Genomic DNA, 144179 nt, shown 5'->3' with positions numbered 1-144179 from the left:
TAGCTGCCCTCGGCCAGGACCAGGCCCTAGGCCACCCAGGTGCCACTGGTTCCTGCCTACTCACAAAGTGGGGGGGTAGTAACTCCTGGCACATAATAGCCATTCTCCACTCTTCCTGCCTGCAAGACAGGGCTAGACTGCCACTGGTTTCCAGCCTAGGGGCTACAACCTTAGGCGGACCAGGAGTCTCAGGGAAGGCTCTCCTCCCCCTACCTCTTCTCCTAGGGTTCCTCTGCCTCCTGCGAGTGGTACCCTCAAAACACCTTTCTCCCAACCTTGGGTTTAACCCCCCAGGTGGTACAGGGGTCAGAGGTGGGCTCTCCCACCCTCTGCACCCCCTTCCAGAGTCTTGCTCCCTCCCAACCGGAGCGGTACCTCTGGAGGAAGAACTGGTCAGGACACTGATTACAGTAGTCCCACCCTTCAGGTCAGGCAAATCCTGAACCTGGCCTCCCAACCTCTGGTCTAAAACCTTCGGTGGAATCACTGCCTGGTACTCCAGGACTTCTGGGGACTCACATACTATTTCCCAATCACTCCTTTCGCTGGACTCCTGTACCCTCCCTACTGGAGCAGTACTGCCAGACTCTATAACCATAGAAGCTCCGCTTACAGATGCTCCAGGTCCTCTGCACACTAGGAGATCTCCCTCAAGTGAACTAACAGGTAAGCTTAGGTCCCCATCCTGGTGTTCCCTAAAGAAACCATCCAGGCTCTGAGGCAGGGCTTCAGGCATCTGGGGACTCTCGGTCTCACACTCACTCCCGCTCCACTGAGACAGGCAGTAAGCCCCTACACCCTCCTCACCATACTGGGACCTAGCTGGGCTACTCTCACCCTCCTCCACCACGCTGGGCTGGAGGACACCTGACCCACTATTGTTGGAATCACTCACCAGTGACTCCAGAGAACCTCTCGCACTGTCCCAGCGATCTGCTTCCTCCGCAAGCTCACATGGTGTAGACAATCCACACCCTAACAGGTGTTGGCGCAATCCTAGCGAACAACCACTGAGCAGGTGCTCTTCGACAATCATTTTGAACAATAAGCCCCAATCACACTCTGTGGGACCCACTATCCAATCAGACAGTGCCCCACAACAGTCATCCACAAACTCCACCCAATCCTGGTGAGGCGGTTTCCTAAGTCTCCTGAACTTCATCCTGAACTCTTCTTCTGGGGAAACAGGTACCATACTCGGGGAACTGAGAGTGGGACTTCCTATACTTAAATCTAAATAGCTGCCACCACTGGACTCAACCCTCCCTGGGGAATCCAGACATTTACAACTGTGCACAGGGGATAGTCTATCCTCTAGGGCTACTCTCTCACGGATGATGGCCCTTCTCTCCACCTCTATCCTTTCCCACGCTAAGGCTCTCTCGATCTCTAGCTGTTGCTTCTTGACACCCAGCTGCGCCATGGTCTGGGCATGCTCTAACAGGAGCGGTTCCATCGCTAGCTGATGCTCCCTTTCTTTCTCCCTATCTTCCCACTCCTCTGGGGACAGGACAAGAGATGGGGCGCTGGTACTGACACTGGGCCCAGCAAGGGACTCCCTACCTATGAGGTCCTCACTATCTGCTGGTGCCCTTCCACTGTCATCATCTTCTTCATCAGAATCTTCAGGGCTCCCCACAGACTCACCACCCTCATGGCGTGCGGCCCGGGCTCTATCTCTCTCACTGTGCTCACAATCCCACTGATCCTTTTGCCTTAGGATCAAGCTGCTCCTAAGTTCGGACTGAGTATCTGACTCATCTACCCCTATGTCTCTCTCTTCACAGAATCTGACCAACTCCAACATACTGTATCTAAACAGATCACAGAAATCAAAAGTAGGCTCCATTTTGGCGGACGTTCTCGAGAAAAGTTTGACACAGGGCACCTGGGGGTCTGAGCTTAACAGGAGTACACAATTAAAAAAAATTCAGCAAGCTCCCTATCTTGGATAACTTGCACTCCTCTGTCCAGTGTAACACACCACTCATTCACACCCCCCCCCCTCGGTAAGGCAGTTTTTACCACCCCTGATTTCTCAACCTGACCATAGCCGACACAGGTACCAATCTGGGAGCAGGGCGGGGAACAAGGTACTGGACAAAATTACAAAATGACACCTTTCAGGAGAAGCAATACTGAAACTTCACCTAAAAAACAATAATCCCCAAAATGTGGTTATCTAAAAATGTAGAGTTTTGTAGTGCGGCCAGTTGCTACTGTGGTACAACGCAAACGCAAGTCCAATCCGCACCGCTTGCCACCAATGTTAGACCCGGGACCCCGGCTGGCCAAGGCTCGCGCCAAAGTCAGTCAGAGATCACCATGTCCAAGGTCAGGGCAAGAGAGTTACACACCAAGATAACCCCTGCTCACCCTCTAGGTAACGTGACGCGAGCATCAAGGCTAATCTCGGAGGCGATGTGTAAAGCGTTTGCACGCGCAACCAGCAACAACACCCAAGGCCCACCACAAAGGAAACTCCACACAAGGTTATATCAAAAATAGCCTTTGTATTATAGCAAAAACACATTAGATAACACACACACTTTACAATGTGCCAACAGGCACGGGCAGAATTTACAAGGGATTATGTACAGGACAGGGCCACATGGACCACTGTCAGGGGTAGGCACTTTTAGAAATAGCACTTGTAGGCATAACACTTAGCACATAAACATATAATGACTATAGCACCAAAATAGTAAATGTAGCACACAACCAGTAATTACTGGTAAAGGGTAAATACCTCCTACGCAACCCTGAACACTGTAGGAAAATCACGCAGGGAACTAGGACCTTATCATCAGGACCTATAGGACATAAACAATCACCTTAGCAGGTCACATTTAGCAAAGGTAATAAGACATCAACAATCCTCTAAGCAGGTCACTTTTAGCAAAGGGGAAGAAACATAAAATAATCACCTAAGCAAGTCACATTTCGCAAAGGTAATAAGACATCAACAATCCTCTAAGCAGGTCACTTTTAGCAAAGGGGATAAAACATAAACACATTGCACATGAGGCATTAAAACACATTCAGAGGTGCAGGTAGAACATTTGCGCAGGAATCACATAAGCAAGTAAATCACAATGCGCAGGGTGCATGTAGCACAACACTAGAGCTGTCCCCCAGGCCAACTGGCCTCGCAAGGGCTGAAATGCCCTGAGTCCAAATGTCAGGGAAGGCTGCGCAGGCAGCGCAGAACACAAGCCTAAACGTAGCAACTGTCCACTAAGTGCTGGACAGTTGTAAATCAAAGATGGCCAACGTTGGAGCTTCGTGGGCTCAAGAGCAAGGGTGAGGGCAACACAGCGTGGGAGTCTCGGGGCTCTAACCAACTAACTGCGCCCCCCAAGAGCCTCGCTAGGCTCTAAAGCGAATATGGCACTCAGATCCTCTCTGGGGCTCTAAACAATGATGGGCTGGGAGCCTCATGGGCTCGTGAACAGAAATGCCCCCAGAGCCTCTCAGAACTCAAGAACTAGAACTGCCCCCTCGAGCCTTCTGTGGGCTCGCAAAATCGCTGTGGGCGTGGAGCCTCTCGGGGCTCGAAATACACAGATTGCCCCCAGGAACCTCGGGGCTCCTAATCACCAATGCGGGGTTGTTGGAGTCCCTCACGGGGGACTCAGAGAAATGCCAATACTCCAAGAGCCTCAACCGGCTCTACACACTGGAGGGGAGGGGCGGGCACCGGCAATGTGCCCCGACACCCTCCTCCCCGATTCTACACACCGGGCCCCACTGCGCACTCACTGGCTGTCCTTGGCGCTGCTCTTCTCTTTTCCCGGGGCTCCCCCTTCGATCGGGAGCCTCGGCAGGACACCGCAGGCTGCTTCCTTCGTCTCACGGCTCGGTGGGGGCGGGACTTCCGGCCCGGCCGCGCTGGGATTGGCCGGCCGGCCCAACACTTCCGGGTCGCCGCGGGCAGCGCGGCGGCTCGTTTCAGGCAGGCAGGCGAGGTGTCAGTATCCGAGGGTTAGGCTCCCTCGTAATTTAAATATAAGGCGAGGTAGGCACTCGCTCGGCCAGAAAATCAGCAAAACGGGTCCAATGCCGGGTGGGCACCGGCTTCTGTAAATAAAGTGCTCCTAAGCGCCAGGGACCACAGGAAAAGCGCTCCCAGCGCTTGAAATACAAATAAAACGCTCCCAGCGCTTAGGGGAGAAACAAAGCGCTCTTAAGCACAAGGGCAAAAGCAAAAGCTCCAGCAAGGTCTGGAGACAGGCAGGGGGCAAGGCTGGGCCCAGAGCCAGCTCACTGGGTCTCCAGGCAGGGAGACAATCCAAGTGGCGGTCTTCCTGGCCTCAACAACAGCAGCAGCCCCCTCAGCTAGGATCCAAAAAGCAGAACAAATTGTATGGGGACACAGCCCCTTTTTATACAGTAAAATCCTTTGTCTGTAGGTGCAGGGTGGGGGGAAACCAGCCGCAGCTGGTTTTGGGGCACCCTTGATAGCCCAACCACCCCTTTCATTCACTAGCAGGGCTAGGGTCATCAGTCGCATCACAGGGGGCGGAGCCAGCATTGTGTGGGGAAAACCCATCCTCATTCAGGACACAGGTGCACTCCTCCCCAGCCATCAACATGCTAATCTCACACTCACCACCGGGCAGACCCATCCAGCCTTCCTGGAGCCAGGCTCACCAGCCAGCTCCAGCCAATCACATGCCAGACATATTTTACACTAATATGCCAACTCCTAGAAGTGGCACTTCCGCACAAGACACACTCATGCCACATACATCATTGCGAAGCATTCACTTTCACGAGTTCGCACATGCCAAAGTCGAGTCTGCACTCCCCACGCATCTGGAACTACCAGGGACACAGACATTCCCCATGCATCCCTATCAGAGAGCAGGCCAGCCTAACTACATGCACGCACTTTACTCTGGGACAGAGGGAAAAAGTGCGCAGAGACCAAAAATCATCAACACAGCTCATATATAAAAAGCAAAAAGATTAGGGGTGAACCTGCCATAAGGGCCAAGTCCAACACTGCCCCTGTGCTGTTTGCTGTCTGGGATTGGCCTGCAGGGGCTGCTTCCTGCCAAGGTAAAGAGAAAAACGACTTTCCTGTTTGCGTTGTCATCTGCTTGAAAAAAAAGATCTCCAAGGGCTTGAAACTGAGCTTGCCTACTGTTCTGAAGTCTGAGGGACACAAACACTTCACCACCTGCTCCCCTGAATTTCCTTGCTGGGAATTCCAACCTGCAAAGAGGGGCCTGCTGCTGGTCAGGACCTCTAGAGACTGTTTGTTGCTGGGAGCTGGAAGATCGACGCATCGAGGAAGAAGCGTGTCGCATACGCACCTGTTTCCAACACCTCGCCGAGTCACGAAGAAGAAGCGTTGCGCATCTGCACCTGGTTCCGACGCATCGCCGAACCACGGATAAGAAGCGCTCCATATCCACATCGGGTCCCAATGCATTTCCGAGAAAATCATCGCAGCACCTGCCGTGCGGCTGCAAAAATTCATGCATCATACCGGATCGTCGCATCGCTCCGCCATTTAGTCGCATCGCACCGGAACGTCGCCGTTCATCGAGGTGCCATCTTGTCGCATCGTAAATGGAGCACAGTAAGAAACAGACGCATCTCCTCCTCTCCGGTAAGGAACAGACGCATCTCTTCCCCTGCGCTGCAGTAAGGAACAGACGCATCGCCTCCCCCGAAGCAAGGAACTGACGCATCACCTTCCCTGCATGCCCGGAGTTCACAGCTGAGCAGAGTAACTCTCGAGTTTCGAGCCCACGCTCCACGGCCGTTGCCGCCACCTCGCTACCCGCAGCCTGCTATCTGCAGCCTAGCGTGCCTTCTGCCTGCGGCCATCGCACTCCCAGTTCCCGGATTGACGGAGCAACGGATTACAGGGCGGTGTGGGCTAGCAGATGCGAGGAGCGGAAAGCGGTAAGCGGGGGCCGTGGGTCTGCCGGATTGCTCCTTTCCAATTCTGCTGCTCGCCCGCTACAGCCCATCGGCGGTTTCAGGCCGACTTGTTCCTGCTTGCAGCGTTGAGCGTTGTGCTGCCTTGCCACCGGCTCTCCCTGGCCCCATTGCTGCTGTTGCTGCCTGCTTGTTGTGGCCCCTGTCATCACCGCTGAAATTACCCGGTTTGCCGCTTTGCTGATTGCCTCTTTCCTCATCAATTACCATCTACGGTGAAGGGGCAGTGTGGCGGGATGCGGCAGCAATGGCGGCTATCGTGGCCTGCGGGTCTGTGGTTCTGCTGCGGTACTGCTGGGGGTAACACCAGCGCTGATAGCTGTGGTGGCGGGCAGTTGGACATGGCCAGCCTGCGCGCCACACCACTTCTGGCAGAGAATGGGCAGTGAACCTCTAATAACAATCAACTAATCAACTAACAATTGTCAACCGCCCAGCCCTCACCCTCCGCCCTCACCCTTCGCCTCCCCTGACTCCTTCGGCTCCACCAGCTTTGCCACCAGCCCTTTCATCAGCCTTTTATCAGTCCCTTATCAGCCTCTTGCCCCCGGGGTGAAGTGTAGTGTGCTCACTGTGCGACATTAGGGGGGCTGCACAGTGCTGAGGCAAATGCAAGGCTGAGGTCCTCCCTGCCGGACTACTGGTCGGCTGCTTGGGGCAGCTTGGGGGTCACCCTGGGGTCGCCCAGGGGTCGCCCAGAGAGCAGTGAGAAAAGAGGAGAGGAGAGGAGAGTGATCAGCAGCCGGAACCCCACCCCTGTGGCAGGTACCTCCCAGGTGCAAGGAAAAATGTGAGGAGCGTGTCTGCTATATCAGTGTCTGGCAGCTTCAGTAATTGGGACATCGGCAAACACTCTCACTTCCATCGGCCCAGCATCCATCTGGTACTTCCACCAGATTTCCCATCTGTATAGCACACTCATTCTCATTATATATCACGTGTTAAACTAGACACGGTCCACGGAGCCAGTCATGAGATTGGGCCGAGTAAGGAAGACTCCCTTGAAGTCAAAGTCCAAGTCCAAACAAAAACAAGATAAAGCAACAGCGAGAATATAAGAGTCCTTTGGCCCTCAACTGGGGTCAGTATCTACTAAAAAAAGCACAGAAGGCACAAAGAGCACCCCAGCCATGGGGACCACTACTATCTGCTCTGACACAAATTCTCCTACAAACTCCCCCACTAATGGCAATGTCGTCAGCGCAAAGCCAAGAATGGGCGAATTGACCTCTAATCTACCATTTAACCTGATGCAGTCACTGGGAACACAAGGAAGACAAGGGGAATGTGCCCTCATTAACATCAGCAGGGCCTCTCAAACAAAAAAGCCTTGCACTTTCCAACCCAAAATTTACACAAAATGTGCGTTTTTGAAAGATCTGGGTACAGCAATCTATTTAAAAAGCACGAATGTAAAAGGGCTGCAACCGCCATTACAGCCTGAGAAGTTTGGACTAACTCATCAGCCAACTAAACAACCAACCGATCAGCCAGTCGATCAGGCTCTTCCTAAGTCACTTTACACGTCATCTGAGCCTCAATCTCAACCTCACTTCACCAATTCAATAACCAAGTTGAAAACCAAGTCAAAACCGACCAAAGGAACACATCTACGACAGATGACCAGACTTCACCAAAAAGCACCATTGATATTAGCCAACCAATCAGCCAGCCTAATCAGCCAACCACTTAGCCAGCCAGCCAGTCTTTTCCTATGCCACTCAACACGCTGCTTGAATCCCAACCTCAATCCTCACTTCATCAATTTAATAATCAAGTTGAAAATCAAGCCAAAACCGACCAAAGGAACACACATACCACAGAAGATCAGCCTCCACCAAAAAGCATTGTTGATGCTAGGCCAGCTGAAAATGCCTCTGAAGAGGAAATAGGGGCAAGGGTTGGAATTGATACACTAGGGGGCACGCCCCAGATCCAGCTTACAGATTGACTGGGAATGGATCTCTTGCAGTCCCCAAAAAACTGCTCCCCACTCCAGCAGAAAAATGTAAAGTCAGGCGTACTGGGTGCGTCAGATCACCCTGCGGACCCCCACCGTTGTTTGGCCGGCAAACTATCAGAACCCCACACAATGTCTCCTTATGAAGACTCTCATATATCAAGCCCGGACCTGTCTTTTCTGGACTCACAGAAGTGGGAGGAGCTTGTCGCTTCATATAATCTTAAACCTGCTCAAAACAATACATCTGCTGTACCACTTAATACACCATTGCAGGAAAGAAACAATCTCAGCAATATTACGCCCATTGATTCAATTTGGGCACAATCCTAAATTCAATGTAATATTCAACTACAGCTTTACAATACCAATCTCACAAAATGGACTTACAACTTACGGCCCTTCAGACACTGGCCGACTTTACATCAGGGATCGACAAAAAAACTATCAGAGCTTAATAACTTAATTAAGCGGGGACAAGAAGCGCTGCACGGAAGCCAAACCATCCATCTTGAATGCACCTATGCACCAATAATTGATAAGCTAACAACACTACCAACTATGTTAGGGAACCTCCTATCAGAAATAAAAGGCAGTGCTCCATCGTCCCTTACAACTTCAGATGGTCAGCACAAGGTAGGGAACCACCTCGTCTGAACCCCAAAAATCCAAACCAACAGCAACTAGCTCTTCCAATAATTCTGAAGTTAGCGAAGCAATGACAACAAAGGCCCCATTAAAAACGGCTCCTTCAAATAAAAACCTTACACCTCGGAAAGCTCGTAACAAACAAAAATGGAAGGGTCGCAACAAGAAGCCACTATCTCTTGTTCTAAACACATTGAGCAAACCACCTGTCTTTGTGGGGGAGCCAGTCCCCGATTTCGAAGAAATCGGGTCCAGCTACTGTTCCGCCTTGCCTGGCAGGTTGGATCATTCCATCGCAGAGCCCCTTACAGCTATGGCTGCCACCTTGGGGCCACCATCGAGTCCAGCAAGAAGGACGACCCCAGCAGTGAATGAGAGGCAGGAGCCAACATTAACAGCAAAAAAAAAAGCAAGAAGGAACATCTCAATATCGGATGAGAGGCAGGAGGCAACATTAACAACAAAAAAACCAGCAACCCCGAAAAACATCAAGGAAGATCAACCCAAGGGGGTATCATCCAATGAAGTTCACCTGTCGAAAAATGAGGATCAACAAAAACAGCTGACGGGGGGCCCAGCAAAGCATTGCTGCTCACCATGCAAAACCAAGTCTCCATCTGCCCTCCCATCAACCTCTCGTAAATCTGTCAACCAAGGAGTAGAACAGAACAACTCTCTGCAACTAAGGACTCATTTAGAGGTCAAAACCCCTACTTACAGAATCAAGGAAAGTATAACCGAAGAAGTGGTCAGCATCACTCTCATTCCGGAGTACAAATCACAGGGAAGAGACGACATATTAAACAGAGGGAACATTTTACGACTCTTAAACTCTATCCCGAGCCTTGGAAATATAAAGTCAACGGATTTACTTTCCATAGAATTCCTTCCAAATAAAAACTGCCTGGGCCGGAGGTGACGAGGACAAGATGGAGCTCAAGTGAAATTGCAAACAAAATCAAGGAAGAGGAAAGCTCGCTCAAACACTGGGGTATAAAAATGGCAGTTGAATTGAAATCTCCTTATCCAACCCCGGTCTTAAAAGCTCCAATCATCGCTCCAGACCAAATTACCACTTCAGTACTAAGAGGGGCAAGAAGCGGAACTCGTGGCAAAGTCACGGCTTATATAGAAGGATCTAATTTAAGCAGAAGCTCTGGGCCATTAATTCCAATTGAGAAACCGGGTCCAGAAGCTCGGTCTCAAATAACATGCACAATATTAACAGATCGTCCAAAGTGACAAGAGAGTGATACCCCACAAACAGCCCTACTTGTGCAAGGTCAAATTAAACTCTGCATTTGGAACATTAACGGCCTGGCAGCCAAATTGGTCAATCACGAAGTAGTCAATTATTTGAAAACATTCGACTTAATACTTCTCCAGGAAACCTGGGAAGATAACGCCAAGGAACTTCAAGGTTATTCCTCTAACTTCATCCCAGCAACAAAGGGCTTTAACTTTGGTCGCTGTTCGGGGGGATTAATGTTGCTGGCTTCAATTACCACAATGGGCTCAATAAAGCCCATAGAGGTGAAAATTACATCACCCAACGCAGTTCATGCAAAACAGATAAAGCTCAAATTCAACAACATGAAACAAGACGTAATAATAATTAACACCTACATGCACCCCAAACGAAAACAAAAAGCTGTAAAGGAGCTGTCAAATGAAATAAAACGGATCATGGATGAGCAAGACACTTACCACATAATGGTTGCTGGCGATTTCAACGTACACCTTTTTGGGGTCAAGCGAAGATGACGGCCCTATGCATGAACTTACATCACGTTGGGGGATACCGAATAGGGCAAAGCAAACAATAGCAAATCCTCAAGATGGGCTAAATATCTGCTACAAGAACTAGAACATCTAAATTTAAGAGCATTGAACAGCCGCTTTCCTGATTATAATCCACCAGTTGATACTTCTCACTCCTCAAAAACATTCTCCTATTTAGATTACACGTTTGTAACACTAGCCATGTTCGATAAAATAGTTCAGCTGCTACACTAGATACCTGGAACCCGAGTGCAACCGAAGAAGTCTCTAATCTAAAATGTTTAAGGTGCAATGTCAACAATATTTAAGCTCTATCAGCCTCTGCTAAAACCTTATTTGAGAGAGAAAAAGAAACTGGTACCACAATTGTAACATCATGGGAAAACCTCATTAAGACCTTCAGTGGTAAGTTTGCGACCAAGCCAAATCAAGACAACCAGAAAACGAATTAATAAAAGTAAATTCCAGCCCGGAAACTAAGAGCCTCAAACGCACCACAAACCGAACACTTCGTCAACTGCGAAAAACACCAGGGAACTTGGAGCTGCAGTCGACCCTTAGACAAATGAAGGCACAACTGAGACGGAGGACGTGGAGAAAAATAAGGTAAAAGAATGATGAAACGTGGGCCAAATTATTGCACGATGCTAAGCAACACAATAGTGCCAAGTTTTGGCAAACAATTCATAAGATAGAGCGACTGAACCACCCAGGAATTAGTTACATTATTAAAGAGGCGACTGGGTTGATTACCTCTCCGCTCACTTTAACAACAAGGGAGCAGGCATCGTGGCACCGCACATCGAATCCCCCAACAAGAGAAAAGCGACACACTTGGTCAGCAGCACTAATATCCATAAGCAACAGGGGATCCCGATGGCTGGGGATTTAGACCCCACAGACCCCAATGTAGAGGAAGGATACGCCCCCAGAGACAAACAGATAAAAAGCCTAATAACCAAGGGTAGAGCTATGGGATTGCCCGGCCCAAACGGGATGCCACGAAACTGTATAAACATGAGGCCGTCTTTTGGAGAAAGGCTCTATTACCAGTCTTAAAGAGCCTAAATAATACAGTCACCATTCCGGAATCTTGGAAAGGATCTATTATTAGCCCAATTTTTAAACAAGGCAAAAGAAACGATCCAAATAACTACCGACTGATCGCCCTCCTTGACGTAGACGCCAAATACTACGCCGGTACAATCCTGGACGAGCTAACATCCTGGGCTTCAGATAAATCCATTATCCCATTAATCAAACTGCATTCCGTAGTAGCCAAGGAACTACAACAAACATACTGGCTCTCACGTTGTTAATGGATGCTGCCAACATTTCAAAAATGCCTCTCTTCCTGTGTTTTATTGACTACACTGCCGCTTTCGACCATGTCGACTGTTCCAAACTTTGGGGAACACTGGATAATTGGGGTATACCAACCACTCTTTTGGATCAGCTAAAACAGCTGCACACAGACACATGGATCAGGGTCAAACTAGGTGCAGGATCACACATCTCAAAACAAATCATGACCTCGAAGGGCCTCAAGCAGGGGTGTGTCCTGGCCCGACCCTTTTTAATCATTTTTTGGCTGATCTCCCTGTGGAGTTGGATAGCTATGTATCCCATGCTCCAAAATTGGGAAATAAGATAATGTCAAACTTGCTATATGCTGACACTCCTACCTGTCATTCATGCAGAAGTGGGAAGGAAGACATCACTCACGTCATTTGCAAGTGCCCCAACTTAAAGGACATAAGATGCACCTTGTTACGTCCCTTTTTCAGGTATTACGGCATCCGGTCCTGTAGGCAGGCAGTGAAGCTTTGCTTCAATCCCATTGACTTTCAGCTTAACTGTCTGCTAACAACATTTTTTGAGACGGTAACTAAGAGACTTAAAACCCTGTTGGTATCCGAAATACATGCTTCATAAGCTGTGCCATCTGACCTGAGAAGTTGTTGTAGTCAATGGCAGATAGCACCATATGAGGCGTAAGAGTCTATGAGAATCTCTTTTAAAACAGCCTATTGTACAAATTATGAATATGTAATTGATGATCTTTTTTACATTATGCGGCTTTTAATTGTTTTTAATTGTATTTAATTGTGTACAATGGGAATCTTTTTTGTTATGTATTTGCAAAGATTTTAATTTATCAAGCAAAAAAATATTATTATTATTATTATTATTATTATTATTATTATTATTATTATTATTATTATTATTACCTTCCCTGCACCCCTTTCGTTTGTTTTGCGTGACGCATCTAAGGAACTTTGTGGGAAAAGTGTTGCCTTTACAACTTGCATTGAACTGAACTATTTCTACCATTTAAGAGCCTTATTTTTTATACTGCATTGTGGATTTTTGTCGTTTGGTCTTGTCCTGTTTTAGATGGAATGGAAAAGGCTTTTGTATAGTGCATGGCTACCCGGGGGCATCCCAGCGCTGCAACAGGACTGCGAAAGGGAGAGGGAGGGAGCTCAGGGGAAGAGCCAGGTCTTTAGCTGTTTCTAAACTGGCGTGGTGTCCATTTGTAGTATTTTCACTGTATTACTGTTTGTGTTCACAAATACTTTACACACTGCCTCTGAGATAAGCCTGTCTGCTCGTGCCAAGCTACCAAGGCGGTGAGCAGGGGTTATTTTAGTAAAGTATCCCCTTTATCCTGACTAGAAGCAAAGAGTCTCTATTTGGACAAAGGTACCTACCTCTGCCAAATAGAGACCTCCATTTCTAACACAGTGGGAACCGAGAACTCTTAAATATCTGGGGGTGCAGATCTACCACACACATAATGATATCTAAGAGGGCAAACTTGGGAGAGCACTCCGGGCTTTTCGAGGTATGGCAGTACCTTCCCTGCACCCCTTTCGTTTGTTTTGCGTGACGCATCTAAGGAACTTTGTGGGGAAAGTGTTGCCTTTACAACTTGCATTGAACTGAACTATTTCTACCATTTAAGAGCCTTATTTTTTATACTGCATTGTGGATTTTTGTCGTTTGGTCTTGTCCTGTTTTAGATGGAATGGAAAAGGCTTTTGTATAGTGCATGGCTACCCGGGGGCATCCCAGCGCTGCAACAGGACTGCGAAAGGGAGAGGGAGGGAGCTCAGGGGAAGAGCCAGGTCTTTAGCTGTTTCTAAACTGGCGTGGTGTCCATTTGTAGTATTTTCACTGTATTACTGTTTGTGTTCACAAATACTTTACACACTGCCTCTGAGATAAGCCTGTCTGCTCGTGCCAAGCTACCAAGGCGGTGAGCAGGGGTTATTTTAGTAATGTATCCCCTTTATCCTGACTAGAAGCAAAGAGTCTCTATTTGGACAAAGGTACCTACCTCTGCCAAATAGAGACCTCCATTTCGAACACAGTGGGAACCGAGAACTCTTAAATATCTGGGGGTGCAGATCTACCACACACATAATGATATCTAAGAGGGCAAACTTGGGAGAGCACTCCGGGCTTTTCGAGGTATGGCAGTATTCTGAAGGATGCTGATGCTTCACATCAGGGCTCGAGGAGCCCTGACGAAAACGGCTATGCTGCCTAGAGTCCATTATTACTTTTCAAATCTACCTGTGTGGGTACCAATGGCATAGCTCCAGGAATGATGTGGGATGGACATCGTAACTGGGTCTCCCTGTGTATGGTCCTTAGGCAGACTACCAGGAGTCCCGGACTTTGAACTTTATTACTTTGCAGTGCAGCTGCAATGGGTTGCTCGCTGGTTGACGGGGCTTACTATGGCATGGATGGGAGATTTTGGATCCGTTTGTAATGAAGTGGCACTGCTGAATATGCTACTGGGAATCAAACTGGTCCCAAGCACCGTGCTTCGGCTTCTGCGCTTAGTGCTTAGGTGCTGGCGGGGTGCTTGTTGACAAATGGGATTGGCTCCATATTCACACATTGGCGATACCGCTGCCATGGTTCCTGGAGGTCAATGGAGAATTCTTTACAGCCCGAAGATTGAAGGGGTGGACAGAAGCAGTCGTGGAGACTCTTGGGGACTGTTACTCTGATAGCTCCTTTAGAACTCTAGAGGTGCGAGAGACAGACAGCGGCCGCCTGGTTGCATACTTTTGGATTTATGCCACACTGGTTGCAGCGGTGTGGTGGTTCTATGGTGCACTGGACCCGAGCCCCCTGTCGATGAGCTAATGCAGTCCTTGATTACCATTGGCGGGGACACCACCTTACCTCCTGACTGTATAAAATGACAATAGCCTTGAGATGGATGAGTTACCAGCCCTGAGGAATAAGGGAATATGGGAGAACCTGCTTGGTAGGGCCTTCATGTGGAAAGAATGAGCCCAAACTTTAGGGCGCTCATAAGTTCACGATCCGTATCACTGCCGCCTCAGCTCGTCCGCCAGGGAGCATACGGGCGTCGAAAGAGGCAGCTGCTCTGCAGCCAATCAATGATATCAGGCACGTGTAGTCCTAAGCATGGCAGCCCCTCACTGGGCACGTTTCTACGGGAGGGCAGGATCATCAAATTAAAGGCCGGTAGCCTGCAAGGCTGAGGAAGGCCTATCAAGGGACAGTCACCACCGCAGGGAACGAGGGGTTTGGCATCAGCCTTGCACTCCAAAAGTTTTGCAGAAAGCCTCAGATTGTGAAGGCAGCCAGCCAGCCAGGTGGAAGGGGAGCAGCGTGGGACAACCCCCCCTGCAGGTTTGGGAGGCATCAACCTCTGACCCGGCAAGGTTTGCAGACAGCCTCGGTTGTGAGGCCAACAGCAAACCGGGCAGAAGAGCATCTGTGTGGGACAAACCACCCCTGTAGGTCCGGGAGGTACGGCGGTTTTCTGCCACAGGCCAGGCATGAGACAGACGAAGCAAATTGGCTACACGATTGTCAGCTACTCACATGGGCTTTGCAGGCAAGAAGGGATGGCGGGCTGGATTAGCGGATGCAATCGGTTTCCCCAAAGTAGGTGGACACTCCCTGAGAGGGTTTCTTCGTCTGACTCTCATTCAGTGTAGATCTTCTTTCCTGGACATGAGCAGGGTCCCAACGCTTTCTTCCGAAATAGTCCAGTCTTCGTTACGATAGTTTCCTTTATAGTACTGGATGCATGGCACGACCAAACAGGGATATTTAAGTGTAATCGATCCCTAGTCCAGGAGCTTAGATGTGCAATTTCCTATTTCGAGTTATACCTTTTAGTTCTACTTCCACTGGAAGTGGTCAGAAACCACAATTCCTCCAATTTCTAACTTTACATTCTGTCCCACCATTCGACTGAGACAAACACCACGGGCCCTATTACCGAAGTGCCCCAGGGGCATAAAGGGTGTTTGCGCCCACTTTGCATGCCTCTGGGGCCCCTTGGTATTACAGCAGGTGCTGCAGATGCTTGTGAGTCCCATTCTGTAGTACGATAAGCGCTGGCGCGCATAAAGCACCAATGCTATCATCAGAGGGTGTTCCCTTGCAAATGAGGGAGTCTCTTTGCCTCTGCTCCCACACTCTACTACATATTACAAAAAGCTGTGGTTTCTAAGCGCCAAAAAGGTCCAAGGAAAATGCAAGAGTAACGCTAAGGTTATACTTAACCAATATGCCTGTATTTAAGTGGGCATATAGGGAATTCATGTCCGGAGGAAAAGTGATTAAGTACTTCAACAGGGATGAGGAGGAGTTTCTATGACACACATTTATTTGTTGTAACAACAAATTAAGTATAGTTCAAGCGCTCACACAAAGTCACAGCAAGCATGGGGTGACAAGTGAAGGTGACTATTAAAATATATACATTGCATTGACAACAGGAAGTAGAAATCTAAGAACAAGTTTTTTACAATAAGAGGATTTTCTTGTTGTAGGAAGTCGATGGCGTTTTGATCTCATAATCTAGAGTTCATCATCAGGATAGTGAGAGTGGGAGCAAGAGGAATAAGAACACCTGGTGGGGACCAGTGTAGTATTCGGAAATAAGTAACTCAAGCAGCGTGGGACGCTAGTATTGGCATCTATCGATAGTGGCGTCAAAGCGAAACCGGGCTATAAGTGCCCTCTGGTGCCTGGAGTGAGTGCCCGCGTGTTTACTTGCTGGCAGCAGCGGTGTGTCTGGGTCAGAGTCAGCCGGGAGGGAGGGGCCCACGTTGAGCAAAGCAATTTAATTCAAGAGCATTCATCCCCAGGGATGTCTGGCCAATAGATTGAGAAGAGTTAGGAAAATCCAGCTGAGTTGGTAGTCGGGGCGGAAATTGCTGGAGAATTGCGAAGCACACTGACTTGGCGCCACCGGACTTGAAATAAAGACCACATCAGTCGGTCCAAGAGTAGAAAGACGGGCAGCCGCTCCGTCAAGTGGTTCTGCTCGCAAAGTCCGATTCCCAAACAGTCACTTCTGTTTGTCTGATTAAATCCTTTGCATCTCTTGTGTATGATGTTAGTTGCGTTACCCATGAGGACAGAAAATGATCCACATATATTGACATGTTCTCAGTCAAACTTCTAATAGACGAAACTATAGGACGCCTAGGCGGATGTGCTTTGTTCTTGTGGATCTTCGGTAGATGGTAGAACGTTGGTAACTTTGGATAAGGAATGGCTAGGAATTGATACTCTTCTGTTGTCAGCATCCGTCTCTGATGCCACTTTTGAATCAAGGCATGACAGTTCCTTATACTGTTTTGATAATCTTGATTATGGACTGTTATATAGTTGTTTTTATCACTTACCTGTCTAAAGGTTTCTTTGCAGTAATTGTCCTTCGTTTGCAAGACAATATTCCCTCCTTTACCTGAGGGTTTATAAATAATCCTACGATCATTTTATAAGTCAGTTAGAGCCTGTCTTTGTTCTTTTGTTACATTGGTCTTAATTTTATTCTTGTCCTTTCCCAGACATAGAGCCAAAAGATCCTTGTTCATACTGTTGGAGAAAACATCACTTGCATCTGTGGCTGTTTGAGGCATAAACTTTGATGTTGGTTTTAAAGCAGTACATCTTCCCATTTGTATTATTCCCAAACTCTCCACTCTGTCGATGTTTTCTCGAATGTCCTCAACTTGTGATGTAGATTCCATTTGTAATTCTTCTAATAGTGCCAATGTGTCCACATCATTCCCTGTTAGATTATCTTGTGTCTTCCCCGCTTGTTTTTATATTGTTCTTTGTCTATTTAATCCTTTCAATGTGAAATATTTATAAAGTTTCAATTTCCTTGAAAACTTAAAAAGGTCAATTCTTGTTTGTGTATTCTCAAAATTTGTTGCACGGCATATGGTAAGCCCCAATTTTGACACCTTTTCCTCTGATTTAGTGGGTTGTTTCGTTGTCAAATTGACGATAGATTTTCAGCTTTTACTTCTTCGTTCCTCTCTTGCTCCGAGTATTTTGATTGGGAATATTTCCAGTACCTCCTCCATCCTCCTCTTCTCATCTTTCATTTCCTTTGCGCTCCGGAAGTTTGCCTTTGCTCCAGTGCAGCCACGTTTGGGATATTAAACAAAATCTGCAGCATACCTTTTTGGTGAATTGGCTGTGTGCTCAGCCCATTCTTCCAATAGCTTTGGGTCAGGGATCTCATACGCGGGGACTGTATATATTCTCAATTGCCCTAAGTTATGCAAATCTTTTCGTAGGCTGGTGAGAGAAGCGGGTGGCATGGTCGGAGGCCCAAGAGAATTGTGTAGAAAGAATCATCAGTTGGAGAAGATATATCGATGATTTGTTCATCATATGGAAAGGCACAGAAAGTTCAGCAAAGCGATATATCTCCTCTTTGGACAACAATAGTGTCAACTTAAGCTTCACTAGGGAGATTAGTCAAGAGAGAGTTCACTTTTTGGATCTTGAAGTATTTATCAGTGCTAATAAGATTGGCATGTCATTATATAGAAAACCGACTGCAGGACACTCATATTACACGCAAAGAGTAGTAACCCTAAACTGATCAACAGTATTGCCTATGGTGAGCTTTTGCGCCTTAAGTGCAATTGCTCAAGAGACAGTGACTTTCTTAAAGCAGAAGAAGAGAGTATAAAAAGATTTGAGAGAAGGGGTTATGGTAAGACAGTACTTGCTGTGGCAATGAATAAGGTAGCTGAGAAAAAGAGAGAAGCCCTGTTGAAGGAAGAGAGTAAAAACCAAGACAATGTACCGCACACCAATTTTAGGATGAGCACAAATTTCTCAAATGCAGCCACATGTGTTAAGAAAATCATGCAGAGAAATTGGAAGTTCATAAAATCGGATGGCGTAATTGGACAACATTTACCTGACATCTCCTGGTGACATTTAGAAAATGTCGTTCCATAAAAGATATGATAGTGGAAAGTAATTTACTAACGGATCAAGTTAAAGGTATATCAGCACATCTAAAAGGGTTTTATCCATGCGGCAAGTGTAAAGCCTGTGTGTTCGTAATACCAGGCTTTAAAGAACCAAGAAAGATATAGAAATTCATTAACTGTCTCACAACACATACAATATATTTTCCTACCTGTCCACTTGGACTGAAATACATAGGGAATACGATCCACACAACCAAGCAGCGTATTTTGGAGCACATGAGGGCAATCAGTAATAGAGATGTGACTTATGCAGTGGCCAGGCATTTCGAGCTATACACAGTGCCTTGCAGTGGAGACTCGGCGCCCGGATACAACATTAATAAGACTTATCAAGGTCTTCAAGAATCTCTCACTCAACGAGATAGGACTTATCTCCACGCAGCGAGACGCACCCCCATAACAAGACTAATCTAAATCATCTCTGTTCGTTCAATGCTCCATGAGGGACGAAACAAGACCAATGTTACTTAGAGGGAATCTACTTTCTGAATAGCTCGCTGTGACCAAGACATCCAATAGGTTTCGCATAAAACGCTTCATACCCATATCTTTTTGAATTATAAACCAGTCCGATGCCAGAGCAGCATAAGACCAGAGCAGCATAAGACCAGAACAAGATAGCCTTGAAAAAGCCCTGGAGAGGGCGAAACACGTGTCGGCAGTGTAAAGCTGGGAATCTTTTAACCTATTTGAATAATAAAGAACTTTAAGTACAAGATTTGGTTTTGGATCCATATGTTACATTGACATTGAACCATTGAATAATGTTGGTGCAAGAACCTTGGAAATGACTACATTCATGTTCATAGATTAATGGACTGTTAAGAGGGTGCTTGTGCAATTTGGTTTTCTCTCTTGATTCGTGGTATTTGCATTCAGTTGCATTGCTCAAACACCCCTGGTGGTGGGTGTCTTATCAAGTTCTCAGTGCACCTCTATATCTTTTTTGATACCTCACGCATTACGTACCCGGGGAGAATAACTAACAACAGTAGGTGCGGACGTTTTCTCTGATGAGAAACACTACCGCCATTTTGTTTGTATACATTTCGAGCTATACTATCAGGCTAATAGAAATTTATCACAATTTTTTTGCCTAGACCACGTACCACAAGAGGTGAGAGGAGGTAATAGAGAGCTGAAGTTAAGAAGATTGGAATCATGGTATATAATTGACTTGCAGACAAAAACACAAATGGGTCTGAATAGCAGTGATGAACTGGGGGTTCACCTATAGGAATACAACATTGCCATGAATATAGTCCATTGGAAGTCCATCCAGGGCGAGATACACATAGGGAAGAAGAGTAAAAACACGTATCTGTTTCCATTAGAGAGAGTATGGAGTTTGATGACAGAATCAGGGAGATAGCCATCTAGGGCGTGACGGTTGTAATAAATAAAATAAAATTCCTTAAACTCTAATAAGGAAACAAATGAATTTTGAGATATTTGATTATATGAAATTGAAAAAACTAATCAAACAAATAAATTAAATGCAATATGAATGACAAAATACGCAAAATTTATATAAATATGCATGTTACAAGATGGTGCTGATTTTGAATTGAAATGATCACCTGTTTTCGCGGTTGCCAGCATAATGAAATGTAATGGTATAAGAATAGTGAAAACATGGTGGCTGCCACTGAAGGACTGGGTTATTTAGGACCCAGCGGTGCCAGGGGACAACACCTGAAACCTTCGTGGGTAACCTGCTCCGGCGTACGAATCACAGAGACACGGGACACTTCCTTCGGCGTCAAAGATTCAAGGTTTATTTGCTGCAGGGAAACACAGAAATCACGGAAGTACAACAAGTGTAGTTCGGGGAGACTGCTTCAAATTGGTTCTGCGGATCGCTCCTTTTATACACGATTTTCCCATAGGGTTGCATAGCACACAAACGTTTATGACCCGGTTCCCACAATTATCCCCCTGAGGGGTCGCTTTGGTCACTTTGATACATAAGTGCGGAAACATTTGGCGGTTCCCAACTGTAAAAACCCATCTTCCCACCATTAGTGCATTCCAATCAACAGTAAAACAGATCGAAATAGGAACAAGGATAGGTGCAGAGGAAGATGGAGACAGTGGGGAGATTGGAAAGGGTGTAAAAGGGGAGGTATCGGGAAACACGAGCTACAGGCATCAAAGGGACGCGCCTAATGAGATGCACGGCTGAGATAATAAACCGGCACGGCGAGATGGGCCTCGAGCGGGGCCATCTGCCTTACAGTATCATCCCCCTCGTCATAAAGACACTTACAAAGGACATGTGTCTTCCGCAAATATCTTGGGAGTCCCAGGGTCGCGAAGCGGACAACGTCCGTTCGCTGGCTACTTGAGGGCAAGAGACAAAATGGATGCCGTATCTAAGATGGAACCCGTGGGTACAGATGAAAAACCCACGTAACAAACGAACGGTTTAAGTTAGCACAGCGAAACAGCGCACACTTACTAAACTCGTCATTTGCGGTTCGTAGATACTAGACTCGACCATATTCGTGCGAGTCAAAAACACCACTTACAATTGTCACGGAACCTCAGACGCTCCTTTTGCCCTCATGTAGGCAAGCACTAGTCGGAATCATACTCGATATTCATCAGACCATCTAGATGTTGCTGTAGCATAGCTCTGTCCAACCGAGTTCCATTGGTAACAGGCGGCTGTCTCATACACGTTGTAGCGCAGAGGCCACATAAGGCAGGACCGCACTGCACACAAAGGCAACACGTGAACAGGAACACCACAACGACTCCGATGATCATCAGAATCTTCCAACCCCAAGTCGACATCAGGCCCCAAAACCACCCAAGTAGCGTCCAATCCCCTACATCCACGTGTATGGATTCGGAGATCTTATGCAACTTTGAGATGGCTTGATAGACGGTCGGAGCGTTATCAGGAATGAAAATACAGCAGCTCGAATGGATCACCTTACATACCCCACCTCGATCTGCTAAGATCACGTCTAAAACCATACGGTTTTGTAACGTCATAAGTCTATCCGCCTGAAGTTCTGTGGTGATATTACCAAGGGCACTGGCAGTAATATTAGCTGTCGATTCTACTACTCGAGTCAACTGTCTCAGGTTCCTACTGTTAACCATAGGTCCCCAAAACGGAAGGAAACCCTTGAAAAAGTCTCCTGCCTCTTGACCGGCAGTATCCTCTTCGCTAATTACGCCTCTCACAACTCTAGTCTTGTGATAATCTGCATCTACAGTGAACGTCGGAGGCAACAAATTTGCAATAAAACATGAGCCCATGAAGTCAGAGGGCAACCATGCATACGCACGATCATGACAGACAAAGTAGGTACCCTTGGCAGCCAGAAACACAGGGGACGAGATCATCGGCAGCATGTAATTTTCAGTGCAAGCACTCTCTCCAAGTCGGGCTTTCGATCTTCGGCCACGACCCATTAGACAAAAATTACCAATGTGGGGTACGACCCATATCGGAGGCGAGCTCTTAAGCTGTTTATCACTCGTGAGCGCACTATACTCAACCTTACTCAGGACCCTATAGGCTTGTACCTCTTCCACTGGAATGAGCGATGGCTCGTAGATATCTCTATCTAAGTCTTCTATCGCTATAGACAAAGGGTTGTAGTACGAGCCAGGGCCAAGGTAGGGAGAACGTGGCTCTTGATTCGGGGAGGAATCTAGTGCGCTTCGAAACATTGTTTGAAATGCTCGAGCGGACCCTTGGGAACTATACGGTAACACCAGATATGGAATTCCCTTATCCGTAGTATGTGGCATCAACCCACACACCCAACAATTAGTAGTATTAACCACTAACTGATGCTGGTGAAGGAGCTGAATAAAAGAATTGTTGCGGAATTCTGCACGTCTAGCCTGCTCGTGTTCGGGTAGGATGTGAAAGGAATGGGGAGATGCAACAGTGGTAAGTTTAGGATCAGGTGTAGGAGTAGGTACGACAGGAGATAAGAAACAAGACATCATGTAGTACACCCCACCCGCCAATAATGCAGAAACAGTCAAAAGCAATACAAATATTTGGAACAGAAAACATTTGGTACGACTGAGTTGTTGTAACTTAAATCTTTGCGCCTGAGCTTCTTCCAAGTCCATCAGCTTTGAAAACGCCATCCCCTACGACCGTCCGCAACGTTTCTTGACGCACTTCGTTTTGTGTAGTAGTAGTCAATCCCTAGGAGTTCCTAGGAACCGACGGTCTTTAACCTAGTGTCAAGACCTACTAACCAGAAGGAAGTACACGCGCGGCCCTACGGCCTTTATTTCACAAGTATGTATATGCGAAAATGTCTCTTCAGCTGTGGAAGCAAAAAGTATAAGGAACGAAACTCAATGTATATATACAAAAATAATCACAATAATACGAATATTCAAACTGATCACGGAAAACGGGATAATGCAGTTGCCAAGGGACAGAACAGGATTTTTTATTAGTCTTTAGTGCTGGATCGCAAAAAGTATCGAGTTCTCCCAGGACGTGTCTGTTCGTCGAACAAAGGATCCGTTGAAGAGACAGCGTCCTGCTGATCAGTTGAGTGTTCTGGTCTTGAGTCTTTTGATGATAAATGTTCAACAGTGTCTTTCTGCTGTACTGAGGATTCTCCGACAGGTTGTGCGTCGCTGAAAGGTACAAACGCCGGCAATCCTTCTGTTTCAGTTGATGCAATGCCTCTCCTCACCCACGAGTCTGCCGGCAACGGAATAGGGACTTTTTTGGTATGGGTGGCATGCACCCAGTTTTTCCGACCCTCTAGACGAACAGCAGTTCTCGTGGCAAGGAGAACCTGGTAGGGTCCAGTGAATCTTGGCTCCAGATTCTTCTTGCGCGAAAAGTTCCGCGTCACCACCCAGTCTCCGGGCTGGAGCTGGTGGCCTGGACCCTCCGTCTGCGTCGGCAATGCTTCGTAAACCTGTTGGTGAATTAACCTCAGTTTAGCAGTCAAGTCATGAAGATAATCGATCAACATTGGGTACTCAAGATCACAGAATACACCTGGCCTAGGGACCCCCCAAACATTTGCAGGACGACCGAACACTATTTCATAGGGACTAAGCCCTACTCGGGAGTGTACAGTTGCCCTTGTTGACAGTAATGCCAAGGGTAAAGCGTCAGGCCACGAGAGACCAGTCGTAGCCTGAATCTTTGCTAGCTTCAGTTTAAGGGTGCCGTTATACCCTTCAACCAAACCAGCTGACTGGGGATGATTGGCGCTATGGAATTTCTGATTAATTCCAAGGCCCTTACACACACTCTTCATCACACTCCCCACAAACTCACTTCCGTTATCTGACCACACGACTCTAGGCATTCCATACCGAGGGAAGTATTCCTTCAGTAGGATTTTCGCAGTGGACAAAGCAGTATTGTCCTTGAGAGGATAGGCCTCGATCCATCGGGAGAATGCGCAAACCACAACTAAAACGTATTTCAGGTTATTGCATCTCTCCATATGGATGAAGTCCAATTGGATCACCTCAAAGGGACATGAAGGGGTAGCAAAACTGCCAGGAGGAGTTGGGGTTCCTTTACCAGGATTGTATAACATACACACCATACAGTTCTTAACCAAGCGTTCAGCACATTTCGTGATACCATCATTCTTCCACACAGGAGATAGCAACTTACAGATACCTTTCACACTAATATGTGCTAACCCATGTGCCATTGTCACAACAGCCAGCACATACGCATCAGGCAACATCCATCTTTTCTGATCCGATAAATCAATCCAACAACCATTCGCATCCAACTTTCCCGTACTTTTTTTCCACTTCGTCTTTTCAGTCTCGGTGGCCTCATTCTGAATTTCTTTCACACTCTCGATAGTGTCCTCACACATACTCGACTCTGTAGGCCACCTTACCGAACTCGTCACATACATTCGAGTGCTAAGGTTCCGGGCAGTCTCCTTAGCAGTCTCGTCCGCAAACGCAGTACCACGACCAACATCATCCGTCACCTTACGATGTGCACTACATTTAACAATCGCTACCTGCTTAGGCAACGTAAGTGCATCCAAAAGATCATTCACAAGCTGGCCATGCTGAATCTTCGTACCATGCGATGTCAGAAAACCTCTCTCTCTCCACAATCGTCCAAAGCTATGGGCGACGCCAAAAGCATATTGGCTGTCGGTAAACACATTCACACGTTTCCCTTTCGCTAACACACACGCTCTAGTGAGAGCGATCAGCTCTGCAGCTTGGGCAGAATTCTGATTTAACCTTGCAGTCTCAACGACAGTATTCAACGTTACAACAGCATATGCAGTAGTCACATCGCCATTCGGCAACTTAAAACATGAACCATCCACATACAGCGTTCCATCTGGGTCTTCCAAAGGAGTGTTTTTAAGGTCCACTCGACCTTTTGTTTCCTCCTCTGTCCTCAAATAGCAGTCGTGTTCTGTTATTTCATCTGACTCTGAGCTAATTGGTAACAAAGTCGCCGGATTCAGAACATTGCAACGTTTTATCTGAATGTGGCTTGCCAGCAACGTCAGCTCGTAGCCAGACAATCTCGCACTCGTCAAGTGCTGAGTTTTCGTACGATTCAAAAGAGTATCGACTGCATGCGGTACCATCACCGTAAGCATATTATCCATGACCAATCCTACTGATTGTCGGATGGACACCGCAGCTGCCGCTGTTGCTCTCAAACAACTCGGCAATGCTCTAGCTACCGGGTCCAAGGTCGAGGAAAAATATGCACATGGACGTTGCTTATCACCAAAAGGTTGCGTTAAAACGCTCAACGCACAACCTTCCCTCTCGTGAACATATAATGTGAACGGCTTACTGTAATCAGGAGTACCTAACACAGGAGCCGAACACAATGAATCACGCAATTCAGAAAAACTTTTCTGACATTCTTCCGTCCATGGTAAAGGAGTCGAAACATCCTTGCACGTAAGTGCCACCAATGGTTTCGCTAGCAATGAAAAATTGGGAATCCATTGCCTGCAGTACGACGTGATACCTAGAAAGGCACGCACATCTCTTTGGGTTGTTGGCACAGCCATTCGCGCAATCGCTGCAATTCTCTCTGGGGTCAACCGCCTTCCCTCCTTTGACAATAAGTGACCTAGATAGGTTACTTCTTGACAACAATATTGGAGTTTAGAAGGTGACACCTTGTGATTTAACTCGCAGAGATGTTGCAGCAGGGACACCGTGGCAATTTTGCAAATGTCCCGAGTATCTGCAGCCACCAATAGGTCATCGACGTATTGGATTAAGGCCGCACCAGCCGGCAACCTAAACGTATCCAGTTGACCCTTCAAGGCTTGACTGTAAATGGATGGACTTTCACAGTAGCCCTGAGGAGCGCGTTTAAACCGGAAGCTGCGTCCACCAAGAGAGAAACCGAAAAGGTCCCTGCTCTCCTCTGCAATCGGGATGCTGAAGAACGCATTCTTCAAGTCAATAACCGAAAACCATGATGCAGAAGCTGGAATCAGAGTCAGTAGCGCCGTGATGTCAGGCACAACGGGGAACAGAGGAATCACAATTTTATTTACCTCCCGTAAATCGATAACAAAACGATAAACAGGTGGCTTCGAAGGATCAGTACGTTTAAGGATTGGCAGCACAGGGCTGTTGCACACGTTTCCCCGCGTCTCCTCAATAACATCTTTCTCGATCAGATCATAGATGATCGCCAACAGTGCTCGCTCACCATCAAGAGAGATACGATACTGGGGAATACGTGGCAATCGCACATTAGATTTCAACTGAACAACATAAGGGGAGATGTCAAACAGGCCCACATCATTGGGACCTGTTGCCCACAAAGACGCAGGAAGAGAACTCAATTCCGGTGGAAGCTTATCGAGAGACAAATACATAGGAGAGACAACCCTCTCTCCCAACGTAAGCTTTACACCCGCAGGAGAACAATACAGAGTTGCATACAAACGTTTAAGCAAATCCAGGCCCAAAAGATTTTCACCACAACCAGTAGTCAAAATCAACGGAGCTTGGAGCTCACGAGGCCCAATTGTAAGGGGCAAAGGGCGCGAAACTGGATTGCTAACGGGGGCGCCAGAGAATCCAACGGAAACATTTGTTAAGCCAGACAAAGGTGCGCCAGGGAGTTTCGAATGCATGATAGAACTTTTCGCTCCACCAGTGTCCAACAGAAAAGGCTCAACGACGCCCGATGTAGCAACTGTGACGTAAGGCCCTCTCTGATCAACCGGAACTGATACCACTCCCTCTCCTTGTCTCTGGCTGTCCTAGTAATTACTGTCGTCAGTTCCCTGATCGACGTAATAATCGTCTACATTGTACTGCGCAGATCGTCCTTGCGATGATCCACGTTGATCAAAACAATTATTAGAATTTGATGAGTTATCTGAACGATCATTCTGAGCACCACGACCCCTACCGCGTGATGTCTGCTGTGAACCACCACGACCTCCTCTAGATGAATTACCACTATTACGATCGTTTAGAACAGGACAATTGAATTTTATATGTCCCTCCTGTCTACAATAAGCACATTGATTGTACCCTAACGATGATCTTTGGGAAGAGGAGTCATTTCGGGATTGTGATCGGTTCGATTGCGACTGCGATCTATTCTGTTGGGGAGCATTCTGATTCGAACGTGGAGGATACGCTTGCTGAAGCAACACTTTAGTTTTAAGCTCTTTCGTTTTTTTATCAGCACGGTCGTTCTCTTCTTTCTCTCTATTTTCATAGTATTGTGCTGTGGCCAATATCTGAGCTGAGGTAGAAACGGCCCACGCACTTTCTGAATTCTTTAATTTATTGCTCAAATCGGGCAATAAGTTCGAAACAAATTTGTCCACGAATAACCGTTGACCACCCTCAGTGCTCATATCCTGACCACTATGGTCGATGAATGCCTCCTCGAACCTTGTAAAGAAGTCGGAGACACTCTCGTCCTTCTTCTGTCTACAAGCTGACAATTTGTCCCAATTCACCCTCATAGCTGGCATAAGAGTTTTCATTAGCGTTATTATTCTTTGAGGAAGAGCAGCAATCAACTGCTCGGGTTTAGCGCCACCAGTTTGTCGACCATCAGCCGCTACAATGGCAGCCCAATCACCACCTAATTCATTAGGATGATTTTCCTGACGAATCTTAGCCCATACCGGTTGCGGTACGACATTACCAAAAAGCATGTCAATATCGGCAAGATTCATTACCGTAGCGTCTACAAGCTGCGATAATTCTTTATAATACCCTGCAGGATTTTTGCGAGGGTCAGGCAAGGATTGTTTCACCTGTAACACTTCAGAGCGCTTCCATGGGAGGTGTATCCACACTCTCTGAAAGAACGGCAAGATCGGGGGGTTTGCCCCAGGATTACCTGGCATCCACACTGGTGGAACTTCTCGCATAGGAAACTGACCAGACTCATCTGGCTGTCTTTCAACATCTTCAACAAACAAGGCTTGAGGTATAGGAGTGGGACGAAAAGATAGCAACCGCTCAACAGCACGTCGAACGTTGGTATCCACTATCAGTCCAGTCGAGAACTGAAGCTGTAGGTCAGACAAAGCGGTCAGCACCTCGTCAGGTGCATCGGCCGATATCTGATCGCGAAGGACCTTACACATTTCTTCGAACACGAATCTTTGGGTTGGTATATTAAATTGACAAAACGTATCGAGTACGACACGTGGTGGATTTCTAAGAGGATGTGTCATCCAACCCATCGCCATATTATATAGCGAAGCGCGTTCTCTGTTACCAGGAAGCTGACTACGTCTCTGAGGACCATCGGAACCAGCGGACCCAAGAACAGGTCCGAGCGAATGAAAGAAGCTAGCCGCAAGAGGAGTTGTACGACTACGAGTAGAGGGAGAAGTATAGGACACAGGACTAACAAGGGAAGGAGTAGAAACAGAAGCAACAACAGGAGTTAACAGAGCAGGAGCAGTAGCGGGAGCAGGAGTGTGTGGAAGCGGAGGAGCAGTAGGGATAGCAACAGGCAAAGGAGCAGGAACAGTCAGAAGAACGGGTGCAGGTTGAGGAACAGGCAAAGGAAGAATAGGTGGAAGAATAGGTACAGGAGGAACCACAGGAGTTGCGGCACCCTGTACGTACGGAGGTGGCGACTTCATAAGATAGTACATTAAAGGATCCTCAACTGCTTCTTCCTTCTTTTCCGACTCCGTAGGCAGAGCAGGATAGCATTTATCTATAGTCATACGCTGTAGTCTATCGAACACTTCCTTTTCCTTAACCTCCTTATCACGCTGAAATTGCTCTGCTTTCTTTACAATGGTAGCAACACCATCTCTCTGATTTCGTTTAGTCTGTCTGATTTCTTTCTGTCGGGCTTCTTTACGCCACAACCGAAAGGCATCAAACATGGCCGGCCTTGACTTTCTCTCGAACAATTTAGCCTCTAGATTATCTAAGATCGGGGTCTCAAAGCTACCGTGAGGCGGCCAACTAAGGACACCATCCTTCTTAGTATAACGAATCCAATAATCGTTAAAAGTAATCGGGCCTAGCCCATGTTTGCTGTACAGTTCATAAGTCGGAGTTCCAACCGGAGGTATCGGACACGAGTCCTCCAGTCGGGAATCCGCACCACAAGGTCTGAAACAACTAAACAAAGTACTGCAACCAGGCATCTTGCACACTAGCCGAGTTTCACAAACTTCAAGGGTTACGGGATTTACCAAGTCCCAGCAAAGAGCAAAAACCCTCGGTTTTTGGCGGCTGCAGTCGTCAAACAACACAACAAAGTACCAAGAACCACAAATGCAATGGAACCATGCAACCACTAAGCAACCACAACCAAGAACTCTGGGAGCGACCCACAAATACTTAACTCAAAGATCGATGGCGTCACCCGGAAGGCCCGTCAATCGTCTCGCTCTACCAAGGTCTATGCCAGGCGCCAAAACAGGTCTACAGTCAGGGCAGCAGTCCGTCGCAGCCGTCAGGAGGCGGGAATCTTCGCGGGAAAAGTCTTCAGGCCCCTTGTTTCGACAACAGGATCGATGAAGCGGAGTGCACCTTCCCTCGGAGATTTCACACGAAGTTCCTCACGATCGTCGGGCTTGGACCGGTACCACTGATGCAGCCCCACGTTGGGCGCCAACTGAAGGACTGGGTTATTTAGGACCCAGCGGTGCCAGGGGACAACACCTGAAACCTACCTTCGTGGGTAACCTGCTCCGGCGTACGAATCACAGAGACACGGGACACTTCCTTCGGCGTCAAAGATTCAAGGTTTATTTGCTGCAGGGAAACACAGAAATCACGGAAGTACAACAAGTGTAGTTTGGGGAGACTGCTTCAAATTGGTTCTGCGGATCGCTCCTTTTATACACGATTTTCCCATAGGGTTGCATAGCACACAAACGTTTATGACCCGGTTCCCACAATTATCCCCCTGAGGGATCGCTTTGGTCACTTTGATACATAAGTGCGGAAACATTTGGCGGTTCCCAACTGTAAAAACCCATCTTCCCACCATTAGTGCATTCCAATCAACAGTAAAACAGATCGAAATAGGAACAAGGACAGGTGCAGAGGAAGATGGAGACAGTGGGGAGATTGGAAAGGGTGTAAAAGGGGAGGTATCGGGAAACACGAGCTACAGGCATCAAAGGGACGCGCCTAATGAGATGCACGGCTGAGACAATAAACCGGCATGGCGAGATGGGCCTTGAGCGGGGCCATCTGCCTTACAGTATCATCCCCCTCGTCATAAAGACACTTACAAAGGACATGTGTCTTCCGCAAATATCTTGGGAGTCCCAGGGTCGCAAAGCGGACAACGTCCGTTCGCTGGCTACTTGAGGGCAAGAGACAAAATGGATGCCGTATCTAAGATGGAACCCGTGGGTACAGATGAAAAACCCACGTAACAAACAAACGGTTTAAGTTAGCACAGCGAAACTGCGCACACTTACTAAACTCGTCATTTGCGGTTCGTAGATACTAGACTCGACCATATTCGTGCGAGTCAAAAACACCACTTACAATTGTCACGGAACCTCACCACCATCGAACAAAGGCGCATTGCCGAAATACGTCTGAGTGTCAGTGCACAAAGAATCCAATAAAGAAATTTCTACTTTCCTGAAATTGTGGGTATATATATATATATGACAGATGACAGCTTTTCACCCACACGATGAACAATAAAATTGAACAGATGGATATCTGACCTCGCCTGGGCGTGCTGATTTTTGGTCTGTGTGCCTTTCTGTGCAGCAAGCACTCGTGTAGACGGGCTGGATACATATATATATATATATATATATATATATATATATATATATATATATATATATATATATATATATATATATATATATATATATATATATATATATATATATATATATATATATATATATATATATATATATATATATATATATATATATATATAGTGCTTTGGAAATATGCCAAACATAATAATGAACGCCTAAAGTATAAGGCACTTTGTTGTCAACAATGTTATATGCAGACTAAGTAGTATTTTTTCATGTCTATGCATTTTAGAACCATATGACACTTAATGGGTGTGTATTTTAAGTCAGATCTCGTGTTCATGGGGTTATATGTGATCAAGGCCAGCTTGGCTGGCCGAGACGCGTAATGGCAAGTTGTGGGAGCACAGTAAGCGGATCTATGACAGAATATCGACTACAAAAATATCGACCTACAAGAATATCGAGTCAACAATATCGAGGGCAAAAATATCGGCATCCTATCTACAACATGGTAAGTACAAAAATATCGAAAAAATAATATCGTTGTAAAAAATATCGATGTTAAAAATATCGATTTTTTTTTAATATATATAAATGTAAAAGTAAGTATATAACACTAATAAATAAAATAAACATATTTAAAAGTATCTAATAATGTTTAAAATTAATAAATAAAAATATATACAGTAAAGATATAATATATATGTACTAAACAATAAGTATTAATAATTAATTTACTAAAAATACCCCTTTACCCAAAAACTGAAAACTGACCCTGAACCCTAAAAATACCCCTTTACCCAAGAACTGAAAACTGACCCTGAACCCTAAAAATACCCCTTTACCCAAGAACTGAAAACTGACCCTGAACCCTAAAAATACCCCTTTACCCATGAACTGAAAACTGACCCTGAACCCTAAAAATACCCCTTTACCCATGAACTGAAAACTGACCCTGAACCCTAAAAATACCCCTTTACCCATGAACTGAAAACTGACCCTGAACCCTAAAAATACCCCTTTACCCATGAACTGAAAACTGACCCTGAACCCTAAAAATACCCCTTTACCCATGAACTGAAAACTGACCCTGAACCCTAAAAATACCCCTTTACCCATGAACTGAAAACTGACCCTGAACCCTAAAAATACCCCTTTACCCATGAACTGAAAACTGACCCTGAACCCTAAAAATACCCCTTTACCCATGAACTGAAAACTGACCCTGAACCCTAAAAATACCCCTTTACCCAAAAACTGAAAACTGACCCTGAACCCTAAAAATACCCCTTTACCCTTGAACTGAAAACTGACCCTGAACCCTAAAAATACCCCTTTACCCAAAAACTGAAAACTGACCCTGAACCCTAAAAACACCCCTTTACCCAAAAACTGAAAACTGCCCCTAAACACTCAAAATACCCCTTTACCCAAAAACCCAAAAATGACCCTGAACCCTAAAAATACTCCTTAACCCAAAGTTAAATAATATTATTTAATTAGCAATTAATAATTAATTAACAATAACAATAAAGTAAATATATTAGCACATAAGCTGTAATTAATATAATTTAATAATTATTATCATTTTTCCCCAATTAATTAATTAACAGTAACTAAAAATTATATATAAATAAATTACTCTAATAATGTAATTAACTAACTAATATTATTTAATTACCAATTAATTACTAATTTAAAATATGTACCAAATTATATTAATTAATTAACTAATTAATATTAATTATTTGCCAATTCATTACTTATAAATATTTAAAAACATATATTAATTAATTAATTATTATTAAATTACTCCCCACCCTATTCCCCTATAAACCCACATCCCGCTACAGAAAATATATATCAATTAATCAATTAATTATTTCCCAATTAATCAATATTAATTAGCAAATAATTATAATTAATTAATTAATCCTACTAATTATTAATCAACTTACCATAATTAAATTACTTCCCACCCTATTCCCCTATAAACCCACAACCCGCTCCGGTACTAAAACATCAAATTTACTTATAAATTTCTATATTATTATAGAAAATGTATACACATATAATAGTAATTATTTTAAATACTTAAATTAAACATATAACACATACATAATAAAAAACTATAAAATAATACAAATATCGATATTAGTGTCATCGAAATTATTAACATCGATATATATGCTATCGATATTACTAACTTCGATATTACTTACATCGATATTAAGTATTTCGATATTACTTACCTTGGGTCGATATTCTGTCCTACGATATTCTTGCCTTCGATATTATGCTCCTTCGATATTACAGACTCGATATTATGGTAAGTCGATATTTACAACTCGATATTTTGACTGTCTACCCAGTAAGCAGTTGAAAATAAAAAAACAACTAATATCACTACAATTGGAGATTGTGCATTTCTCCATCGCTGACTGGAGGTTGGGGAAACTTTGGACTTTGCAATATATATATATATATATATACATATATATATATATATATATATATATTTTCCAAAAATATCCAAGTTAGACGCGCACTCAGAGGTAAAGTGTACACAGTGTCGCTTTATTGCTGTAACGCGTTTCGGAAGCCTTAACTCCCTTGCTCACACAGCAAGCCATTAGCTTTCCACCAGTTACATACACACTGCGTGATAGCCATAGAAACAGGACTGTACATTTTTCATTTTGGCTGACATCTTTGAGTGTACATGTTCCACAATGTTTATCTACACATGATGTCTCTTTTTACACAACCACTTGACCATTGAAGTAGTTAAGTACATTTCATTCTTTAAATCACATTTCATTCGCCACAGTGGCTGATTGTGCAGTTACTGTTTCTAAACCCCTCTTCTTTCGCCTAGTGGCTTAATTAGGGTTTAATGTCTCTGGTTAAAGCTTTATCTCTAAAAACAAAAAAAGTGCCAAAACGTGAACTAAAAGTGAAGAAAATTTCTACTTAGTGAAGAAGTCTTCTACTCTATTCTCCCGTGAATCTTCAGGGTGACAGGCTCAATTTCTCGTGAAGTGCACGTGATCCCTAACGATATCATCTTGGTTTTGCCTGTTAGAGTAAAACAAAAATTAAAATTACAATCTTATTCCAATTCTCATTAAAAACATATATATATACACATTTCCAGCTTCGATTTTCTAAACCAACATTACTTCCTTGTGACAGACATGCATAAGTTTTTACATTTTTTAGGTACAGGATTCATACTTTTCACCTATATTTTTATGAATCATATAGATGAACTACTAGTTCCTCATGGTCATTGTGCCCATTGGGTTGTCGTGTTTCTAGCTCTAGAATCCATTTTGATTCTTTTTTTCTCAATTGCATCTCTCTGTTACCCCCTCTCTGATTTTGCCTCACCTGTTCGATTGCAAAGTATATTAACAAGTTGCAATTCGATCTGTGATGTTGTGAAAAATGCCTTGCGACTGGGTATTGAGGGTCCTGGTTTGTAATTGCCCTTAGATGTTGCATCACCCTATTCTTGGCCATTACAGTTGTGCTACCCACATATCTTTTTTTACACGGGCATTCAAGTACGTATACCACATGTGTTGAGCTGCACGTAAGGAATTGCGTTATCTTTCTTTTGGTCTTACCATGAGGGAGATCGAAGTCTTTTCTCATAGGGCTATACTTGCAGGCTTTACAATGCCCGCATGGAAAGAAACCTGCAAGATTGTGTTGGTTCCTATCCTTATAGTCCGTGATGTCTCCCTTCGTGAGTATGTCCCTCAGACTGTGACTCTTCCTATAGGTAATGGCTGGTCTAGTGCTTAACTTAGGGCCAATGATAGGATCACTTTTAAGGATGTTCCAATTTTTTGCAATTATTTTCCTTACTTTGTGAGACCCTCTATTGCATGTTAGGATTACTCTGGTGGTTTCATTGCCTTGGTCTTCCCTCTCTTTAGTTGTTAAGGTGCTTTCCCTTGTTACATTTTCCATCTTTGACAGGGCTCTATCTAGAACCCACTTCGGGTAACCCCTTTCTTTGAATCTCTGTATCATATTTCCACTTTCTTGCTTGTACTCTTCAGTGCTGGAACAATTTCTCCTTGCTCTTAGAAGTTCCCCATAGGGGATACTCCATTTTAAGGTATCAGGGTGACTACTAAGAGCGTGGAGGACACTATTGCCTGCTGTTTCCTTCCTGAACAATTTCGTTCTTAAACGGTCACCCTCTGCTCTTACTTCTACGTCTAAGTATTCAACCTTGTGTCTGTCCTTTTGATGAGTTAGTTTTATATTGTACTCATTAGTGTTCAAAAGTTCTACAAATTCATCCGCTTCTGCATCATCCCCACTCCACACTACAAATAGGTCATCTATATACCTGAGCCATACTATGACTCTCTTAAATGCCTGTCTGTACTGGGGGTCATTTTGAATCTCCTCTTCCCACTTTCCCAGGAACAAATTCGCAAAGCTCGGCGCAAAGCTCGTACCCATACAAGTTCCAGTTGTTTGCTTGTACAATTCACCATTAAACATTTCATTCTTTAAATCACTTAAATCTAAAACAAAAGAAAGCCATTGAATCCCTAGCAAATGATTCCTCTATTATAATACGCCCAGCAGACAAAGGGGGAAATGTGGTGATACAAGATCGGGAGGCGTATATAACAGAGGCATTAAGACAACTAAACAATGAAAACTATTACTGCAAAAGTAATGGTGGTGTGTATAAAAACAACATCTTAACCATGTGGTCCAACCTAAATAAATGGCAGGAGGAGGGTCTGCTGTCTTGGGAGGAGTTTACTTTCTTGAAAAAAGATTATCCCAAATTGCCAATAATCTATTTTCTTCCCAAGATCCATAAAGACCCACTTACACTACCAGGGAGACCCATAGTGTCATCCATAGGGAGTGTGTATGAAAATGTGTCTAAATATGTTGAGTTCTTCCTCCAGGAACATGTAAAGGAACTGCCTTCTTATGTAAAGGATACCCAAGATTTTCTAAAAAAGATTGACACCATAAACTGGAAAGCTGAGTATATGCTAATAACAATAGATGTAAACTCATTGTACACAGTCATTGAACATGAACATGGCATAGATGCATGCATGCATTACCTAAAAAAACGTAATATAATGTACCTAGAGCATACAAGGATGCTAAGGGAAATGATAAGAATATGCCTGGAGAACAATGTTTTTATGTTTAATGGTGAATTGTACAAGCAAACAACTGGAACTTGTATGGGTACGAGCTTTGCGCCGAGCTTTGCGAATTTGTTCCTGGGAAAGTGGGAAGAGGAGATTCAAAATGACCCCCAGTACAGACAGGCATTTAAGAGAGTCATAGTATGGCTCAGGTATATAGATGACCTATTTGTAGTGTGGAGTGGGGATGATGCAGAAGCGGATGAATTTGTAGAACTTTTGAACACTAATGAGTACAATATAAAACTAACTCATCAAAAGGACAGACACAAGGTTGAATACTTAGACGTAGAAGTAAGAGCAGAGGGTGACCGTTTAAGAACGAAATTGTTCAGGAAGGAAACAGCAGGCAATAGTGTCCTCCACGCTCTTAGTAGTCACCCTGATACCTTAAAATGGAGTATCCCCTATGGGGAACTTCTAAGAGCAAGGAGAAATTGTTCCAGCACTGAAGAGTACAAGCAAGAAAGTGGAAATATGATACAGAGATTCAAAGAAAGGGGTTACCCCAAGTGGTTTCTAGATAGAGCCCTGTCAAAGATGGAAAATGTAACAAGGGAAAGCACCTTAACAACTAAAGAGAGGGAAGACCAAGGCAATGAAACCACCAGAGTAATCCTAACATACAATAGAGGGTCTCACAAAGTAAGGAAAATAATTGCAAAAAATTGGAACATCCTTAAAAGTGATCCTATCATTGGCCCTGAGTTAAGCACTAGACCAGCCATTACCTATAGGAAGAGTCACAGTCTGAGGGACATACTCACGAAGGGAGACATCACGGACTATAAGGATAGGAACCAACACAATCTTGCAGGTTTCTTTCCATGCGGGCATTGTAAAGCCTGCAAGTATAGCCCTATGAGAAAAGACTTCGATCTCCCTCATGGTAAGACCAAAAGAAAGATAACGCAATTCCTTACGTGCAGCTCAACACATATGGTATACGTACTTGAATGCCCGTGTAAAAAAAGATATGTGGGTAGCACAACTGTAATGGCCAAGAATAGGGTGATGCAACATCTAAGGGCAATTACAAACCAGGACCCTCAATACCCAGTCGCAAGGCATTTTTCACAACATCACAGATCGAATTGCAACTTGTTAATATACTTTGCAATCGAACAGGTGAGGCAAAATCAGAGAGGGGGTAACAGAGAGATGCAATTGAGAAAAAAAGAATCAAAATGGATTCTAGAGCTAGAAACACGACAACCCAATGGGCACAATGACCATGAGGAACTAGTAGTTCATCTATATGATTCATAAAAATATAGGTGAAAAGTATGAATCCTGTACCTAAAAAATGTAAAAACTTATGCATGTCTGTCACAAGGAAGTAATGTTGGTTTAGAAAATCGAAGCTGGAAATGTGTATATATATATGTTTTTAATGAGAATTGGAATAAGATTGTAATTTTAATTTTTGTTTTACTCTAACAGGCAAAACCAAGATGATATCGTTAGGGATCACGTGCACTTCACGAGAAATTGAGCCTGTCACCCTGAAGATTCACGGGAGAATAGAGTAGAAGACTTCTTCACTAAGTAGAAATTTTCTTCACTTTTAGTTCACGTTTTGGCACTTTTTTTGTTTTTAGAGATAAAGCTTTAACCAGAGACATTAAACCCTAATTAAGCCACTAGGCGAAAGAAGAGGGGTTTAGAAACAGTAACTGCACAATCAGCCACTGTGGCGAATGAAATGTGATTTAAAGAATGAAATGTACTTAACTACTTCAATGGTCAAGTGGTTGTGTAAAAAGAGACATCATGTGTAGATAAACATTGTGGAACATGTACACTCAAAGATGTCAGCCAAAATGAAAAATGTACAGTCCTGTTTCTATGGCTATCACGCAGTGTGTATGTAACTGGTGGAAAGCTAATGGCTTGCTGTGTGAGCAAGGGAGTTAAGGCTTCCGAAACGCGTTACAGCAATAAAGCGACACTGTGTACACTTTACCTCTGAGTGCGCGTCTAACTTGGATATTTTTGGAAAGTAATTGACTGGCGGGGCTCTGCCAGCCGTGAACGCGCCACCAGACTGTGGGAGGTTCCGCCGTGAAAGAGCCGTGGAAAGTAAGCATATATATATATATATATATATATATATATATACTCGCTCCTTGAAACACCAGCGCAGTGCACTCGCAGACGGGTGCTTACAAGTGCGGGGGTGCGCCCGCATACTCAATTACTCCAAATTTGCCTTCTCGTGCCCTGGTCCAGTGTAAAGAAGAAAAGCACTCCTGGGGGTCGTTTCTGTTATTTATTTCCACAGAAAACTTGCACAACCAACAGATGCGTTTCGGTATCAACCTTTCTCGATGTTTACCGAAGCGTCTGGCCGCCATGTTATTTAAATATCACATTGTCTACAACAACATAGAAGAACATAGAAGATGGACCATCATATACTTCTTACAAATAAGGCGCCATCTTTAAGTTCCAAATAGAACGTAAGATGTAAGCAGAGCACAACACTGGGAAGCATCCCATAAACAAAACTCATATTTTGTAACATTGATAATAATATTACTATACACCAGTTATAATGCCCCCCGATGGGCTGACTAATGCTCTGCATATTGAATTATGCCTTAATACGGCCACATGGCGATGACTTATGGTGCAGTGAGTTAGTGGCACCTCAAGCACTCAGCGTGTGTGCACCCTGCGATGATGCATGGACCAGGTGGGCTGCACTGGGAGCAAGTCTTTGGCTTAATGAATTCTGCCTTAATAAGTCCATGTGGCGTTGACTTATGGTGCAGTGAGTTAGTGGCACCTGAAACATTCAGCGTGTGCGCACCCTGCGATGATGCGGGGTCCGGGCGGGCAGCAGTGGGAGCAATGTCTTTTGTCTAATGAATTCTGCCTTAATAAGACAACATGGCGTTGACTTCTGGTGCACTGAGTTAGTGGTACGTTTGGTGCTCAGCGTGTGCGCACCCTGTGATGATGCGTGGTCCGGGGGGGGCCACACTGGGAGCAATATGTCTTGTATACTGGACTGCGTCATCTGCAATCGCCACTCCATCTGAATTGTGAGCCCTGCTGTCCGCAGTGTAGATCGAAGGCAGTAGTCTGTACAGATATAAGTCTGCAGTGCTATGCCGCTGGGTTCGCAGGTAGCCTGTGTCGAGGAGGCCCGCGGTCATGGGAGCAGCCACATGGCAGGGTGAGGGCCGCCGCTCTGGAGATGGTTTGCCCTTCCCACAAGTGAACCATGCCCAGAGCTCCGGTATATTTATTCATACTCCTACTTTGGAGTGGCGCACGTTGGACCAGCCCACTCCGCATCTGCTTCCAGGGGGGGACAACACAGCTACATGACCGAGATCTTCCCCACTGCCTGAGGTAACATAGTTGCGTCTATTGTCCACAACACTACAAGCACCAGCAGTATATGTACAAATGGAGAGGTCTGAGCTCTGCATAATGAGGTCTGTCTAGTACATCACCGCTACACTTGGTATTGTGTGCATTTTTATTGATGGGAGACTTGCGCCCTTCACACATACTTGTTTGCCACATCTGCCAACATTCAAGTATTGTGTGGCTGAGGGACCATGCCGTTTTTGGAAGGTCCACTGTCCTGTTCTGCGCTGCCTTGGTGGTAGTAGGGAGGGGGGTGGACCGGGGGGTCGTCCTGAGACTGGTGGCAGTGGGTATTGTGGCTTTCTTGGGTGTCGGAGCTGCATGATCAGTATGTTTATGACATGTGTTGGTCTTCAGATGTGATTCTGGGTTGGGCTCCCTTTCACACTGTAGGTATCCATCCTGGTTTACCCCAGTAAAAGGCAAATGATAGATTCCTACTGCTAACAAGGTTTATTGCCTGTTTTTGGATCGCACCCCAGATTTGGCTGCTCATTGAAAATATCGGGTAGTGGTGTTTTTGTGTTATTTTTGCACGGGAATACCTACTGTGCATATTATTACCGTTAATTGTTGCTCTCATTTGTGGCGATTTTTTTTGCGGAAGCTATTGCCGGAAACTGGGGATATTGGCTGTTTTCACTAGATTGAGAATGGAATGATAATTTAAAATCACTGAAAAAACATAGGTTAAATGAAGATTATAATTAGAAATTAGCATTTAAAAAACCTTTGAAATTCACTGAAAAAAACAGGTTTCAGGGATGTTATAGTTACAAATTAGCAAATAAAAAATCTTTGAACTTCACTGAAAAAACCTTAAGTTTCAGGGACGTTAAAGTTACATATTAGCATTTAAAAAACCTTTCAAATTCACTGAAAAAAACATAGGTTTCAGGGACGTTATAGTTAGTTGGACATTTTACTCTTACAAAACCATAGAAATTCCGCCGTTATAGTTAGTTGAGCAAACTATAACTCGTGCCCCCGCAATGCACTGCTGATGACATCACATATTACATCATTCATGACATGGTCAGTGACATCACTGATGACATCTCAAATGACATCACCAATGACATCACTGATTACATCATTCACATGAAAATCTGATGCGCCTCCTCATACCTTAATAAAACCTTTGATACAGCCACTCTAAAATAAAGACACCAATACCAGTTACTACGTACGCACTCACTGATTCCTAGGTCTACACACACATCCACTCATTCAGCCATACAGTCACTCATACATGCAGTGACTCATCAATACAACACTATTATAGGCACTCATACACCTATACAAACACTCACACACCACCACTCATCCAGATATACTCACACATCTAGTCACTCATGCAAAGAATCAAAAACACTTCTATTTACTAACCTATACAGTTATACACACACAATCTCACCTATTCATACAGATACTAACATATACTTACTCTCTTATACAATCACTGATACAAGTACACACTCATCCATACAGCCACTCTCACAATCACTGACTCTCACGTATCGTCATTTATATATTCCAACTCTCACATGCACTGTGTTTTACATATGTAGTTGGATATGTAGCCCTGAGATATCCATTCACTTACCCACACACCCAAACACACACTCACCCACCCAAACAGCTGTTTTCACATGCACTCTTGAACCCATACACCCAGTGAATGAAGCACTCAGACATCTATGCACAGAGTCACACACCTCCCACCCACCCACATACATACTCAGGCAACCAATCAATAACCCATATAGACACTCATGTAGGTACGCACCAAACAATGCAGCAGTTTACACAGCAATAGACAGACTGATACAGACATTCACACAGTTTAGTCACTAACCCAAGCATTCAGTGAGACACATTTATTCACTCAATTATAATGTCAGTCACACACCTCCTTAAACCTCCATCCAGACACATATACACCCAGTCATTCCTCAATACACCTTGTCCAATACATATATAAAACATATTTAAACTTTACAGAAACACACAGTCACTGGATGATGTCATCAGTGATGTGATTTGAGATGTCATCGGTGATGTCATGAGTGATGTCACTGACCATGTCATGAGTGATTTAATATGTGACCTCATCAGCAGTGCATTGCGGGCGCTCGAGTTATAGTTAGCTGAACTAACTATAAGGGGGGGAATTTCTATGGTTATGTACGAGTGAAATGTCCAACTAACTATAACGTCCCTGAAACCTATGGTTTTTTCAGTGAATTTCTAAGGTTTTTAATTGCTAATTTCTAACTATGACATGCCTGAAACCTATGTTTTTTTCAGTGAATTTCAAAGGTTTTTTAAATGCTAATTTCTAACTATAACGTGCCTGAAACCTATGGTTTTTTAAGTGAAGTTCAAAGATTTTTTAAATGCTAGTTTCTAACTATGTTTACAGAGGCTCTACAGATGAAGAAAGAAGAAAAACACACAGAAAGAAGCAAAGGAAATGCAGAAAGAGACAACAGAAGTCCACAAAGACGAAGGAAAGTGCAGGAAGAAGCAAGACATATGCAGAAAGAACCAACAGAGGAGCAGAAAGAGGCCTTGTTGCGAAATCATCCTGTGCCCACAACTTTTTCAGATGGGTACTGGTGGTAACTGACTCTGACTAACCAGGCCTAGAGCCAGTGCTATGCTAAAAGACACTTAGAATACAGTTAAAACACCTACATACACTAGGGAACACTATGCGTTGGGGGTTACCTCTGTGTTTAGCATGACCTCCTCTGTAAGTCCCTAGTACATAATAGGGCAGGGGGATTAAAACTACCTCTTAAAATGCTCCACAGGGTGCATTTGCACATAGGGGAAGAGAAGGGGGCCTGAGGTGACATGTGTGCAAACAGGCCCTCTGGCCGTTTTAAGTTGGGAGATTTAGTCCCCTGGAATCCTGAGGGTCCCTGGGGTCCAACTAGCCCACTAAGTACCTCCAGTAAGCGCCACAGAGCTGCGTTGCACAGAGGTGTAAAAAGGGGCACGGCCTGGACCACCTCTCTGCAATACAGGCTTGTGGCTCTTACTGGAGGTACCTGGTACCCTAGTTGGCCTCCAGGGGCCCTTTGGATTGAAGGGGACTTAATTCCCCAACTTTAAACGTCCCACACGGCGTGTTTAAACATGTCACCTCTGGCCCCGCCCCCTCCCTTTACCACTGTGCAAAGGTGCCCTGTGACACTTTTTAAGTTGGGGGATAAAGTCCCTTTGAATCCTGAGAGTCCCTGGGTCCAACTACCCCACCACGTACCTCCAGTAAGCACCACAGAGCTGTGTTGCAGAGTGGTGGTCCAAGGCCATGCCCCATTTTACACCTCTCTGCAATGCAACTCTGTGGCACGTACTGGACATACCTGGTGGGTTAGTTGGCCCCCAGGGACCCTCAGGATTCAAGGGGACTTAATTCCCCAACTTAAAACGCACCACATTGGAAATGAACACAACAATTGTGTAATAATTATGTCTACATTAAACATGACTAATACCAGCCACTCAGGTAATTCGTACGGCTTTGGGCGGCCTGGATTCGTCCAAATACTCACCCTTATAGAAGTGTCATGGTTAGTAGTTGTTATTTTCATTACAGTCCAGGGAAATGGCTGGTGCAAGCTGCAGTGGCTTCCTGACAAGGGCCCTGGCACTTCTTTTTTTTTTTTTTTTACAAATTAAGCATGGCCTGTGAGCAAGACCAACGTTAACACTTGTATGACCCCAGTAACCATGTGGATGAAAACCAATTGCCTCAAGCTTGACACAGGCAAAACAAAAGTGGTGATTTTCGGATCCTAGACCTCCCCACGGGACCCCTACCTTGTGGCCGGCACACTTTGGACCCGCCCCAACCCCTACCGCCCACACCAAAAACCTGGGAGTCATTCTGGATGAAAATTGCAACATACCAGCACAAGTCAACGCTCTTGCCTCCATCTGCTGAAGATGCTGAGAACAAATTACAAGTGTCTTACGAAAAACACCAGGAAAACAGTCCTTCAAGCTCTCACTGCAAGTAGAGAGGACTATGGCAATGCACTCTACACCGAAATCAACAAACAGCTCCTGAACAGACTTCAAACCATCCAGAAAACTACAGTAAGACTTGCCCGCAACCTCAGTTGATACATGCACACAACTGTACACCTTAAGGAGCTCCACTGGCTCCCCGTGCACAAACGCACTCACTTGAAACTCCTTACACGCACCGTCAAGGCTCTATACAACACAGTCTTTGCTTACCTCAACATATATATCCACTTCCACCAACCCTCCAGGCACCTTCGCTCAGCCAGTTTATCACTCATGCACATTCCCACCATACACAAGAAAAGAAAGGGAGGTTGCACCTTCTCACATATCTACCCTAAGGCTTGGAACAACTTCCCTAACCATGCAGGTCATATATGTCACTCCTTGAATTCTGTAAGAAGCTAAAGACCTGGCACTTTGATTAACTCCAGGTAAGCCCCCGCCTCCCCACAGGCAAGCGTCTGGATACCCTCACTGGTGATTAGTGCGCTATAATGTCATCTTTCGAGCTCTTTTTGCTGTATTTGGGTGTTAAAATGTTTCTAATAAGGTGAAATATTTTCCCAAACTAAGGAAATCAAAGGGGGGAGTGAAGAGGTGATGCCGGTGGGCACCGAGGTGGGCACGTCCTCCTCTTGTCAGGGTTTTAGGTTAATCAGAAAGGGCCACCTCACAATGGGTGGATGTGTATCCAGGTGTCATTGGAATACAACATCTTTGTTAAAATACCCCTCACACACCAAAAGGGCCCTTGGTGTCATGCTTCATCATCGGGGTCTTCCCGTCCCGCTGCGGGGCGGGGCAGTGCTGCGACAAGCAGATACGCTGGAGCACCTTTTAGATGGAGGTGCTATGTGTTGGGAGTGAGTGTCAGTGGGGTCAGGGGTGATATCTGGTGTGAGTTAAAAAATACCTGGCCTAGTGGAAAAAAGAATTTTATTAAACACTGGCTGGTATTATTAAAAAGAAAAAGTGAAACGGAGAGATAGAGCAGGTTAATGGGCTCTCTCTCCTAAGTGGGTCAACATGTTTCGAGGCACGGGGCCTCTTCGTCAGGACCTAGGGGAGATCCCCCTGTCACTCACTAATGTATTCTCCACATAGGTAGAAAAAAATGTGTATGTACAAAAAAGTGAAAAAGGAACTATGTGAGTAACTACCAATTAATAATTACAGCACATATATGCTACCACACTAATAATGTAGTATGCTTATCAATAGGGGGATCAATGCCTCATGAGCCAGCATAAGACTGAAGGGTATGGTGGGGTGTCAGTGTGCCCCTAGCACACTGACACCGCGGACGAAGGAGGAAGCACAATCGTGCTAGGGGCACACTGACACCCCACCATACCCTTCAGTCTTATGCTGGCTCATGAGGCATTGATCCCCCTATTGATAAGCATACTACATTATTAGTGTGGTAGCATATATGTGCTGTAATTATTAATTGGTAGTTACTCACATAGTTCCTTTTTCACTTTTTTGTACATACACATTTTTTTCTACCTATGTGGAGAATACATTAGTGAGTGCCAGGGGGATCTCCCCTAGGTCCTGACGAAGAGGCCCCGTGCCTCGAAACATGTTGACCCACTTAGGAGAGAGAGACCATTAACCTGCTCTATCTCTCCGTTTCACTTTTTCTTTATAATAATACCAGCCAGTGTTTAATAAAATTCTTTTTTCCACTAGGCCAGGTATTTTTTAACTCACACCAGATATCACCCCTGACCCCACTGACACTCACTCCCAACACATAGCACCTCCATCTAAAAGGTGCTCCAGCGTATCCGCTTGTCGCAGCACTGCCCCGCCCCGCAGCGGGACGGGAAGACCCCGATGATGAAGCATGACACCAAGGGCCCTTTTGGTGTGTGAGGGGTATTTTAACAAAGATGTTGTATTCCAATGACACCTGGATACACATCCACCCATTGTGAGGTGGCCCTTTCTGATTAACCTAAAAAGAAATATTTTCCCAGACAGTGTTACCATGGGTAAAAATAACAAAATAATTAAGTAATACTATTAGAAACTGTGTTGCATCATGCTGCTTATTTTACCTTTCCTTGCTGCACAATTTAGTCGACTTGCTGCATTATTTGGCTTCCTCTGCCGCATAATTCTATTGGCCCTGAATATGTTGCAGGGATTCTGTTTAGAAACAGAACTATGCCTGGGATCACAGAACGTCAGTGTGTAGGTACTGAGTCACAATACCACGTCAGTACCGGATGTATGTCGTTACAACGCATGCTTTTACCACGCATGCCGTTACAACGCAATTTTTACAACGCATACCATTACAACGCATAGCGCTTTGGGGTGCTGGATAGTGAATAGTTTAATTTACTTATCCAACTCCAATCCCCGTGGATAGTAGGGAAGGTGTTGGATAGTAAATGAAACCTATTTCCTATCCTAGAGCGCCCCCCAGCGCAATGCGTTGTAATGGTTTGCGTTGTAATGGTTGCGTCGTAATGGTAGTGCATTGTAAAAGTTTCGTTGTAAAGGCTGTTCACCGTCAGTACCTTATGGACCCGAATCCTGACTAGCTCATAGTAACTTACTTGCCCTTCTAACCTTCCCTGAGTAACAAGTAAGTTGGTCCATAATAAACAACTGAAAGACACGAGGAAAGTTTACTATATTGATTGAAACCAACGCACTCTATCATGAAGCAAATGTGCTTCAATACGGAAACATATACAACTTAGACTGTAACCAATGAAAAGACCTACCATGGCTGATATTATATATTTACCTAAGCCAAACCTCAATACCTGATCAGAAATGTTGTATATCACAGATTTCTGGTACTAGAGCCGGGCCCCATACCTGGCATTTGCTGTTTGTTGGTCTGCATCTCAGGTTGAGCAAGGCTTGCAAGCTCGTTCCAGGGTCCTTCCTCTGTGAGAAATTTGCCTCTCTATTTTCAAAACGGCCAGTCTCTGCTTATATGATAAGAACTCCCATTCTAGAAAACTGCATCTGGGTCTCTTTGCTATGTCTATGTGTTAGGTGTGTTATTGACCGACCGCATAGAAAAACAGAGCACAGTGTTGTTCAGCCTTAGATGAAATGTTCAGACGGAATCCCAGCCGAAGAACTCAAGAACAAAAAACATGTGCGGTCTCTTTCTAAGAAAATAATGTAGCACAAAAATAAACGTGTAACTTCGTAACATGTGCAAAGCAAAAGCGGCATACAACTGACAGTTAGGCTAGCATATGTGAGAACTACAGTGGGCCCCATTGAGAACTCACAACAAATATGGTACAGGGGAAGGGGATTTAAGTGAGTTGCGAACTTGCACTAAATGAATGCCTTAAAGGGTTTATTTTCACAAATAATTTGAGATTTGGCTATATGGGGTCTATTCATTGAGGGAGCTTTTAAGAAGTATATGGCTCTCAGACCTTATTTTGTGACTCCTGCAGTTCTTACTTTATTTGTATGTTTGTTTTTAATTCCAAATGTATTAAACTATGAAAAGGAAAAAGGAAAGACATTTTGAATGGGATAAGGAGTAGCACAGAGAGTACCACGGACTCAATCTGTTCACATCAGCCGGTAGGATTAACAAATTCAAGCCTAGATGCTTCATATGAACGAGTAATGAAGATTGTGGATAAACAAGGATATTTATTTTGATAAGCGGTTAATACAGCGTTGAAGACCCTTTTAATGTTACGTATATATGTGTGCTTTCCTGCATTTTTACTCTGTTAATGTCAAATGTAGTGCTCGTTATTTTGCATCATTGAGTTAAGTGCTACTGGTAATCTTAGATTTTTCAAGTACATAGCATATTTAACAACTGTTTGCTGAGAGTTCTTTAAGTGCTGACCTCATCAGTGAGATCCTGATGAAGGATGGATATCACGCCTCAAACATGTCATGTTGGTCGGGTGTTTTTTAATTATGCAGTTTTAAGTGTTGGGTTTTATTTTTTGATCGTGAAGAAATAAAACGATCTACTGAATTCTGTCGGGTCTCTGGATTTCTTGGTACAACATCCACTCAAATAACACCAGAGACTTGAATGGGAACTTCTAGGAGCTCGCGTTTGATGCTCGTTTTGTTGGTGATCTGTTGTCAGGAGCAGCAGGGCTGCCATCAGGTGGGGATCTGGAGGATGAGAGCTGTTTGTTACCACTGCTAATTTGGGCCTGGATGTGCAGGACCAAGACCCACAACACACAGAGGTTAAATACATTTCACTGGCACTGGTTCTTAGCTTAATGGTTGGGCTCTGTCTAGACAGGTACATCTACTAAGATGACAGCCTCTATTCGAGCACAGTTCAGGTGAAACATTTCAACAACAAAGAAACTTGAAGGTCGCTGCCTTTTAATGATATGTTTATCTTGGGGCACAGATGAGATCCACGTCAAAGATGACCCAGGGCTGAGAGATTTGAAGATGGTAACAACTGTAGTGTCCTGCGAGACATGTTCTAGTGTCCCGCAGGAAGTTGTCATCCCAGTCACTCCCTTGAGGGCTGGTCACACTGCACCCCACACCCATCCATCCCAGGTGCCATGAGTGATGTGGCCCCGTCAATAAAAGGGCCCGATGCACGTGCTCGAGGGCAATTACCACTGTAAATCTCCTGGTGTCTGTGTCCCTCATTTCCGGGATGTGCTAAGTGATAAGCCCAACACCACAACTACCATAAAGAAGTTCAGATGAGCAGGCCTTGGGAAGGGGCCCACCACCTGCTAGAACTTCAGTCTTTGGTCGGTTGAAGCTGAGGAGACTTTTTACATCCAGCAGTGAATGTGCGTGAGGCACTTATTTTACCCTAAGTTTTGAGGACTAATCAAGTCATTCAACAATCCGGTGAGATTGTGGGTGCCATCTGCGTACATTTGGAAATGGATTGAATAATGGATCCATTAATTGTCCGTGAGTTGCTGTGAGTTTACTGGGAGCAAGTAAACATCCCAACGGAGGTGGAGATGTCAGAATTGGGGTACACTGCAGGTGGAAAAGCAAGGAGAGAACACAGCCTAATGTGATCAATATGCAGGATGACTCAAGGAACTGCCACCGGGCTCCCTTAGCAAGTTACGCTTTTCATAACTGTTAGCAGGGTACCTGGGGCCTGGGAGCTGTTATCAGTCCTCGGTTTATTCTTTTATGAGACCTGCAGGTGACATGCCCAATACACCTGCCTGGTTCCCGCTCAAAGTACCTGGAGTCCTGCCCTGTGGCATCACCATCTCACTCTCCGAGTGAATTCCTGGCCAAGTGGGTGGAATTTGTGAGTGCTACTGATAAGAGTGGGGTCACGTGACCCAGGAAACGTTGTGACATATACCTGGGAGCCTCTGCCTTCTGAGGACACAGTGTGGACCTTACCTGGACAGGACGATGAAGCTGGCACTGATCCTGCTGGTGGTGCTCCCTTCAGCACTCAGCAATGTGATTCCAGAAGCAAAGGAGCCAGCCGCCAATGTGATCCCAGAGAAGAATCTGGTCGCCAATGTGATCCCAGAGAAGAATCTGGTCGCCAATGTCATCCCAGTGAAGAATCTGGTCGCCAATGTGATCCCAGAGAAGAATCTGGTCGCCAATGTGATCCCAAAGAAGAATGTAGCCCCCGATGTGAGCCCGGAAGAGGCAGGATTGATCATTAACCTGGTAAGAAGTACTTATTGAAGTGTCCATTTCTGTCCTGTTTGGGGTTCCATGTCTGCAGGTGGAACCACTCAGAATCAGACACCTCCTGGTAATATTGAACTTGATATTGATCATGTATATGGGATGCACCATGTCCTTCAGTCGCAAGAGCTAGCTCTACCGACACACGCCTGTCCTGCTGGGATCCAAACCTTTGGGATTCACAGGTAACTGTTGTTGGAGCTCAACCCACCCAGCTATGCATGGAAGGTAGGAGGAGGTCCTTGCGTCCAGAGTCCCTACCCAAGAGGGGTCTGGTGCACAGGGCTTTCCTCCAGAAGTCAGGAGTATAGAGCAGTGTCTTGGACTCCCTTCTGCAGGAGATGGCAAGAAGTCCTGAGTGAGGGTGTGGACAGGGTGCAAGTGTTGGAGGGCAGCTGTGGTATCCTGCTGAGGCTGTGATGCAGAGTCAAAGGCCTCCTGTACCATCGACACAGGTCATTAAGATGGCAAAATGAGAGCGCTGAGCCCAGATATCAAAGGCATGCCCATGTATAAATATAATGAGTGCTTACATTTAGAAAACGTAATATCTTGAACAGGTTTTATAGTTTGATAGATTAGACAATATCACTACATCCAGTGACATATCTTAAAAGGGCAGTATGTAAACAAGAAGTTAGAACCATTCAGGAGTGCCCGCCTGACAAAGGTGCCGTGAGTGAACCACCAGATGTGCGCGGCATAGTGTGGCCAACAATGCTATCAGATGTGGAGCGACCTCCGTGTATATGAACGAACCATATGTGAGTGGGGGCTCGGATCTAAGTGCCTTCAAGGCCACTCTGGTAAAGGGGAGTAGAGTGGCGTGTGGGGAGTACTCCACAGACTGTTTGAGGGACACAGTTTGAGGGTGCAAGTTCTGAGTAACAGGTGCCAGAATTCAGGAATCTGGCACACAGTGTGAAGGCAGCCCCCTGGACTGTAAGGAGTACGCCTTCGAGGGGCAAGGCCCGGAGTTATTGGGACCGCTCCTGGAGTCTGACAACAGGCCCAGCAATTTAGAAAACATGGCAGACGTTGAGGGACAGGAAGTGGAGTGTAAGGTGTGTGCTGCAGCAGTGGTCGAAGTGGGTGGGATCGGCAGGGCACAGTGTGCCCCTACTTTTTTTATTAGATGGAAACCTTTTCCCTACTTTTTTATTTATTAAAAAAAATTGTCACCGGAAGACAGAAATAATCAAGGCTCGGACGTTTGTGGCCGTTCGGGGACATGTGGGGCAGGCACTGAAGGAAAATGACTCTGCCTCTTCCTTCTTGCCTTGCGAAGACACTTCTCCTGCTTTGCCTTTGGCAGCTGTCCCTACTCTCTTTCTTCTTCTTATTCCCTCTCTTTCTGTCTCTGTCTCCCTCCTCCTTACTTCCTGAAAACCGTGGGGCATATTACCAAGCAATAGCGATAATTATCGCTATTGCTTGGTTAGAGACAAAAATTTACCGCAGAGCTGCGGCGATTTTTACCGCAAATAAACCTTGGTATTACCAAGGTTTATCGCAAATGCGATAAAAATCGCCGCAATGCATGAATATCGCTGAAAAGTCAGCGATATTCATGCATTACCGAGCTAATGCTCTTAGCCATGTTATCCACCTCCCATTGGATAACATGGCTAAGAACTGCTCAGGGCAGGTGTTAGCTTTTGGAGATATTCGCGCTTAGCGCGAATATCTCCAAAAGTTGGTATTAGGAGATAGCGAAGTTAGCTATTGTTTTCAGTCGCTAACATCTTGGCACGATCACTTTGCATGTCATTAGTGATAAATATCACTGACATGCAAAGTGGGGCCCAAGATGGTTGCTATCTCCTACTACCTGTCGCTAACTGGTGTTAGCAACAGCTAGGTAATAGGGAGATAATTTTATCTCCGCTTTCTTAGTTTTTAAAGCCAAAAAAGCAGAGATAAACCCCCATGATAATATGCCCCCGGGACTTCAAAAAACAGCTCTTGACCCCTTTCCTCTCCTTTCCTTCATTCGTTCCCGTTAAATGGATCCAAAAAATAAGAAAAACTTTTGTTGGAAATGTCATCATTTCTTTTTGCTGAAGATGTGGATTTATTAAAAAATATATATAGGTATGTAATACATCACTGACAAAGCTGAACCAGAACGGTGGCAGAATGAATACACATTCAAGTGCAAACATATTTCAATTTGGTAAATTTTCAAAATGTAATGCAAGTTCCAATGGGCATTTTCGTACACATTTCAAAATCAGTGTTGCTTAAACTACTTTCGTGAAAACTTTCATGTAGCTTATCAAGAAAAGAAACCATCTTCAGACAATTTTAAAATACCTTGTAACATGAAGGTTCAGTTGCGCAAAAATAATAATAACAATACTTCCACTTTTAAGGGTACTTGGAACATTTCTATGATTGGAAACGATTCTATGATTGGAAAGACATCTCACTTTGTGAATGTAATTAAATGCTAAAAGTTCAAGTTTTATTCACGTTTATTTGGACCATAGATCCTCAAACATTTTCATAAATACATTAAAAATACATCAAATGCCAAAAACCTTAAATAAACATGTGCATCCATTGGGTCAATTACATAACGTAATAACCAGTAACTGGTCAGTGAAATTAAAAATACTAAACATTGGGATGCTTTTTGCTCTTTCTGGCCACACCTCAGACTCCACCCACTGACTAATTCTCAGGTTATTCCTGCCCTCTGATTCTCCACCCACAGTTCCCCTACTTTTTTCCCCCACATCCATCACTGCCCTGCAGAGAGTACTGCGTAGCGTAAAGGGATGTATTAGCAAACAATACAAGCAGAACCAAAAAGTTTCAATGACAAGTTAAGCTAACTGTTTGCTTTCTTTTAAAACACCCACCTGGAAGATTACTTTCTAGTGGGAAAATGGGAGCAGGATGGCAGTGTAAGAGGGTAATATTGGCTTTGGGTGCACTAGGCTGGTTTCATGTGGGTTGTTGGTCTCTGTGGTTAGGGCTATCTGGGTGCATAGGGTGTTACGATCATTATCGAACATGGAGTATAAGTCAAAGGCTGACAAGGGCATGGTTAACTGTGGCCTGTTTGTAGGATAGGGCTATGCTTTACATGGGCCAGTGCTCACAGGTACTGAGTACCTGCGCCTCTTAAAATTGAAAAGGAGACTACCTGCACGTCTCAGCAGGGGTGCAGTACTTTTAATGGGCGAGTACCGACACTACTCAGTAGCACACAGGAACTCTTGGCCAGTGAGTGTCTACACTTCTATAATAGGGTGTCAAAGGCATGGACACTAAAGTGATAGTTGGAGCAGGAACTGATAAGGACATGGTCACAATAGTAGGCCTATTTGGGGCAGGCGGAGATTTGGGGGCCGTCAATAAAAGGCAAAGGGCCTCATTTATGACGTTTTGCCGTAGGGAAGCACAGCAGGCCTTCCTGCTGAGCTTCTCTACGACAAAAGAAAAGGGCAGAAATGCGCCGTATCTATAAGATACAAAGAATTATGACACCACCGGATAAAATATGCAATAAATGACTGTAATTTAATTAAATAAACAAGGGTTGTCAAAGGATCAACGATTCAGATGACAGAATGTAAATCAAAATCTACATTTTTGTCATAATTATAAGTAGTTTGTCCACATATGTGTTCTCTGACATTTTCTAAATCATTTCCACTGTGATCATTTTTTTGTGTACCACTATTTACCCGAGTTCAGTGGTCTATCGGGTTACCCCATTGATATATGTATCTATAAGATACGGCGCATGCCTGTCCTTTTCCCCTGCACCGGCGCACAGTGGGCTGCCGAGTGCCAACGCAGGCACCTTTGCACAATGGTGCAAGGGTTCCTGCCTTGTGGTGTTGATTATTTTTGTACACAAAGGGAAACCTCTCTGTATAAAAATAATCACAAGAGGCTTTTCCTCTTTCTACGTGTGCTGCAGAATGCAGCACACATAGAACAAGCATTTCCAATCCAATAGGTCTCGGATTTACGCAAGTTTAAGCTATTGGCATTGTAAACGGCAATGCCTTTTATTTATGTTTTAAAATCCAAAACAAAAATAAAAGGCATTGTTGTCAATAGCTCAAACTCGCGTATGAGAAGAATGTTTCTGTGCTAAGTTATCCAGGATGGTATAGGGAAATGGTTGAGAAGAAGTTTGTGAGTGCCAAGGAGACTAGATGCCAATCTAGTATTAGATATTACGTGGCCTGAAACACTATGATGCTATTAAAATAAAACAAGCACAGAGAAGCAGTACATCTTTTAATTGTCCTTAGTAATATGCAACTAACAGCCATTGACAAAGCCAATAGTCATGGCTTGTTGTAGGTGTAATGTTACTTGTTGTATCATATATGTGGATGCTACGACAGAAGCAGCAAAATAGCAGTAGTGTAGCACACTATGCTAAGCACAGATGTTTAGCTTACGTGTTTTAAGCCACGCCCTTTATTAGATTGGCTTTGGCCCTTTGAGAGACCCCCCACCCAGTTTCATCATCTTACTAGTTAGAAATGGGCAGAACATCTGAGCAGGAGGGAACAGTACCGAACACAAAAACGCAGCACAGAAGTGGCCAGAACAGGGCAGCATAAAACTGGATAGAACAGAACAGCGCCCAAAAGAAAAAGCCAGCAGAGAAGTGGGCAGAACAGGGCAGCACAGAACAAGACAACATAGAGCAGGGCAGCACATAACAGTGCATAATAGAACAGGGCAGCATATAATCGAACAGAACATTGGAAAATAGAACAGGACAGAACAGAATAGTGCACAACAGAACAGGGCAGAAGGGAACAGGGCAGAGCAGAACAGGGAAGCACAGTGAAGACCAGCAGAGAGCACAGCGGAATAGAACAACGAACAAACGGGAGAGCTAGCATTGGGAACAGAAAGGAGGAGACGCGATTTGTTAAGAAAGAAATGAACAGCGAAACGGGAAAAGTGAAGGACAGAGACGGGACAATAAAGAAGGGAGAGGAAGTGAAGGGGAATGGGGAAGGCAGGGTATGCCGTACAAAAGGCAGAAGAGCGGGAGGGTGCCACAGGTCTTACGATGCCACGGCAGACTCGGTGGGTGCAGACAGAGTGCACACCCAATGCCATTATCGCTTGGCAGAGCAGGACCACAGGTGACGTACTGATTATATTAAGACACGCTGAGGCTTTTGAGAAGGTAGTCACACATTAGAAAATCCTTGACAAACATGAGAAAATGGTGAGGAAATTACAGAATCACTTACCATGCAATTCCCGCTGAAATAAGCCACTCTGTGCTATAAAATAACAGAAACATCGGCTTTGCACAGGGCGCTATTGTAGGTTATTTTTTGGCTTTTTCATCCTTTTTACGTTCCATTTAAGCTTTGCATTCCTGTGCTTATGTTTTTTTTAATAAAGCACTGTGCCAATCTGTGTGCGGACGGGTGCAGAGTATTGTGTGTACAGCAGTGGCCTTAAGTAACTGAAATACCCCATAAGCTGAAACCTCAGTAGAATTCGGGGTGAGCATGCGGTGCCCTGGCAAAGCTGCAGCTCTTCCTAGCTCTGGGGTCGCTCTACAGTCCGGCCCTGTGACGTTACAGGAGGTACACCGATGACAACGGCGGTGGTGGCTGTACGTCAGCGAGCGGTATAAGATGCCCGGGTGCCTGCTGTACCTCAGACTATCTCTTTATAAACAACGGGGTTGACCCTGTGCCCCTCAGAACCTGGGTAATCTGTAGTTTAAAAAAATTAAAGGTTCTTTCGGGTTTAAGCAACAAAGTGATTTATCCAAACAGTTTTTTTCTGCTCCTCATAGAACCAACATAACACCTCCAAAGTACTGTAACAGATCCTTATAGTAAATAAAGAAGGACGACCTAAGTGTTACTCTATATTTTCTTTATATCGTTTTCTGAATCAAAAAGTCATTTCTATACATTATATACAAGTAACTGTCCTTATATCAAATATAGTGCAAAAACAAAGTGACATCAGTGAATGGTGTACTTGCGACAAACAAAATATATCCACATTTCATGTAGAAAAACTGTACATGTATATACAGAATATCATTTCATAAGGCCATCTGCTAATACAATCTGGGAACCCTATGATTTCTTTCAAGTTTGTTAGGGGCCCCTAACAAACTTGAAAGAAATCATAGGGTTCCCAGATTGTATTAGCAGATGGCCTTATGAAATGATATTCTGTATATACATGTACAGTTTTTCTACATGAAATGTGGATATATTTTGTTTGTCGCAAGTACACCATTCACTGATGTCACTTTGTTTTTGCACTATATTTGATATAATGACAGTAACTTGTATATAATGTCTAGAAATGAATTTTTGATTCAGAAAACGATATAAAGAAAATATAGAGTAACACTTAGGTCGTCCTTCTTTATTTACTATAAGGATCTGTTACAGTACTTTGGAGGTGTTATGTTGGTTCTATGAGGAGTAGAAAAAACTGTTTGGATAAATCACTTTGTTGCTTAAACCCGACAGAACCTTTCATTTTTTTTAAAGTACCTCAGACTCTGCCCTGCTCCGGTGTGTGTTTGTGGAAACTTGAGCACAAACTCCCGGTATGGTTGTGGGCCCGGGCCCTGCACAGTCTAGGTGGTAGAGAGCACGCCCCAAGTGCAGCCGCCATTAAGGTCCTGGTAATGGAGAGCAACGCGATCTCCTGCCTGCCCTCGGTAAAGCAAGAGGTGCATTTGTATTTAAGCCGCCATGCTTCTGCTTCCGGGTAACGGAGCAGCCCTGTGAACGAGACACTGGACAGGCCGGGAGTGCAAATCCACTTAACCAATCAGAGGAGAAGACAAGCATTTACAAATGCAACAGAACTCGTATTTACGCGAGCCCTATTGCATTGTAAATAAAACTGCGGTTGTGCTAGAAGACACAAACGGGAGCGCATTGTAAATAAAACTGCGGGTGTGCTAGAAGACCCGAACGGGAGTTGAGGGTGGGGGTTGTGGTGGGCAGAAAAGTGACGGACTGCTGGAGGGAACGGGGGAGTCAGGGTAACAGAACTGATTTGAAAGTAAAGGGGCTGAAGAGGCCGTGACGAGGCGGGACTAACTTGCCGAACACCAATCAGAATGCCGAATTTACGATTTCGGCCAATTAAAAAGATAGCTGAAAGTGGGCGGAGCTTCCCCCACTATACTGTATACAGCATCTCTCTGGCGAGACAGCGTATGCGCTGCCTAGTCCGAGACCGAAAAAGGAGAAAAAAAGATATTTCTCCTCGTTGTGCCTCCCTTACGCCTCCCCTGGGGAGGCGTAAGCTTTTGGCACTGCCTCAGATTTAAGATTTCTCGTAAATCTGGGGCAGTGTCAAAAGGCCATGGATGTTGCTGGGAACGCCCCCAGCAACACCCATTGCACGCCCCTTTAACGCAGAACACTGCATTAAAGGGCCTGATATTTATCAGGTAGCATTAAGCCAAAAAAAGTGGCTTAGTGCTGCCTAAAAAATATCACGCTGGCTTCTGCACCACGGAATGTCACAAAAAGTGACGTTCCGATGGCGCAAGGGGCTTCATAAATGAGGTCCTAAGTGGGGTATAGGATGCCAAGGGCAAAGAGCCAGAGGGTGGTACAACTCTGTCACTAAGAGACTGTCTGGCGCAGCGGGTGGTGTGCATGTTCTCTGGTGGGTAGATTGGGGAGAGGACGATAGTGGTATTGGCTGGGCTTCTGTAAGGTTGGTTGTTGCTGTATGTAATAATGCTGCAAGGCGCCTACATATCTAGTTCGGGGCACTGCCCCTGTGTTTCAGTAATGGCAGTTTATAAAAGCATCTGTTTCTCTGGTTTCTTGCAGGACCGCGGCGAGCTGTGCTTGTTCAGTTTTCAGTGTAAAAGTAAATGCTGTCACAGGACCAGCGGTGTAAGTGCAGCGCGCTGCGCTCCAAGCTCTGCTGAGAACCAGGAGTGCACCCCCTGGGTAAGTAGCCTGCGTCAGAGGCCCCGCTCCATGCCGCAGCAGCTGAGGGGGGTCACTGCTTTCTTTATTTTATTTATTTAATGCATTTTTATATAGCGCAGACTTTACCCGAAGGTGTCAGAGCGCTGCACAGTAGAACCAATTACGTTGCATGAGGAAAACTGCTTACCCATGTAGCCAGGCTGCGGACTCTTGTGCACTACATACATAATATGGCTGTCCGACCTGCGCCAGGTGCTGAGGTGGGGACACTAACAGACCTCTTTCGAAACAATGCCAGCTGACGACAGGGATGTAAACATACGCTCCTCAGACCCTGCGGTGCGGGGAGGGGCAGGGAGTCCATCCTTCAGAGGTCCCCTTGTCAAGTGTTAAATAAATATATGTGAAAGGGAAGTCTGAGGGGCTTACCACATGGTGCAGAGCAGCCCTCCATCATTTTACGTTACCAGTGGCGGGTGGCTTTGTAGACTGGAGGGGCCACGGGCCTCCTTGTAGGTGCGGTGACCCAGGGCAATGTCCAGTACTAGCCTTGAGCCCCCGGGTGCATACTGCATACAGTTTGCTAAAACACTTGAAGCTGGTTGGTGGAAGATTCTGACACAGTGGTTAGTGTTTGTTGCAAGTCACCGCCATCTACTGGAAGATGTTACAATGGCATGTATATATTTTTTAGTGAATGAAAAAGTTCCTAGTTTATGAGAAGGAAAGTTTCAATTCTATTAAGGACTAGGAGGCGAGGATTATGCAGATCTTCCTTCACTTTATTCAGATAGCATATTCAAAGAACTTCGTAAAAAACACAATAAACACAAAACAAAACTACACATCCCATGAACACAGGGGGGGTAGTCTCTATGCTAACAGTCCCAAGACAGTCCAGCATATATAATGTGATGATGTCCTTTCCTCTTCCTCCTCTTCACTGGAGGATGTTGTGCTGGTATCACTGTCTCATTCAAATTTGTTATCATTTCCTGAAATAAAGAAACACTTCTGTTATCCAGCTCTTATATCGAAACTATCATAATACTCCTGGAAACAGAATCAATGAAGAGAGAACATGACAAATCACAAAATGCAAATACATAAGCAGAACAGCAGAAAATAACGTTGTAAACTATTACATACAATGACACAGGCAGCAGTGCAACAAAACATGTGTAATACTTTGCTCAACAACCAAGCAAAAGTGTTCCTTACCACAAACGACAAATCCCTCGGGTGGGAAGAAAATGGAAATTAGTCCCAGGGAGGGATAATCCTCGCGTCCTAATCCTTAATAGAATTGAAACTTTCCTTCTCGTAAGCTAGGAAATGTTTCATTTTAAGTCAGGACGGAGGCGAGGATTATGCAAGTTCAAAGCTTCCTTCCAACTAGCGATGCTGCCTCTGAAAGAGGTTTAAAGTAGAACCTCTTAAAGGTAGAATCAGAAGACCAATCAGCTGCATTCATGATGTCCTCTAACCTACCACCCAACTTGATAGCCTTAGATGCCATGGCCCCCACGTGGAATGAGCACCAAACGTACTCACATCCACGCCTGCTTCTGCCATAACCCATCGTACCCACCTAGCGATGGAAGGGGAAGAGACCGCTTTGAAAGGCTTCTGCAGGGCAATAAGCAACTGCCTTTCCCCTGGGCGCCGGAGATCCCAGGTAATTTCTTCGTAAGCCTAAATGCACCTCACCACACACAACTTAGGCTGATCCAGAAAAGAAGAATAGGATACCGACCTGGTATTAGTTTTTGTTCTCCGAGCAATGGTAAACGTAACTCCCTCCGGAGTAAAAACCCTAGCCGTCACATCCAGAGCTCTGACATCGGACACTCATTTACACAAAATAAGACAGAGGAGAATGGCCAACTTAGCTGACAGTTCCTTGCGGGAAGGATATTGGTTATCTTGCCACTCCAGCAAAAGTCTCAGTACCCTGTGGACATCCCACAGGGCCAAATATCTAGGCTCAGGAGGTTTGGACAACCGGATGCCCCACATCAATTTACAAACCTAGGGGTGTTCCCCGCTGGCCCACCCTCAATCTCACTGTGCCCCGCGGAAATAGCAGAACGGAAGGAGTTAACCGTCCGATAAGCCAGGCCCTTCTGGGACAATTCCGCCAACAAATTTAAGATATGGGTAACTTGTGCCCCCACGGAATCCACGTGCCTCTCCAGAGACCAACAATGCCATCTTCGCCAAGCCGAGCGATACCTCTTGACCGTTCCAGGCGACCATGCCTGCTGGATGAGCTGTGCAGCGTCTGCAGAAAGCTGGCCGTCTTTCCAACGTCCCCTGAAATCTTCGACGCCATAAACTGTAGATGGCCTTGAAGCACCAGAGGATGAAGGCCCCCTTGGGGATCCCTTAGAATAGAAGGGAAAGAGGGCAGAAGAATTGGGCAATCCCACAACAGCTCCAACAGTGTTGGAAACCAGGCTTGAGCCCTCCAGAACGGAGTAACTAACACAATAGATGCTGCCTGATGACGAGTCTGAGCTGCCACTCAGGGAATCATCATGAAAGGTGGAAACACATAAGGATATTCCATCGACCAATCCTGAAGAAAGGCATCCACCGCCATGGCCTCCGGAACCGGTTTCCAACTGACAAAGCGTGGGAGTTGATGATTCAACTGCGAGTCGAACAGATCCAGACTGCAAGGGAACCATCTCGCCATCAAAGCCATAAAGACCGATCAATCCAGTTTATAGTCGCTGGAATCAGAGAAATTTCTGGAGTGCCAACCTGCCACTGTGTTCTGAAGGCCGGGACGGTATTCCGCCGTGACGAGATCTGTTTCTGAAGACAATAATGCCAGAAGTCCTTCGCCAGGTTGGATAAGGCCCGGAAACGAGGGCCTCCCAGGCGGTTGATGTATTGCACCGCCGAAAAGTTGTCCATCCTCAGGAGGATGCAACACGAGATCCTGTCCTTGGTCAGGGACCTCACCGCAAAGGAGCCCGCAAGCAGCTCCAGATAGTTAATGTGTAATCGGAGTTCCTCCTCCGACCACCTGCCACCCATCAAGACATTGCCGCACCAGGCTCCCCAGTCCGATCTGCTGGCGTACGGCGCGATCACCAGATCCTGGGCCAATACGAAGGTCCCCTGACCGTTCCAGGCCGACATGTGGTCGATCCAGCATTGCAGCTCGTTCCTGGCCTCTCTGATAACGAGATGATCTCTGAATAGGTCAGACCCCTCCGCAGATGCTGGGCCTTCAACCTCTGAAAAGCCCTGTAATGCAGGGGGCTGGGGAAAATAGCCTGGATCGCAACGAGAGTAAGCCCACAATCCGGGCGAGCATGTGTAGCGAAATCTTGTCCCTCCGAAGAACGTGTGATGATTCCTTCCGTATCTTGTTGACCTTTGGGCTCCAGAAGACTCAAGGACGCTGAGACTGAGTCTATCTAGAAACCCAGAAAGACCATCTGCTGCGCAGAACGTAGGTCCGACTTCTGAGCATTGAGTACAAAGCCCAAGTCCTGTAGTAATGCAAAAGTCTTGGTCACATTGCAGGTAAGATGGACGAAAGACTGAACCAGAACTAGAATATCGTCCAGGTTGATTAACAATCCTCACCCCCCTTTGACAAGAGTCTCCATCACAGGACGTAACAGTTTCGTGAAACACCACGGGCCGATGAAAGGCCAAAGGGCAGTACCCGGAATTCAAAAATCTTCCCCTTTCAAGCGAACTGGGGAAATCACCTGTGAGGGGGAAAAATGGGCACCGTCAAGTACGTATCCTTCAGGTCGATGCGTACTGATGGAGCCTAGAAACTAAAATTCTTTATAAATGATGACACAATCCACTATCACACTTACCAATCAATACCAGGCCCATAAACATAGAGAGTGAGGTGAATGGATACTATATGTTTGTTTAAGACATTCATAATAAACAAGACCAGCTTGTCATTTTAAAAAGTTTATTAAACATATTTAAGAAAACTTAGGTTTGGAACTTTATTAAGCAAGCATTAGAAAAAGTCATATAAGTTTTATTCAGCATTTTATAAAGAGAGCTTAATTCTAGATAATATTATTAATTAGCAGAAATAAGTGAAAAGGAAGAGCATTTCCAAAACCTAACTATCTATTCTGTCTCTACCCTCATCGCCTGAAAACAAAGTCTTAAAAAGTTACATTTCTTACGTGTAATCAACGGACAGCAGAACACGTCCTTCTGGAATCAAGAGCGTAAGCCAAAAGTTTGCAGCTAAAGCCCATTCTTATACCCTAAAATAAGCTGAGCTAACTATTTTTCACATTCCAACAGCTGAATTCTGGCTCTCCATTGGCTGAACCATCTCACGCCACAGTAAACTGTGACATCTTCCACCACGAGACCAAGCTTTACACAAAGTCATTGTTCATGCACAGAATCCTGGCGACAGTTCCTTAGTCGGCTACAATTTGTAGCAAAAATGTTCAAGCAATACAAAATCTTGTCACGTCTCTTCCTTTCAACCTTGAGCCTGTCGGCTCTGAGCTCTCCATGGCACATCCAAACCTACTCCACAGAGTTGACTTTAGCAGTTCATTTTTTGAAGCTTTCATAATAAAAGGCTTTTCTTCCACTTCAGAATAAACTTTCTCCTGTGGCTTAGCATCAGCAGGCCTTTTCTGCGCTGCTTCTGATTGCGTCACTGCGCCACTTTCAGCTTGCATCACTTTTTCAGAAAACTATTATTTAAACAAACACAAAAGAATAATTAATTCAGGTAAAACAAACCCTTCTGTTACCCACCCTTTCCCTGCTAGTAATTAACCCATTAATAAATGACAACTAGCAGAAGCAAACAAATAAAGCAACACATATAATAACTACCATTCTTCATGTAGTCCAGCTTTATGTTTCTGAAAGAGTAAAAAGATGATTAAATGATACACAGACAGACAAACACAACATAGGACATACATGTAAGCACATATAAAAGCACATACCATGAATGATCAGCCGCATAAATAGTGACAAAGACAATAGGACAGACATAATAAACAGGACAATATTAATAATGTGTTACAAAAACAGACTTGCAAATGCAACAAAAGCACATATAATTAGTTTCCCGCGTGTTCATGTGTAGTGCAAACTTAATCTAGGTTGGTTTAATCAAACAAATCATGCAAACACTTATTAATATATTAATTCAAATTATGAGAGTATGACATCACGAGCTAGAATAAAATATTTTCTAAAGCTCGCTCTATCAACTCTCTCATCTGGTGATTTCAAAATCACCAAACAACACCCAAAAATTTTAATAAAAATTTTTATCTATTGAACATGTTTCAGGCTTACTCAGGATTAATATTTAAGCTCTAATTTCATCTATATTTCTGCAACTCTCATAATGAGTATTGAGTCCTACATTCTACTAATTCTATATCCTTTACCCTTTCTTTATTCAACTAAATTGAATCCTTTCCACCTTTGAATCCCCAACCCCCAATGAATTTATAAAAAAAACTAAGTTTTAAAATTACATAACTACATTTTGAATTGCACCAACAAAACAAATATCAATCTGAGTAATATAAAACAAAACAAAAAAAACAAAAAGTAAATTTTTGAAATTTTTTGAAAAATTAGTACATAGTATATACCCCCTCTTTTTTTTTTTAATTCTAAACATGTTTTCTTCGACCTTGCGTCTTACATAAAAGTGTTTCCAGCTAACACAATTTCTTCGACCTTGTGTCACCCTAACAAAATTTCTTCAGCCTTACGCCAAAAATAAACCTCAACTTAAAGAAAACTAACACAATGTCTTCAGCCTTATGCCAAAAATAAACCTTAACTTAAGAAAATTAAACCTAGTCATTGTCACCATTTTCTCTCAAGACCACCTGACTGCTACTGCGCTCCTCAACTATTGGAGGGATAGTTATGTAGGCCCATTCTGGAGACTTGTATTTTACATTTGGTCTCAATGGTCTTTTGCTTTTCCTGGCAATCATTTCAATCTTCTCTTCAGCTTGCTCTTTTTTGTCTGAATCACTCTTCTGACTTGACACTTCATATTTGAATTTTAAATCTTTTACGCCAGACATCACCTTTAAGCCATACATCACCTTATCTCAAGAGTTTCTTCTTAGGCTTGCTTTCTTTACATTCAGCTTTCCAAGCCCTTTTTTTGAATTTTCTTATCTCAGACTCTTCATCACTCCCATCTGTATCATTTTCTGAGACATTAAATCTGTACCAAGGAACTTCTTTACTCGGCAGCTTCACTCCATTAGAAACATCATCCTTACAGCTGGTACTTGGTAATTCTTCCTTTTCTTCAGGGATCACCATTAGCTTCCCAGTTTCAGGATTTTTGTTCCCGCACACAGAGCTACTCTTCTGCTTTTCAATACTCTCCTGGACTTGATTATCTTCTTGCTCAGAATTTTCTGCTACTGAATCTTCTTTCTCTGCTTGAGATTCTTTTTCTAGCAGATTTTCATCATTTTCTGAATCTAGAATCACAATCTCTAGATCTTCTTCAATCAATGTTTCATTCACATTGACATCATCATCCAGATGTCGACCACCTAGTCGATCTTCAAGATCTGGATTTTTGACATCATCATCCAGATGTCGACCACCTTGTCGATCTTCAAGATCTGGATTTTCTTCAGGAATTTCTTTTTCAGAGTCTGAATCAGTTATAGTGTCTTCACTGTCTTCATCAGTGTTATCAGGTGTGGTATTACTGATATGCATCCATCCAGTATCTGTTGTCACCTGACTTGCTTTCTGCCACCTGGGTACTAGACAGTTTCTCCTCCGATGAACCTTTGTTCTGACCAAGTCTTTTGGCAATAGATCATGAGCCTGCTCCTTTTCCATATCTGTTCCCAACTGATGCAATACAGAAACTGTGTCATTCTTTCTTGTTGGAAAAGCTTCTAACCATTTCGAAAGAAAACAAATGATGACTAGGACATATCTCAGTTTGTTATGTTGGGGCATTTCAAAGAAATCTGTTTGAATATCTGTAAATGAACCACCCTCCCGGCCTATGGTTCCCAAATTCTCAATTGTCTTTTGATCTGCATTGTTTTTATGGCATGTGTTTTTCTGACATGTCAGCCATGTTTCCCTGAACAGTTGAATCATTATGTCTCTTGCTAAATGACTTGGACCATGGTACATCTGTGCCATGTCAGCAATCATGCAATTGGGCATAACAGGTCCGCCATCTTTGTAAACCCTTTCATCTTCTTCTCGCTGTCTGCAACCTTCTTTGACACATGTGTTTTTCTCCTCAACATGTGCCTCATCTTGTAATTGTTTTAACTCTTGCCATGTCTGAATTGCAAAGATTAGTATGAGGATGCTTGAAACATGTTCATTGAATTTTTCCCCTTTGATTGCAACCCTCTTCTGAGCACAGAATTTAACAATGGTACCTGTGTGCTCATTACCTTTTGAGACATGATCATTTTTCTCTCCAGCACATTTTATCTCTGCTATTTGGTCTAGAAGCTCAGATTCTTTGTTGAAGTCTGGCATGCCCTGAACAGGAGCTTCACTCAAACTCTTTTTTAATTGCTCAAAGACTTCAAGCTTTATTTCTGTCAGGACAATTGGGTCTTTTATATCTGCTTTTGTTAGACTCTGCAATGGTTTTGCAAATACTGAGAAAGCACTAATCCATTGGCAACAGTAACCAACCATGCTTAAGAGCATTCTTACCTGTTTTTGCGACTTAGTGCATTCCATTGCCTCAATTATTTTTATTTTCTCATTAGTTACCTGTCTGGGAATTCTCTCTTGGAACCTGAAAGCAAAAATTATTTGACTCTCTGGGTACATTAGAACCCAATACCACTCAGTATCATGTGGTATCTGATAAAAGATCTCTACTGAATTGGGCACAATAGGACAACAAGGGATAACTATCTCGTTAATCTTTCCCAGGTCTTGTACTATTTTGTACATTTCATCTGGCTTTCTAATTCTCAAATCTGATGAATCACAAAGACTGTTCTCAATCTCTTTTGGGACACCCTGCCTAATCAATGTTTCAATATCAGGAATTGTTTCTGGCTTCATCTTGTACTGTGGAACATTAGGAAATGAATTTCCCTGCTTTTTTGCAATTTTAACTGGATCAGGTCTGTTTTCCTGAACTCCACTGAATCCTGTATCTGTATTGTATTTCTGCTCATTAACATAATTTAGTAATGGCGGCTGAATCACCACCTGTCGCTGTATTTGTAGCTGTTCATTCAGTAACTGTTGCTGCTGACTTATCTCACTCTGCATCTGTGTATTTTTACACTCTCCTACAAAAGCTAAAGTCGCTTTTTCCTTCTCTTTTTTCTTTGTCCATTTTGTTTTCCATTTATTCAGACTACCCCTTTTTCTCAAAGCCCAAATTAAATCTTTTATATGGGCAGAGGCAATCCTACCTGTATTGTTCAAGTCTTCCGTGTCCTCATCATTCTGTAATGTTTTTAATCTGTCTGTACTTATTGTACTATCCAGTAATTTGTACTCATCAGGCTGTGTCAGGTCAATCAGGTCAACGTCAGAGTTTTCACTAGGTAAAGCTAAAGTCGTCACTCTCTCTTGCTGAGTTGGAATCATTACTAACTCATTTTCAGGTACATTAGAATAAAGTTTTTCAGCAAACTTTTGAATTTCACAATTCAATGTGACCGTTAAAGCTGTGGGACTAGTTTCATATTTTCAAAGTACTTGGGGAACAGGTTCAATTGTCACAGGAACTGTCACTGCTTCCATGTCTGACATTAACTGCTCAATTAAATCATTTGTAGAATTAACATGATCAGGAATATTAATTTCAGAAGTACTAGACATCTCATCATACCCACCTGTTGTGACACCTTGAGAAGACGTATGGACTGGGACTCCATTAATCTGGACTGGGACTCTTGGCGACACATTAATCTGCTCTTTTGGCGTCACATTAATCTGTTCTGGGGATCTGCTTTTATTTCTGTCCTTATCTGTATTTACAACATAATTTTTATAATGGTCAATTAATTCTTCTCTGTCATGTTTATTATTTACATTCGCTAATTTGGGAATCAAATTTTCATTAAAAATGATTTCTTTTGGGGGAGGCGGTATTCTTTCAGAATATGTGTCATTTAAAACTGCATCTTTAGCATCTGTATTTTTATTATGCTTACTAGCTACTTCATTACTCACCTGTTTATTCATTAATTTGCTCTCACATGTAGCAACAACCCTTTTAGCCTTTTTAAATACATTTTTCATTTTCTGATAGCAGAAAAACGTTTTCTTCGTCTTTGAATAATTTTGATCCATGTTTTAATATACTTACCTTTATTAAAATTATTTAAAATAATTACAATAAGTAATTACGTTCACGTAATTGGCCTAATAGCGTTTACTGATCAATTAATTAATTAATTTGACAAGGTCAGGTGAAGTATAACTTTATAACCTGATCAATTTAATATAACTCCTAATTTACCTATATCACTAATTTTAATAAACCTGGAAAGAAAAACATAAATTTGCAAAAACAATAACAACGCAAAATATTTATTTACAACAATAAATACAAACGTATAATCACATGTGTTTTAAATGTACTTATTTTTTTACTTACACACCTTCTGGAACATATACCTGTAAAAAGTAAACCTATATGTGCTTGCTTTTCTAATGTACAGTGCTGTTAACGCTATAATTTTATTTGCAACCCTAATGGCAAATTATTTTTACTTAATTTTGTACTAATTAAATAATTAATGTCCTTATTTTAATCACCATATGCTGCTATTATCCTAATTAGGGTCTTTATTGCTGTATTATTTACTAATTATCAATGACAAATATCAAATTAATTTTTAAATTTAAAGAATTAAAGCTTTGAGCATTAATAGCGTGGGAAAATCACTTCTGGGAAATGTAAACAATGTCTTTGTGTATTTAGACCAATCACCATGTGGCTACACAACACTCAGCCAATGAAAATACCTACTGTCTCTCGACCAATCCGGTCGCGGCCTCTCTGTGACACTGTAGTGTCAACAACCAATCAAAATAGAGCTAGCCCCCAATGACACAACATGTGATTGCTTACGTCACTTCCAGCTTCCTCCAGACACTGCACTGCAATGCTTGCCTCACAAAACCCCTCAAAGCCTCCTCCGCCGTCCCTTTTATGAACCCAAAGCGTGTCCCCACACACGCTCGCTCCACCAACTAAAGCGTGACAATTTTTAATCACTCGTGCTCACGCAGCGCGATTACAGCAAAACCTCGCCGGAGCCTAATAGATTAGCTTCAATCACGAAGCCTCGCCCAATGGGAGCGCGGCCCTGGCTGTGACGCGACGCGCTGGCGTCCAACAGGAACGCGGCTCCTGCCGTGACGCGACGCGCTGGCGACCAATGAGAGCGCGGCTCTTGCCGTGACGCGACGCACTGGCGACCAATGAGAGCGCGACACACCAGCGTTCAATGGGAGCGCAGCCTTGGGTATGACTCTAATCAATGTCAGCGCATCAGCTGACACGCTGCTAACTTCTTGAAAAGGACAAAGACTAATTTAAATAAAACTAAAGCCTCTCCTAATGAGAGCGCGGCTCCCTCTAATTTCACACAACACACGGAGCTTCGCCCAATCAGAGCGCGGCTCCGTGTGTGACGCGACGGCCCCTGGACAAATGAGAGCGCGGCGGCTGACTTAAACAGCCGCTGCAGACCGCTCTCCTCTCCTTTCCACTCGCTCCTAGCGGCCCCCACCTCCTTCACGATGCGCAAACAGCTAATCCTCCAGCAAACGAGCAATTTATAAGTTAGGCTCAAAAAGCGCTTATAGTTAGGCGGGTTGTTATAAGAAAGGACCAAAATGCAAATAGGCGATAACTCACAGGAATGAGGTCAAACCCACCCTAAAAATAGCGCAATGAATAGGATATTTACAAAGTAAATACTATTTTAAACTTTAGATCGCGCTTCAACCAATGAGAGCGCTTACTCTGTCAGTGCAGAGACATTAACCAATCAGAGCGCGGCAGGCTCTGACGTATGCAGCAGGCTGCAGCTGCAGGCTCTCTCCCCACACGCTTTCACTCCTAAAACAGCCCCTCCCTTACAATTATCGATCGGGGCACTTTTAAATGAATTAAAATAGCGCGCAATGCCTTTTGGAGGTATTTTAATAGCATAAACACAATTTAATACTTTTAAACAGCGCAGACTTCACCTAAAAAGGCTTCAGAGCGCTCTACAATATTTTAAAAATAGCGCATTCTTTACCAAGAAGGCTCAAAAACATTTTCCTATTATCTTTTTAAAACGCAATTAATAACAACATTGAAAACAAACCATTTGTCTGCTTCTCTAACAAAGAGATAGTTTTACACATTCATACAAGTATTCTCAGAGTGGAATAGACGACGCTATTCTCACAGAATAGTCTCATTCACTAGTAAGGCGATTCTTACCCTACCCTTCAGTATTACAGACCATTCACACACTTTCAAACAAGAAAACCCTGTTCATACACACACGAATTCTTGGCAGGACTTGAACCAACCACAGAAAACGTCAAGCGTTGATAAGAATAGACGACGCTTATTTCCTTCCTCAGGACTCTAACCTTGGAAGAGAAATCAACGCTTATTTTTCCTCCTAGGACTCTAACCTTGGAAGAGAAAACAACCCTTACCCTTCACACAAGCTTGGATATATCTACTACTCTCTTCACAGAAAGCTTTAAAACAGGCTCACCAGGTCCCTCTGCTTAATGCTACAATTTCATAGGCAATCCTCACTATACATTCAACCATTCAATCTAAGGTCCCTAAACTTGTGTTGTACGCCCACAACACGTGATATATGCTATACCACAATTTTGAAACAGAACAAATGCACTGTGTAACTCTTCTAGCTACACTACCTTGCCATGGCATACCAGGAATTCTTCACACTACTGGAAAAATTCCTTAAGACTACATATAACAATCTGACAAAATCAAAAACTTAACATTTGTTAAACATCAATCCTATGACTATACCAACATATATGTAACATACATGTAACATACATGTCAAAAACAACATATAAACCCTCTGATGCTACCAAATTGATGGAGCCTAGAAACTAAAATTCTTTATAAATGATGACACAATCCACTATCACACTTACCAATCAATACCAGGCCCATAAACATAGATAGTGAGGTGAATGGATACTATGGGGCAGATTTATGAAGGACTTGCGCCGCCGGTGCGTCACTTTTTCCCATGTTAAAAATGACGCACCGGCGGCGCAAGGCCTTCATAAATCTGCCCCAAAATGTTTGTTTAAGACATTCATAATAAACAAGACCAGCTTGTCATTTTAAAAAGTTTATTAAACATATTTAAGAAAACTTAGGTTTGGAACTTTATTAAGCAAGCATTAGAAAAAGTCATATAAGTTTTATTCAGCATTTTATAAAGAGAGCTTAATTCTAGATAATATTATTAATTAGCAGAAATAAGTGAAAAGGAAGAGCATTTCCAAAACCTAACTATCTATTCTGTCTCTACCCTCATCGCCTGAAAACAAAGTCTTAAAAAATTACATTTCTTACGTGTAATCAACGGACAGCAGAACACGTCCTTCTGGAATCAAGAGCGTAAGCCAAAAGTTTGCAGCTAAAGCCCATTCTTATACCCTAAAATAAGCTGAGCTAACTATTTTTCACATTCCAACAGCTGAATTCTGGCTCTCCATTGGCTGAATCATCTCACGCCACAGTAAACTGTGACATCTTCCACCACGAGACCAAGCTTTACACAAAGTCATTGTTCATGCACAGAATCCTGGCGACAGTTCCTTAGTCCGCTACAATTTGTAGCAAAAATGTTCAAGCAATACAAAATCTTGTCACGTCTCTTCCTTTCAACCTTGAGCCTGTCGGCTCTGAGCTCTCCATGGCACATCCAAACCCACTCCACAGAGTTGACTTTAGCAGTTCATTTTTTGAAGCTTTCATAATAAAAGGCTTTTCTTCCACTTCAGAATAAACTTTCTCCTGTGGCTTAGCATCAGAAGGCCTTTTCTGCGCTGCTTCTGATTGCGTCACTGCGCCACTTTCAGCTTGCATCACTTTTTCAGAAAACTATTATTTAAACAAACACAAAAGAATAATTAATTCAGGTAAAACAAACCCTTCTGTTACCCACCCTTTCCCTGCTAGTAATTAACCCATTAATAAATGACAACTAGCAGAAGCAAACAAATAAAGCAACACATATAATAACTACCATTCTTCATGTAGTCCAGCTTTATGTTTCTGAAAGAGTAAAAAGATGATTAAATGATACACAGACAGACAAACACAACATAGGACATACATGTAAGCACATATAAAAGCACATACCATGAATGATCAGCCGCATATTAATAGTGACAAAGACAATAGGACAGACATAATAAACAGGACAATATTAATAATGTGTTACAAAAACAGACTTGCAAATGCAACAAAAGCACATATAATTAGTTTCCCGCGTGTTCATGTGTAGTGCAAACTTAATCTAGGTTGGTTTAATCAAACAAATCATGCAAACACTTATTAATATATTAATTCAAATTATGAGAGTATGACATCACGAGCTAGAATAAAATATTTTCTAAAGCTCGCTCTATCAGTACCATCCAATCCCCCGGAAGGAGGAGATCCCGAAGTAAGTGTATCTTCTCCATTTTGAAGTGACGGTAAACCAGCCACTCGTTGAACTCCCTTAAATTGATAACCGGCCTGAAGCCCTTGTCTTTTTTCTCTGCTAGGAAGAGGTTGCTGAGAAAACCATTCGGGTGAAGTACTGACCTGCAAACAGCTCCTTTCCGAAGAAGATCTGAAATCTCGGTCTCGATCAAACTCTCTTCCTCTGCTGAGAAATGTAAGGGCCTTGGGCGTTCCGGTTGAACTGGGGTGCCGTAAAACTCTATATGAAAACCCCTTACTGTTTGTAATACCCACAGGTCTGAAGTTATGTTTCCCCAATTGTGAATAAAGAGAGAAAGCCTCCCCCCAAGCTCTCGAGAGGAAGAAAGGGTAATCCTTACCAGAGAGGTCTCCAGGGGCATTCGCGCCTCCTTTGGATCGACTTTGATAAGGAGGGATCTCCGCCTTTCAGCCGCTAGAGCGCAATTTGTGTTGCCGAGAAGGCATATAGCACACTGCGCCCAACCCGCGACTATGTCCGTTGACATAGGACTGCAAAGTCCTTTGACCGTTCTGCAAGTTGGATAATCTGAGTCAAGGGCCCTACCACGTCAAGGAGTTTATCTGACAATATCTCCAGGATCTATCTATGTCCTTCTTGGGATCTCGCATATATTTTGCGAAAAACGTACAAAGCTTGTCATCAATGTCAGGGGTGTGGGCCTCCTTCCTTTAAGTGAAGGTCGGGGGCATTCTCCTCTCATCCTAGACCTAACCTCCCTTTCTAGTAGCTGGCAAATTTTTGACGCCACGTAGTCCACTACCTTGGTATCAGGGAACCACTCGGACGACCTAGGATGGTATATTTGCGTCGGTTCGAACATGTCCGAAGACCCCCTGTCCCCATCTTGGGACTCCGAGGAACGGGAAACCGGGCGCCAGGGACGACCCGAATCCTTATCCTCGTCGGAGGAAACATCACCCTCCGATACACCCTCCCCATCCAGGGAGTAAAAATTTGGGGTGACCATGTCGCTGGTTTCTCTGGGTACATCCTCCTCCCGGCAGGGAGCCTGCTAAAGCATTTGCGCACTTTTAATGAAGGATTCTCGTAACTTGTCAACCCCTTCCAAGTGCCCCACGTGATGCTTCCTGGCCTTCTTACCCTTCCCATGAGAGCCACTGGGACCCGCCGTCACCAAACTAGGGTCACTGAACACCCCCGGGATGCTCTTGGCTAACTGATCCACCTTATCCTGTAGGGGGGCCAGTGCCCTAGAGATGGTCTGCGAGAGGGCCTGGTCAACTGCAGAGGGAGGCTCTGGGGAGGCCAGGTAACTTCTGCCTCTTGAGTTGAGGACTGAAAATGATCCTCCGAAGAAGACATATTGCTGAGGGTGGGAGCACCAATCGCTTTTTAAATCTCCTGTGCTCAGACAGCGCGGAAGAAAAGCTGTCAAAATCAGCAAGAATCCCAGTGCAGTAATAAAAAGCACCACCAGGTGGCGCTGTCACTGCGCCTAAAGGGGAATATCACCACCGAGCAGTGTTTGTGGAGAGAGTTGGTTGGGACGCGGGCCGGCCACTGCTCAGCGCCCGCGCTCCCAAATGCGCCGGAAAGTAGGGTGGCCAACTGGCATGGGTGCAAATTCAGGATGGTGAGGGTAAAAATTCAGGACAAAGGGTCAAAATTCAGGACAGAAATTCAGGACAGAAGGTCAAAATTCAGGACAAAAAAATTGGGACAAAAAGTAGGTTTTACAGACACATCAGAGGAGGTTGCGCAATAGTAAATAATTCAGATGAGGATGAACTCCAGAATGGCATCATCAGCCCATGGATTCCGACTGAGGGAGTGAAAAGCTGTGTGAACTAGTGTGAATTTGTGTCTGGACGAGCATTGACTATGCCAGCGGAGAGATACAAAAGAGGACATATGAGGAAAAGGCCAGAGAGTGCTGCGAGACCATAGCAGCCTTTCAGGATGAGTGCCACCCTAAGTCAGTGGCAATGCACTGCAAGGGGCTAGGATGTGTGTACCTCTTATGACCCTTCAACAAAAAGGACATATCGCCTCTTACCACAGAGGACATATCATTACATATGAGATTGTAATATACATGAACTCTCTGCCCAATGGGTAATCCGAGGTGCCATCTCACAAAGTCTAGTCCAAACCAAATTAAGAGCAATATGTCTTGGTTTATCCACCCACTCAAGATACGGCTCCAAGGCTGGTGAGGTTTGTAACATAACATACTCCCAAATAGTAGTTTTTGAGATTTTAGGTTCCTCCCTTTGGCAGTGCCACAATGCTTTAAAACATTTTTTTTAGCCCAGACTATATCTGATTTAGTCATGGCGGTTGGATTAGAGAAGAGGGCCAGCCTTCCCAGATTCGTCAGTTCCAGCTTGATATATTTAAGTCAGGGAATCTTCAATCCTTTTTAATATACCAATCTAGTGTACTGATCTTTTTTTTTTTTTTGGCAGTGGCTCCCACCATCTTAGGACCTAGCTTTCGCTTAGCAATCCAACAATGCTAGCGGGCAGAAAACAAGATAAGCTAGGGTGCTTTTATTAGACAATTACATCTGATTAAAGTCGCAGGTCACGCTAATTACAGGCTTGTAGTCCGCAATTACAATTCCCCTAGGCAAAACCTAGGGCGATGGCCCAGCCCAACCTCTTCTGGGCACAAACAGGCTAGCTTTTGGCCTGGTCTTTGCCTGGGAGTATCCTTCGCAGCGGGTGAAAGATCAGTTGTTTATGCGCCTGACTGATGCAAATTTCGGGACCCTGCTTTCTGGCCTCAAGTGTGCTGGTGCGGGCTGAAGCTTGCAGTCCTGCCCCCACCAAATCTGGTGTGTCAGCCACTTCAGCAACTACAGCAAAGAGCTACAAAGACAGCACATGAGAACACAACAAAAACAAATGTGAGGTCTAAGTAGAAGGCCAGAACTTGATGAACAAGATGGCTCCTCAGGTTTTAGGGGGAACAAATCTAATACTTCTGCTTTCAGGTGGCACTATTACGAGATGACCAAAATTAAAAGGTAGTGTGGTACGTAAATGAAAATTTGCACCTTCATGTCAAAGGGTGGCAATGCCAGATGTAGGAATCAGAGGAGATACAAAAAAGCTGGTAAAAAAACTGCAGAAGAAAGTTTACGTCTCTAAACAAATTGTTGAAGTTCCTAATCAAACAAAGGAAAACATAAGAATATCCAAGAAGAAAATGTACGCTGAAGTGACACAAAACAGTGCTCACTCAAACATTTATGGTGCTACTACACACTTCTGCCTACTGTGCCATAAAATAGGATAAAAAAAGTTGGAGGACTATATGCTCTTTGCCAAACTTCTAAGTGGCTATCCATCGCTTGCCAAACAGCAGTTGAAAATAAATTGAACATCACCTAGTATTGAGGTGTTTGATCTCAGTGCCCTTTTCTTTCTCGAAGTTTGCAGTATACTTCTCTGTGTGTGTCCTGAAATCCCCATTCACGGCTTGCTTTACCCTAATCTCTTGAACTTTCAATAGTTTTTCTAGTTCATGAACTCTGTAAATATCCTGTCATCAGGCAGCTCCAATGATTACAGCAATTAGCGCCTACCAAGCGGCCTTTACATTTTCCACCTAACCATTTACACACATTTGCATTTCTTTGGGGAAGAAGCAGACAGACACCCTGGGCTTATTTCTTTTCACCGTCTGCCCCTCCCTCCGGAATGTAGCAGAGGAGACTCCCTTGCAGGTCAGCCGGGGCATCTGAATTGTGGAAATCAACTTTTGTTATTTATCCAAGTAGCAAAAATTACGGACAAATGCCGTCCGTTAAGACATTCATCACGGAAAACGGACAAAAGCCCCAATTTACGGACTGTCCGAGAAATTTACGGACGGTTGGTCACCCTGCCTGAAAGCCTGAGGTAGCTCTCGGAAAGGCTGCTACACGCAGGGAGGAGGCACCACACGGAGTCCTGTCAGTGCGCAGAACGGGCATGTCGAGGTCCGCCATAGCGGGCAAAACGGCGCTCCGGCAAAGCCTACAGCGCCAAGTCATAAATAAACACGTTTGCGGGGAAAACCACTAGCGTACACCAAAAAACGTTCCTAAGCACAATAATGAAACAGCTATGCAAACAATAGAGAACACGTCAGACATGCGAAAGAAAATGGCATGTAACTGACGAGCAGTAAAGAAAGAGAAAGAGGAAAGGACGTCATCACATTATATATGCTGGACTGTCTTGGGACTGTTACCATAGAGACTGGGGCAAAGAGCATTGGTTGGTAAGTTTAGACGTTGAAAGCCTCTACACCATCATTAGACACAGATGGCCTCAAAGCGTCTGAACACTTTTTGATACACTATAGGTCTGTGAAATCACATCTTCTTTATAATCTATGCACATTCTGATGCAACTGGAGAGTGCAAGTGCCCAAAGATCATTGCACTCTTTCCTGACAGTAATCTGTGGCCTTCTCTTCACCATCCATTCAAAATCCCTCCCTTCTAGAGGTATAACAATCCCTACCTATCGAGTGACCTTATCCTGCGGCTTGCGCAGTGCTTAAATTGAGCCGGTGGTTGCTAGTGGGGGGACCAGCACTTATTTTTCCACATCAGGCATTTCCTGAGCTCAAGAGAGTGAAAAACACAAAGGGGAAAATGGAGGAAGAGAAAGATGGAAATACCATCACAAAGTTGAGAAAGCAGGAACCTGCAAGAGTGAGATCAAGCAACAGGGAGTGCCTGGCAGTCGATGAAAGAAGCTTGAGGTGGATTCAGGATCTTGTTTTTTCCGGCCTTTAAAAGCCGTAGCTATGAACTTCGGATGACCGCTTTGGGCACTAGCAGTCATTATTTTATAAATTAAACACTGGGACTGTGAAATCAACAGAGGCGGATTATCCAGCAAATGAATGTGGAGAGCCGAGCCAGAGGTCAGTTTAGGCTCAATGGGCCAAAGCATGAGCAGGGGCCAGCAACATATTTCACAGGAAATAGTGCAACAAACATTATGTAAACACAGAACAAAGAGGTTTCACATTTCAAAAAAGTTTTCCTTGTAAAGTGAAAGTGTGTCACTTGGGTGCATTATTTTATAGGACTGAACTGAGAGTCATTTGGTAGGCAATGATAATTTCTTAAGATGAACTTAGAAACATCCATACCACCACCAACCCCGCCCTGACAACAAGGCCAGTGTCAGAGCAAGTGGCAGGTCAGTTGCCATCTGCCCTCTATAAGAAATATAGGATTATGTGCAGAACATATCCTGAAGGGATGTAGTTCAAGGTGCTGTCAAATACACTAAGGAAGCAAAAGGAGGAACAGTAAAATAAAAAAATTGCCTAGGATCACACAGTTTGTTCAACTGAGGTGAAGAGGGCTTGATCACAGATTTCCTGGACTCACACTGCACAATTCACCCATTAGACTTTCCTGACAATGCTTGTTATGTTATGTTATGTTAAGGACACTTATATAGCGCTCAACTCACCCAGAGGCATCTCGGCGCTTGTGTTAAGGAGGTAGCGGAAGTCAAGGAAAGGACTGTATTAATTAGAAGAGAAATGCTTTTAATTGTTTCCTGAAGATGTTATGGGAGGGACATTCTCGCAAGGTAAGGAGCAGAGAGTTCCAGTAACGTGGGGCAAGGAATGAAAAAGCCATTCCACCGGTGCGACTAAGATGTATCCGGGGAACTTTTAAGAGGGCCAAGGAGTTGGATCTAAGGGTCCGATCAGAGACATGTTTGATAAGCTTTTTGTGCAAGTAATTGGGGCCTTTCTCTCTATGAGAGTTATAAGTTAGGCAGCATATCTTAAAATTTGATCGCTTTCTAATTGGGAGCCAATGGAGCTCTCTAAGCAGGGGGCCTGATGGAAAGCCAGCCGGGTGATTCAGGATCATTCTTGCTGCCGTATTTTGGATAACCTGTAATTTGGTAAGCTGCGCTGTTCCGGCTTCGGCCAGAAGTGCATTTCCATAGTCAAGGCGACTGGTCACCATGGCCTGGACCAAGATTCTACGATGTTTAATCAGCAGGTAGAGCAGAATCTTACGCAGAAGGCGAAGACTGTAATAGCACGAGCTAGTTATGGCAGCAATCTGATCTTTCATAGTTAAAGAGTGGTCCAGAATTATTCCCAGGCTCTTCACTGACTGTTTTGGGATGGGGGCCAGTCCAAGCTGGGGTGGCCACCAGTCATCTGTCCAGATCATCGATGCTTTCCCCATCAAAATTACCTCAGTCTTACTTGGGTTCAACTGGAGACAGTTCTCAGACCTCCAGTTTGAGATAGTGAGCATGCCCGCTGAGAAACGTGTTTTCTCAGATTCTATATTAGAACCAATTGTGAACATAAGCTGGGTGTCGTCCGCGTATGAAATTATTTCGAACCCAAATTGTTCCACAATGTTTGCCAGGGGGCCATAGAGACATTGAATAATGTTGGACTCAGACAGGAGCCCTGGGGTACACCCCTGTCCAGGCAGGTTTTCTTAGAGAAGAATGGTCCCAACATTAGCGTTTGAAGTCTATCGGTCAGGAAATTCTGCAGCCATTTTAGGGCCATGCACCGGATGCCACAGGTATGGAGACTCTCCACGAGCTTGCCCTGTGAAAGCTTTCTGCATTTTAAGTTATCCCCATGGAGCAAAGGTGGTGGCATATCCTCTACTGCAAGACTGTGGGGGATCAGGAAGGCAGGTTTATACAATGAGGTGAGAGCATGAGCGGTAAGACAGGCAGAAGCTAAAAGCCGTAGCTAGCTTCGGGCTCGAGCGTCCAAGAGGACCTTGAACTGAGCCAGAGCCAGGCATTTGTCTGGAGCCAGGCTCCTGCCTTCAGTGTTTCGTCCACCTCTAAACATCATCTGCTGTTGTCTAGGTAAGTACCAACTGTACACCTAGGAGACCATGAGCCATGCTATATTTTATTGTATTCAAATGATATAAACTTTAAAACAATGAATCCAAAAGTTAATCACCTAAAAGTCTGGTACAACTCCCCCCCCTCCTCGCCCTACACTGGGTGGCACTTTTGTAGCCCCCAGTCTCCCGGCATTACCACCCTCCGCCCAGGAGCTCACTGGACATACTGTTTCCCATAGACAGCCCTTGTCTTCCAGGAATTTCATGGCTACTCCTGTTTCCAATGATCACATTCTGCCTCCTAGGAATCTCACAGGACCTCCTGGCTCCATGGGCACCCTCTGCCTCCCAGGAATCTCACAGGACCTCATGTCTCTGTGGGCACCCTCTGCCTCCCAGGAATCTCACAGGACCTCCTGTCTCTGTGGGCACCCTCTGCCTCCCAGGAATCTCATATGACCTCCTGGCTCCGTGGGCACCCTCTGCCGCACAGGAATCTCATGGAACCTCCTGTCTCTATGGGCACCCTCTGTCTCACAGGAATCTCATAGGATCTCCTGTCTCCGTGGGCACCCTCTGCCTCACAGGAATCTCATGGGTCCTCCTGTCTCCGTGGGCACCCTCTGCCTCCCAGGAATCTCATAGGACCTCCTGTCTTCGTGGGCACCCTCTGCCTCCCAGGAATCTAATGGAACCTCGTGTCTTCATGGGCACCCTCTGCCTCCCAGGAATCTCATGGGACCTCCTGTCTCCTTGGGTACCCTCGGCCTCACGGGTATCTCATAGGACCTCCTGGCTCCATGGGCACCCTCTGCCTCTCAGGAATCTCATGGAACCTCCTGTCTCTGTGGGCACCCTCTGTCTCACAGGATTCTCATGGGTCCTCCTGTCTCTGTGGGCACCCTCTGCCTCCCAGGAATCTCATAGGACCTCCTGTCTTCGTGGGCACCCTCTGCCTCCCAGGAATCTAATGGAACCTCCTGTATTCATGGGCACCCTCTGCCTCCCAGGAATCTCGTGGGACCTCCTGTCTCCTTGGGTACCCTCTGCCTCACAGGTATCTCATAGGACCTCCTGGCTCCATAGGCACCCTCTGCCTCCCAGGAATCTCAAGGAACCTCCTGTCTCAGTGGGCACCCTCTGTCTCACAGGAATCTCATGGGTCCTCCTGTCTCCGTGGGCACCCTCTGCCTCCCAGGAATCTCATAGGACCTCCTGTCTTCGTGGGCAACCTCTGCCTCCCAGGAATCTAATAGAACCTCCTGTCTTCATGGGCACCCTCTGCCTCCCAGGAATCTCATAGGACCTCCTGGCTGGTTCCGTGGGTACCCTCTGCCTCCCAGGAATCTCATGGGACCTCCTGTCTCCTTGGGTACCCTCTGCCTCACGGGTATCTCATAGGACCTCCTGGCTCCATGGGCACCCTCTGCCTCCCAGGAATCTCATAGGACCTCCTGTCTCCATGGGCAACCTATGCCTCCCAGGAATCTCATAGGACCTCCTGTCTTCGTGGGCACCCTCTGCCTCCTCCGTGGGTACCCTCTTCCTCCCAGGAATCTCATAGGCTCTTCTGTCTTCGTGGGCACCCTCTGCCTCCAAGGAATCTCATGTCTCTGTGGGTACCATCTGCCTCACGGGAATCTCATAGGATCTCCTGTCTTTGTGGGCACCCTCTGCCTTCCAGGAATCTCACAGGACCTCCTGTCTCCGTGGGCACCCTCTGCCGAACGGGAATCTAATTGGACCTCCTGGCTCTGTGGGCACCCTCTGCCTCTCAGGAATCTCATAGGATCTCCTGCCTTCGTGTGCACCCTCTGCCGAACGGGAATCTAATTGGACCTCCTGGCTCTGTAGGCACCCTCTGCCTCTCAGGAATCTCATGGGACCTCCTGTCTCCGTGGGCACCCTCTGCCTCACAGGAATATCATAGGACCTCCTATCTTCGTGGGCACCCTCTGCCTCCCAGGAATCTCATAGGAACTTCTGTCTTCATGGACACCCTCTGCCTCCAAGGAATCTCATGGGACCTCCTGTCTCTGTGGGCACCATCTGCTTCACAGGAATCTCATAGGATCTCCTGTCTTTGTGGGCACCCTCTGCCTCCCAGGAATCTCACAGAACATCCTGTCTCCATGGGCACCCTCTGCCTCCCAGGAATCTCATGGGACCTCCTGTCTCTGTGGGAACCCTCTGCCTCCCAGGAATCTCACAGGACCTCCTGTCTCCTTGGACACCCTCTGCCTCCCAGGAATCTCATGGTACCTCCTGTCTCCGTGGGTACCCTCTGACACCCAGGAACGGCATGGGACCTCCTGTCTCCGTGGGCACCCTCTGCCTCCCAGAAATCTCATAGGATCTCCTGTCTTCGTGGGCACCATCTGCCTCACGGGAATCTAATGGGACCTCCTGTCTCCGTGAGCACCCTCTGCCTCGCAGGAATCTCATATGACCTCCTATCTTCCTGGGCACCCTCAGCCTCCCAGGAATCTCATAGGACCTCCTGTCTCCATGGGCACCCTCTGCCTCCTGGGAATCTCATAGGACCTCCAGGCTCCGTGGGCACCCTCTGCCTCCCAGGAATCTTATGGGACCCCCTATTTCCGTGGGTACCCTCTGCCTCACAGGAATCTCATAGGACCTCCAGTCTCTGTGTGCACCCTCTGCCTCAAAGAAATCTCATGGGACCTCCTGCCTCTGTTGGCACCCTCTGCCGCAGAGGAATCTCATGGGATCTCCTGTCTTCCTGGGCATCCTCTGCCTCCCAGGAATTTCATAGGACCTCTGTCTCCGTGGGCTCCCTCTCCCTCCCAGGAATCTCATAGGACCTCCTGTCTCCGTCAGCACCCTCTGCCTCCCAGGAATCTCATGAGACCTCCTGTCTCCATGGGCACCCTTTGCCTCCCAGGAATGTCATAGGAACTTCTGTCTTCATGGACACCCTCTGCCTCCAAGGAATCTCATGGGACCTCCTGTCTCTGTGGGCACCATCTGATTCACAGGAATCTCATAGGATCTCCTGTCTTTGTGGGCACCCTCTGCCTCCCAGGAATCTCACAGAACATCCTGTCTCCATGGGCACCCTCTGCCTCCCAGGAATCTCATGGGACCTCCTGTCTCTGTGGGAACCCTCTGCCTCCCAGGAATCTCACAGGACCTCCTGTCTACTTGGACACCCTCTGCCTCCCAGGAATCTCATACGACCTCCTGTCTCCGTGGGTACCCTCAGCCTCCCAGGAATCTCATAGGACCTCATGTCTCCATGGGCACCCTCTGCCTCCTGGGAATCTCATAGGACCTCCAGGCTCCGTGGGCACCCTCTGCCTCCCAGGAATCTCATGGGACCTCCTGACTCCATGGGCACCCTCTGCCTCATGGGAATCCCTTAGGACCTCCTGTCTCTGTGGGCACCCTCTGCCTCCCAGGAATCTTATGGGACCCCCTGTTTCCGTGGGTACCCTCTGCCTCACAGGAATCTCATAGGACCTCCAGTCTCTGTGTGCACCCTCTGCCTCGAAGAAATCTCATGGGACCTCCTGCCTCTGTTGGCACCCTCTGCCGCAGAGGAATCTCATGGGATCTCCTGTCTTCCTGGGCATCCTCTGCCTCCCAGGAATTTCATAGGACCTCTGTCTCCGTGGGCTCCCTCTCCCTCCCAGGAATCTCATAGGACCTCCTGTCTCCGTCAGCACCCTCTGCCTCCCAGGAATCTCATGAGACCTGCTGTCTCCATGGGCACCCTTTGCCTCCCAGGAATCTCATGGGACCTTCTGTCTCCGTGGGCACCCTCTGCCTCCCAGGAATCTCATATGACCTCCTGTCTTCATGGGCACCCTCTGCCTCCCAGAAATCTCATGGGACCTCCTTTCTCCATGGGCACCCTCTTCCTCCCCGTAATCCTACAGGACCTCCTGGCTCCGTGGGCACCCTCTGCCTCACAGGAATCTCATATGACCTCCTGCCTCTGTTGGCACCCTCTGCCTCAGAGGAATCTCATGGGACCTCCTGGCTCCGTGGGCACCCTCTGCCTCTCAGGAATCTCATACGACCTCCTGTCTCCGTGGGCACCCTCTGCCTCCCAGGAATCTCATGAGACCTTATGTCTTCATGGGCACCCTCTGCCTCCCAGGAATCTCATAGGACCTCCTGGCTCCGTGGGCACCCTCTGCCTCTCAGGAATCTCATACGACCTCCTGTCTCCGTGGGCACCCTCTGCCTCCCAGGAATCTCATGAGACCTTATGTCTCCGTGGGCACCCTCTGTCTCCCAGGAATCTCATGGAACGTCCTGTCTCCTAGGGTATCCTCTGCCTCCCAGGAATCGTATGGGGCCTCCTGTATCCGTGGGCACCCTCTGCCTCCCAGGAATCTCATAGGATTTCCTGTCTCCGTGGGCACCCTCTGCCTCCCAGAAATCTGATAAGATTTCCTGTCTTCGTGGGCACCCTCTACCTCCTAGGAATCTCATGGGACCTTCTGTCTCCGTGGGCACCCTCTGCCTCTCAGGAATCTCATATGACCTCCTGTCTTCGTGGGCACCTCTTCCTCCCAGGAATCTCACAAGACTTCCTGGCTCCGTGGGCACCCTCTGCGTCCCAGGAATCTCACATGGCCTCCTGGCTCCGTGGGCACCCTCTGCCTCGCAGGAATCTCATGGGACCTCCTGACTCCATGGGCACCCTCTGCCTCACGGGAATCCCTTAGGACCTCCTGGCTCCGTGGGCACCCTCTGCCTCGCACGAATCTCATAGGACCTCATGGCTCTGTGGGCACCCTCTGCCTCACAGGAATCTCACGGGACCTCCTGGCTCCGTGGGCACCCTCTGCCTCCCAGGAATCTCATAGGACATCCTGGCTCTGTGGGTACCCTCTGCCTCCCAGGACCCTCATAGGATCTCCTGACTTCGTGGGCACCCTCTGCCTCCCAGGAATCTCATATGACCTCCTGGCTCCGTGGACACACTTTGCCTCACAGGAATCTCATGGAACCTCCTTTCTTCATGGTCACCCTCTGCCTCACAGGAATCTCATAGGACCTCCTGTCTTCGTGGGCACCCTCTGCGTCCCAGGAATCTCATAGGACCTCCTGGCTTCGTGGGTACCCTCTGACTCCCAGGAATCTCACAGGACCTCCTGACTCCGATGGGCACCCTCTGTCTCACAGGAATCTTATAGGACCTCCTGTCTACGTGGGCACCCTCTGCCTCCCAGGAACCTCATAGGACCTCCTGGCACCGTGGGCACCCTCTGCCTCCCAGGAATCTCATAGGACCTCCTGGCTCCGTGGGCACCCTCTGCCTCCCAGGAATCTCATAGGACCTCCTGTTTTCGTGGGCACCCTCTGTCTCCCAGAAATCTCATAGGACCTCCTGGCTCAGTGGGCACCCTCTGCCTCCTGGGAATCTCATAGGACCTCCTGTCTCCATGGGCACCCTCTGCCTCCCAGGAATTTCATAGGACCTCCTGTCTCCATGGGCACCCTCTGCCGCCCAGGAATCTCACAGGACCTCCTGGCTCCATGGGCACCCTCTGCCTCCCAGGAATCTCACAGGACCTTCTGGCTCCTTGTGCACCCTCTGCCTCCCATGAATCTCACAGGACCTCCCGGCTCCATGGGCACCCTCTGCCTCACAGGAATCTCACATGACCTCCTGTTTCTATGGGCACCCTCTGCCACACAGTAATCTCATAGGACCTCCTGGCTCCATGGGCACCCTCTGCCTCCCAGGAATCTCATATTACCTACTGTCTCCATGGGCATCCTCTGCCTCCCAGGAATCTCATAGGACCTCCTGGCTCCATTAACACCCTCTTCCTCACAGGACCTCCTGGCTCCATCGGCACCTTCTGCCTCACAGGAATCTCATATCACCTCCTGGCTCCAGGGGCACCCTCTTACTCCCATGAATCTCATAGGACCTCCTGGCTCCATGGGCACCCTCTGCCTCACAGGAATCTCCTAGGTTCTCCTGTCTCCATGGGCACCCTCTGCCTCCCAGGAATCTCATATGACCTCCTGGCTCAATGGGCACCCTCTGCTTCCAAGGAATCTCATAGGACCTCCTGTCTCCATGGGCACCCTCTGCCTCGCAGGAATCTCATAGGACCTCCTGTCTCCATGGGCACCCTCTGCCTCACACAATCTCACAGGACCTCCTGGTTCCATGGGCACCATCTGCCTCACAGGAATCTCATATGACCTCCTTTTTCCAAGGGCACCCTTTGCCTCCCAGGAATCCCACAGGACCTCCTGTCTCCATGGACACCCTATGCCTCACAGGAATCTCATAGGACCTCCTGTCTCCATGGGCACCCTATGCCTCCCAGGAATGTCATAGGACTTCCTGACTCCATGGGCACCCTCTGCCTTCCAGGAATCTCACAGGACCTCCTGGCTCCATGAGCACCCTCTGCCTCCCTGGAATGTCATAGGACCTCCTGGCTTCGTGGGCACCCTCTGCCTCCCAGGAATCCCACAGGACCTCCTGGTTCCATGTGCACCCTCTGCCTCACAGGAATCTCATATTACCTCCTGTCTCCATGGGCACCCTTTGCCTCCCTGGAATCTCATAGGACCTCCTGTCTCCATGGGTACCCTCTGCCTCCCAGAAATATCATAGGACCCCCTGGCTCCGTAGGCACCCTCTGCCTCTCAGGAATCTCATGGGACCTCCTGGCTCCGTGGGCACCCTCTGCCTTCCAGGACCCTCATAGGATCTCCTGTCTTCATGCGCACCCTCTGCCTCCCAGGAATCTCATATGACCTCCTGGCTCCGTGGACACCTTTTGCCTCACAGGAATCTCATAGCACCTCCTGCCTTCGTGGGCACCCTCTGCCTCCCAGGAATCTCATAGGACCTCAATGCTCAGTGGGCACCCTCTGCCTCACAGGAATCTCATAGGACCTCCTGTCTTCGTGTGCACCCTCTGCCTCCCAGGAATCTCACAGGACCTCCTGGCTCCATGGGCACCCTCTGCCTCACAGGAATCACATATGACCTCCTGGTTCCATGAGCACCCTCTGCCTCACAGGAATCTCATATTACCTCCTGTCTCCATGGGCACCCTTTGCCTCCCTGGAATCTTATGGGACCTCCTGGCTCCGTGGGCACCCTCTGCCTCCCAGGAATCTCATATGACCTCCTGGCTCCGTGGGCACCCTTTGCCTCACAGGAATCTCATAGAACCTCCTGCCTTCATGGGCACCCTCTGCCTCCCAGGAATCTCATAGGACCTCAATGCTCAGTGGGCACCCTCTGCCTCACAGGAATGTCATAGGACCTCTTGTCTTCGTGGGCACCCTCTGCCTCCCAGGAATCTCATAGGACCTCCTGGCTCCGTGGGTACCCTCTGCCTTCCAGGAATCTCACAGGACCTCCTGGCTCCATGGGCACCCTCTGCCTCACAGGAATCACATATGACCTCCTGCTTCCATGAGCACCCTCTGCCTCACAGGAATCTCATATTACCTCCTGTCTCCATGGGCACCCTCTGCCTCCCTGGAATCTCATAGGACCCCCTGGCTCCGTGGGCACCCTCTGCCTCTCAGGAATCTCATGGGACCTCAATGCTCAGTGGGTACCCTCTGCCTCCCAGGAATCTCACAGGACCTCCTGGCTCCATGGGCACCCTCTGCCTCACAGGAATCACATATGACCTCCTGGTTCCATGAGCACCCTCTGCCTCACAGGAATCTCATATTACCTCCTGTCTCCATGGGCACCCTTTGCCTCTCTGGAATCTCATAGGACTCCCTGGCTCCATGGGCACCCCCTGCCTCTCAGGAATCTCATGGGGCCTCCTGGCTCCGTGGGCACCCTCTGCCTCCCAGGAATCTCATATGACCTCCTAGCTCCGTGGGCACCCTTTGCCTCACAGGAATCTCATAGAACCTCCTGCCTTCGTGGGCACTCTCTGCCTCCCAGGAATCTCATAGGACCTCAATGCTCAGTGGGCACCCTCTGCCTCACAGGAATGTCATAGGACCTCTTGTCTTCCTGGGCACCCTCTGCCTCCCAGGAATCTCATAGGACCTCCTGGCTCCGTGGGTACCCTCTGCCTTCCAGGAATCTCACAGGACCTACAGGCTCCATGAGCACCCTCTGCCTCACAGGAGTCTTATAGGGCCTCCTGTATTCGTGGGCACTCTCTGCCTCCCAGGAATCTCATAGGACCTCCTGGCTCTGTGGGCACCCTCTGCCTCCCAGGAATCTCATAGAACCTCCTGGCTCCGTGGGCACCCTCTGCCTCCCAGGAATCTCATAGGACCTCCTGTTTTTGTGGGCACCCTCTGCCTCCCAGGAATCTCATAGGACCTCCTGGCTCAGTGGGCACCCTCTGCCTCCCAGGAATCTCATGGGGCCTCCTGTCTCAGTGGGCACCCTCTGCCTCCCAGGAATCTCATAGGTCCTCCTGGCTCCATGGGCACCCTCTGCCTCCCAGGAATCTCATAGGACCTCCTGACTCCCTGGGAACCCTCTGCCTCACTGGAATCTCATATGACCTCCTGACTCCATTGGCACCCTCTGCCTCCCATGAATCTCATTGCACATCTTGTCACCATTGGCATCCAATACCTCTGAGGAATCTCATGGGAGTTTTTGTTTCCCCATGGCATCATCTGCCACACAGCACTCACAGAACTTCCTCGCTACATGGGCCTCCTCGGTTGCCCAGGATCCTCATTGGATCTCCTGTGGCCATTGCGTGCATTCCATTAAATCTCCGGAGACTTTCATACATGTTCGCCACCTTCTTCTGTGGTTTTATCTAAGCCCTCATTTCTCAATGTTTCACTTGCTAGTAGAACTAAGACAAGTAAGTATGGGAATATAAATTACTGCCGACAGTTTTCTGTTGATGCTGAACAGGAAGCCTCTCTTTCTTCTGTATCTTTGTCTCAGATTGTCCTATCCAGGCACATCCACTGACAAAGACATTAGCCCGATGTGCCATCCAGGCCAGTGTACCAGGATTCTGACTGGCCTGTGTCAACTCCCACATAGCGGTGAGAATGAGAAATACTTGATCTCCAGACTTAGGATCCCCAATTGTTGGTTTACTTCCCCTGGGAGGACAACCTGGATAAGACCTCTGCAGCGACAGCTGTAGACTGCCTGGAGAGGCAGAAGCTTCCTGCTGGAGAATAGGAGAGTGCTTGATTGCACCCCAGATGAGTGATGCCTTGTAGCGGCATAGACCAGCAACATTTTGACCAAAGAGTTGTGAAAAGCACTTGGATTACAACCCTGTTGGGGGTGCGGCATATACCTTGAGGGAAGAGGAGAACTCACAGTTAAGAAGGTTACTGAGAGAATACCCTATGAGAGGGCAGCATCTAAAGAAGATCGCAGATGTGAAGAAAGAACTGTCACCTTCTTTAAGAGAGAGGCTACTCTGAGGAGCAAACTGCTCCACAGCGCATCAAAAGCAGGGAAGTAGTTGTGGAGTCATGGGCTTTTGAAAGATATGTGCTGGGACCCCGAGGACCTTATGCATCTGTATCAAACTTTCAAGGTGACTACAAAGAGGCAGTGACACACCGCAAACTGCCCCATTTTTATGGAGAAATTCCAGGAATAAGCTCCGTAGGAGGGACGAGTCAGGAACCCTGTTGGTGCAGGGCACTTAGGTACAGCTGTCCTCTGCAAGTGACTTAAGTAAAGACCTGGGCAAAGCTCACCTATTTGTGGAGGATTTCCAAATATTTTTGGGAAACTGGGTAAACCTAGGAGGAGTCACAGAAGATCCGTAGATCCCATAATTTATCAAGTCTAGGTAGCATTTTGCTGATTATGGGAGAGATACATATTTCTAATGGTTTATCACTGTTAAGTTCTGCAGTTTAGGAAAAAGGTAAAAACCTGGCTTTTCCCTGGCTAACCTCTCTTCACTGGTTTACTCTACTGCTTCTGTCTCTATCTGGGTTTGGATTCTACTAGCGCCAGGATGCCTGTAATGGTGACAGTCGCGCTTTACAAGTTCTTAAAATAAAAATAAATAAAAATCTTTTTGAGCTCTACAAGTAGAGCCCTGGTGTTACTAACAATATCTGAAAGCTTGGGTTAAATTGTTGAGATGTTCATGCCAAAGGCAGTAGATCTTTCCTGTACTTTGTAAATGTTCTAACAAAACCTGTAGAGAATATGCTTGTTGCGTAAGCCATCTATGTGTTGTAATTAGCCTGTAAAGGGATATTGCTCATTTTATATATTAGTGCTTACAGGCATGTAAATTGTCAATACGTACCTCTCAGATAATGTCAGTAGAGGGGGGCTAGTTCCCCTTGTTAGATCTTCAGGGTCTGGTGATTTGACGCCACACATTTATAGTCATCTATGTCCTCTCTGCCCCCTCTCTCCAGTACATTCCCCCTGCCTTCTTGGCTTCATCAGAGAATCCCTTCTCCTTCAATGGTATCCCCTACCATCTTCCATGACCTTGTTCCGGCATCCGCTTTCTCTGCTCTTTAACTTACTTTGTGTACATTTCTTTCTATGATATTGCTAACTTTGTTATCTGCCTCTGAGACCCCTCCTGCGATAGTGTCTACCTCTTCTTAGCCTTCTTCACTTTCTGATCCATTTACTTGGCAACACATAACCTCCCATTTCTCAAACATCTGTCCCCGTGACATACCTTGTTCAGTCCCCTGAGACCACTCATTCAATGATATTTACTACTCCTTGCGCGTTTCAATGACTTCTCCCTTTCGGATATCTTCAGTCCTTGGACCTCCGAATGTGGTATTCTCTTCCTTCTTGACTGCACCCAAATCCCTCCCTTCTTCTTATCTTCTGCCTTATGAAGTTCCCCTAAGCCCCCAACTCTCTGTTACAGTACCCTTTCTTCACTTTCTTTGTGGCTCTCTATGGTTTCCTTTTCTTTCTGACTTCATGTGACACCCTCCCAGTGAACCCGCTGTCTTTTGCCTGCCTCGCTTCCTCTAAAAATCAATTTTGATAAAATTGCCTTCTTCGTCTCAACGGAAACCTCTTCCCCTGACTTCTTCTGCATCTCTTGTCCTACGGCCTCTCTTGCCTTACTCATTTGCCTCTATTGGCCTGTACTCCCTTTTGCCACTAGCCTCCCTAACATTCGCTGCAACACTCACTGTTGCTAGATTCCTTATCTTACTAGAGACTAGTGCCTCTATGGTGTCATATTGTAATAATGTGGCAGCATTTGAGCACAAGGGAGAATCAGGAGTAATGAAGAAAGAGGGGACTCTGGGAAAAGGAGTGGACCAAGAAGCATCTCCAGCTTCCTTGATTTCTAAAGACATGCCCCCTCCATGATGGTGCCTCACCCCTCTTTCCATGGAATGTCCTCCTTTCTTGAGTCTGAGACCGCATTCTCAAATGATGATTCCAGACTTCGTCTAATTATCCCTGTTTCCTTGGGATCTCCTGCTTCGCTGCTACTTCTGGACCCTTCTCACCCTTCGATAGCCCGTTCTTTCTTCATTTGCTCTGAGACTCGCTATCTGTGGTGTCTCCTGCATTCCTGACCTCATCCAAAGCCCTCGTCCCTGTGTTGTCTCGTGTCTTGCTGCCCTCATCCAAGGCCCTTGTGGCGTCTCCTGTCTTCCTGACCTCATCCAAGGCCCTCATCCTCGTGGTGTCTCCTGTCATCCTGACTTCATCCAAAGCCCTCGTCCCTGTGTTGTCTTGTGTCTTGCTGCCCTCATCCAAGGCCCTCGTGGCATCTCCTGTCTTCCTCACCGTATCCAAGGCCCTTGTCCACGTGGTGTCTCCTGTCCTCCTGCCTTCATCCAAGGCCCTCATCCACGTTGTGTCTCCTGTCTTCTTGCACTCATCTGAAACTTGCCACCCATTTGATAACTTCCGTCATTTTGACCTCATCCGAAGCCCTCTCCCCCTTTTGTATATCCTGTCTTCCTCTGAGTCACCGCCCCCATGGCGCCTCCGTCCTCCAAGTTGTCCCATAGATGGCTCTCTCCATGTGCTTCCAGGTACTTTGTCTTCTTCGGAGACCACTCCCTTCATGGTACCCTTACGTTCAGTAAGTCCTTCTCATCCAATCTTCTCTTGGCTTGTGTTGTCTTTGTTAATCATCTGTCTTCTCTCTCCCTGCAGACTATATACGATGTGTACTACAGGTGCCCCTGTGAGGCTGGCCTGAAATGCGAGACGGACAGGACCATCATTGGCTCCATCACCAACACGGACTTCGGCCTCTGCATCGATCCCAACGGCAGAAGTCTTGCTCAGCAGCAACCTGCAGAAGCGCCTGAAGAAGTCCAACAAGCCCCTCCCAGCTCTACCTGAACAATATCTACTGCCTAACCCCTGAAAGTTAGGTTGTACGCCTAAGTCCCTTGGGTTAGGCAAGGTTAATTCCGTCAATGCAGCAGCCACGCTGTAATGCCTTCACTATAGCTAGCCTTGTGATGTACACCGGAAGTTGTTCAATAAAGTAATTTTCCCGGCTGTGGTTTCTCATTGCCTGTTGAATGTCCTCTGTGTCCACTGAACAGAGGAGTCAAGTGGCCCTCGAACCTCATACTGCCCCGTCTCCTCCTTCTGTCCCATCCCCTCATTCTGCCCGTCTCCTCCTTCTGCCTTGTCCCCTCATACTACTGAGTCTCCTCCTTCTGCCCTGTCCCCTCATACTGCCCCATCTCCTCCTTCTACCCCACCCCCTCATACTGCCCCATCTCCTCCTTCTGCTCTGTCCCCTCATACTGCCCCATCCCCTCCTGCCTCACCCCCCATACTGCCCTTGTCTCCTCCTACTGGCCCATCCCCTCCTACTGCCCTGTCTCCTCCTTCTGCCCTGTCCCCTCATACTACCCCGTCTCCTCCTTCCGCCCGTCCCCTGATATTGCCCTGTTTCCTACTTCTGCCCTGCCCCTCATACTGCCCATCTCCTCCTTCTGCCCTGTCCCCTCATACTGCCCTGTCTCCTCCTTCTGCCCTGTCCACTCATACTGCCCCATCTCCTCCTTCTAGCCTGTCCCCTCCTACTGTCCCCATCCACTCCTGCTGCCCCGTCCCCTCATCCTGCCCCGTCTCCTCCTTCTGCCCCGTCCCCTCCTACTGTCCCCGTCCGCTCCTGCTGCCTCATCCCCTCATACTGCCCCATCTCCTCCTTCTGCCCCGTCCCCTCATACTGCCCCGTCTCCTCCTTCTGCCCCGTCACCTCATACTGCCCGTCTCCTCCTTCTGCCCCGTCCCCTCCTACTGTGTCTGTCCACTCCTGCTGCCTCATCCCTTCATACTGCCCCATCTCCTCCTTCTGCCTCATCCCCTCATACTTCCCCATTTCCTCCTTCTGCCCTGTCCCCTCATATTGCCCTGTCTCCTCCTTCTGCCCTGCCCCTCATACTGCCCATCTCCTCCTTCTGCCCTGTCCCCTCATACTACCCATCTCCTTTTTCTGCCCTGTCCCCTCATACTGCCCCGTCTCCTCCTTCTGCCCCGTCCCTTAATACTGCCCCATCTCCTCCTTCTGGTCCGTCCCCTCCTACTGTCCCCGTCCACTCCTGCTGCCCCGTCCCCTCATACTGCCCCGTCTCCTCCTTCTGCCCCGTCCCCTCCTACTGTCCCAGTCCACCCCTGCTGCCTCATCCCCTCATACTGCTCCATCTCCTCCTTCTGGCCCATCCCCTCATACTGCCCTGTCTCCTCCTTCTGGCCCATCCCCTCATACTGCCCCATCTCCTCCTTCTGGCCCATCCCCTCATACTGCCCCGTCTCCTCCTTCTGGCCCATCCCCTCATACTGCCCCGTCTCCTCCTTCTGGCCCGTCCCCTCCTTCTGCCCCGTCTCCTCCTACTGTCCTATCTGCTCCTTCTGCCCCGTCCCCTCATACTGCCCCATCTCCTCCTTCTGCAGCGTCCCCTCCTACTGTCCCCGTCCACTCCTGCTGCCCCATTCCTCCTACTTTCAAAGCTGTCTGCCTCTTCACTGACATACGTATTCAGTCACACATACAACTCCCCCTCTTACTCCTATGGGTAGTGGAGTGAGTAGCACTCTTATCGCTACACTCCCTGAATGAGCTGAGCTTTCTCCTGCCCCTCATCTGTGCACGTGTCTGTGGTGCCTTTATTCTGACTACTCATTGAAAGCAACATTTATGGCTAGCTCATATCCAGCCTTCTTCTTCAATAGATGGGAAACCTTTCCTCCAATTTGAACCCGTTGGATTTCGACTGTGAGCAAAGTCGCTGAAAATGCCCCAGGCCTACAATCATGAAGACTGTGGCACTGCCCCTTCCTGCTGAGAGAAGCATCCTCCTGGTCACAGGCACAGTCTGGTATGTCTCTTGAGTGGCATCTCTTGGAATCGTCCATAGACCTCTAATGGGAGGCTCCAGCCCCAACTGGGCTTCCATATATTCAGTGCTAGGTGGGCCTATCCAAGGCCAGAACCTTGGTTCTCTGGGGATGCCCAGCTCTACCCGTCCCTCTTGACTTTGTTCATCTCTAAAGTCTTCACTCCTCATTGTCTCTTCAGACTCTACCTCTTAAAGCCACCCCAAGCTCGAGCATGTGCACCATTCTGGGGCAGGATAACTAATCCTACATCAGTTTATCTCAAATGCCTCTTACTTTCATTGGCATAAAAACATATTTCCACAAAACCATATTGTTAGAATTCTGTGGCAAACAGTATAAGCCCTCTTCTAAATGGCCCTATTGCAGCTCCCTGCAGCTCCTCTACTCATCGATTCATCATCACATAACAGCACGCGCTGACCCAAGAAGCACATTAAAGATGGACTGTGCTTGTAGCAGGTGTGTCCCTGGAATGTCCTGGCTCACCGCAATATGTGGTCCTCTGTCGATAAGCTGGAAAGTCAGGCAGTATGTGGTCCTATGTTGATGAGCTGAAAAGTCAGGTAGTATGTGGTCCTCTGTCGATAAGCTGGAAAGTCCAGAAAAATCCAGAAATATATTTCTGTTCAATTCTGCAAAATCCACGAGTACGTGATCGATTCCTGATGTATCTGTCTCCACGATAAGTCCAAGTCAGGGTACGCTGACTTGGACTTATCGTGGAGACGGATACATCGGGAATCGATCATGTACTCATGGATTTCGCAGAATTTAACAGAAATATATTTCTGGATTATACAATATCAAGGATCGTAATTATAATCTGTGATCAATATATATCAAGGGAGTACTGAGCGGAGAATTGACTATTATATGAAGTGCGGTGGGAATCGTTTTTTCGAGATTGTTGGTTTATTTCAATATTTGGACAGATGGTTATAGGATTACCAACGAGTAATGGTGCTAAAGCCCTGATGAAGTCATGATGCATTAGAAATTGCATGACGAAACACGTGTTGGCTGCGCTTTTGAAGTTTACAGTTATACCTTGGAACTGTACAATAACCTATACAAAGAAGATTTATGTTGAAATTGGAGAACCTTTTGGATTTGTGACTAGTGGATATGAATAAGGACTTTCTTTTGAACTAATAAATATTGTGCCATCTACATCTGGACATTGGAGCAATTATATTTAGATATTCTGCACCCTTAACTAAGATTGTATTGTAGAATTTGCTTACTTACATGTATAATTTACTTCAATATTGCAGTGCTCAGGGAGAAATTATTGTCTAGTTTAGGTTGTACCTACCTGGTGGGGACTTGTGCGATTGCTTGGTAACCAATCCCTCCACCCTTTGAAGCACTTATTTACTTTAGAGATTTTAAGACTTGCCCGGACAAACGGTAGTGCGCCCAATTCTAAACCTGGTTACCAATTGCATTGGTCCTCTGTCGATAAGCTGGAAAGTCAGACTGGATGTGGCCCTCTGTCGATAGATAAGCTGGAAAGTAAGGCAGTATGTGGTCCTCTTTCGATAAGCTGGAAAGTCACGCATATAATTTCAGTTATATAAACCTGTGTTGGAGACGAGATATAGGAAAATTCACTTGGGCAGACACAGTGGGATGCTGAGGTCGAGTGAACTCATCAGTGGCGACAGAGGTGTTCTGTCAGGATTCATCTCCTGCTTGTTGTAGACATTGGCCAGTAGAATGCTTGGAGGGAGGCCAATAGAAACACCGAAATGGAGTATCAGCGAGGGGGCAATATGCTTCATAAATACGAAAACACAAGTGAGCCCTAATAATTGCACAACATACAGACACCGGGTAGAAATGTCCCTATGGCCTTTGAACATATTACCTCACATAGAATACCAACAAAAAAACATCTGTGAAGACTGTGTATTGGCTCCTACTTCTACTGGTGCCTTATTCTCAATTTACCCAGCAAATCTGAAGATCCCATTAAAGAGTTCTCAGCTATTTCCCCTTAGAGCAGGTACTACAAACTGGTCCTTACTGATATTTGCAGTCAATATAGTCATGATTGAGTTAACTTCTGTAGGTCTCCAAGGAAGTGTAAATTGTCTACTTAAATGTTCAAATTAGAAATATATAAGTGTATATTATAGCAAATCCAAACAAGGGTATTAGCTGGTTACTGCAAAGCCCCTTCTTTAGTCTTGCCTTTTGGGCAATGTAAAAACATAACACCAACCTTATGATGCACTAATGACTACCATTACCAAAGATCACAAACAAACGACAGTAGGTGGAAATGGTTATATCACTTCTTTATGAGCACATGAGGAGATTGACATAACTTCTAGAGAGTCTGCCAGGCCAAAATTCCCTATACCCTACCTGGAACAGACTAAATGAACCACATGGGATCAGTGGAAGGACTTATCTGGAAAACAGTTTCTTGGCATTGCAAAGAGTGCACCAATAGAGTTGATAGGACTTATTCTGGGCTTTGTTTTGATCAAGGCGAAAACAAATTTAAAAGCAATATATCAATGGCACGAAATGTCACTCGAAATGAGAGTTACAGAAAAGGCAAACTATGATAAGCAATGGGTGGGCTGCAAGCCCAGTATATTCTTGGTAAACCCACAATATCTTTCACTGCCACAAAGCTACGCTGTCTGCTAGGCTTGACCTAAAAGCAAGATCAATGTTGTATCTATATTTTTTGCTGCAGTTTTCTAGTGGCGCGGTAAGGCAGCAAATTGGTGTTGGTGTTGTGTGGCTCTGTTTGTAATGCTGCATTTGGATCAGTGAAGGACTGGGTTATTCTAAGACCCAGCGGTGCCAGGGGACAACACCTGAAACCTTCGTGGGTTACCTGTTCCGGCGTACAAATTACAGAGACACGGGACACTTCCTTCGGCGTCAAAGATCGAGGTTTATTTACTGCAGGGAACACAGAAGTCACAAGAAGTACAACGCATGTAGGTTCTAGGAGACTGCTTCAAATTGCAACAGTGGATCGCTCCTTTTATACAGATTTTAGTCATAGCACAACATGGCGAACAAAAGGTTACAACTCAGTTCCCACAGTAAACTTCAAAAGGGTCGCTTTCATGTCTTCAGGAGCCCGGAACATAATTACAGTAGCATTGCCGGTTCCCAACTGTAAAAGTACGTTATCCCACCATTAAGTACATTCCATTCTGGCTGTAAACGAGTTAAGAAAAGATAGAAACAGGTGGAAGGAAGACAGAGATAAACAGCAGATTGGCGTAAGGGACAATATCGGAAACACGATTGCAGGATCAAAGGATTCGTGCCTAATGCATGCACGGCTGAAACAATAGACCGGCACGGCAAGATGAGCCTCGAGCGGGGCCATCTGCCTTTGCAGTGTCATCCCCCTCGTCATAAAGACACCCTCAAAGGAACACGTGTCTTCCGCAAGAGTTTGGGAGTCCCAGGGTCACGAAGCGGACAGTGTCCGTTCGCTGGCTACTTGAGGGCAAGAGACAAAATGGATGCCGTATCTAAAATGGAACCCGTGGGTTCAGATGAAGAAACCCACGAATAAGACGAACGGTTCAGGACAGCGTAGCGAAAACGCGTACACCCACTAAACTCGTCATTTGCGGTTCATAGATACCAAACTCGTCCATATTCGAACGAGTTAAAAACACCACTATAATTGTCACGGAACCTCAGACGCTCCTTTTGCCCTCATGTAGGCAAGCACTAGTCGATATCAGAATCAATCTCGATATACATCAAATCATTCAGATGTTGCTGCAACATCATTCTATCCATCAATGCTTCCTTGGTAACAGATGGCCGCCTTATACACGTCGTAGCATAGAGGCCACATAAGGCAGGACCACACTGTACGCAAAGACAACACGTGAACAGAAATGCTACAACAACCCCAATGATCATCAGAGTCTTCCAACCCCACGTCGACATTAGGCCCCAAAACCATCCTAGTAGCGTCCAATCACCTACGTCCACGTGTATGGACTCGGAGATCTTATGCAACTTCGAGATGGCTTGATAGACAGTTGGAGCGTTATCAGGGATGAAAATGCAGCAACTCGAATGGATCACCTTACATACACCACCTCTATCTGCAAGAACAACGTCTAAAACCATACGGTTTTGTAACGTCATAAGCCTATCCGCCTGAAGCTCTGCTGTCAAATTACCAAGAGCACTTGCAGTTATATTAGCAGTCGATTCCACCACACGAGTCAACTGTCTCAGGTTCCTACTATTGATCATAGGTCCCCAAAACGGCAGGAAACCCTTAAAGAAGTCTCCTGCTTCTTGACCGGCAGTGTCTTCTTCGCTAATAACACCTCTCACAACTCTAGTCTTGTGATAGTCCGACCCAACGGTAAAGGTCGGTGGCAACAGATTCGCAATATAACAGGTACCCGAGAAGTCACGAGGCAACCATGTATATGCGCGGTCGTAACATACAAAGTATGTACCCTTGGCAGTCAAAAGAACAGGAGAAGAGAGCGTTGGTAAAACATACGTTTCAGTGCAAGCACTCCTCCCGAGCTGAGCTCGCGGACTTCGGCCAAGACCTTTCAAACAGAAATTACCGAGTGGGGGTACGATCCAGATCGGAGACGAGCTTTTAAGCTGTCTATCACCCACTGACATGCTATACTCAGCCTCACTCAGATCCCTGTATGCTCGCACCTCTTCCTCTGGGATAAGCGATGCGTCAAACATATCTCTATCTAAGTCAGCAATCGCTCTTGCCAAAGGCTTGTGGTACGGGCCAGGACCATGATCTGCAGTGCGTGGCTCTCGATGGGGGTAGGAATCTAGTGCGCTAAGAAACATAGTTTGGAATGCTCGAGCTGACCCCTGGGAACTATAAGGAAGGACCAAATACGGAATTCCCCGATCCATGGTATGTGGCATTAAACCACACACCCAACAGTTAGTGGTGTTCATCACCAACTGATGTTGATGAAGAAGCTGGACAAAGGAATTATTCATGAATTCCGCACGTCTAATCTGTTCGTGTTGGGGTAGAGGATGAAAGGAATGTGGAGAAACAGTGGGAGTAGATTTTGGTACAGAAGAAGAAGTAGGTAAAGCAGAAGGTAATAACGACTGTAGTCCAAAATACACCCCACCCACAAATAACATGGAAACAGTTAAGAACAGCAGGAACACCTGAAACAGAAAGCATTTTGTTCGTACAACGCTATGTAACGTCAATCTTTGAACTAGCATCTTCTCCACTTCCGACAACTTTGAGAATTCCATCCTCTAAAAACTGTCCGCAACGTTCTTGATGCACTTCGTTCTGAGTAGCGATTATCAATTCCCAGGAGTTCCCAGGAATCGACAAAAGTACCGACCTAGTGTCAGGAACCTGCTAAACAGAAGGAAGTACCCGCACGGCCCTACGGTCAACCCGGATGTAAGGTTTTCTTTAATCAAACATTCAATTTTAGTGCGAATCTCCTAGCTGTGGAAAAAAACATATGTGGAAAAGAACTCAAGAATTAATGGAAGATGCAATTGTTCATAATGTTAAAAATTTCAGTAAGGGGGATAATATGAATTCAAAAAGGGGCAAAAACAAAAAGATGTTTTATTAGTCTTTGTTGTGAGAACGAAGAAAATATCTGCTTCTTCCAGGACGAGTCTGATCTTCAAATAATTGTTCAGGTTGCGGAACAGAGTCCTGTCGATCAGATGATAATTCAAGCCTCGAGTTCTCCAATGGCAAAGGTTCAACAAATGTTTCTGACTGCAATGAAGTGTCTCCTACAAGTTGAGCATCACTAAACGGCACAAATTTTATTGGGGTCTCCGTCTCCGTTGCGGCGATTCCTGTCCTCACCCAAGAATCTGCTGGTAAAGGAATAGGCACTTTTTTGGTGTGGGTGGCATGCACCCAATTTTTCCGGCCTTCCAAACGAACTGCAGTCCTTGTGGCAAGGAGGACTTGGAATGGTCCAACGAATCTCGGCTCCAAATTGCGCTTCCTGACGAAATTACGGGTAACCACCCAGTCACCCGGTTGGAGCCGATGTCCAGGACCCTCTGTTTGTGCCGGCAGTGCTTCAAAGACCTGTTGATGAATTAACCTCAGTTTAGCAGTCAGATCATGAAGATAATCAATTAACATTGGGTACTCAAGACTATCGAAGGCCTTAGGCCTCGGGACCCCCCAAATGTTTGCAGGACGGCCGAACACAATCTCATATGGGCTAAGCACTACTCGAGTGTGTACAGTCGCCCTGGTCGACAAGAGAGCCAGAGGCAAGGCGTCAGGCCATGACAAACCAGTCGTAGCTTGAATCTTAGCAAGTTTCAGTTTCAGAGTACCATTGTACCCTTCAACTAAACCTGCTGACTGGGGATGGTTGGCACTATGGAATTTTTGTCGAATTCCAAGGCCCTTACACACACTATGCATCACACTCCCCACAAACTCACTTCCGTTATCTGACCATACAATCCGTGGCATTCCATACCGAGGAAAGTATTCCTTCAGTAGGACCTTCGCTGTGGACAAGGCAGTATTATCTTTAAGAGGATAAGCCTCGATCCATCTGGAGAATGCGCAAACCACAACTAAAACATACTTCAGATTATTACATCTCTCCATATGGATGAAGTCCAGTTGGATAATCTCAAAGGGACATGTAGGAGGAGCAAAATAGCCAGGTGGAGTAGGAGTGCCCTTGCCAGGGTTGTACATCATACATACCATACAATTCTTAACCACTCTCTCAGCACACTTAGCAATACCATCATTCTTCCATACAGGGGACAGCAACTTGCAGATACCTTTCGCACTAATATGTGACAAGCCGTGCGCCATAGTCACAACAGCTAGCACATATGCATCCGGCAACATCCATCTCTGATTTTCCGACAAATCAATCCAACATCCGTGCGCATCTAACTTTCCCGTGCTTTCTTTCCACTTAGTCTTTTCAGTTTCGGTGGCCTCATTCTGAATCGCTTTCACGCTCTCAACAGTGTCCTCACACATACCAGTCTCTGCCGGCCACCTTACTGAACTCGTAACGTACATTCGGGTTGCAAGGTTTTTAGCTGTCTCTTTAGCAATCTCATCCGCAAACGCGTTACCACGACCAACATCATCCGTCACCTTTCGGTGCGCGCTACATTTAACTATTGCCACCTGCTTAGGCAATGTAAGTGCGTCCAAAAGATCGTTCACGAGCTGTCCGTGTTGGATCTTCGTGCCATGCGATGTCATAAATCCTCTTTCTCTCCACAGACGACCAAAGCTATGTGCAACGCCAAAAGCATATTGACTATCAGTAAACACATTCACTCGTTTTCCCGTCGATAAAACACACGCTCTCGTCAACGCAATCAACTCTGCCGCCTGCGCGGAATTCTGACTCAATCTCGCAGTTTCCACAACCGTACTCAATGTCACCACAGCATACGCAGTCGTCACATCACCATTTGGCAACTTAAAACACGAACCATCAACATACAAAGTACCATCGGGATCTGCCAATGGAGTGTTTTTTAGGTCAACACGACCCTTTGTTTCTTCCTCAGTTCGCAAATAACAATCATGTGGTGGTACATCATCTGATTCCATATGAGTCGGCAACAACGTCGCCGGGTTTAGTACATTACAGCGCTTTATTTGTATATGACTTGCCAAAAGCGTCAACTCATAACCGGACAACCTTGCGCTTGTCAAGTGTTGGGTTTTTGTACGATTTAAAAGAGTGTCAACTGCAAGCAGAACCATCACCGTAAGCATATTATCCATGACCAATCCTGCAGATTGTCGGATGGACACCGCAGCCGCCGCTGTCGCTCTTAGACAACTCGGCAACGCTCTGGCTACTGGGTCCAAGGTCGAGGAAAAATATGCACATGGACGCTGCTTACCACCAAATTGTTGCGTCAAGACACTTAACGCACAACCCTCTCTCTCGTGAACGTATAATGTAAACGGCTTGCTGTAGTCAGGAATACCTAAAACAGGAGCCGAACACAACGCATCACGCAATTCAGAAAAACTTTTCTGACACTCTTCAGTCCATGGCAAAGGAGTTGGAACATCCTTGCACGTGAGGGCTACCAATGGCTTCGCTAGCAATGAAAAATTTGGAATCCATTGCCTGCAGTATGACGTGATACCTAGAAAGGCACGCACATCTCTCTGAGTTGTTGGCACAGGCATTCGAGCGATCGCTGCAATTCTCTCTGGGGTCAACCTTCTTCCCTCCTTTGACAATAAGTGACTTAGATAGGTTACTTCTTGACAACAATATTGCAGTTTAGAAGGTGACACCTTATGATGTAAGTCACAGAGATGCTGTAACAGCGATACTGTAGCAGCTTTGCAGATCTCTTTAGTATCAGCAGCCACTAACAAGTCATCAACATATTGGATCAAGGCCGCACCAGCCGGTAACACGAACGCATCAAGTTGACTCTTTAGAGCTTGGCTGTAGATCGATGGACTCTCACAGTAGCCCTGAGGAGCGCGTTTAAACATAAAGCTGCGACCTCCTAATGAGAAGCTGAATAGATCTCTGCTTTCCTCAGCAATCGGAATGCTAAAGAAGGCATTCTTCAGATCGATCACTGAGAACCAAGAAGCAGAGGCTGGAATCAGAGTCAGTAAAGCCGTAATGTCAGGCACCACAGGAAATTGTGGAATCACAATTTTGTTCACCTCCCGTAAATCAATGACAAAACGATACACAGGAGGCTTAGATGGATCAGTTCGTTTTAGAATAGGTAACACAGGACTGTTACACACATTTCCCAGAGTTTCTTCGATAACATCTTTCTTGATCAAGTCATAGATGATCGCTAACAGCGCTCGTTCACCATCAAGAGAGATACGGTACTGGAGAATGCGTGGCAATCGCACATTCGACTTCAATTGAACAGCATAGGGTGATATGTCCAGCAGGCCCACATCATTGGGACCTGTTGCCCACAAAGATTTTGGAAGAGAACTCAATTCCGGTGGGAGCTTATCAGTTGACAAATACATAGGAGAGATTACTCTCTGACCCAACGTAAGCTCCACTCCCGCAGGAGAACAGTACAGGGTTGCATATAGCCGTTTCAACAAATCCAGGCCCAAAAGATTCTCACCACAACCAGTAGTCAAAATCAAAGAAGCTTGTAGCTCACGAGGCCCAATTGAAAGGGGCAAAGGGCTAGAAACCGGATTGCTAACGGGGGCGCCAGAGAATCCAACGGAAACATTCGTTAAGCCAGACAAAGGTGCGCCAGGGAGTTTCAAATGCATGATGGAACTTTTCGCTGCACCAGTGTTCAACAGAAAAGGCTCAACTACGCCCGATGTGGCAACTGCAACGTAAGGCCCTCTCTGATCAACCGGAACTGATACTACTCCCTCTCTTTGTCTATGGCTGTCCTAGTAATTACCGTCATCAATATCATGCTCGACGTATCAGTTATCCACATGATACTGCGCAGATCTACCTGACGAAGAACCACGCTGATCAAAGCAATTATTTGAATCTGATGAATTATTAGAACGATCGTTTTGATTTTGAGTAACACCACGGCCTCTACCACGCGAAGCCTGTTGAGGACCACTACGACCTCCTCGAGCCGAACCACCATTATTTCGGTCGCGCAGAACCGGACAGTCAAACTTCAAATGACCCTCACCTCTACAATATGCACATTGATTATATCCGAGCATAGATCTCGGCGTGGAAGAGTCATTATACGACTGCGACCTAGAAGACTGTGATTGCGATCTATTTTGCTGCCGAGAGTCATTCTGATTCGAGCGCGGAGGATACGCTTGCTGCAACAAAACTTTCGTTTTGAGATCCTTTGTTTTCTTATCCGCACGATCATTCTCCTCCTGCTCCCTATTTTCGTAATATTGAGCCGTGGCTAATATCTGAGCAGAGGTAGAAACAGCCCACAAACTTTCTGAATTTTTCAATTTGTTGCTAAGGTCAGGCAACAAATTCGATACAAATTTATCGACAAACAATCGCTGACCTCCCTCAGTACTCATATCCTGACCACTATGATCGATGAATGCCTCCTCAAATCTCGTAAAGAAATCGGAGACACTCTCGTCCTTCTTTTGCTTGCACGCAGACAGTTTATCCCAATTAACTCTCATTGCTGGCATAAGTGTCTTCATAAGCGTAATAATCCTCTGGGGCAAATTCTCAATAAGCTGTTCAGGCTTAGCCCCACCAACTTGTCGTCCGTCGGCCGCCGCAAGAGCAGCCCAATCACCGCCCAACTCGGCTACGTGATTCTCTTGACGGATTTTTGCCCAAATTGGTTGAGGTACTACATTACCGAACAACATGTCAATATCTGCAAGGTTCATAATAGTAGCATCCACTAATTGGGATAACTCCTTATAATAACCAGCCGGATTTTTGCGGGGGTCAGGTAGAGTTTGTTTCACCTGCAAAACCTCCGATCGCTTCCATGGGAGGTGTATCCAAACTCTCTGGAAATGTGGCGGAATAGCAGGATTGGCATTAGCATCACCTGGCATCCACACTGGGGGAACTTCTCGCATGGGATACTGCCCAGGTTTTGCCATCCACTCCTCAGTTTCGTCCTTAAAAAATGCTCGAGGTAGTACAGTAGGCCGAAAAGATAGAAGATGTTCTACAGCACGTCGAACATTACTACCCACAATCATACCACTCGAAAACTGCTGCTGAAGGACAGTCACTTCGGGCGGCACATTGTCTACCTCATCATTATCCATTACTTCTCGTAAACATTTACACATTTCCTCAAACACAAATCTCTGTGTTGGTTCATTAAATTGAGAAAACGTGTCATAAATTATACGCGGGGTGTTTTTAATGGGATACCTAATCCAACTACGCGCCATTTTTATTAACGTATCGCTCTCCCTACCACCAGGGATTTGACTTCGTCGTTGAGGGACATCAGAAACATCGGACCCAAGGATCGGTCCGAATGGGGAGTAAAGATTAGCAACACCATTAGGAATGCGACTACGGACAGACGGAGAAGAGGAGAGAAGTACAGGAGCAACAACATGGGGACTAAACACAGGAGCAGTAGGAGCAGTAGGAGTAGCCAAAAGAGCAGAAGCAGCGGGAACAGTAGACTGAGAGGGTATAGGCAGTGGAGCAGTAGGAACAGGAGCAGGTAAGGGAATAGGGACGACTTGGGGAACAAGAGGATTCGGAAGAACAGGACCGGCGACAGGCTGACCAGCAGCTGCCGGAACAACAGGCTGAGGAACAGGAGGAACCACAGGAGCTGTAGTATCCTGTGCATACGGAGGTGGTGATTTCAGTAGATAGGACAACAAGGGGTCCTCTACCGCTTCCTCTCCCTTTTTATCAGAACTCGACGGTAAAACAGGATAACACTTATCCACCGCCATATGTTGCCGTCTAGCAAAAACTTATTTTTCTTTCTCTTCTTTGTCTCGCTGGAACTGCTCTGCATTTCTCATCACCGTAACAATACCTTCCTTCTTATTTTTCTTAAGCTGTTTGATTTCTTTCTGCTTGGCCTCTTTTCGCCATAACCGAAAGGAATCAAACATGGCCGGCCTAGATTTCTTTTTAAACAATTTTGCCTCGAGATTATCTAAAATTGCTGTTTCGAAACTACCATGAGGTGGCCAACTAAGGACACCATCCTCCTTAGTGTAGCGGATCCAATAATCGTTATACACGATAGGACCCACTCCATGGCGACTATAGAGCTCATAGATCGGAGTTCCAACTGGAGGTATCGGACATGAGTCCTCCAATCGGGAATCCGCACCACAACTTTTAAAGCAGCTAAACAAAGTACTACGGCCAGGCATGGTGCACACTAACCGAGTTTCACAAACTTCAAGGGTTATCCACGCAAAAATGCAAAACCCTCGGTTTTTGGCAATTGCAATCGTCAAATAAAACCAAGCAACTAAGAATCAACAACTAAGAACCACAAATGCAATGGAACCATGCAAACAACCAAGCACCAACAACAACCAAGGACTCTGGGAGCGACCCACAAATACTTAACTGAAAGAGCAATGGCGTCGCCAGGAAGGCCCGTCAATCGTCTCGCCGTACAAAGGACTACGCCAGGCGCCAAAACAGGTCGACAGTCAGGGCATCAGTCCGTCGCAGCCGTTAGGAGGCGGGGATCTTCGCGGGAAAAGTCTTCGGGCCACTTGTTTCGACAACAGGATCGATGAAGCGGGGTGCACCTTCCCTCGAGATTTCACACGAAGTTCCCCACGATCGTCGGGCTTTGGACCGGTACCGCTGATGTCGCCCTACAGTGGGCGCCAACTTAAGGACTGGGTTATTCTAAGACCCAGCGGTGCCAGGGGACAACACCTGAAACCTTCGTGGGTTACCTGTTCCGGCGTACAAATTACAGAGACACGGGACACTTCCTTCGGCGTCAAAGATCGAGGTTTATTTACTGCAGGGAACACAGAAGTCACAAGAAGTACAACGCATGTAGGTTCTAGGAGACTGCTTCAAATTGCAACAATGGATCGCTCCTTTTATACAGATTTTAGTCATAGCACAACATGGCGAACAAAAGGTTACAACTCAGTTCCCACAGTAAACTTCAAAAGGGTCGCTTTCATGTCTTCAGGAGCCCGGAACATAATTACAGTAGCATTGCCGGTTCCCAACTGTAAAAGTACGTTATCCCACCATTAAGTACATTCCATTCTGGCTGTAAACGAGTTAAGAAAAGATAGAAACAGGTGGAAGGAAGACAGAGATAAACAGCAGATTGGCGTAAGGGGCAATATCGGAAACACGATTGCAGGATCAAAGGATTCGTGCCTAATGCATGCACGGCTGAAACAATAGACCGGCACGGCAAGATGAGCCTCGAGCGGGGCCATCTGCCTTTGCAGTGTCATCCCCCTCGTCAAAAGAACACGTGTCTTCCGCAAGAGTTTGGGAGTCCCAGGGTCACGAAGCGGACAGTGTCCGTTTGCTGGCTACTTGAGGGCAAGAGACAAAATGGATGCCGTATCTAAAATGGAACCCGTGGGTTCAGATGAAGAAACCCACGAATAAGACGAACGGTTCAGGACAGCGTAGCGAAAACGCGTACACCCACTAAACTCGTCATTTGCGGTTCATAGATACCAAACTCGTCCATATTCGAACGAGTTAAAAACGCCACTATAATTGTCACGGAACCTCATCAGGTAGAGTGAAGAATAAATCTACAGATGGAGAAACCAAATAGCTGCCGTGGGTGGGAAATAATAATGTAGGAAAGGAACAAACAAGAGAAAGGCAACTGAGACTGACACAAAAGCCGTCCAATCTTGAGCAAGTATTGGCGCTGTGCAGTATTGTATACAACAGGGGTGTCCTCAAGCACCCACTTTAGCAGCTAGAGCGGGGGTGGAGTTCTTGATGAGCCTCTTCTGTCTGAAAACTCAGCAGATAAAAAGTCATAAATAACGTGAAAGGGTTGAGTGAGCGAAAGGACTCATGGATGGGTCTGTTAGTGAAAGGGTGGGTGTGTGAGTGAAAGGGTGGGTGTGTGAGTGAAAGGGTGGATGAGTGAGTGAGAAGGGTTTATGTGCAGATGGATGGATTGATGGAAGGGTGGATGCGAGAAAAAAAGGATGGATTAGTGGAAGTGAAGGTGGAAGGATGAGTGAAAGGGTGGATGGATGAATACGTGAAAGAATACATGGATACATGCAAGGGAGGGTGGTTGGATGGATGAAAGGGTGAATGGATGAATGAGCAAAAGAATGGATGGATGGATGGATGGATGGATGGATGGATGAGGGAAAGATGCAGCTGGGGTGTCATGAAACCTCAAATGTAGCAGGTACAGTGGTGGTGGAGGTGGAGTTCTTGAAGGGCCTCTTCTGTCTGCAACTTGGCAGACAAAGGTAAATGAGTAACTTAAAGGATGGATGTGTGTATGTGAGAAACAGTGGATGGATGAGTAAACGAATGGATGGATAAGTGAAAGGGATGCTGGATGGATGGATGAGTGAAAGACTGGATGGATTACTGAAAGGGAGGGTGGATGGAGTGATAAAAGGATGGATGAGTGATAAAATGGATGGATGATGATAGAAAGGATGGGTGTATAAGGGAGTGAATGAAAGGTTGGATGGCTGAGTGAAAGGGAAGGTGGATGGATGATAGGAGGATGGATAAGTGAGTGAGTGAAAGGATTGATGGCTGAGTGAAAGGTAAGTTGGATGGATGATAAGAGGATGGATAAATGAGTGAGTGAACGGATGGATGGCTGAGTGAAAATGAGGATGGAGAGGTGGATAGAGTGAAATTATTGATTGATGGAGTGAAAGGGTGGATAGATGATGGATGAGCAAAAGGATGGATGGGTGAGTGAAAGAATGGATGTATGAGTGAAAGAAGGGATGGATGAGTGAAAGTGTGGGTGGATGGATAGATGGATGGATGGACGAGTGAAAGAATGGATGTGAGAAAAGAAGGGTGAATGGATGAAAGGGTGGATAGATGAATGAGTGAAAGAATGGATTGATGAGTGAAAGGGAGGGTGAATGGATGGATGGATGAGTGGAAGCATGGATGGATGGAGGATTAAATGGGTAAATATATGGATGAGCTCATGAGTAAAAGGAATGATGGCTAAGTGAAAGAAAGAATGAGTGGTAGGAATGAAAGTGTGAATAAAGAGATGGATGGAGTTAAAGGGTGGATGGATAAATGACTGAAAGGGTGGGTGGATGAATTAAAGGGTGGCTGGAGAGATGGATGAATTATAGAGTAGACAGATTGATGGATGGATAGGTCTGGAGATGGAGGGACACTTTTTGGATATGGATGGACAGACAGAATTGTGAAAGGCTGAATGATAGATGAAAAGATCAATAGATGACAGAATGTAATGGTGAAATTGTGGATATTAGGTGGATGGAAGGATTTTGTTCTAAACTATATTTTCTGAGTTTTACAATATTGACAACAATTGCAATTGACAGTGTCTATCACAATGTTAAAGACTGTTGTCATGGAATATGAACTGCTCATATATAAAAGAATGCATATCAATAAATGAAGATTGTGTATTTAACAGCTGTATAGATCTAGTCATTATGCACCTGCAAATGTCAACAGCATACTGCTGCAATGTCATGAACTGGGGATAGAACTAGGAATTTGGGCAGAGGTAGGGTGGGGGAAGGAGTTGGCAGCGGCAGGCCATAGCAGTTGAAAAAGAAATGTATATGCATGGGATGAAGGTGTGTGGAGCAGTGTGTACCAGGAAAAGGAGGGTAGAAACAGCAAACAGGCATAAGCTCGGGGACCCCCATCACGTTTGTAAAAAGTTGTGTTTGTGGGGGAGGTAGGCTCATGTCATCGGGGAAGGATATCGTTTCTGAGGTGGGTGGAAGGATGAATGGATGGATTCTTGGATGGAAGAGACAAGAGTGCTTTTCGGGGGGGGGGGGGCAGTGATGAGCTCTTATGCTTAGTGCCATAAGAGGTTTGGTTCGAAGGAGGGGGGTATCTTCATTTTCTGACTACTCCCTTGGTATACAACAATGTTTTCCTCACAGGAAGTTGGACTTGTCCATAGCGAGACCACAAAAATGTATATTTAAAACCATGTTGTATATAGTGTTGCTAGCGCCAGCCATGAATGAGGTGGCAATGCTTAAAACCCCAAGCAGGAGCACGCTAAAGAAAATGTTAAAAGCGGAGTCAAAAGTACCTGGTTTTAGAGAAGATATATCCTACTGTCATTCAAAACCATCTTTGTTTGATGCAGTAAACCCTATGGGGCAGATTTACGTTTCCTGGCGCATCCCTGCAAATCAGCAGGGATGCGCCAGGAAAGATGCGTGACGCAAGTTTACCCTTGCGCCACCACAGATGCACCGCATTTACGCTGCGGCGCATCATGCCACAAGGATACCCAGATGTGTGTCGCATCTGCCGGCGTATGGTTGGCGCAGTGTTGGAGTTGTGTCGCGGGCGCGACGCTACTCCAGCACTGTTCCAACCTGGCCTATCCTCAACATGGTGCGTCACATATTTGCATCAAGTTGTAAATATGGCGCAACGTGGCACATGGTTTACGCCACCGCTGCGTCACAGAAGTGACACAACGGCGGAGCAAATGTAGCACACGGGGCTCGTAAATCTGCCCCTATGTCTGAGTTCAAAGTGCAGTTTTAATTAGAGAATTTCAACTTCTCAAACCAGATATCAGGCATCACTTCCTGAATTTACATGCAGGGTGATTCCAATCGAAGAGGAATTGAACTGGTGGTAGAAAAACCCAAGACACCCTGGAAATGTGGTTTCTGCCACAAGTGGATTCAGTATAATTGTGATGCGATTTTACATGGTTCTGTGTTAAAGTCACAACAGAGTTGTTATATACGCACATTGAGTCTGATCTCTGGATGCAAAAGAGCTTTAACGTCAATAACAAGAATCTACTCGGTAATGAAATATGGGGTCCTGTGATTGAATGTATGAAGGATTGAATATTTATTAATCCTCTATGAACTTTGGACTATTGTTAAGAACTATTTATGACGTATCACTGTATAGATTTCTACTATATTTATCAAGACTGTTGCAAAAAAGTGTAGAATTGTGATTTATATGTGTATGGCATTATCATGGATTCAAATAAAAAAAAACTACTGTCCAAAATAATAAAGACAGTGTTTATAATCAATAGGCTTTTTCAAAGATTTTTGGTTTTATGAAATTGAGGTATTTAGAAATGGTTCTCAATCTTATGTTGCTGCCATTATATTATATGTTTTGAGTGCGTATTTGAAGCTAATATCAAATTTGGAATTAAACGAAGTAGAAGACACAATGTCAACAGTGTTCATTTGATTAATCAAAGGGAAAGTAGAGGACTTCTGCCAGTGTGACAGGACTCAATAGAGAGATCCCATTGACTGTCCCTGAGTTAGGAGAGCTCCCAGTGTACTGTCACTGCCGTTAGAAATCCCGGTGCACTGTCACTGAGTTAGGAGAGCTCCCAGTGCACTGTCTCTGCAGTTAGAACTCCCGGTGCACTGTCACTGAGTTAGGAGAGCTCCCAGTGTACTGTCACTGCAGTTAGGAGAGCTCCCAGTGTACTGTCACTGCAGTTAGGAGAGCTCCCAGTGTACTGTCACTGCAGTTAGAACTCCCGGAGCACTGTCCCTGAGTTAGGAGAGCTCCTAGTGTACTGTCACTTCAGTTAGAAGAGCTCCTAGTGTACTGTCACTGCAGTTAGAAGAGCTCCTAGTGTACTGTCACTGCAGTTATGAGAGCTCCTAGTGTACTGTCACTTCAGTTAGAAGAGCTCCTAGTGTACTGCCACTGCAGTTAGAAGAGCTCCTAGTGTACTGTCACTGCAGTTAGAAGAGCTCCTAGTGTACTGTCACTGCAGTTAGGAGAGCTCCTAGTGTACTGTCACTGCAGTTAGGAGAGTTCCTAGTGTACTGTCATTGCAGTTAGAAGAGCTCCTAATATACTGTCACTGCAGTTAGGAGAGTTCCTAGTGTACTGTCACTGCAGTTAGAAGAGCTCCTAGTGTACTGTCACTGCAGTTAGGAGAGTTCCTAGTGTACTGTCACTGCAGTTAGGAGAGCTCCTAGTGTACTGTCACTGCAGTTAGAAGAGCTCCTAATGTACTGTCACTGCAGTTAGAAGAGCTCCTAATGTACTGTCACTGCAGTTAGAAGAGCTCCTAATGTACTGTCACTGCAGTTAGGAGAGTTCCTAGTGTACTGTCATTGCAGTTAGAAGAGCTCCTAGTGTACTGTCACTGCAGTTAGAACTCCCGGTGCACTGTCCCTGAGTTAGGAGAGCTCCTAGTGTACTGTCACTTCAGTTAGAAGAGCTCCTAGTGTACTGTCACTGCAGTTAGAAGAGCTCCTAGTGTACTGTCACTGCAGTTAGAAGAGCTCCTAGTGTACTGTCACTGCAGTTAGGAGAGTTCCTAATGTACTGTCACTGCAGTTAGAAGAGCTCCTAGTGTACTGTCACTGCAGTTAGGAGAGCACCTAGTGTACTGTCACTGCAGTTAGGAGAGTTCCTAGTGTACTGTCACTGCAGTTAGGAGAGCGCCTAGTGTACTGTCACTGCAGTTAGGAGAGCTCCTAGTGTACTGTCACTGCAGTTAAAAGAGCTCCTAGTGTACTGTCACTGCAGTTAGGAGAGCGCCTAGTGTACTGTCACTGCAGTTAGGAGAGTTCCTAGTGTACTGTCACTGCAGTTAGGAGAGCTCCTAGTGTACTGTCACTGCAGTTAGGAGAGCTCCTAGTGTACTGTCACTGCAGTTAGGAGAGTTCCTAGTGTACTGTCACTGCAGTTAGAACTCCCGGTGCACTGTCCCTGAGTTAGGAGAGCTCCTAGTGTACTGTCACTTCAGTTAGAAGAGCTCCTAGTGTACTGTCACTGCAGTTAGAAGAGCTCCTAGTGTACTGTCACTGCAGTTAGGAGAGCTCCTAGTGTACTGTCACTGCAGTTAGGAGAGTTCCTAGTGTACTGTCACTGCAGTTAGAAGAGCTCCTAGTGTACTGTCACTGCAGTTAGGGGAGTTCCTAGTGTACTGTCACTGCAGTTAGGAGAGCGCCTAGTGTACTGTCACTGCAGTTAGGAGAGCTCCTAGTGTACTGTCACTGCAGTTAGGAGAGCTCCTAGTGTACTGTCACTGCAGTTAGGAGAGCTCCTAGTGTACTATCACTGCTGTAAATTATTCTTTCCATGGTTATCGCTCTGTAAGGAGAGCTTGCAGTGTACTTTCACAGCAGTGAGAATACCTCTAAAGTGATGCCTATGAAAGGAGAGCTCCCAGTACAATAGACCGTCACTGCACTAAGGATAGCTCCCCTGGTCATGCCGCTCTAAGTCGAGCCCCAAGTCCACGGTTACTGCAGAAAGAAGGAAAGAATTGTTGTAAACTTTAATATAAACCATTACAAATGTAATAACTGCATTTGAACAATTTAAAGACTACCATAAAAATCTAATTTGTTTTTAAAAATAATAACAGGCATGCTTCTGCTAGTCAAGGTGCCCTGTAGTAGAGAAAGTATAATCAGTCGATCTACCCATTCCCAGAGTTCTCAGAAAGCACACATAGTAAGCACAGAGATGTAAATCCTTCTCTGAATGTACGCTGAGATCCAGTGACAACACAAGTGCTGACTGAACTTCCAGCCATCACAATTGTAAGACTAAGGCCCAGATTCTCAAAGGTGTCAAGGAATACAGTGCAGCAGCCAACAATGCTGTGCTGAATTGCGTGACAGGGAGAGAGCAGGAATTCACAGAGATGTGGCTCTCTCCTGCTTTCTCTATAGCCCTGGTGCTGATTTCAGCTGCCGTATGCCAGGCACACACCTTAGTATTAGGGTACGTGCCTGAGTCTACCATAGGTTTAGTACAATAAGGATACCCTTCCAAAATACCATGGCCAGAGAAGTTTGAAACCTTTTCCTGCCTTTTGTTTATGTTGTACAGTGTAGCACACTTGCAAAGTCAGAAAAGCAAGGTGAAATGGAAATTAACTCCTGGTTTTCAGTGGTGTTAATTTTTGGTGCTAAACCCTGTCTACTAATGTTAGTAGATAAGGTTTAGGGTCAAATTGCATGGGTGGTTGCATGGGAACACCTATGTACCACCCATGTAACACCCACTTGATGCAAAGTAATTCAAAGCCTCAAAACACACAAGGGTCTTGACTCGTTACTCAGCACGGCTGAGCCAAACTGAACTAGAAAGCAACACAAGCGCCTCTGCTGAGAAAGATTATTTGCAAACAAGGATGAGTCTAACTGGTGTTCAGAATAAAGCATAAACAACCTGCTGAATCATTTAGCAACTAGGGATTTATTCCTCTTTTCAAAAAATATTTTTGTTTATACGTGACACAATGTTTTTAGTGCATGGAAAAAACGACAGTTTTTTATATATATATATGTACAGTGAACAACAATTACATGTGAAAAAATTATTTACACACTCTCAACATTCGTGGCCTTCCAATCATACAAAACACTTGCATACACAAAAATCTGTAAAACAATACAAACAACAGCTAGGTACAAAAATACAAAAGTGCATGAAATCACGTATCGGTCATAAATCAGTCGGATAAATCCCTTGGTGTTTTTTAGAGAAATATTCCTAAAGTCTTTTCAACTGGATTTCTGAAAAGGGGGTATTCTTCTTAGAGAGGTTGATACATAGGCTGATTTATAACGCAAGAGATGTAGACCAGATACGTAGGAAAGGTGGTCGACGCGTTTCGAACCCGTACGAGTGATAGGGTTCTCCTCAGGACCTGTACTGGTTCTGTGGAAGTAATCAGAAATGGGGTGCTTAGTCTAGCGAGCTATTTTAAAAGAGAGAGACACTCACCCTGAGTCAAACCAAAGCCTACCTTTAACAATTGAACCAGAGTCACATAATTCAAGACTAGAAAAGTCAAGGTTTCAAAGGTTTCACTGTGGTGTGCATACAGGGGCTGTGAATAAAAGAAATAAAACAAGCGCGCTTAGTTTCAAACCTACAGTGTCTTTCCTAACTGCGAGTCGCGGGGTTGGATGTTTACCTGCACTGACGTCAGTGGCTGTTTTGACGTTTAGTCCATGCTTCTGGTTATCCGCGGAGCGGGCTTGATTTGAGCCTCTACTTCGCTGTGAATGAAGCGTGAAAAGAGGAGGCCTAGAGTTAGGTTTGTGATGAGACTTGCGTGAACAAAAGATGACGGTCATCGTGAAAGCTACATACCAGGTGAGACAACGGGTCCTTCGTCCTCGGAGTCGTGCTGCAGAGTGAATCAGAGCTGCAGAGCTGTTTAGACGGGTACTTCCTGGTTGATAAGGCTCTCAGAGGCTTCTGGGACTTGTAGTTCACTTCATAGCGAGTCTACGGGTCTGAGTAGTTCAAGTGTTGGTTTTATATATCTCTGACATCTCGTTCAGTCCTCGCAAGGCAGTGTTAAACTTCATTATTAGTAATGCCTCACGTTGGGCTAATTTGGCATCCAAATCTCCGCCCCTGGGATCTTTTTCAATTTTCGACAATACTGTCCATCTTAGGTCCGATTGTTTATGTTTCATGTTTGTCCAGTGGTTGACAAGTGGGGCGTTTTCTACGCCTCTCCTTATCCGGGATTTATGCTGAGTGATCCTGCTCCTTACTTCTTGTGTGGTCTTACCTATATAGACCAAAGGGCACGGGCAGATGATAGCGTAGACAACATTTTTAGTTTTACAATTTGTAAATGTTTCGTGCTTCCAATGAATGTTTTCAAATGTGAAGACGGAGTCCTCAATGGTTTCATCGCAGCATATGCACGTGCCGCATTTGTGGTGGCCTTTGGTGGGAGGTAGTCCAAAAAGACTTTGTATGGTGGGTGATTTCGCCGGCGGGAGGGCAGCTCTTATGATGTGATTAGCAATGCTTTTTTCTTTTTTGAAAGCAAACAACGGGGGGGCTGACAGATCTTCATGCAGATTTTTAAGTAGATGCCAATTAGATAGAATTAGTTTTTTATGTTGATTTGCCGCTGGGCAAAAGGTAGTGACGCATACCATTCTTCTGAGGTCTTGTTTCACTTTCATTTCAAGTAGGGTCTCTCTGGGAGTCCACCATGCTCTTTTGAGGGAATTTTTTAAGAGTTTTTTGGGGTATCCTCTGAGTGTCAGACGTTCTTTTAGATGGCCTGCATGTTTGAAATATTCCTCCTTGGTGGAGCAATTCCGTCGGATTCTAAGGAATTGTCCATAGGGCAAGTTCTCTTTTAGATTTCGCGGGTGGTTGCTGGTGAAGTGTAGCGCTTTATTTCTATCGGATGGTTTACGAAATAAAGTTGTGCTGAGTCCCTGTGCTTGTGGTTGGATTTCCACGTCCAGAAATGTAATAGATTCCTTTGATGATGTGGCTGAGAATTGGATATCGGCTGTTCTTGAGTTAAGCCATTCCACAAACTTATTCAGATCTTCTTGGTTTCCTGTCCAGATTAGAAATAGATCATCTATATAGCGCATATAGTTGGAAATATGATGGCCATATGGATTGTTGTTATAAATGAATTTTTCTTCGAATAGCCCCATAAACATTATCGCCAGCTCGGGGGCAAAGGGACAGCCCATCGCTACCCCTTTTATTTGAAAAAAGAACTCTGAATCAAAAGTGAAAAAATTCTTTTGTAGAGTCAAACGAGCTAGGTCGAGGATGAAATTAGTTGGGACTCTCATTGGTCGTTCACGATTCTCCAGAAAAAAGGTTAAGGTTTCAAGTGCCTGTTCCTGCGGAATCTGAGTGTATAAGGACACAACATCTAGTGTCACTAGCAGTTGATTCTCACTGTTGAATTTAATCGACGCAATTCGGTTGAGGAACGCCGTGGTGTCTTTCAAGTGGGCTGGGATGGTCTCAATGAAGGGTTTAAGGAAGAAGTCGATGTACTTCGCCACCGGTTCAAAAAGTGAGTCGCAGCCGGATATAATTGGCCGACCCGGAGGATTGATCTCATCTTTATGCATTTTGGGGAGAACATAGAACACCGGGGTTCTGGGGCTTTTATTTTGTAAAAATATAAGTTCCTTGGGCCCGACAAATCCTTGATCGAATCCTTTCTGGATTATGTCAAACATCTGTTTTTTTATGTCTGGAGTAGGATCTTTGCCGATCCTCCTGTAGCAGTTTTGGTCATTGAGTTGACGGAGGACTTCATTCTTATATTTGTTGACATCCCATACAACAATTGCTCCGCCTTTATCGGCCTGTTTAACCACAATGTTGTTGTCATTCTTAATGGTTGATAAGGCTTCCTTCTCTGCTTTTGTGAGGTTGTATTTCACAAAGGTTTTCTTTTTTTCTAGGGCAGAAATTCCTGAAAGTACAGTTCGTTCAAATGTAATAACTTCCTTGGGGATATTTGGTCCTTTTGGGCAGAACGATGATTTCTTTCTTAGTCCTGTCACCTCTTCTGTTTGAACTTCTTCAGATCCTTGAAAGAAGGTTTTCAGGCGAATTTTTCGACAAAATTCTAATGTCTCCAATTTCATTTTAACATAGTCCGTAATTGTTGTTCACTGTACATATATATATATAAAAAACTGTCGTTTTTTCCATGCACTAAAAACATTGTGTCACGTATAAACAAAAATATTTTTTGAAAAGAGGAATAAATCCCTAGTTGCTAAATGATTCAGCAGGTTGTTTATGCTTTATTCTGAACACCAGTTAGACTCATCCTTGTTTGCAAATAATCTTTCTCAGCAGAGGCGCTTGTGTTGCTTTCAAGTAATTCAAAGCAGCATTTGGGAACTTTCCAGCACAAAACAAGTTTAGCACAGGAAAGTCAATCAGGAAAAAAAATTGTCCTGGTTAGCGTCACTTTTGTGACTCTATCAGTGCAAAATGTTTGAGAATAACCCCCTGTGTATTCATTGGACTGCGGTTAGGTCTCAGCCCACAAACTGCACAGCAGTAGCTAATGCAGCTACTGGAAGTCAGGTTATCAAGTAATAATAATAATAATAATAATAAAATCATTTGTAGAGCGCCTGGTTACACTATATCAGTGTGCCCCGGGCTATGGATGCAGTCCTCCAGTTGGGCAGAACTTCAGAAAATCGGCAGCATATGGAGGTGGAAAAACACCACTCCAGGAGTTAATCCTTCGGCAAGAGGTGCGTTTTGAGTTTAAGGCGGAACCTTGCTTCCGACGGCTCCATTCGGAGTTCAATGGGAAGTTCATTCCATCGTTTGCAGGCTAAGTATCTAAAAGAGCGACCTCCCATTCTCGCTTTGTGGATACGGGGGACCTGGAACTGCATGCTTCCAAGTGATCTCAAATTGCGTTTTGAGCAGTGAACGGTCAACAGCTTTTGGCGATAGATAGGGCCTTTTCCTTGTGCAATGTGGTGGGTGATGCACATTGTTTTGAACAAAATGCGTTCCCGTATGGAAAGCCAGTGAAGAGTCGTCAAGGCCTGCTTCCCTGATGACCTTCTAGGCAGGTTCAGGACAAGTCGTGCCGCCGCATTTTGAACACATTGGAGTTGTTGTAACCCTTTCTTGTTCAGACCAATGAGCAAGGAGTTCCCATAGTCCAGATGGGGAGTGACTAGGGCATGTATCAGCGTTTTCCTTGTATTGATGGGAAGGAGATCTAGAACTTTGCATATGGTTTTCAGGATGCCATAGCATTTGCCTGACAGCCTACCAATGTGCTGCCCAAAAGAGAGACTAGTGTCCGGGAGGACGCCTAAGTTCTTCACCAACACTGAGGGGGTAGGAGTAGGCCCAAGCTCAGAAGGCCACCGGACCGATGACCAGATAGAGGGTGCCCTCCCGATCACCAATAACTCGGTCTTATTCCCATTAAGGCGAAGGCAATTATTGTTCATCCAACCGGCTAAAGCCGTGAGACAGGTGGAGAAGTTGTCTGCCGCCTCGGCCTTGTTTTGGGATAAGGTAATCATCAATTGTGTATCATCGGCGTATGATACAATATCCACCCCGTATGATTCCACAATCCGTGCAAGTGGCTCCATGTAAAGATTGAATAACGCCGGGCTCAAACTCGAGCCTTGTGGAACCCCTTGCCTTAGCCATCGAGGGGTAGATTTGAATGGGGGGCAGTGCACTTGGAAACTTCTATCCCTTAAGAATGAGCATAGCCACTTATGAGCTGGTCCCACCACTCCGATTTCAGTGAGGCGAGTCAAAGCGTGGTGTGCGAAATGGTATCAAAAGCCGCACTCAGATCTAATAATACCAAGGCCGCTGTCTGTCCCTCATCCACTTTTTGCCGGAGAATCTCCGTAGAAAAGAGGAGGGCTGTTTCTGTTGAATGCCTGGCCCTAAAGCCAGATTGTGACGGATGGAGAAGCCGACCTTCTTCCATAAACTTCATGAGCTGGGTATTGGCTATTTTTTCCACTACCTTCATGCAAAATGGAAGGAGCAAGATGGGTCGGAGATTCTCTAATTGAGCTATGTTAAGGTTTGCTTTCTTTTTTAAAGGGATAAACTGAGCCCTTTTCCAGTCATCAGGCACATAGCTTTCCTGAAAGGAGAGTGAGGCCATATGACCAATATGGTCAATCAGAACTTCTAACTGGTTCCTAAAACTCTTGGGCAGGGCAGCATCATTGGGGGATTCTGATTGAATGCTGCACGCAATGCTCAGCATTTCCCGTCTAGGAGGGACTTCGAAGCAGTTCAAGTATTTGTCCTCTGTGTGCTTCGTGCAGCCCTCAGGGTCAAATGCTTCCTTACCCGACCCAGCCGGGAAGGAAGCATATATCTTCTCCACCTTCTTCACGAAGTGGTCTGCAATAGACTCACAGACTTCTTCGGAAAAGGTGTCTTGGGCCACTATCCTGGTGGGAACCGTAAGCTCCTTATATATAGCGAATAATTCCTTGGAGGAACTCTCAGCTGACTCAATTCTCTCCTTAAGGAATTCTCTTTTCGCTATCCTTATCAGTTTGTGATAATTCCTCAAACTGTCCTTATATTGCTGCTTATGGGTTAAGCCATAATCTTTACGCTAGCTACGTTGTATGTTTTTGCAGGTTGATTTGGCTCCCATTAGCTCCTTGTTAGACCATGGGGCAGTTTTGGTGTGCCTTACAGGTGCCTTATTCGTCCATGGTGCCACTTTGTCTAGTGCCTTAGCCATCCATTCTTCATATACTCTCCAAGCCTCGCTAAGGGTATCACTTAACGGGGGCGGGGGGGGGGGACTCGAGCTTCAAGGCCAGCTCAAAAGATTCTTTGGTAATTTTTTTCCAGTTCCTACGTTTGGGGAATAAGGGTTTCTTCTCTATGAGTTCTATAGATCTATATACCACGGAGAACGGTACTAGGCAATGATCGGACCAGGGGACCCTAATGGGGGGCTGTACTTCCACTCCTTCCCAATTGGCAAAAATAGGGTTCAGAAGATGGCCCAATTTATGAGTGGGTGTCAGTGATTGGATCTCAAGCATCAAGGACTTCATAGAGATCATAACACCTTGAGCCTCTTTACAGCTTGCATCCTCGAAATGAATGTTTAAGTCGCCCAGAATAAGGAGCCTGCTATAGCGCAATGCAGGTTGAGTTACCACCTCCACCAGGCTATCTATAAATTGACTACCCATCCGGGGGGGGCGATAAATAAGATAGCCATTAATAGTGTTATTCGGGGATTCTTTGATAGAGAAGAATCCTGCCTCACTATTCGTAATGTTGACTAATTCTAAAGCACACGCTAGCTCCCGTTTGTGGACCAGCGCAATCCCCCCCCCTCGCTGGGCCCCCCTGTCAATTCTCAACAGGCCGTATGTTAAAGGAAGTGCTTCCAGGATCTCCGGGGAAGATGACTCGTCAAGCCATGTCTCCGTTAAAAAAAGCACATCCGGCTGGCAATCCGGTCATCCTGGAAAAGATGGACATTGAGGCTTAAATATCCTGAATGATTGCCTCTCTCTGGAGAGAGCCAGCATCTGAGTCAAGGTGATAAAACCACGATCCTGGCCACTTAAGACCCAGTTTAGGACCACTCTGTGCTGTGGGTGTGGTGGCTTCTGGGCTAATGAGTCTCCTCCCTTCTGGTTCTAATCCTGGTCAGTCCAATTAGCCTTTTCATCCTTCTGGGGTTCATGAGCAAATGCAGCAGCACCTCTTTTTATGCTGTTGCACCGCTGATAGCACAAATGTACAACTCAGAAGTTCTCAGAATTAAATCCTGCCCTGCAGGCACCACAAGTCATAGACAACATGCAGTGATTCCCTCCCTCTGTTTCCGAGCTGTACGATCTGCATTTAAGGCATTATTCTAAAAAACCTTCTGTAGACAGTGCAAAAAACAGGTGCATGGCGCTGCCGCGAGCCACCTCGTTGTTCATGATACCACCCGTAATTCCGTGCCCAGATGCCTTAAAGTGTGGAAATGCGCTTTGTTATAAACGAAATTGAGGCCCTAACATAGGTACTCTGTCTCAGAGGCACAAATCCTTTGTGTCACAGAGACAGGCAGGCCCTTTCACACAGGCAGGCCCTTTGACCTAGATTAGCCCTCCCTTCACAATAACGAGCAACAAGAAGAGGCTGTCCCTTATCTGATCAGTGTGCTCTGTGCACAGAAGACGGTCCATCCTGAATATGTAATCTCCATGTTCAACAGTGACTAACCTACGTCACAACAAATTCTTGGAAACAGGCCCTTTCTCCAAGAACACAAATTCTTGGAAACAGACCCTTTCTCCAAGAGCTCATCTTCCCCTGACCAACTTTGCGTCAATCCAAGGCACCTATCCTGTATAAGTATACCTCCCTTTGCCCAAGCAAGGCAGAGGAGACGAGACTTCCAAGGCGAAAATCTGCCTGAGGCGCTGCAACCTGCGTCATGCCACAGCTCCAGCTGACAGAGGTCGATCACCCATCTGTGGGTGTCCAGCTCGAGATCAGGATGAAGTCCCACTAAGGTAATGGGGTTAGACTAAATCCTAGGTCGACTTTTGTCTCTCTAAAGACCTACACACATGCTAGGTACACTTAGGTACATTTAGTTAGGCATCATAGGGGTATAGGCTTTATCTTAATGCATTCTGTATTTCATGTATGTGTTCATTACTATTGCAAAATGGTAGAACAAGGCTTTTTTATTTAACTGCACTGCTGGCCATAATTCTCTGCTACTGTCCAACAGTTGTCGCAGCACATATAACAGTACTAGAATAACAACTGTGCAATACATTTTATTGTAAACACACCCAACTGTTTCTTCTATGTACTTCTCTGAGATGAGTGACTGAATCAAAAGTAGTACATTGTTTTCATGATCCTGAGGGATGTGGGTTTTATGTTATGTGGTTGCCAGAAGCTATTCCCTTCTTGTCTTCAAGAAGTTTCTAGTGGCCTCTGAGCTAGCTTATACACAGTAACTAAGTTTAATATACATAATAGGGGCATACTGACCTCAGTCCTATGCCAATCCTATCGTGTATGTTATTCCAATGCGCAAAACCTATAAGGGATATAGGAAATACACTACAGATTTACAAATAGGCCTGATGTTATATTGTAAGCCTTTATATCAACCTGAATATAAGCAAGCCTGAACCAGAGTCTTCTCTCTTGCAACAAACAGGGACATGCACCAGTGTTATGAATGAATGTGTCTGTCTGTGGTTCCGTGATTCCGAATTGGGTTCAATAGTGCTGAAACCCGATTCATGAAGATCGTCGGAAATGGACGATTTTGGTGTCAGCAGACCGCAAATGACGAGTCTAACGCGTATTAGTGTTTTCGTATGAATCGATATAGGAGAACACTCTGTATTTGAGGATTTAGTTTGAACCCTCGAGTTCCATTTTGTAATGTGGCAGCCATCTTGTATGGTTGCCTTAACATAGGCCCTATGATCGTGGCCGAACGAGTCCTTGACACGTACGCCTTAGCTGACTCCTGGTTGACCTGTCCGAACTGACTCCTCGCCTGGGGCGAATCCTGCTGAGCCAGTTCCTTGTCCAGCAGCTGCACTGATAAAGATCAAAGAACAGGACGTGGTCCGATTTTATGGCCCACCGTTCCCACTCCTTTATCTCCTTTCCATCTGTTTCTGCCTTTCCTTTACGACATGTTCATCGATCTGGTTGAAGGTTTTATGATGGGTTTGTCCGGCCTGATCGAACAGGAAACTAGCATATGTGCGATCGTTTTGGTGGGCTGGACAACGGAAAGTGGGATTAACTTTGACTGTCGTGATTCGCTACTTTTTGAAATGCTACTTGTTCATTGGTTCATTTTTGTATACACCGAATGCAAATTGATGTTGCCAGAAGCGTAATTTTCGGCATAAAAGACCGAGTTTTGTTCATTAAGATGGTGCAGTCTCTGTCGAACTACCCGTGTGTACTTCGTAGACCTCTGTCCCTGGTTGCAACCAATGAACTTTGGTCTTTGACGTCATCGAGAAGTATCATGTGTCTCTGTTTGCCAAGACAGGGGAATCCGGGGTCTTTGGGTGTTGCCCTGACACCGCTGGGTTATTGTAATAGTATCGGTTCCGAGAAAACCCAGTACCTCATGTCCTCATTGGCTCCAAACAGCAAGCCCCAAGAATGAATAGTGTTGGGTGAAGCCCATATGTCCTTACATCCCAATACATTTATTCACTCACCCATTATTGACACACTCAGTCACTCACTCATTCATCTGTGTTCACTCAGCCACCTAAATGTTGTTGCATTCTCAAACTCACCCACTCAATCATCCACATAACCGCACACACGCTCAAGAGTCAACGAAGATTCATTATAGCAGCGAGATTGATGCCTTCCCTACTCCATCGGCCTCAATCATCTGACTCGTTTCAAATCTATCTTAAATGCAATCTCTTGAGGCAGAATTTAGCAGACAGACCTCAGTAGCTGACCAGCTTTAAATCTAAAAGACATTCAATAAATATAGTTTGATAGTTAACAACCTATGAACTTATTTCTCCAGGCATTTCAGATGTTCATTTGGTAATAGCGATGCCCCAATGATCACAATGTAGAGCTGGATCTAGGTATCATTCACATATATCTGGCATTTGAGTTTGTACTAGAGGATTTTATTGGTCACACAGAGGATGTACATGACGAAGATAGTGTTGACTTCTGTGGTGCATCTTAAGTGTGACATCAATGCAAAAAGAAACTTTGAGAGTAATTTAGAGTTTGCTGGAGCGGGAGTAATGTTATAAATTGTAGTGCTCTTACCTCACCAAACTTGTGGTTCCCACACTCTATCTAGAATGATGGGGAACTCTGGGTTCCTCACAGCGAGGACTCAGATGGCACCATTATTAAAAACCTCTGACCTGGCCACCCATCTGTTACTGGAAGGTGGGCGATAGTCACCAGATTTCCTTGCTCAGGAATGCCAGGGCAGTCACAGGCAGGGGATCTCTCAATGGTGCTGTGTGCTTGAAAAACTCCTTGCTTGGAAGGCTCATTGCCTTTTCTTGTTCAACAATAAACTGCAGCTTGCATTTGTGCTTGCACCTATAATACAACGTGGGCACAGTGGCAAAGAGATTCACTCATTTGCATAGGGCCACGCCCCCACGCAAATGAGGGAATGCCCTCTTGAGAAAGCGCTGGTGCTGTATGTGCCCTAGCACTTTCAGTATTACAGAAGCGGCTAGGGCACAAGTGTCTGCAGCTCCTTCTGTAATACAAAAGGGACCTGGCGGTGCACAAAGAGGGCGCAGACACCCGTTGCGCCCCTGGGGCACTTTGTATGATAGGGGCACTGGCGGGCATCTCTAAGTAATTTAGGCATACTTCCATTGGGAAGGCGGCGGTACTGGCCACGCCGACCTGGTGAACTACCTGCCATTTTTTAAACAAATCCCATTGTCTTTAACAAGCAAGATACAATACAAATCAGGAACGGCCACACCGCTTCTTTTACCTTTTTAACAAGGTGTTTGTTAGGTAACATTCTTGATGTAAGATTAGAATTCCTACGTGGAGGGGTACTGGAAGATTGGAGACGACAGTTGAAACATACTGGGAGAGGTTGTACTTCGTTTCCTCTCCGTCCTGTTGGAAATAAATAAATAAGAAGTTATTTTCTTACCTGGCTGCAGTAACTTCTTTTCACTGGCGACCAGGTGACAACAGGACAGCCTTGCGTGCAGTTTCCAGTTTTGAGTCGGCGAAGCAGCATGAGGAACTACAGATGTGTCCAGCCTGGAGACCTTGTTTCAAGTCGTTTATCTTCGACAGTATCTTGAAATCTTAATCACTGCCCGTAAATCCACGGACCTTTGGCAGCATAATTGGCAAGGTACGTGTTCAAACGAAGTTGCTTAGCGATCGCAATCCCATATTGCGCGCTGCGCTCGAGACACTCATTGCCTAAGAATGCCGAGACTGACTGTGCACTACGTCATCACATTATCCTGTGAGTGCCTCCATTTTAAATCCGGAAGTATTCGTCAAGACATCAGGAATTGTTTGTCTGTTTCCTAACAACGCGGAGCCTCTGAACTACTAGCTTGACATTAAGCGATTAACATGCATTCAACTGTCAAGAATTAATTGCTGCAGAAATGTAGACAAATGTCAAGCGCGTATAAACAAAGAATTTCACTACCATTTTTCAAAGTTGGTTAAGTGTTTATTTTTAATTAACCAACCCGGTCCTCTTCACGCTCGACTGCACGAGTTGAATAATGCACACACGCCACTGCAGAGTTAATGTCACACACCATTTTTTTTAAAACCTTTATTTCAATAAAAGAAACATATTTGCAGGCCTACAACCACAGGGGCCGGCCGTCGCTAAAACAAAACGGAAACTCAAAATTGCATTGTTACACAGCTCTTCAGCCGACAGCCCGGGGGCCCGGCAGCGATTCAACATAGTATTCTTAAGAGTCCTGTGGTGGTAAGCAGGATGAATTCAAGGTTTCACATTTTAATATATATATAAATAAACAATGAAAATTGAACTGAAAAGACAAACGAGGCAAAGAGACCATACAGTGAGTGTCCGTTCCAGGGGGGGGGAACCGTATCAGAAAATGATATATGCAATGTAGGTAGATGAGATCCTGGGAAGGGGGGACCGGGAGCGAATGATCACAGCATCAGCAAGAATATACACTAAACAAGGAATGCTCGGCTACGGGGACAGCGGTATTTCCGGGACCTCTACAAGAGGAGGAGTACAGACCTCCCCGTGGTATAGGTTCCATTGATTCCATATTCTCCCCCAATTCTTAGGTCTACCCCGTGCAACATATACGGTTTTCTTCCTAAACATGCACCAGTCCATGTTTTCTTTCCAAGCTGAAATCGTAGGCGCTCTTTGGGACCCCCATAGTTGAGCTATGTCTCTTTTAGCTACCATGTTCCCAAGGGTAGACCATTGCATCTGTGCCACATTTTAATCGTTTGGTTCCCACACATTCAGTAAACAGCGTCGGGCCTCCGGCAACAACGAAACTCCTGTAACCTCCTCCATGACGGCATGCACACTATTCCAAAAAAACGCCACATCAGGGCACTCCCATATGATATGGAGGAAGGTAGCAATCAAACCACACCCACGCTTGCACAACCCATCCACAGAATAACCCATACGCAGCAGCCGGGGACCTGTTATATAGATACGATGTAGGATTTTTAATTGCACCAGCGGGGACGTCCGGAATCGCGACCTCTATAGGAGAAGGTATCGCAGCCTGCCAATCTTCATCATCCACCTCCAGTCCATCGCCGGTCCAAGCACCCCGAAGCTGCAAAAGCAAATCCGATCGATCGTTAATAGGTTTTTTGTATATTAGGGAAATAGTGCTATCCGAGACGTGTCCGTCAAGCACTCTGTTCCCAATTCCGGGATAACGGTCCCGGCAGGGAAAACCGAAGCAAGCGTGTGGCGGATCTGCATATAACGGAAATGCTCCGTATCACTAAGCGCATATTCCGATTTAAGCTCATCAAAAGTCTTGACCCTGTTCTTGACCCAGAGATCCCCGACCCTACTAATACCGATGAGGTCCCACTTCTCGAAGCCCTTCGTAGTCCAAAGACTACCCAATCTTTCTGCAGCATAAAGCGGGGTCGCTCTAGTCAATCTGTCCGACCACCCCATAGCTGCGTTTGCGCTACACCACACCAGCACCGCGACCCCGGTAGGTCCAGTCAGTTTCCTACCGGTCGATTTAGAATACAACGCCCTGTTATAGTTCCCTCCCGGCAGCTGCCATTTGTCCATTTGGAATGCAGGATTTGGAACAGGGCCGTACATAGCATGATTAATTGCACTCAATTGAGATGCCCAGTAATAACGTTTAATGTCTGGCAGCGGGCAAAGTCAACTTTGCTAGGGCAATGCGGGAACGCCCGCCCCATATCAACTTTCTTTGTAGGCTCTCTATCTCGCGAAAGTAACTGGCAGGTACAAGATCAAGCGTATTCTGGAGGGCATATAGAAATCGGGGTAGGGACATCATCTTGAAAAGAGCTGCCCTCCCGACCTGGGACAGTGGCAGGCCGCCCAAGCCACCACGTTGGATTTAAGCCAAAGAAGCGGAGGAAGCAGGTTCCGTTTGTACCGAACCGCAGGGTCTAGTGATATAAAGATCCCCAGATATTTAAAACCGGCCTGTGCGATCGGTATCGGGCAGATACGTGGCAAGGGGGGTACTTCCCCAGTGAGTGAATAAATACTAGATTTAGCCCAATTGATGACTAGACCAGAGGTCTTCCCGAACGAACTAAGTACATCAAACAGTACCCCCAGTGACTTCCGAGGGGAAGTAAGATATAACAGAATATCGTCTGCGTATAGCGATATGCGGTCTTCAAAGTCAGGGGACCACCTAATGCCTTTAAGCGACGGTTCCCACCGCAGCCAAGCAGCAAGGGGTTCTAAAGCAAGCACAAAGAGCAATGGAGATAAATGGCACCCCTGGTTCTGGGATTACGAAGATGCCAGGGATTAATCGGAGCCACTCGACCCTCTGCTCCTAGCTGTATATCAATAGAGAGCCACAGTGGGGAATGGTCCGAAATACCCCTGGCTAGGTGTCTAACCTCTCCTACCGATACGGCCTGCGCCGCCGGCACAAGAACGTAATCAAGCCTAGCAAGGCTCCCGTGTGCTCCTGAGTGAAAGGTGTATTGTGCCTGTCCGGAGTGCATCGGCCTCCAACAATCCACCAGACCCAGTGTCTCCAGGAAGTTACCCAGCCAAGATTGTGATCTCGCAAGATCCCTGGGGGGGCTGCGGTCCTCTCTACCACAGACAACAGAATTAAAGTCTCCACCCACAACCAAAATACCTTCGGGGGAACCCCAACACCACCTTTCCCAAATTAGAAAACGTCGTAGTTTGTAAACCTGGCAGGACATACACAGAGAGTATGGAGATTGTCTTCCCCTCCCACCTGCCGATGATAGCAGCATATCATCCCCTATCGTCTAGTATAGTATCATCTATTTCCAGGGGGAGGGAGTTTCTGACAAGAACGCCAGCCCCCCTCGGCCCAGTAGTGAATCCCGAGTGCGCTACCAGACGATAACCTCGCCTATTCATTGCATGGCATGTGTTCCCTATCAAATGTGTTTCCTGTAGCAACACTACATCAGGGGAAAGACGTTTCAAAAACTGCAATACTATCCCCCGTTTTATCCCGTCCCCCAGACCATTAACATTCCAACTTAGTACCCTAAGCCCCCTACCCCCATCCCAGAGATGAAGACAGATTCCCTCCCAAAACGAAACGGACACCGAAGTCAAAATATGCAATAATACGTAGCCTCGAAACAAACCAATACAAAACAAAGTTCCCCTCACCACCTCCCAAAAAAAAAAAAACTCTGAACACCCCCCCCACCCTGCACCCCTGCGTTAGACCAAAAAGCCATTCCCACTTGTAGTGTGCCTGTCGCCCTAACATGAAACTAGTCTACAAAAAGAGAAAAAAAACCCTTAAGGCGGAAGAGTCTCGGTTCCCCTAGCGCCCCAGGGTATTTACGAATATATGTACAAAATCAAAAAGTCATCAAACCACTGCTGCGAAGTCCAAATAGCGCGCATGCCGGTCGTCACTCACTCCTCCTGTTCCAATGGGCCACCGTCAGCGCCCCCCGAGTGCTCCGGGCGGTCTTGATGCATTGGTAAAGTATCAAGCCAGTCGCTAACGACCTCGGGCCGATCAAAAAAGAGCGCCCGTTCATTGTATTCGATGCGTAGTCGAGCAGGGAAGAGCATAGCGTATTTCAAGCCCATATCTCTAAGTCTCCGTTTCACCCCCATGAATCCCATCCTCTGCTTTTGTACAGACTGTGTGAAGTCCGGGTACAAACCAATAGTCACATTCTCAAATTTCGTGGGACCATTGGCTCGCGACGCCTGAAGGATAGCGTTCCTGTCCCTGAAGTTGAAAATTCTGGCTATCATGGGCCATGGAGGGGCGCCCGGTTGTTTTCCACCCGGAACTCTGTGGGCACGCTCAACCGCAAAAAAGTTACTGAGGCCCTTAGGGGCCAGATGGTTCAATATCAGGTCCTCTATAAGGAGATCCGTCGTTAATTCAGTGGACTTCTCCGGAACCCCAATGATACGCACATTGTTGCGCCTAGCTGGACTTTCGAAGTCATCCAGCCGACGGGCAAACAAATCATTAGAGGACCGCAGATTACGAACTTCTGTTTGGAGATCGGACATGTCGGTCGTGAGACTGGCGGTCTTGATATCCAAAGACTTGACCAGTTCATTGGTCTTCGCCAGATCAGTCCTGATCAAGTTGACATCGATAGCCACCATGTCAATCTTTAAAGCCAATGTTTCTTATTTCTGGCCCATGGATGTCTTCATGCTTGCAATGGCGCCCCTGACGTCTCGTAGGGTCAATTCTTCCGTCGCTAAGGAGCCATCTCCGGTCTCTTCCAAAGCTTTACCAACACCACTGGGGGATCCTTTTGGACGAGTGTAGCGATCCATGAAATTGGATTTGATGGCACCCCCTCGGTGCGTGACTTTGGAGGTCCGTTTCTCGCTTTCCGGCTTGCTCGCCATATTGAGTGACGCGCTCCGGAGGGGCCTTTGGGACCTGGTTTGAATGGGTCCTCACAGATCTGACTTGTAAAGTCTAGAGACGAGGTGCAGCGGGCAAGCGCTCACCCAAAGTTAAGCCATGGGCCAACGGACTCAAATGGCGGCAGGTTGCAACAGAAGAGGACCAAAAACGAAACCGAAAGTACTTCAGGGGCACCAGTCGACTGCCACTGGCCGTTGTTGTTCAATTGCCACCTGGGTATCTCGGGGACTCGAGTCCCGGGCTGCTCCTCGGTGTAGGCCGCAAACTTTCGGAGTGGAGTAAGTCCGGTTCCCGGCAGCCAAATCGACTTCTGAAAATAGCTTCTATGTCAGCAGGGTCATATCCATAAGAACCCGTCGTCTATATCAGGATCAGTAACAGGATAAATGCGGGAGGCGGCGAGGGTCTCACACGACCATCTTGGATGCGCGCTAAGCTCCTCCCCACACTCCACTTTTTAAAGAAAATTAGCCTCAAAGAACTTGACCACAATAAATAAAAAGTGGCATATTTTTCCCAAGGAATAAATAAATAATTAATGCCGTGATTTCACAATTTTTTTTCACATCTTATACAAAAAGAATTGTTTTACAACAAGAGCTTTTGTATTTTCTGAACTTCCAGCATTTTATTATTTCACCTTGTACATTGAATTTCTTGTGATTACATCATTTAAAAATAAGCATATAGTATTCTTATTTTTAATAGTTGCCATGGCCAACATGCAACAATCATTATCAGCTCCTCCTGTATTTTCCCCAAATCCTTCTTCTCCTAAGTTGGACTGGGAGAAGTGGAAAGAAAGTTTTGAAGTATATCTGGAAGCTCTAGTTGGCGAATCTTTCACACATAAAAAGAAATTTGCAAAGTTGAGACACTGTCTTGGATCGGAAGGTCGCACCATTCTTAGACACACCACAAAAGTAATTGCACTATTACCTGGAGGTGAAGGTGATGGCGAAGGTGAAGATGAAGATTAGTATGCCACAGCAATTAAATCTCTTGACAATAGATTCAAAGCCTGTAAAAACATTACTTTAGAAAGACATACATTTAGAAAAAGAGCAGAACTCTCTTGTGAGTCAGCCACTACTTATGTAGGTGCTTTACGTATTTTAGCAGAATCCTGCGATTACAAAACGTTTGAGGAAGAAATGATAAGGGATCAGTTAGTGGAAAAAACTAACAGCAAAAAAGTCCAGGAGCTCTTTTGAACAAACCCAACCTGTCACTACAAAAAGTCTTGGAAATAGCAGTAAGAATTGAAAACACTTCTTCTTATTTGGAGCAAATGTCTATTTCCAGTTCTGATACTCAAGCACCAACGGTTTCAGCCATTAAAAGCAAATCCAAATTTTCTTCAAAAGATAAATATAAAGGAAAAAGAGAGGGACTTGACCAACCCAGTTAAACGTTGGGAATGTTATCGTTGTGGAAGTGGTTCCCACCTTGGAAATGCTAAATTTTGTCCAGCTATCAATAAAACATGTAGTAAATGTCAAAAGAAAGGTAATTTTGCAAGTGCCTGCAAATCTATCATTAAGTCGTCATCATTCAACAAACCAAGTACATCATCCAAGAAAAAAATCATGAATATTGAGCAACCTTCTGATGTATTATCGTCAAATGAGGAAGACCAAATCTGCATATTGTCGGATTCCCATAATCCTGATGTCATTGCCATAATCGGATCTGAAACTAAACGACCACCATGCATGTTAACAATAAATGGTGTGGATATCAAAGTTTTAGCCGATTCAGGATCTCCATTCATTCTCATATCGGCTAAAATATGGGACGATTTATTCATATCACAAGGTTATGTTTTAAGACGCTCCATTGTTAAACCTATTGCGTATGGAGGGAAAAACATAAATTTCATAGGTGAATTTGATGCAAATCTATGTTTCAAAGGTATCCATACTGAAGGAATTGTGTATGTTGCTAAAGATGACACATGTCTTTTAAGTTAGAAAGACCAAGGCAATTTGGGAATCATTCTGCATCCCAACGACCCAGAGCAGTATACTTTTAAAAGAAAGAGATTCACCCTTGAACCCACAGGAACTGGGTATAATACAGTTAAACTTGGTTTTAGTGCATGCACTTAAAGATGAACCATGGGTAACTACTCATCCTGAATTTTTTAACAATAAGCTAGGCTTAATCAATGGTTTTAAGCACAAAATTAAAATGACTGATGGGGTTCAACCAGTTGTACATAAAGTTTGCATGGTACCATTGGCATTGAGCGAAGGGCTTAAAAGTGAACTAGATAAACTTTGTGCGTCTGGTGTCATAGAACCCATAGAATCTTCCGATTGGGTTTCCCCTATAGTTCTTGTGCACAAGGCCAAAGCTTCACTTCGCATGTGTGTTGACCTTCGCGAGTTAAATCGCAATATCTGGATAGATCAACATCCATTACCAAACATAACTGAGATGACTAGTATCCTTAAAAATGGCAAAAAGTTCAATCTACTTGACATGACATCAGCCTATCATCAGGTTGACCTACATCCTGATTTGCGACATTATACCGCCTTCATCACCCCAGAAGGTTTGTTTCAATTAAAACTAATGCCATTTGGTTTGGCATCTGCTTCAGCAGTTTAAAAACATCCCTAGAGTGATGACTTTTCAGGATGATGTTTTGGTTTATGGTTCGAATCAAAGTGAGCATGATGAGACTTTATGTAAAGTCTTTAACATTTTGAATGAAAAAGGGGTTACATTAAGTGTGGAAAAATGCGAAATGAATGTAGTCTCTGTGGATTATTTGCGGTATAAACTATTTGAGAAAGGGGTTGAACCAAAAGCTAGTCTAATCAAAGCCATAAAAGATTTTTGTGTTCCAATTGACAAAGGTCATCTAAGATCTTTCATGGGACTCATTGAGTTCTATGCAAGGTTTGTTCCCAATTGTTCTTCAAAAACTTTTCATATGAGGAATCTTCTAAAGAAAATTGTTATTTTCAAATGGTGTGATGAGTGCGACAAAGAATTAAAAAAATTAAGTATGAAATTGTACACGCCATTCCCCTTAAACCTTTTAACATCAACGACGCGAGCCAAAAAGGTCTTGGTTCAGTACTATTGCAAAGGGGAAATGGTAGAGATGAGGTGGTAGCCTTTGCATCAAGAGGCCTAAAAGGTGCAGAAGCCACGTATTCTGTAATAGAGCGCGAAGCTTTAGCTTTTTGGTGGGGCATTGTCCATTTTAAAAACTACTTGTGGGGCTCAAAGTTCACAGTAAGAGTTGATCACCAAACTTTAGTACAATTTTCGACAACAAAAGGTGGGGAGAAGGCAACACCCCATATTGCAAAATGGCAGTATAGATTATTAGAACATAACTTTGAAGTAGAGTATGTTCCAGGAAAAAAGAACATTGTGGCGGACTGCCTATCTAAATTGCCAAGTATTAATGACACAAATGACATTGATGATGTTGATGATGGAGATGTATTTTGTTTCGCTATTTCTGAGTCATGTGGTGCCATTTTAGAGAGCGAGTGAAGAGATGCATATTTATGTGATGAGGATATCAAGAAGGTGATGGACATGATTCTCACAAGGTGGAGTACACAGTCTTCTCTTGAGGATTCTATTGGTAAATTCAAATATGTTTTTGAGGAGTTGTCAATAATTGATGATTTGTTATTCCGTTCTAATTCCCTTGTAGTTCCTACTCGCATGAGGAATAAAAAACTTACTGTAGCTCATGAGGGACATGTAGGCATTTGTGCAATGATGAGGAGGATCAGGGAGCAGTTCTGGTGACCTGGTCTTGATGAACATGTTGAACATTTTGTGAGAGATTGTTTGCAGTGTGCCATCAGCGATAAGACTCAGGTGACTGTCTCCAGTCCTATTCAAGCTGTGGAAGTTCTTCCTAAATTGCCTACTGATATCTTTGGTCCTTTGAAATTAACAGATCATGGTATTCCAGAATATGACATTGTTGTCATAGATTATTATAGCCATTGGCCAGAGTTAAAATTTGTTAAGGTTCCGACAACTTCTGGCATCATAGAATTTCTGGAATTTCTTTTTGCTAGGGATGGCATTCCTGATGAAATCTTATCCGACAATGGTTGTCAACTCATTTTCTCAGAATTTGAGGAATTTGTAAAATCTTTATATATAAAACATACCAAGGCATCTCTGTATCACCCTAGGAGTAGGACTAATGGCCTTGTAGAGAGGTTTAATAGGGTAATTAAAGAGAACATACAACTCTCCAAGGCCAGGAATCTTAATTGTAAAAAAGAACTGAAAAATCTATTATGGGCAATACGAACTACACCTAATTCAGACACAGGTGTTTCTCCTTTTGTATTACTTAGAGTTCGGGTGCCTTCTTCAAAAATGTTAAGAGGGTGGATGGGTGCATTGAATGTACCAATGACTAAATTACAAGATGTTACTAAGAAAAGAGCTGAAGCTCAAAAGAGGTACATTCAACCTTGCGCAAGAGAGCTCAAAGTAAAAGTGGGGGATTTTGTGCGGGTTAAATGTTCTAGAATCTTGTCTAAGGGTTTGTCAAAATTTTCTCAGCCTCAGCTTGTAGTAAGAACTAATAAGAGTGCTGTGCAATTACAAGATGGAAAGTGGTGGAATAAGAGTAACATTTCTATTTCCAATAAGTACAATTCACATGGTACCAATCAAACTATCACTTGTGCTGATCAAACTACGACATGTTCCAGTTCTCACATTCGTGAGCACTCTACTAGATTAACAAAGTTACCTAATAAATGTCATGACTATTTAATGTATAAGTAGGTGTAATAACATGTCAGAACTTTCCCACTCTTCTTGTTTCATGAAATGTTGTTGATATTTAATTTTGATTTGTATTTCTTTTTTAGTTTTCTGTTTTGTATAGGAGAAAGATGTGTTAGGTTCCATTCTTGATGTAAGACTAGAATTCCAACGTGGAGGGGTTCTTGAAGATTAGAGACGACAGTTGAAATATACTGGGAGAGGTTGTACTTCGTTTCCCCTCTGTCATGTTGGAAATAAATAAATAAAAAGTTATACTCTTACCTGGCTTCAGTAACTTCTTTTCAGTGTTCTATATGTAAACATGGCAGACTGCATGGAAGCTGGTATCTGTCCTCCTAGGTCTGTAGTTATGACAATAGCTGGTGAACAAACCGGTCCTTGAAGATGTGCCAGTGCACCTGCTGAGTTCCCAATCAAAGACACTGACGGTGCTCAAGTCAATCAAGTCAAGCAAGCTTTATTCGACGATTGTCATAAAAGCATATACCATATAAAAAAATTAATAAAATTAAGTTAAGATTTCAAGTCATAAAATTCATAAAATACAAACAATGCATTACCAGTACAGTTATAGGGGATACTATTGCACAATGATTAGCAGAAATGCTTAACCTACATAAATTAAGATTATTCTTTCAACAATCAGCATCTGATTGACCATGCCCAGCCTAAAAACTTTGCCACCGCTACATATACAGTCATGTTTGGGCAGGTACGAATAATCCTGATTGCAACTAGTCCACTACTAGTGCCCAGTAATCTACACATTGGGCGTAGCCACTTCCGGCGAGGTGCCGCATACACAGGGCATTCAAACATGAGGTGGCCAATGGTTTCAGGAATACCCAAGCAGGCTGGACAGGCTGCCTTGCTCCCACTGGTCCACCTATTGGCAAACGCCCTTACTGGTAAACTTCCTACTCTTAGTTGGAAGTAGAGCTTGCGATCAAGGGGTTTTGTAATAATATCCCAAAAATCTTCGAGTTTAGGTGCTCTTTCTAAGTGGATTCCTGGGTCTATCGAGATGGTTTACTGACAAGAGTGACATCAAGTGCCAGCAGAGTGTTGGTGGCACATACCTGCCAAAGTCGGTCTGCTTAGACAAAGTACTAGCCATGTCTTGGAAGGGTACTAGAGCTGGCACCTATCGTGCTGGCGGTGCTCCCACCAGCCTTTGCTAACAGGATTCTAGAGGGGAAGGGGCTGCTTGTGAATTTGATCCCAGAGAAATTCTGGTCACAAATACATCCCAGAGAAGAATCTGGTCGCAGATGGGAGCCCGGAGGAGGCAGGGTTGATCATTTATCTGGTAAGCAGTACTTGGTGAAATTTCCAGGTCTGAACAGTTTGGGGCTCAGTGCCTGCAGGTGTAACCACTCAGAATCAGACACCCCCTGGTAGTATTAACTTGATATTGACCATGTATATGGCATGCACTGTGTTCTTCATTTGCAAGCCCTAGCTCTCCCGACACAATATCTGCCCTGCTGGGATCCAAACCCGTGGCCTGCAGGATTCACAGATTACTTCTGTGGGAGCTCACCCCACCCAGTTATTTATGAATGAAAGGTAGGAGGTCCTTGTGTGCAGCGATTAGAGTCCCCACTGAAGAGGAGTCTGGTGCACTGGGAGTTCCTGCAGAAGCTAAGGTGTATAGAGCTGTGTTTTGGGTTCCCGTCATCAGGAGATGGCCAGGAGTCCTGAGTAAGGGGCATGGACAGGTTCAGAAGCTGGAGGGGCAGGTGCTGTAATAGTCATGTACTTGGTGTGCCTGATGTGGGGCTTCAGTATTAGTCTTGTGCTCAGAGTACCGGATGTGGGTCTGTGGCATGAGGCTCTGCCTCATACCACAGACTCATACCAAAGTCCGGGTTGTGGGTCTGCAGTACCCGTCCTGTGCTCGGAATATTGGTTGTGGGTCTGCAGTTTTAATCCGGTGCTCAGAATGCCTGTTGTTGGTCTGCAGTCCTGTGCTCAGAGTACCTGCTGTGGATCTGCTAAATTAGTCCTGTGCTCAGAGTACCTGCTGTGGATCTGCTGAATTAGTCCTGTGCTCAGAGTACCTGCCGTGGATCTGCGGAATTAGTCCTGTGCTCAGAGTACTGGCTGTGGGTCTAGGGTATCAGTTCTGTGCTCAGAGTACTGGCTGTGGGGTTACAGTATTAGTCCCGTGCTCAGAGAACCAGTTGTGGGTCTGCTATGTTGGTCCTGTGCTCAGAGTACTGGATGCGGGTCTGCAGTATCAGAACTGTACTCGGAGTACATGCCCTGGGTCTGCAGTATCAGTCCTGTGCTCGGAGTACCTGCTGTCGGTCTGCAGTATGAGTCCTGTGCTTGGAGTACCTACTGTGGGTCTGTAGTATCAGTCCTGTGCTCGGAGTACCTGCTATGTGTCTGCAGAATGAGTCATGTGCTTGGAGTACATGTTCTGGGTCTGCAGTATCAGTCCTGTGCTCGGAGTACCTGCTGTCGGTCTGCAGTATGAGTCCTGTACTTGGAGTACCTACTGTGGGTCTGTAGTATCAGTCCTGTGCTCGGAGTACCTGCTATATGTCTGCAGAATGAGTCATGTGCTTGGAGTACATGTTCTGGGTCTGCAGTATCAGTTCTGTGCTCGGAGTACCTGCTGTGGGTCTGCAGTATCAGTCCTGTGCTCGGAGTACCTGCTGTGGGTCTGCAATATGTGCTCGGAGTACCTGCTGTGGGTCTGCAGTATCAGTCCTGTGCTCGGAGTACCTGCTGTGGGTCTGCAATATGTGCTCGGAGTACCTGCTGTGGGTCTGCAGTATCAGTCCTGTGCTCGAGTACCTGCTGTTGGCCCGCAGTATCAGTCCTCTGCTCGGAGTACCTGCTGTGGGTCTGCAGTATCAGTCCTCTGCTCGGAGTACCTGCTGGGGGTCTGCAGTATCAGTCCTCTGCTTGGAGTACCAGTCGTGGGTCTTCAGTATTAGTCTTGCACTCAGAGTACCAGTTGTGGGTCTGCTGTATTAGACCTGTGCGCAGAGTATCTATTGGCTGTAGGTCTGCAACAACAGTCATGTAATCAGAGTACTGGCTGTGGGTCTGCAGTATTAGTCATGTGCTCAGAGTACTGGCTGTGGGGCTGTAGTATTAATCCAGTGCTCGAAGTGCCTATTGTGGGTCTGCAGTCCTGTGCTCTGTGGGCCTCATTTATGAGGCTGTGCGTCACTTTTACGCCGCTGGTGTGTCACTTTTTGTGACGCACCAGTGGTGTAAAAAATGCGCCTTGTTGCGCCATATTTACAAAGTGACGCATCTAGGTAGAGGTATGAGATTTCACTGCATCACTTTTAGGACACCTTTGCGTCAAAATCTTGCGCCTGCCTCACAGCAAGCATAAGTCTGACGCAGGCCCTTTCACATGGGGCTTGCCCCATGTGAAAGGACGCATTGCTGGAGTTGCGTCACTTTTGTGACACACTCCAGCAATGCGTCACTTTTGTGCTTACAGATACGTAAGAAACACTGATGTATCTGTAACTCCTTGCGACATGATGCGTCATACATTAAATATGACGCATCAGGAATGTCGCAAGGAGTGTGCACTGAGAAGTGACGCATCTCTGCTTTCACACAGGGATGCGTCATTTCTCATAAATGAGGCCCTAGGTACCTGCTGTGGGTCTGCAGTATCAGTCCTCTGCTCAGAGTACCTGCTGTGGGACAGTAGCATCAGTCCTCTGCTCAGTGTACCTGCTGTGGGTCTAGTGTGAAGCCGCAGAAGGATTTCACCATTCACATACTTGTTTCCAGTGCCCCTGGGGTGTAGCCATTGAGGTAGTGGAGGTGGGGTGAGGCGTTGCAATGATTTGGGATGTGTTGCCTGTAATACAAAAGCCCTGAGATGGGACAAGAAACCGCATCGTGACTGTCAGTATTGCCACACTTGCTGCTAATACTGTTGACATGGTCAGGGAGTTTGAAGGACTCCCTTGGGTGCTTGCTAATTCTGAGTGACCCCGATATGTGTGTGCCCTGTATTGCATGGTTAGGAGAGTGCAACATTGACATGGCTCTTAATAGCCTGACTGTGGCAGAAGGTACTTGGCTTATGATCTGTATAGGGCTGTTTGGTGTCATAAAGTTTTATTCAGCCATGCACAAAACAATCCCACCCTTAATGCAGGCATCCTTGCACCAGGGTGCAGGGGGGCCTGTGTTGGCACTAGGCAGCCTCACGTGCACCAACACAGGGGGAGAGATGTAGAGCGTCTTATCTTAGTAGATTTACCATTGGTCAGCTCTCTCGCATTCATGGGACGCAGCAAAGCTAAGTCGTTTGCCGGCTTGCATTGCTTGAACTTTTAGTAATGCATCTTGGGCTTTTTGGGTAGCATGTGAAACAGGAATAGCATCTCCTTGGCTGATTGAGGGTAGATGGTGACACATGAATAGTGTCTTTTGAGGTCTGTGAGCAGGTGTAATGTTGATAAATGGATTTTTATATGCTTGAGGTAAAGAGGGATATACATTTATAAATGGTGTCTATAGGGTGTTGGTAGGAGAGTGTGATACAAGTATAATGCATTTTGGGTTGTTTAGCACAGAAAGTGATGATTGTATGTGGTTGTTTGAAGCAGAGTGTCTCCATCCGCTGTTCTTTGCAAAAGGCTGGAGAGACAGACGGTGGACATTAATGTTTAAAAACGTAATAAATGCCTATCAATGCTGGAATTTAATCGGACGTCCCAAAGTGAAACTCTATCGCATGTTAAAGAAATATACTTTTTCCATTTTTGAAGACGGTTTATCGTATTTTCAAACGATGTATGTTGCATGACATACCTGTGAAATATTTGTCATGGTACGGCTCTTGCAGAATGAAGCGAGTTACTACTTCCTTAAAACTCCCAGCAGATGGCGACAGAGGCCATGCAAACCTCCTAGATAGCTAACGCTGTCATTGGTTGATCATAGGAAGGTAGAACAAAAGTAATATGCGGTAGGTCTGGGGCACCCCAGTCCTGCCTGGATCAACACATTGGTAACCTGTTCGAGTGATGGGGTTATATGAATGTCATGAGCTCGTCTTACACAGCTGCTTTACATACATGTTTAGTTTACGCAATATACTATTTTCATTGGCAACACTCACGACTATCCAGTCTTCTTGGTCTACCCTCTCATTAATTAAGGCACAGAAAAATATATTGTATTTTAGGACTAAAGTGAACTATAGGGCGAACACTGTGCTCTTTAAGTTGCATAAAACAGAACACTCTGGAACATATTTACAAGCCTTTGGGCCAGCGGTGCGTCACTTTTTATGACTCTTCAGTGACGCAGTATGCTGGCCCATATTTACAAGACCACACAAAGCCATCCTGCGTAGCTTTTCATGGCCTTGTAAATATGGCCCCCTTTCAGGCATCACTGCATGAAAGGGGCTCACCATGGGTGTTGCTGTGGGTGTTCCCACGCAACACCCGTGGCACACCCATGGATTCAGACACATTCCCAGATTTATAGGGTTCCGTAAACCTGGGAATGTGTCAGATTCTAACGTCTCATCAGGGGAGGCGTAAAAGTGGTGCAACAAGGAGAAAGATCTTTATTTCTCCTAGTTATTTCCTCTTTCTATGTGTGATGCATTCCGCAGCACACATAGAAGGAGGAAAACGCCGTCAATGATTGTTTTTGTGCAGGAAGGGGCCCCTTCCTGCACTAAACAACCATCCCGGCAATACAGGCACCTTTGCACTATGGTGCAAGGGGTCTTGCGTTGGGGCTGGGCAGCCTATTGTGCGCCAGCGCAGAGGAAAACACAGGAATGCATCTTATTGTTGTAAATACGATGCATGCCTCCACTTTACTAATGACACAGCTCGGCGCTGCAAGATGGCACACAGCACCGCGCTGCGTCATTATCTTGTAAATTTGCCCCCCCTTCATCCTCTGGTTGTGTTCAATGGCGGCAGAAATTACGTTTTTATTCTTAGAGGATGAGGGAGTGTAGCTTAAGCCCAGAGTAAGAGGGAGCAAAGAAACACTGTCATGTAGCAACAAAACACACAAACACAGTAACGAAAAACACAGTGACAGGGCACAGTTTGATATTCACTTTGACACAGAAACCAACACAATGACATTGCAGCAAAAATACATTAGCCCAGTAGCAAACACTGTGACGTAATAATTACATACATTGGCACAGACACAAAGACAAATACTGTGATAAGGAAGCACAGTTAGAATAACTTTTATTGCATGATTACCCAAAACCGTTGCAGCCATAAAATCAATGTATCAAAAGTAGAAAACTATTTCAGTTGAGCAACCATTTTTAAAACATAGGGCGTTATGGTCAAATGAGCGCAGCCATGTGTTCAAAGGTCAGGGCCTTCATTATGGAGTAGCGGGTATCATTACATAAGTCTCCATCTTCAAAGAGCAGTCTGTTTAACAAAGAAGAAGAATACAATAAAATTGTGTTTTCCTTCTTTCGGATTGCTGCTGATTTCACAGTTAGAACAATACACTGTGACATAATAACAAAGTAACGCTGTGACATGAAGGAAGTGACCCACTAGGGTCACCTGGGTCACTCTCAACCTCCTCTTGCCTTCCAATAATGAAGAGTCGATGAAGCAGTAGAGAATACAAGCAAACTAGTTTATTCACAAGATACACTGCAGTGGAGTCCAGTCTGATCAGCCTCCTATGATGGCTGACAAGGGACTGCCTCTAACAAGCATAAAGTTACATTATGTAGGTTGCGGAGCCCACAAAGACACGCCTATTATGGAAAAGTACTGGTAGCTGTTGTAATACAATGGGGCACAGAACATAAGTTTTGATTCCACAGCCTGGTACAAGTTATCCACTATCTACGGTCGTCTGACCTATCCTCCCTTCTAGATAGGTGGGGGAAGGCCTCTATGTAACAGAAAAGGCATGCGTTAATGAGCAAGTTTCAGCATTGGAGAAATAAGACTTACCAAGGACCATTTCTTGTATATGAACAAGTAACAGTTTTGATTATAAAAGGAAATGGCGTCTTCAAGAGCTAAAATGGTGGCCCAGATGTCAACCTAACTAACACAACATCTGTATTGACTGATTGCGTCTAACACAATATGTAGATATAATGTATTAGCCATATAAATGCTAATATAATATTGGGTAAAACACAAGTAAGATGACAATGTTACGTTTCAATTCTATTAGACCCTCATTTCAGCATTTTATGCGAATTACAGATAACCTTTATTCTTGCTCAGGTAACGGTCTTTACAATTGTAACATAGTAAAGGAAATTATACAAACAATAATATATCAGGTACGAATATGTATATAGACATTGTCAATGTAAGGAAAATATGAGGCTAATCATTAGCAGTACAAGTAACATCAGGAACAGAACCTGCAAGAGAAGTTGTTGAACCAAAAACTCCCTCATCCATCTGCATGATGGTATCAAGCTCTTTTTCTAGCATTATAGTTGCATTTGTATCATGAATCGAAATTATTTTGGGCGTGGGATTAGTAGTACAATATGAGCAACATAAGGGAAGACACTGAATCAAAATACAGCAGCATACTAAAAGGACAATGAAATATATCACCTTTTCTAGAATCCAACCCCAACCACCATACAAAAACCAGCTCCAATTTCTACTCTCCATCCCTTTAACATTTTCCAAAATGTCTAAAATATGCTGTGTAATATTCTTTTCCTTATTAGTGATACCGACTACACACTGCTCTCCTATCATTGTGCATGCACCACAGTTTTTGGCTAAAATAAAATCGACTGCATACCTCCCTTGTTCAGAGTATATGTGCATACTTTGCAACCAAGTCGTGATGATATATTTAGTACCATATGCCATATGAGTATGGTTTAATATCCCATTACCCACATCCATAGATAGGCATAAACCACAAAGACCGCCTCCTGGACGTCCAATAATATCGGGTATTGGTTCTCTTTTAGAACCTTTGTCCACCTTCGTTGACTATTTTCTCAATCCTATGGTCAAAAAGATGTCTACATTTTTACAGGACACAAAGGATGTCCTTAGACTACTTCCTGGTGTGAAATTTGATTCATCGACTGACATCTTGGCATCTTTCGATGTGGAATCTTTATATAATCAATCAATCAATCAATCACAGCATTTGTAAAGCCCGCTATTCACCCGGGAGGGTCTCAAGGCGCTGGGGGAGAGGGGTATGTTACTGCTCGAACAGCCAGGTCTTGAGCAGCTTCCTGAAGGAGAGATGGTCTTGGGTTCGCCGAAGGTGGATGGGGAGGGAGTTCCAAGTCTTGGCTGCCAGGTAGGAGAAGGACCTTCCTCCGGCGGTGGCTCTGCGGATGCGTGGTACGGTGACGAGGGCGTGGCTGGTCGATCGTAGCTGGCGGGTGGGCGTGTAGAAGGTCATGCGGTCGTTGAGGTACTTGGGACCCAGGTCGTGGAGAGCCTTGTGTACGTGGGTGAGGAGTCTGAACGTGATTCTCTTGCTGATGGGGAGCCAGTGCAGGTCTCTCAGGTGTCCGGTGATGTGGCTTTGTCGGGGGATGTCCAGGATGAGTTGTGCGGAGGCGTTCTGGATGCGTTGGAGTCTTTTTTGACTTCCATTCTGCAGAACGGAACACTGGAAGTAGTAGGCAGACTTCTGGAACAAAGTGAGTTAGAATTGATTACTCCGGTTCCGTTCATCATGAGTTTGGCAGAAATTGCTACGAAAGAAAACTATTTTAAATTTGAGGATACTGTCTACCTCCAAATCGCTGGGACCAGCATGGGTAGCGCCTTCGCTCCAAGTTTGGCGAATTTATATGTACACCACTTTGAACAGGATATCGTTCTAACACCAACGAACCCTTTTTATCAATCGCTTCGTACATGAAAGCGATATATTGATGATATTCTTGCCATTTGGAGTGGCACTACAGAAGATCTTCTCAAATTACATCAATGGCTCAATGTACAGAACGCCTACTTGAGATTTACAGTTGAACACAGCAAAATCCAATTGCCCTTTTTAGATCTACTCATCATCGCAACCCCTAATGGTCTAGGGTCTGAATTGTACAAAAAAACAATGGCCAGGAATTCACTCATCAGCTATGACAGTTGTCATCCACGGTCCTTGAGGAACAATTTACCGTATGGCCAATTTCTACGGGTACAACGGAACTGTTCGAGTAAAGAAGCCTTCAAAGTACATGCACAAAACCTGGAGGAACAATTGCTAGCAAGAGGATATCCAAGACAGATTGTCCAGCAGTCAAAAAAACGTGCTTCAAACAATAATCATGAAGCACTTCTAGAACCGTGTATGGCAAAAGAAAAATCAAACCGATTAACTTTTGTTAACACGTTTAACACCAGATCAAATCAAGTGCAGAAGATTATCTTAAAGCACTGGTCAATCTTGAATACTGGAGGAGACCAAATACCACAACCCCTCTTTGCTTTTAGAAGAGGTTGTAACTTGAGGGACAAGTTAGTCCATATGCGACCGAAAAACAAGATATCACGACCGGTGGGAACCCTTTGGAACCTACCCGCAGTAGAAGGTCACCACCCTTGTGGGACATGTGCAGCGTGTCCGCAGACGTAAAAGTCCTTGAGTGTGGACATTGGTACCAACAGAGCCTGGCAACAGTGTAAATTTACCAACTGCAATAGCCAAAATCTAATATACTTTATCACATGCCCCTGCCAATTACGGTACGTCGGGATGACGACGAGAAAAATAAAGTTACGGATATCAGAACATAAGAGCACCATCCAATGCAGGAAGCAAGCTACGCGTTTGACTGCGCATTTTCTGGAAGTGGGCCACGGTCCGACGGACTTTCAATGGACAGTCCTTGAACAACCCAACATACCTGATCATGTTAAAGACATTGGAAAGTACCTATTTAGGAAGAAACAAAAATGGGTATATAAACTGAACAGCGATAAATGAAGACCTAAATGAAGAGATACTGTGGATGTCATTATGAGAATATCACTATATCCTTTATCCTTTGAATCACAAGAAAAACTGATGGAACAGTGACAATGAGATAGGCTTTTTATGCTGATATCTACATGTAACAATCAGGCGGTTTGATTAATTTACATCCGTCATTACATTTACATTCATCCATTTCGCATGATCCTACTTTAGAGAATCAAATATAGCCCCATTCTCATTAAGAATCTTTGTCTGAATAGAAGAGGATAGAACACTCTTATCCTTAGATAAAAATTTAATAAATCTAATATTAGAGCTGCCATCAAATATTTTTGTGTCCAGGCCTTTAAATTGGTACTTGTGTAATTCATCCAACCATTGACAAAATTGATGCTCTCACGTCAGCTATGCATCTAGAAATCATCAAAGATGATTATATGACTAGGTTTTTCATTCCATTTAAGACTGCCCTTGAATTTTAAAATAAAGCGCATTGGACATAGTGTTTCCCTAAAAGCGTGTGATTACAGGGCTTTACCAAGAAAACTACAACTCCCATTTAAATCCAGGAAATTGGGTAGTTCAAAGTAACGTGATGCTATACATCGCGTGAGTTTGAGAATTATGATTTTTTCCATTAAACCCTTCCTTCGTGGCTCGACTCGCTTTTTAAGTGTTCGAGTTTAAATGGAATTCATGTCTTAGACTGCTCTGGCACTTCTCATTTATAAGCGTCCTAATATAGGCGTCTTGATTAAAGCGCTTTAATAGGGAGGGTTTATATTATTAAAAAACTACAACTCACAACACAATTTGGAAGTTTTGTAGTTCAGACTCGCGTGATGCTACACATCGCGCGGCTTCGGCAACTAGCATAATTTCCTTCTAAGCCTGTTTTTGTGGTTTCATGGCTTGAATTGAATGTTGGAGGGCATCTTACAAGTATTCTAGTAAAAATGATTTTTGTTTATAGATCGCCCTGGTATTTCCAACATAGATCGCCCTGCTTAAAGAGTCTCAATAAGGAGGGATGATTGAAAAACTACAACTCCCAACTCAATCTGAAAGATTGGTAGTTTTAGACCACGTGACATTTTTCATCACGTGACTTCGGTAACCAACACAACAAATATGGTGAACACGCATACACCGGCGCCCCCCCATATTGCTCAGAGGGACGCTACGGTGTACCGACGGAAAGGTTAGTGACCACATTGCCATTAAGGTTAAAATCTGACACTGCCAGCGCAAGCACTTGTGCTACCTAACATTGGGCAAAAAGATCGGCATTTTCGAACACACAAACCTAAATAGGATTGTTATTACGATAGCTATAGTGCCGGTCGCTAACCATTAACTAAGTACTGGGGCTATGCAACACCTCTCAAATACGTATCCCTTCATGGGATTGCTATCACACTAGCTCTAATAATGGCCATCAAACAATGAAGCAATATGATATGCTCTGATAAACTTTGGCGCGTAATGTACCATCAACATCATTATGCTTTAACATCTTGACATTAAAGATTTACGCTGAGAACAGAATGCATGCATAATAATATCTTTTACAAGGACGCGATCCTATGATTCAGAGATCGCTTTTTAACCATCAGTGTTTCTCATTAATGCACCTCTAGGTCTGTGATTGTGAATGTGTGTTTGTCCTGTTTTTTTTTTGACTAGAGCGGTGCTCCACTCGCCTAAGATGCAGCCAGGTGGGGTGATGTATTTTTCTCCTGCCAAATAGGTAAGCAAATCTATGGATGTGGGTAATGGGATATTAACCCATACTCATATGGCATATGGTAATAAATATATCATGTGGCTTGACAATGTAGTAATGTTTGTCTCTTTCCTTTTCTTGTGGTTCTC

The 144179-nt window shown here is 45.4% G+C and overlaps 1 protein-coding gene across 1 annotated transcript; it reads left to right on the top strand.

Annotated features, from left to right (window-relative positions):
• Positions 1-48857: 48857 nt before the first annotated feature.
• CLPS (colipase) lies at positions 48858-90148 on the top strand. The gene is made up of 3 exons (XM_086923256.1): positions 48858-49171; positions 57022-57144; positions 89795-90148. Exons 1-3 carry the CDS (start codon positions 48902-48904, stop codon positions 89984-89986), a joined length of 585 nt encoding a protein of 194 aa, XP_086779382.1. The 5' UTR covers positions 48858-48901; the 3' UTR covers positions 89987-90148.
• Positions 90149-144179: the final 54031 nt, after the last annotated feature.

This window comes from Lissotriton vulgaris, chromosome 5 (genome assembly GCF_964263255.1).
Source record: "Lissotriton vulgaris chromosome 5, aLisVul1.2, whole genome shotgun sequence".
NCBI lineage: Eukaryota > Metazoa > Chordata > Amphibia > Caudata > Salamandridae > Lissotriton > Lissotriton vulgaris.
Note: the sequence above shows the minus strand (reverse complement) of the source record. Positions and strands in the feature narration are given on the sequence as shown.

Coding starts and splice junctions, on each gene's coding strand:
- CLPS (XM_086923256.1), top strand. CDS start 48,902: ATGAAGCTGGCACTGATCCTGCTGGTGGTGCTCCCTTCAGCACTCAGC. Junction 49,172..57,021: donor CAGGATTGATCATTAACCTG/GTAAGAAGTACT, acceptor GGTTTCTTGCAG/GACCGCGGCGAGCTGTGCTT. Junction 57,145..89,794: donor ACCAGGAGTGCACCCCCTGG/GTAAGTAGCCTG, acceptor CTCTCCCTGCAG/ACTATATACGATGTGTACTA.